Source organism: Moschus berezovskii, chromosome 13 (assembly GCF_049115385.1).
Source record: "Moschus berezovskii isolate FMDL1 chromosome 13, NW_MosBer_1.0, whole genome shotgun sequence".
NCBI classification, from domain to species: Eukaryota; Metazoa; Chordata; class Mammalia; order Artiodactyla; family Moschidae; genus Moschus; species Moschus berezovskii.
Window position 1 is genome coordinate 2,275,316 of NC_142472.1, and position 144,179 is coordinate 2,419,494.

A 144,179-nucleotide genomic window follows, 5' to 3' on the forward strand; every position below is an offset into this window, starting at 1 on the left:
AACAGACTCACCGAAACTGTCTCGAAACACAAGTCTTCTGTCAGTTTTCTGTCCATCAAGAAGACTTGCGTCTTCTTGAGACTTTCTTTCTGAAAGAACCCCTGGTAGCATCTTTGTATTTTCCTGTGGGTGGTGGGCACCTTATTAATATTAATCATCTCTCCCCGCATTGCTCTGCTTTTCAATTGTCCAATTGTCCCATCAAAGCATCTCTTGGGTGATTGGCCCAGCTATTGTGAAAACTGTAAGTGGCTGAGCTCGGCTCTGGACCAGGCAGGTGGACCGCAGTGATCCCGGGTGCCCAGCAGCAGGGCCGTGTCAAAGGCGTGTTTTCCACACACGCAGCCTCCCCAGTGGCAACAAAAGGCGTTTTCCTGGATTCCTGGAGGCGAAATCTGCTCTGTGGAAAGGCAGGGAGCAGGTTGGCTTCCCAGATTCTTGGAGATGGTCCCTGAGCAACTTCTGTCCATCACAGGCTCTCCTTGGGGCCCTGGAGTGGGTGTCACCCCCCGGAAGGCCCCCATGCCGCGGCCACCTCTCTGAGCAAGCATATGCCGCCCGGGCAGGCGGGGGTGCACGTGGGTTTCCATCCTTTTAAGCCTGACTCAGGCCTGGGGAGCACGCACAGGGGTTTGAACTGTAGACACCACAGAAAAAAAACTGACAGAGGACTTGTGTTTCGAGACGGTTTCAGTGAGTCTGTTTCTCGGAATTCACAAAGCAAAGCGCTGTCTTGGGCAGACAGTCAGGACGGTTCATGATGGCCCGGGTAAGGCTTCAGCCTGACGACACCAGCAATGAGCCTCGTCACTGATACAAGTTCTGCCCACAGCAGAGAGCCCCCAGCTTCCACTGTGGATGCCGGGAGAGCACCTTCCTTCTTTCTCTGCTTCGGCGTCCCTCCTGGCTGCCCTGCTCCTGTGTGCTGCCTTGTGAGACTGTCTGCCTGGGGAGGGATGGGGTGCAGACGGGATAGTGGGGTCCCCTGGCTCAGCTGGGCATGCCTGCGGCCCGCCAGCAACTTTTTGTCAAGTCGGATCTGGTGAAGCTGAAGAGGCGCCGTCAGCCTTAAACAGCAGCCCCTGGGGACTTCCCTGGTGACCTTGCGGTTAAGGCTTTGCCTGGTGGTTAGTGGTTGACAGCTTGCCTGGTGGTCCAGCGGTTAAGACTTGGCATTCCGGGGCAGCGTGGGTTTGCTTTATGGTTGGGGAGCTCATATCCCACATCCCTGGTGGGCAAAACACCAAAACAGGAAACAGGAGCAAAATTGTAACAAATTCAGTGACTTAAAAAATGGTCCACATCAAAAAAAAAAAAAAAATAGTGGATTACATTAAAAAAAAAAAAAGCTGCCTTTTGTCAGAGATTCTAACTAGCAACCAATGTCAGCTATTTCTGAGAAAGACCTTCCCACTTCCCACCAGAACCAGCCGGAGTCCTGGGGCCTCCACCAGCCAAAGGCTCCCAAGAAGGTGTCCAGTGCCAGGCTCCTTGTTACGTGCATTAACAGACTCTTTCCCAGAAAAGCTCTTGCAGTTTCTACTGAAGCCTTTTTTCACCTCACAGATGCAACCATGTGACCGTGGGCTGTGCCAGGGTGGGCGTCCACGGCCAGCCTCTCTGCAGCGTCCTGTGACCAGCCCAGGTCACCCCTGGCTCTCCCGGGAGTCTCGGTGGCCTGGGGGCACGCGTGTCTCCTTCCCACCCCAGTGGGTACCCGGGGCTCTCTCCCCCACGACCGACTGTTCCCTAAGTCTCTGCTTGGTTCTGGTCACTGGATTCAAAACTGTTTCCAGTTTCTTTTCAACTTTTGTGGGGAACATTTGAATCCTTGCCTGTGAAGGGCATGAGGAAAGGCTTCCGGTCCAAGGCTTCACCCCAGTTACATGTTCTTGAAACTTAGATTAATAAAGCAGTAACTTAACGACTCCGTTGCACAGACTCTTGTCTAAACCAGCTGCACGTAACTTGCAGCCCTCCGATGATGTTCTATGGCTTGAGTAGTGTTCCCCCAAAAGGTGTGTTGACGTCCTGATTACCTGTGGCTGCGACCTGATTTGGAATAGGGTCGTCGCAGGTATAGATGAGATGCGGTCCTGCTGGAGTTGCTTGGCTCTCGTCTAATATGAGCAGGATCCTCAGGGAAAAAGGCGAAACGCCACGGGAGGACAGCCAGGCGGGGAGAGCGCCGCGGGGCCATGAGGAGGAGGGTGGGGAGACGGGTCTGTAAGTGGGGACATCACGACCACCAGAGGCTGGAAGAGATCAGGTGGCTCCCACCCAGCGCTGCCCCGCTGACACCCTGATTTCAGACTTCTGGACCCCAGACGGGGATAGAATCAAGTTCCTGCTTTGCAGCCCCCGTCGGTGTTGTTTGGTGCTGGCAGCCCTGGCACTTTCCCACGTGGGTTACTGAATACGCTACCCCTGCCTGGCAGACTGTGGTCCCCAAATGCTTGGGGACACAGAGCAGTTTCCACGGAGTCCAGTCTGGCGGCTGCATACCGGGAAGAGATGGCCATTCTGGGAGGCAACTCTGCTGCTTTTCACAAAGATGACCTGGGACGTCACCTAAGGCGTGCCAGAGGGGCTAACCGAGTCTAGACCTCTCTCCCCCAACTGCTCCCTGATGCCGCCCTCTCTGGGGATTGCCCATCCTCAGGGCACAGGAATCCCGTGGTGAAGGAGCCCCAGGCACCTCGGCAGCCTGCAGACCAGACCTTGGAGAGACGCGGAGTTGGGTCTGAACGCTAGCTCTGTGTTTACTCAGTGTGAGCTTGGGGTCACCTTTCCCAGGCCTCAGTATGCTCCCCTGTGAAATGGGCATCTAATTGAATGTGCTCTAGCCTCAGAGGAAGTGACGTCACACAGACTGCCCAGCCCCTGGCCTCGGACACCACTTGTGCTCCATGGACGTGGCTCTTACGCACGTGATCACCGGGGAAGGAGCAAGTGTGAACCCCTGTTAGCTACAGAGCACCCCATCTTTACGGAGGTCACACAGTTCAGGGGGGTCCACGCCACACCTGGACCTCACCAGCTGAAGTCCAGACAAATGTGTTAAACCTGTATCTTAAAAGAAAATCATTTAATACATTTCTGAGTAACATATTCGCCTGGTTTAAAAATGTATAAAAGAGACGCTCTGAGAAAACTCTCCCCTATTCCGTTTCCCCCCTGCTCCTAGCGCCCCTCCCACCACCCAGGAAAACTCACACGCTTCCAGTGTTTCTGAAAACAGAGAAAAAATAAAAACTATACTTTTATTTTCCCCTTTTTTAAGATGAGCGTTTTCACAATGTGCACACTTCTGGACGTGGCTTCTTTTGTGAACTAGTCTATTACAGGTTGAGTCCAGCATGGTGGTCTGCAAGCATTCCTCCGCAGACAACCTCTCCTGTGTTCCTTAAGCTGCACACAATGGCTACGTGGATGCCTCACACTCATTTTAAAGTGAAAGAGCCAGTCGCTCAGTTGTGTCTGACTGTTTGTGACCCCGTGGGCTGTAGCTGCCAGGCTCCTCTGTCCATGCGATTCTCCGGGCAAGAGTCCTGGAGTGGGTTGCCCTTCTCCAGGGGATCTTTCTGACCCTGGCTTCCTGCATTGTAGGCAGATTCTTTACCGTATGAGTCACGAAGGAAGCCTGTGCTCAGTTTAACTCGTCCCCTGTTTATGGCCTTTTGGGGTGTTTTCCTGACGTTTACTGTTACCAGCAAGTCTGCTGTAAATGACCCTGGAGGCGCGTCTGCAGAGTAACTGCCTAGAAATTGGTTTCTGATCACAGAGCGTCAGCACTTGAAATTCTGACCGATGGTGTGAATTTTCCCTTCACGTCCAGACTGACGTGCGCACCAGTGAAGCTCACGATGCTGCTCGGCCTCCGTAACAGAAGGGACACGGAAGCTTTCTAGAAACGTCCAGAGGGAAAAGATGTCTGGTTTTGTTTGTCCCGCTCTGAGGTTACGAGCGAGGCTGAGCACTTTCCAATACGTAAGGATCCTTTGATTTTTTCCCTTTGTCTCGAAATGATGAGTCGTGTCATTTGTGTAAAGACAGCGAAACAGCCCTATGGAGAGACCCACCTGGTGTGACTGAGTCTCCAGCCAACAGCTGTGCGGATGAAGGGTCCTCCAGTGTGCTTCAGCCGCGAGCCGAGAGCAGCCCGGTTAATCGCACCTTCTATGTTCTGTGTTTTCTGATGTTTCAACATCTGGGAACTGGCTGATGCTGGAGACCCTGCCCTTCCCAGGGCCGGTTGACTCCTAGAGATGGCAAATGTCTAGGTCTGTTTCAGCTGCTTTGGCACAATGTCACAGACAGGGCAGCTTATGGACGACAGAGATCGATTCTTCACAGGTGCAACATCAAGGAGCCAGCAGACAAGAGATGCCTGCTTGGACCTTCCACTGTCTGGTTCTTATGGCAGGTCGGACCCACACGACATCCCAGACCCTGCACCCTCAGACTGGAACTTTGAACAGGACGCAGAGAGAGTTTGAGTTATTCTATTTGCTCCTTTCCAAAGCAATCTGTTTCATCACTGCCGTCCTAAGAAGACCTTACATTGACAAGGGTCTGTTTCTCTCTGTATTTTCCATCTGTTTGAAGAGTCCAGACACCTGTAACCTTTCCCTTCCCTTTGTGTGTCTGTGTTTTTTAAAATGTTTATTTGCTGCATCGGGGCTTAGTCGTGGCAGGCCGGGTCTTCCTTGCATGTGCCGCCCCGTGGACTGTGGCCCTCCAGGCTCTTCTGTCATGGGACTCTCCAGGCAAGATCACTGGAGTGGGTGCCATTCCCTTCTCCAATGCATGAAAGTGAAAAGTGAAAGTGAAGTCGCTCAGTCGTGTCCGACTCTTAGCGACCCCATGGACTGCAGCCCACCAGGCTCCTCCATCCGTGGGATTTTCCAGGCAAGAGTACTGGAGTGGGGTGCCATTGCCTTCGATATATGTGCAGGGTACTGCTAAATATATATATATTTGTGGAGTGTGAGGACATATATATTAAAGTGAACTATGATGATCTTTTATTTATTTCTACCCTGAGAAATATGGAATCTGAGTTCCCTGACCAGAAATCAGACCCGTGCCACTGTGTTGGAAGCACGCGGAGTCTTAACCCCTGGACTGACAGGGAAGTACCAAGTCTTGCTATGTGTTCAGGTCACGGCATCTGGAGGTATAACCCTGAATACCATTAATGATGTCCTAAAACCTGTCCTTTAGCAAACAAGAAAAAAAAAAATACTGAACAAACTGTTTTAAACAGAGAGTAATTGTAATAAGCCATCAAATGATGTTATAAGCACTCTCTGAAGATGTGGGAAAAGTATGCTTTCAGAATTCATTATATTTAAAGATAATGCAGCGCAACTTTCTTGGAATTGAAGCAAAGTAGAAAGTGAACTAGTGACTCTGGAGGTTGGGGAACTTGTCTCCCAGACAAGCAGAGCCGGGACCCGAGGGCACCCAGACCTGGGGAAGGCACTGGGTGTGTCTCCTTATCCCCATAAAAGGCTCCAGTAATTTCCGTGTGTATCTGTGGGGTGTGAGGAAGTCACACGGCAGCTTCAGACCAAACAACACAACAAAGTTTCAGACATTCAGGGAAGTTGCTCTATTCTTGATGACAAGCACCATCTCTGCAGGGGCCTGATCTCCAGGGAGGGTCAGCGGGGACGCCCACAGGGAAGGGGGCCGGAACGTGGGCTTGCCCTCTGATGCCGGAACCAGCAGGGCCCCCCTGACCCCCCGGATCCACCAGGGACCCGCTCACAGAGGGGACTTCAGAGGGTGGGCCAAGCTGCCAGCTCCCACCGACCGCTGCCTGCCCCAGTGTGTTCTTCCTTGTCTGAGTCCAGAGGCCAAACACCCAGGACCAGAGCCAGCCGACCCTCCACAGGGTCTGACCAAGATGCTCCAGGAGGCCGTTATTCTCCGGGATGGGCACGAGGGGGCAGCACAGCCCGCGTCAAGCAGCCCCCACTCCCTGCAAACACGCCCTGTCCCAGGAGGACGGCTCTGCAGAGGCCCGGCCAGACCCTGCCCGCCTGGACGCTCAGGCATCCTGCCCTGCCCCCGGCTGTCCAGCGCATGCTCAGACATGCACGCGCGCGCACACACACACACCCCCTCACAAACACATACACAGTGTGCGCACACACACACACACACACTGGCTGCTGGGATCCACGTGCCTGCGACCTCCACAGGTTCCCATGTGGAACTCCTCTCCCCCACCATACAGTATTTGGAGGGGGTTCCAGCTCAGCTCCAATCTCTCAGAGACCCTCGGAGGCCTGGCATTCCTCCAGGAGGGGTGAAGGACCCTGAAGGCTGTGAGGGGCGGCCGCTGGGCTTCCCCAGGGGCCAGCTGCCCATCTCCAGAAGCTGACCCAAGACCCAGGTCCCATGGCAGCCCTTACCTCAGGGCACCCAGCATTTTATCCTTCCAAAGTGTGATCAGCAATCCAGCCCAGCCTCTCTGAGCCCCGTAATTTAGAGATGGTCCTGAGTCAGGGCGGCCTCTTGGAGATGCCCTGAGGTCCCCGGGATGGAGCCTCATCACTGGGTGAAGTGGACCCCGTGTGATCCCGGGACTCACAAACAAGACTTGCATTGACCCTCTGCCCCTCAGCTCCCTTGCTGGAGTTAAACACGCGACATCTAAGAGATGAAAGCAGGCTGCATGCTGTGAAGTCTGATTTCATCGTAACCGCAAGCTAGGCCAGCCCTGAGAGAGGGCACCATGTGACGTTTTCCAGCCACATTGTGGGGCAAGATTGTCCTAAGAGAAACCGAGTGTCAAGACTTCTGGGGACAGTGGTTGGTGTTTTCCATCTTGGATATTGTGAAAAAGATGGGAGGGAACTTGCCGAGAAGATGTGCTTAGCGCCCGGGGAGCCGTGTGGCGTTGGGGGCACCTCTGAGCAGGGACAGGTGTGGCAGGGCGCCTTGAGATGCAAGAGCTCCCGGTGGGCTGTGGTGGGCGGTGGGCCGGCCGCTCTTCCTGAGGGGCCTGTCTGCCCACTCACCTTGGCAGGCACAGGGCAGGGAAGTCTGAGATGCAAAGTTATGGTTCCGGCACATTCAGAAAAGAGAGGACACCAGCTCTGGTCTCAGAAGCAAACAGCTGGCTTAAGTCAGTGGTTCGCAGAGTTCAGGCCCCAGCCCAGCAGCATGAGCAGCCCTGGGGAGCTTGTTACAGACTCGGACCCCAGGGCCCAGCCCAGACCTCCCAGCCCAGCAACTCCGAGGAGCCGAGAGCGGACATCCAGGGGTGATGAGCACGTCACCTGGTGGGGATGCGCAGTCAAGTATGAGCACCCTGGTTTACTGACATAGCAACCTGAAGATGTGATACTTAGTCAAAACTAAAGGGGTTGAAAGTAAAATTGTCTTCTATCCAGTGAATCCCTTCCTAGGCATGGACTTTCTTTTACTGATTTGTTTTTAATGAGAGTTTAGTTACTTTACCATATTGTGATGGCTTTTGTCACGCATCAGCATGAGTTGCCCATCGGGATACACGCGTCCTGTGCCTCTCGAACCTCCCTCCTGCCTCTCTCCCACCCCAGCCCTCTAGGGTGCCTCAGAGTGTGGACACACTCATCCAAGTGTGCCATGATGCAGGCACAAGTTCTGGTCAAGGTGGAGACACTGGAGGGTGGTCTGGTGGTGCTCTGGTGAGCTCAGGGAGGACGCACACGCGGTGAACACCTAAGATTTCTCGTGAGGCAATGGCTCTGCAGATGCCGGTCCGTGAAGACACCAGAGTCCTGGTGGTAAAGGGAAAGCCTCCTGTCCAACCGTCTATAGGACACAGCCCTACTGTGTGCGCCATTGACGGTAACATGCACACACAAACACGTCAATTAGTTTGTGCCTGGAAAATACACAACATGAGCTCGTATGAATTTAATAATTTTAGAACTAGCCGGTGGAAAGAAATAAAAACCAAAAAATGAGGTGGGGGAGCCCAGAAGTTTCCCTGGGCCCTGCTCTTCCGACCCCTGTTCTGAACGGTTACCCTGCTCCTCAGCACACCGGTGCGCGAGCTCATTTCCTCTGTCTGTCTGTCTGCCACGGAAACCGAGATATGAGGTTGAATCATGCTTGAAGATATGCAGCAGCCTCATAACCTTTATTTCCAGAATAAATAGTCTAATCTCATTGCCTAATTTCTGCTCAGTTCAGTTCAGTCGTGTTGACTCTTTGCGACCCCATGAATCACAGCACGCCAGGCCTCCCTGTCCATAACCAACTCCCGGAGTTCACTCAAACTCATGTCCACAGAGTCGGTGATGCCATCCAGCCATCTCATTCTCTGTCGTCCCCGTCTCCTCCCACCCCCAATCCCTCCCAGCATCAGAGTCTTTTCCAGTGAGTCAGCTCGTCGCATGAGGTGGCCAAAGTATTGGAGTTTCAGCTTCAGCATCAGTCCTTCCAATGAACACCCAGGATTGATCTCCTCTAGAATGGACTGGTTGGATCTCCTTGCAGTCCAAGGGACTCTCAAGAGTCTTCTGCAGCACTACAGTTCAATTTCTGCTCAGAAACCCTTAATACTCTTAGGGGTTCTTCTGAGGAACTGCCTAGAAGTGGGCTGATCTGGAGATGCCAGGATGAGGCAAAATTAATTTCACCAGATAAGATAATTTTGTTAGGGTCATTACGAGTCTGTGGCTAATCATGATTGCAACACTGGGGACCCTCACTGGCTGAGAGTGGTATTTGGCTGATAGATACAAGAGAAGTAGATTTTAAAACGTGGTATGAATGAAAGGATGTGAAAAATTAGACGAATAGATAGAATTGATGCTTTCGAATTGTCATGCTGAAGACTCTTGAGCGTCCCTTGGTCTGTAAGGAGATCCAACCAGTCTATCCTAAAGGAGATCAGTCTTGGGTGTTCATTGGAAGGACTGATGCTGAAGCTGAAACTCCAATACTTTGGCCACCTCATGCGAAGAACTGACTCACTGGAAAAGACCCTGATGCTGGGAACGATTGAGGGCAGGAGGAGAAGGGGGCGACAGAGGATGAGATGGTTGGATGGCATCACCGACTCAATGGACATGAGTTTGGGTGAACTCCAGGAGGTGGTGAAGGACAGGGAAGCCTGCGTGCTGCAGTCCATGGGGTCACAAAGAGTTGGACACGACTGAGCAGCTGAAAAACAATACAGATGGATAAACAGATGGGATAGATAGATAAGTAGATGATAGGCATAGGTAAACAGACAGCTGGAAGATAGAAATCGAGGGAAGGATGGACAGACAGGCATTTATAGATAGATGACAGACAGATGACAGAGATGTGAGGGTCTTCAGTGATCAAACCTCGACCACGAAATGTGCGCAGCTCCTCTTGACACAAAGGAGCTGTGTGCAGGGGGACGCCCCAGTCTCCTTACACGGGGCCTGGAGACCAAAGCTCCCTGGGACGGGGCGCCCACACCAACGAGACAGCGGGACCACCTGTTAGCCGTCGGCGTGTCAGGTCTGCAGAGCACCCGTGAGGGCAGCTGCCTGCACGAGGGAGCCCCGGTTCTCCCGCTTTCTGGACCTCCCACCAAAAACTTGGAAGAAAAGCTTCTCTAGAAGGAGGAATCTATCAAAACCACACCCCAAAGCACTCTGCTCTGGTCGTAAAATGACAAGCCACAGGGTTAAGGCACATGCCTACAAGGACCTCTAGGGCCTGTGAGCCGGTGTGCAGGCAGGAAGGGTGAAGCTTCTGTTCTGTGTCTGTCACCCATGACTGAGGGCGTTAGGGCAGCGAGATTCCACTGCTCCTAGGGCCAATGGCAATGATGGTTTTAGTCCGTTTAAACTCTCCCGTCAGAAAACATACATTTAGTCCTTTTGTGCCTACGCGTAGTCGTGTCTGATGCTTTTGTGACCCCAGGGACTGTAGCCCGCCAGGCTCCTATGTCCATGGAGTTTCCCAGGCCAGAATAGTGGAGTGGGTTGCCATTTCCTTCTCCAGGGCATCTTCCCGACCCAGGCATCAAACCCGCGTCTCTTCTGTCTCCTGCACTGGAAGGGAATTCTTCCGAGATCAGGTGAGGTCAGGTGTGTTCAGGGTGGTATGGCCACAGATGGCAGGCAAATTAGTTACCACTGCGCCTCCATTTTAATTGGGAAAAGAAAAGAAGCATGGAGGTGAGTGAGTTGCCCTGGAAACACCCAGAGTTCCCACTGGGGTCCTGACTGCAGCAGGGAGCCGGGCTTCAGCTTCAGCTTCGTGGCGCCTGAACGGCGTTCTTAACCTTGGCGAACGCGAGAGTTCCTGGCCTGTGGAGCCCGAGCACCAGTGAGGTGGATGCGCAGTGGTGGCCTGGCCCTCTCCAGGCACTTGGAGAGCGTGTGATCCAGGTGTGAGCCCCCTGCCTGGGGACTGACGACATCGTCTAGTCCCTGGGGGCTGTGGCGAGGCCCTGTTCTTGGAGCTGGCTTCTTCTCTGCGCTCAGCATCACTCTTACCAGCTTCTGGATTCGTTATCGGTCACTTTTAGATAAAGTGTAAATGATGTATCAAAGGTTATAAATTGCAAGTAATTGTTATATCCTAATATAAACCTCACTAAACATAAACCGATTGTCCAGCTGACATTGCCTAAAGCAACAGTTCCGGGCAGAGGAGGCTGGAGGGCTACAGACCCTGGAGGCAAAGAGTCAGACACGGCTGAGTGACTGAAGAACAGCAGCGAGAGCGACAACAGCCAGCAGCTGAATGTGTGTTTAAAGAATGATGACAGAAAGCGCCTGAGAAATGAAAGATAAGTGTGTACTTCTAGAAGCATATGCATGCTTTATTTTTATAATTAAAGACAATTTTTTAATGTTCTATAGTGGTAAAGTGTAATTCAAAATACGAGGTATCCCTTCACTGTATTTTTTTAAAAGCTCTAATTAAAAAAAAAATGTATCAGAAACCACTTTAGGTTTGCAATATTTTGTAGAAAAGAGTTGCTGATAAATCTCAACACAAGAAAGAGAAAAATGAAATACATAGTTGGAGATGTTCTACTCACTGAAAAAGTATCATCGGGATAATCCGGACTAATTTACCTCAGTTCAGTTCAGTTCAGTTCAGTTGCTCAGTTGTGTCTGACTCTCCGCGACCCCATGAATCACAGCACACCAGGCCTCCCTGTCCATCACCAAATCCCGGAGTTCACTCAAACTCATGTCCACAGAGTCGGTGATGCCATCCAGCCATCTCACTCTCAGTCGTCCCCTTCTCCTCCCGCCCCCAACCTTTCCCAGCATCAGAGTCTTTTCCAGTGAGTCAACTCGTTGCATGAGGTGGCCAAAGTATTGCAGCTTCAGCTTTAGCAACAGTCCTTCCAATGAACACCCAGGATTGATCTCCCTTAGAATGGACTGGTTGGATCTCCTGGCGGTACAAGGGACTCTCAAGAGTCTTCTCCAACACCACAGTTCAAAAGCATCAATTCTTCGGCGATCAGCTTTCTTCACAGTCCAACTCTCACATCCATACATGACCACGGGAAAAACCATAGCCTTGACTAGACGGACCTTTGTTGGCAAAGTAATGTCTCTGCTTTTCAATATATTATCAAGGTTGGTCATAACTTTCCTTCCAAGGAGTAAGCGTCTTTTAATTTCATGGCTGCAATCAGCATCTGCAGTGATTTTGGAGCCCCAAAAAATAAAGTCTGACACTGTTTCCACTGTTTTTTCATCTCTTTCCCATGAAGTGATGGGACCAGATGCCGTGATCTTTGTAGCAAATAATCACAACTTCTGGAACTCTTGGGAATTAACGTGGACATTTTTTCAAAGTAGTACCTCCAAATTAGCTCACAACGGAATAAATGTGATTCTGAGGACAAATTATTACAAGACCTCAGAACAGAATTAGCATTTTATCAGATTATTCAACACATGGACATGAATACAATAAGATCAATTGTTTGACGAAAGAGCTCTTGTCAATTCGTGTGAGGTGTGTACAGAAAATGTCAAATCGGTCTTAATTAATGAAATATTCTTGTTTTTTAAGCAAGTTATAAAAGCATGCTCTCCCATTGGTGTATCTTGGACATTTTCGTTCTGTGGAACTTCAGAATCATGTTAAGTAACTGCCTTTAAGTGATTGTAAGGAGTCCTTCCCTGACCTCTGGACCAGTCATGTACTTGGCCATTCCCTGGGAAGCAAGGAGGGCTTTCTTCTCTATGTGTCCATTTTCCATGTCCTGAGTCTTTTCAAGGAAAGAAGAGGTTGCATTTGAAAGACACCTCTCATATAGAAGGGGCAGATCTCAGAGACTTCTTAGAAGTGTCTGTTTCTGGAGACAGAGGTGTCTGGGTTGACGGGTTTTCTGTGTTTGGTGTCCTGATGTATGATGGTGACATTACAGCCAAGACTGCGAGCACAAACGCTAGAGTAAATGCTTTCGTGAGGAGGAGAGACAAAGTCCCGTTTCTTTACCTCCAGGGTCTTTAACACCAGCCCCTAAGGGATATCAGGGTCCACATATGGCAAAAGGACACGGGCAGGGCGGCGTGGAGATCCAGGGAGAAAGGGCTGAAGGTCCAGTGCCATCACTGCCTCAGGGGTAGTGAAACATGATGGACGGAATTCACCGAGGGAAATAAACACGCCAGACTGAGTCGGACCAAGTGTCTTCCTGAAACCACCAGGCTCAGGCCCCGGCGAGAGTATGAGGAGAGGAGAGGCACGGGGTGGAGGAGCCGGGCGGGGCCCTGCTGCTTCCAGAGAAGGGGTCTTACTGGGGGTGCTGAGCGGTCGATGGCCAGGGGAGGTCCTGCAGCAGCAATGCACTAGTGCAGGCTCTCGGGTGAGGGCCGCTGGCTCCCTGCTTGGCTCCTGTCAGCTTCTGTTCCTCTGAACAGACTCTGCTCCTGACCTTCCAGCTAGAAACAGAGCTATAGCAGGATTGGATGTATGTTCCTCCCAGAGTATAGAGCGTAGACAACCCGACGCTTTCCTGTGCGTGCTGTTCCTCTAGTCGCGTCCGACCCTTTGCAACCACATGGATGTGGTCCCCCCGACTCCTCTGTCCGTGGGGATTCTCTCCCGGCAAGAACACTGGGGTGGGCTGCCAGGCCCCCCTCCAGGGGATCCTCCTGACCCAGGGATCGAACACCCCTCTCTTATAGTCTCCTGCATTGACAAGCGGGTTCCTTACCAGCAGCGCCACCAGGAAAGCCCAGTAAAGAATACCTATGCTTATTCTAGACTGGTGAAGGGGGGACATCAGTAGACATTTCATGGTGGCTGCAAGAGGTAGAATAACACCCCCCTGGCCAAGATGTCCACACCCTAATCCTTGGAACCTGTGAGCATGTTACCCTGCATGGCAAAGGTACCCTGCAGGCTCGATTCGATTAGGATCTAAGCTGAGGAGGTCAGTCTGGATTACCTGGGTGGACATGACGTGGTCCCAGGATTCCTTAAGATCTGAGGACCTTCCTACCCGCAGAGGACCAGAGGGCCGGTGGGTGAGACGGGGTTTGGCTGCTGCGGATAAAGAGGATTAGAACTGAGGAATGAGGTGGCTTCCAGAAAGCAGAAAAGACCAGGAGGCAGGTTTCCCCCTAGAATCTAGAAGGAACACGGTCCCGGCTTGATTTTAGCCCAGGAAGACGCACCTTGAAATTTGGAGCTCCAGAGCTGTAACATAATAAACTCATATTGTCTGACAAGTTACCGCATTTATCACAACAGCACCAGAAAACTCCCCGGGGGCTTTTTAAACACGTAGTGTGCTGACATTTGTAGTCTGGAAATGTTTGAGTACATATGTGAAGAAACTGTGTGTCCTCGAGCTTGGAAGGCCCTGTTGAATCACACATGGCTCTCTATGTACGACACAAAATATGGTCTTGGGATGGAAAAAGAGGAATCGCTGCTCAGTCGGAGGAGTTCTCGTTTTCTCAAGCAAGCCCAGCACTCTGCTCCCAAGCGGAGAAAAGCGAAACCTGCCCTGGTTTTGGGCCACCTGTGTCGCCGTCTGGTCACGCGACATTGAACGCGTTCCTACCCCCAAGCTGAAAATAGGCAGATGACATGGCCTTCTGTTAGCGAGCACACGGTCTTGTTGGAAGGCTCGACTTTGATCTAGGCTTCAGCGGCTTCACGTCTTTATAATTCACTTTCCATGAGAGCTCTAGACTGACTTCCCTCTTCATTATTTTTTTTCACCGAATGATCAGGACACACCGCTTCCGAAGCAACTCTGACTGTTGTATCTTGGAAAGAAACGTTTTTCCCCCTTTAAAGTCTTGAGTCATTCTTGTCCCTGTCTTCTTTAATATGTGAATGTTTCCCACCACTGCCCACAAGGAACCAGAGCAGACTGCTTTCCTCCCGGGGGATCAGAGTGACTCTCCCTTCTCAGACAGCGCCCTCTCACAGCGGGGTGATGGCCCCTAGTTCATGTTCAGGCCTGTTGTTGGGAATTTGGAGCTGATTTCTCCAGACAAACAAGGTAATAGAAAATGATCCAGCTGCTTTTTTCAAGTGTCTTTGAATGGCCCCCAGGTAATGGGCCCAATGCTGTCAGAGGGTCTCAGGAGGCAGGAGAAGGGTGAGGAGAACCCCTTCCCTATTTCTGGGTAAATACGGTAGCCGATATGTTGAAAAGGGCAGTTCATTTTCTTCCTCCACCAAGCCTCCCTGCTTTGCCATGGCTTTGCCCCCACAGGAAATCCAGACTCTCAAGCTCTTTCCTGTGACCTAAGACCCAGGCTTTCCAACACCCCCTCTTCAGGGGTCCCTGATGGACGTTCTTCAAATCAGTGATTCCTTCAGGAAGAGTCCCTCAGGACTGAGGTCCACTCTGAGACCCTCATTTCTCAGCAGCCATGATCTGAATGTCTGAGTGCCCCCCGCCCCGACCCCCGCCAGAGTCATCGTTGAAAACCTGATGCTCAAGGTGATGACATTAGGTTTTGGAAGGTGACTGGGCCGTGAGGGTGCAGCCCCCATGAAGGGATTGAAAGTGTTAGTGGCTCAGTCGTATCTGACTCATTGTGACCCCATGGACCACAGCCCACCCGGCTCCTCTGTCCATGGGAGTCTCCAGGCAAGAACACTGGAGTGGGTTGCCATTCCCTTCTCTAGAGGATCTTCCTGACCCAGGAATCAAACCCAGGTCTCCCACGTGACAGGCAGGCTCTTTACCGTCTGAGCCACCAGGGACGTGCTAAGGGGATTAGACGAGGGTCCTTATGAAAGGAGACTCCAGGGAGCTCCCCACCCCTTCCACCAGTGGGGGCCCTGGCAGAAGGCGGAGATCTGTAACCCAGAGAGACCGTCACCAGACTGCAACCGTGCTGAGAACCTGCCCAGATTTCCAACCCAGAACTGTGAGGAATAAATCTCCGCTGTTCACAAGCCACCCAGCCTTGGGGCTCTGCGGACTGACACACCTACACTTAGGGGCTTGTGTGGGATGAAGCCTAAGGGGTCCCCAGCCTGACCTCCTTGTTAGCAAGCCCAACAGTTTTAAAGGGGACACTCAGCCCATGCCAGAGGCTGCCAGACACACGGACACCAGCTCAGGGTCCCCGAGCCCTGGTTTCCTCCCAGGGACCGCACTGCTCCCTGCGGAGGCCACCTCTACCTCCTGGGACACTTGGAAGACTCCCTGGCCCTGGGACCTCCTGAAGGACCCTCATGGCCTCATGAACCTCAGATTTGTCTCCCCTCTCTGGGACATCTTGCCATCTACATTTGGCTGAAGACAGGGAGAACCATCTCTACAGGCTTGTAGCCTAAGCAGAAGGGAAGGGAGGAAAAATGTGGTCCCACATGATCTGCACGGTCATCTCTTCCAAGAGCTGGCTGCCTGAAGCTAGCCTTTGGCTCTCCTCTGGGAAGAGGAGCCACAGAGACAGATATATTGAACCTAAAGCAGAATATATATCTATGAGTTCCCAGATGGCGCTAGTGGTAAAGAACCGGCCTGAAAACGCAAGAGACGCAGGAAACTTGGCTTCAATCCTTGGGTCGAAAGATCCCCTGGAGGAGAAAATAGCAACCCACTCCACTATTCTCGCCTGGGAAATCCCGTGGACAGAGGAGCTGGGCGGGCTACAGTCCACGGGGTCACAAGAGTCAGACATGACCAGACACACATAAGTGCACGCACTCACACACACACACACACACTCAAATCACTGAGTTGCACACTAGAAACTAATATAACGTTGCAAATTATACTTCAAAAGAACAGTAAGTAAACGTGGAAGATGTAATATGGAGTGTTTCCTATACTATTTTAATATTTGGTCTCCAAGGACTTTTTATTGGGGAGCATCTCAAAGCTTCTGGGGTCAGGGCTCTGAAGCACAGTGTTGTGTGGGGAGTGAGGGGCCGCCACATGGTTGAAGGTAACTGTTCATGGCCCTGAACCTTCTCCCCTCCGGGCGACTCCAGGCCTGGCTCTGGTGAAACCTGGCTTCTGAAGGCTTCTGCAGACTCTTTTGGGGGTTTTGAATGACAAAGGGAAGAGGCGCCAGAAGAGGATGGAAAAACAAAGCAATGAGGCCTGGCCAAGCCCATGGGGGAGGCAGAGCCCCAGGGGTTGCAGGGACAGGGAAGTTAGGAGAGACCTTGCACCACTGTTTTAGAAGAATTTAGTCACCATGGACTCCGATCAAAACTTCGCAGGACTGAAGGGGTGTACGAGATTGACTTGTGAGGTGGTTGAGATGAAATAAGTGCCCATGTGAATACAGGAGCTTGCTCTGCAGTCAGAGTCGTCAAGCGATAACAAAAGTGCTCTTTTTTAACATTCAATCGATCAGTTGTGTGTCCCACTCTTTGCAAACCCACGGACAGTAGACCGCCAGGGTCCTCTGTCCATGGGACTTCCCAGCAAGAACACTGAGGTGGGTTGCCATTTCCTACTCCAGGGGATCTTTCCAACCCAGGGCTCGAACCTGTGTCTTTTGCGTCTCCTGCATTAGCAGGTGGATTCTTCACCACCGTGCCACCCAGGTGTTTGTAACTACTTAATTCATTATTGCCAAAACTTGTCCTTCAGTAGGTGAGTGGATAAATTGTAGTACTTCTTTAACGGTGGGAAAAATGTGCCCGTTTAATGCAGGTGGAAGTGTCTTTCCTTATCGTAAAAATTAAGCAGTATTTTTCCATGCTTTGGGGAACTGAGGAAGCTCAGTCCCATCTTCTCTCAGGGGCTTCAGGCAAGCAGGCACTCAAGCCGCCAGCCCAGAGCTACTCACGGGGATGTTCAGGCTTCCGTTAACCCATTTCTTGGACGTGGGTTGCAATCTCTGATCTTTCCGTTCTCAGCTGTATCTTCCCAGGCAAATCCCGCTTCAAATATGAAAGCAGTTATACTTTAGTTCACACTCTGAGTTCTTCTAGAATACCTCTGCCAAATAGAAAAAACATATTTTTATTTTTTCAAATCACTAGAGAAAAAAATAAGTTGAAAAAGCCCCTTTTAAACCCATAATTAAAAGTACTTTGTGAGGCACCTGCAACTTTAAAAAGAAATGTCACTTTAAAAAAAAATTGAATTTGTCATAATATTGCTTCTGTTTTATGTGTTGGTTTTTTGGCCCTGAGGTGTGTGGGATCAGGGATCAAACCTGTAACCCCTGCAGGAAGGCGGTGTCTTAACCCCTGCAGGAAGGCGGTGTCTTAACCCCTGCAGGAAGGCGGTGTCGTAACCCCGGGGCCACCAGGGATGTCCTCAAATGTTACTGTTATATTCCACTGCTTGTGACTGTCGTTCTCAGCCCAGGGGCAGGATTAGGGGAGGTCAGTGAACCCTTTCAGAGTCCCCCTTTCCAGAGATGTTTCTCCCTTGAGATAGTGGCATTTTAGTGAGCTCCACACTGAACATTCTCTGGGCTCTATGTCCATCTTCAGCAAAACTTTGCAAGTCAATCACAGCTGATAGATATCTCGAAAATGATGTTTTAAATGGCCTAAATAATTTATCATTGGATTCTTTTAAGAGGTGAATTGAGTCTTCAGTGGAGACGTTTTTCCTATTTTCCATTTCCTCTGCTTCAAAATCTATTTTGGAATTGGAGCAGAAGAAATGAAAAAGCGACTAATGGAGGAAAGATAAAGTAACGAATTACTCCAAGTTTGGAAAGAATGGGGTGGATGGCAGTGAAGTCTGGCTGCAGGCAGGAAATGCAAAAGAAGGTGACTGTCTGAAAGAGGTACAGCTGGTCTATTCCTATGAAGAGCCACACCCACAATTTCTCAAGAAGCGCAGTGTCACGGGCTAACTGGCTTAGGAGCAGACCTGAATGTCGAAGAGCAATGAACTAGCTTTCCATCACAGAAATCGATGGGACCGCTGCTCGAGTTGTCTGGGTATACTTTGCACAGAAGAAAATTTGGCTTTAACTTCTAACCTGGTTTTGGATAAAAGATGTGCATTTGGAAAAATGAAAGAAATGTGAAGAGTATGTAGTTTTTGAAAACAGGGAATGGTAACGTCAAATTTAAGGTGAGCTGGCAAAATAAATTCCTGGTTGTTTATTGTCAGTAAGCAACTCTGACAGATACCTTCCTGCAGGGGTCAAGCACTCTAATGTGAGTTGAGAAATAAAACTTTGCTGATGTGTTGGAGAATACTGTAGCTTTATAGCGAAAAGTAGTTAAATCCCATTTAACAAGGGATTCTCCTAAAATTATCATGTCAGATGGGCTTTTTCACCCACTGTCTTTCCCAAGCCAAGTCGCTGCTCTAAACTCAGTGTGTTAAAATACGATAGTATACAAGGACTATATTACTGCTCGAGTTTAGTTTTTCTAATTTTTGCTTTAGTTTCTTATTTTGTGGGCAAAATTCCGAATGTTCCTGAATGGCACAGAATAAAAAGTGAAATTCCCCTCCTTCTGTAGCCCCTGGGGGCATAGCCGGGCCCACAGAAACCCTTACTCAGAGGTCGCTGGGCCGCGAGCCCTCCTCTCAGAGGTCGCTGGGCCATGAGCTCTCCTCTGCAATACGCCCTCTTTCTTCATTTAACATCACTGAGACTTTCCTTCATGTCTCGTTTTTCCAAAGGACTGAAAGATACTCTTCAGGAGGATATTCTGTAATAAATCTAACAGGCGTATCTTCATGAGCACTTCGCCTGTTCAGATGGTTTCCCTAGTTTCAAAGAATGCTGCAGGAATATTGCAGAGCGTGAATGCACAGGCTCACGTAGCTGTTCGTGCAGCGGGTGTAGTTTTGGAGGTAGACTTGCTAGGGCAAATGGGACGTGCATTTTCGATAGTTGATCACCCACCACTGTAAATTGCCCTCCAAAGAGAGTGCAGCCAGTTTTTCCAAAGCATGAGAGTGTTTGCTTATTTCTAGCTTTACTGAAGATTTGGTTTATCAAACTATTTATTTTTTCACTCTGGTAGATAAAAATCTACCTCTCATTGCAGTTTATATTTCCTTCATGATATTGAATATTTGTTTGGATTTTATTGTCAGTCTGTATTTTTAACTTAAGTTTTCTCTTTGCTGTTTTGTGAGAAGTGCTTCTGGAGAAGGGAATTAAACCTTGGTATGTTTTCTATGTTGAAATATTTTTTCCAAAATGGTATTTTGAATTTGTTTATGGGATTTTTAAACATGCGTTAGTTTAAATGTGTGTTTCCTTTAGTGTTTGTATAATCATGTAATATACTAATCCTTTCTTGCCTGACTTGTGGGAGATACTGCGTTTTTAAAGCTAGTTTAATTCTGTTCTCCCACCTTTTTTTCCTCCTGCTATATTGGTCATATTTTGTTACTTGCATAAAAGACTTCCTACAACCGTATTGCTCATTTTTTCTTTTATTCTTTCTTCCCCCAAGGACAGTTTAAGGAGTATAATAACTCCGTTGCGGGCAGTGGGGTGCAGTTCGCAAGGGCTTTCCATTTGCTAAGGATGTCATTATCCTGGTGGGGTTCTCAAATTAATATGAGCACAGACCAGGGAGGCTGGGTAGCATATTTAGAAGCTGGAGGAGGGATGCAGCTCAGGGACCCTGAGATCACTCACTTTCAGGCTGGCTTCTTGTTTGCAGCTCACATTTAATTTCACATTCTCATGTATTCTTTCTGGGTGAATAGTGATACTGTGTCAATCTCAAAAGTAACTGCTGCTATTGTTGTTCGGTTGCTAAGTTGTGTCCAACTGTTTGCAACCTCATGGACAGTAGCGCGCCAGGCTCCTCTCTGCATGGAATTCTCCAGGCAAGAGTACTGGAGTGGGTTGCCATTCCCTTCTCCAGGGGATCTTCCCGACCCAGGGATCAAACTCGGGTTTCCTGCATTGTAGGCAAATTCTTTACCTTCTGAGCCACTGCTGCTACTACTGTTGCTAAGTCTCTTCAGTCGTGTCTGACTCTGTGTGACCCCATAGACGGCAGCCCACCAGGCTCCCCCATCCCTGGGATTCTCCAGGCAAGAACACTGGAGTGGGTTGCCATTTCCTTCTCCAATGCATGGAAGTGAAAAGTGAGAGTGAAGTGGCTCAGTCGTGTCCCAAGATGGCTGAAATTCTCCCTTCTTCCCTTGCTTTTTAAAATGAATTTAGATACAGGGACAAGCTTGTTTGACACCAGATCAAGATAAGTGTAAGAAGCTTTGGATAAAATGTTATTATGGAAAAGTGATGGACGGCCCCGAACGTGACTTTCCAGGCAGTAACTGAGCCTATGAACACCAGACAGCCCTGCATTTTGCCAATTTCAAAAGTGGAAGCTTTGTTTTAATTAGTTTCTTTGATGATTGGCAAGGTGAAGCATTGCTTTATATGTTAATGGCCTTTTGTATTTCTTGCTTGGAGACTTAAAGCCAGTCCCTTTAAAACTTGTTTTTGCAAATGGTTGCTTAGGCAATGCTTTTACCCTCTGCTGCGTGGGTGGGGTGCATCTGCGGGCGCAAGAGAAAGAGCTGGATGCTGGCTCCGAAGGCATGGTCCTTACCGCACGATGACATGTGTGTGACGTTGGGAATGTCTTCATGGACACACGGTGACCGTCATGACACACGCCAACGTTCGTTCTCACAGGTGTGGTTGAGGAACAAAAGCGATGGCAGCTGGGAAGTGTTGTTGAACTTGTGAATCACGTACAGACGTTGCACCATAGAAAACCTGATCCATTCCCTCCTGTTGAGAATAATGATCACGTCAAACAGGCAGTAAGCCTTGGGAACTCTTCTGTTCCCGTAGATGCAGGCTCCAAGCCTCTGCTTCTGCACCAGCCCCGATGTTGGTCTCGACTTCACTTTATCTCAAGGAAGGGTCTTAGGACTTTAGTCTGAATCCTAACATTTTCTCGTGAGGAAGCTTGAGCTCTCCCCATGCCCAGGAGGAATTTTCCTGAATGGATTTTCTCTGAATTCCCAGTTTTAGCAAATGCCGTGGATTTTGTGAAAATTGAATTTTGCTTCCAGGTGTTCCCAGAACTTGTTTGGTTAGGGGCCACCCCGCTTTGCTACTTCTGTAGGCTGTAGGATTGCCGCAATGATCGCAATGATCCGTGCTAGGCCTCTGTGGGCCCGGGAGCAGCACCTGGTTTTCTGATCAAACACCCTCCTTGCTGTGAAGGAGTTTTGCAGATATGCATCTGTAGTCAAGTGACTTTGAGCAAAGGAGATCACCTCTGTAAGGCAGACCGGCCCCATCCCGACGTTTAAAGACCTTCCACACAAAACCAAGGCTTCCCCAGAAGAAGAGGCTCTGCTCCTTTACGATCGCATTAAATTTGCTGTGAATTTCAGCTTTGCCGGCCTCCCACGGTCACGTGAGCAAATCCCTTAAGCTCCATCTGCCTGCCTACTTAATCCGTCAATCATTCACTGTCTATCATCTACCTGCCTGCCTGCCACCTAGGTATCTGCCTCCATCTTCTCTCTTTGTATCTGCCTACTGTCTATTTATCTGGACTTCCATGCTGCCTCAGACAGTTGAAGGATCCATCTGCAAAGCACATGGAACCTGGGTTAGATCCCTGGGTCAGGAAGATCCCCTGGGAAAGGGAATGGCAAAACCCACTCAAGTATTCTTGCCTGGAGAATCCCATGGACAGAGGAGCCCAGTGGGCCTCAGTTATCTGCCTAGCTGACCACCTATCATCCTATCTATCGACCAGATCCTATTGGCCCTGTTTCCCTGGAGAAGTGGACTGACATAATCACGGGCAAGGATTTGCGGGTCTGGGCATCTGAAGTCCGACATAGGCATGAGGATTTTGGTGTTAACTCTAGAACGTACCTTAAACACTTTCTGGGTGGCACTAGTTTTAAAGAACTCGTTCGCTAATGCAGGAGATATAAGAGATGAGGGTTTGATCCCTAGGTAGGGAAGATCCCCTGGAGGAGGGCATGGCAACCTGCTCCAGTATTCTTGCCTGGGAAACCCCATGGACTGAGGAGCCTGGTGGGCTACAGTCCATGGGGTCGCAGAGTCGGACGTGACTGAAATGACTTAGCACGCACACATGTACATGGTATTTTTTGCTCATATCCTCACAATTGACTAGTACACTTTGGCGAAAGCCAACATGCTAAACCCAATGGACACCGGGAAAACAGCACAACAAGCTGGGGGTGGAGTTGCCCTGTCTTCAGAGCCTTGTAAATTGTGCTTTGAGTGGAATTTAATGTCCAGATAGTTAACTGACTAACATGACTACTCCCTGAATAGAATCAGAGCTTCAGAATGAGCCAGGTAAATAAAGCTGTTTATCTGAAGGCACTCTGTACTCAAGCTCCTTTGAACTTCATAAAATGTGGTAAATACTTGCACTTGACTTTGTAAAGCTTGATGAGGGAAGAGTTTGAAGTGAAATTCTGTCACCGTCTATGCAATATTTGATTTAAATCCAATTCCTAGAAACCTCAAATGAATGTGGTTCATGTATCAAAGTACTGAGTTTAATTTATTGTGGCTTTAAATACCCAGCTAGCTTACATGTGAATGAACACATATACCGAGAAAAATCTGTACACTTAAAAGCAGTCAAGGGACACCATTTATCAAATTTCTTGGTATGTGGAATATTAATAGCTCCAAAGTGCCAGTGTGAAATTATTTGACTTGAACTCACAAAACTAGAGTATCTTGCTATTTTTAAACAAGGTTCTAACATCTTTTCATCTTGAATACCAGCAGTTCTCAGACTCTAGCTGTTTATTTTTCCTTTCCTGTTTCTTTTTTTTTCTTTCTAAACAAGCTGTTTTTCTTGATAATACACGGCGCTTAGAAAACTATTTCTCTTTATCTGTGTATAAAGAATAAAGTAAGTGGATAATTATCAAGAGAACATTTTGGGGTTTAAACTGCCCTTGGGGAAACAATAAATCGCTAGGTATTTGTGTTTTATTTTGTTTAACATCAAAATGCATTTGCAACAATGAATCATAGGTGAACACGTTTGGATCAGGGAAACATGGGAGGGGTGTTCTCCAGAAGTTGGGTTTGCTTGGAGCTGTTATGTTTGTTGGTGGGAGGCTCCCTGCCATGTGCCACGTGAAGCTTGGTTCTTGGCAGGGACCCTGGCCGCGCGGGAGCTGGCCTTGCGGGCGTCCCACTTTGCTCCCTGCTGCTTCGGTCTGTTGAAAGATGTGTTAAGTGTCCTTAGAGGGAGGCTGACGTTCATTCTAACACGGATCGTTTTCTCTTAGCGTGGAGAATTACATTTTAATGTTGGCAAGTTTCCACTTTGGAATTTTGATATTCGGTGCTGGGTTTTGAAATTTTCTCCCTCCATTTACTTATTATCTGTCCTTTTTTGGGGAAAAGGATGTGAAGTGAGTAGGTTTCCATGACAAAGAAGGGCTTGTCCCTTTCTCAAAGTCATCACCTAAAGGACAACCCCTGGCTTTAAAACACAAGCTGTCCACTGTCCATGAAGTTATTAAGATTCTCCTTTATTCTCACTTCACTTTGCAGAGGACTGTCATCAGTGATTTAGAAATCTTGTTTTAGGAGTTTTGCCTTTCAGATCCCGAATCTGCATGATCTTATCCCGGCAAGTTTTAGTTTCGAGGTAGATTTACTGCAGAGACATACTTTTGCAGGGGGACTTCACGATTGGCAATGAAGGAGCAATGGGAAAAACAGCAGGCTCATGGCTTTTCTCTTTCTTTTCTCTAATTTTTAGTGAAGGGAAGGAGTTAATGCCCTCCATCAAGCCTGCCCCTCGCCCTTCTCCCCTCCCCCACCCCTCCTCCCCTTGGGACCTGAGTGTGTGATGGGTTTGATTTCTGCACAAAGGAAGATTTATTGCTTTCATGTCTTTGTGATTTGCTCGCCTGTAATCTTATTCGGGATGCCAGGCAAGGCATCCTGTCCTGAAAAGCACTGTGTCTGTGTCGGGGGAACAAAGTGGCCGCCATCACCCTCTTACATCTTCCGTCCCTGAGTTAAAAGTTTGGCATCTGTGATAAAAGAAGATCAAACGCTCAGGGCAGGAGACACTGAACGCCGAGAACGTAGGGAACACAGATGAAACGCCTCTCATCTTTCATATCTTCCCCAGGAACCCTATGGTGATTATGACTGGAGATGCTTACCAAGTAGACACACACCTCCGTACATGGAGAAACCCAATTTTTCATTGCTTTCCAACTTCCTTAGATGTTGGACTGAACAGTCTCGTTGTCACCTTGAACTGCATTTTTCGATTCAAGATTAAAAGATATATAAGGTGGGTGGAGGTTATTCAGCCGCTTTTCTGAAGATGGGTCTCCTGGCGTGTCACACGTCACACACCTCGCCTGTGTCTTGGACGTCTGCTGAATAAGCTCGAGGTTGGCCAGAGCCCCAGTTTATATTAGAAGTTTCGCAAAGTCTTCGGTTTTCTGGCAACGCTGATGGTAATGTTAAACAAATGGGCAAGTTGGTTTCATCTTTATGCTTGAGGTGATGGTGGGCTCTGTGTGTGGATGGGATGTGGAGATAGTCACGGGCACAGAACTAAGTTTACACTCACTGGAAAAGACCCTGATGCTGGCAGGGACTGGGGGCGGGAGGAGAAGGGGACGACAGAGAATGAGATGGCTGGATGGCATCACTGACTCAATGGATATGGGTTTGAGTGAAATCCGGGAGTTGATGATGGACAGGGAGGCCTGGCGTGCTGTGATTCATGGAGTCGCAAAGAGTCGGACACGACTGAGCGACTGAACTGTACTGAACTGAAGTATACACTCAGGTAAAGTTGGGGGAATCTGTGAGACATCAGTGGATTGAGTCGGGGTCAGTGTCCCTGCTGTGACTTCACCACTGGATGAAGGGTACACAGCCCTGTCCCCATGACTTCTAACCACTGTAAGGGAATTCACTGTTATTTCAATAAAAATTTTGAATAAAAAAACAAGTTAGCCTCATCTCTTAAATACACTTTCCAAATCTCTAAATGTTAGCACAGCAATGGGATCAGAAGCAAAAGTGAGAATGGTGCCCTTGGTTATTTTAACTGTGGATAATGTTTTCCACACTGTTCCACCGACAGGCATAAAATTGATTAACACACTCGGTTAGGCTGAAGGATGGCATCCCTTGGCCATCCTGGGACAGAAAATGAAGAGATGTGAGCGTTTCGAGCTGTGCCACGGAGGCCATTTCACTTTTCTCTATTTATAGAGAGTTGGGGAAATAAAATAAGGCACAAAGAAGAAAAACATCAGTAACACCCAGGCTCAGATTTAACCATGGTTGACGTTTTAGTATAGCTCTACCAGACTTCTGAACTATTCAAATATATGTTTACATATAACAAGTATTCTTCCATTTTCTAGGACACTCTTACAAACGACATTTCCAAAGCTATCAAAAGTACATTTGAAATATGCTCGTACAAATCTGATACTCTGCCCCAGACGCCAATATGGCATCAAGTCAGGGTCCATGCTGGTCAGCCAGCATCTTTTTATGGCCATGCCCTGCTTGATAAGACCAGTTATGGAATATTCTGAAAACCACTTACAGATTGTAGTATTTAATTAAGCATGTATTTGATGTTGGGTAGGGAAGTTGTTTTGAATTTTTCATTATGATAAACCATGCTGTGATGGAAATTTTTTTGCATAATTTCTCTTCTGAATTTGGGGTTCTTTAGGATAGATTCTCAGAAGTAGAATTAATATGTGAAAATATATCACTTTTTCAGGCTGTTAATATGTAAATTGCATTCCAAGAGGGCATCAATCTTCAGCTATTCACAACTGTATAGGTTCCCTACAGTAGGCAACCCCTCTCAACTTTTCTGACGTTACAGATAAAAGTCGGGATGTCGCTTTTAACGTTCAGGGAAGGCAAACGTTTTCCTTATAGTTTGTCAGCCACGTGCGTTTCCTCTTTAGTGATTTGCTCGCTTATGCACATTGTTTATTGGGACGGGACCAAACTGTGCAGCCCTAACACGACTTGTCATTAATACAGAGCTCCTCGTGGTTTTCTCTGTTGAGCATTTTAGGACTCTCTAGTAAATGGCAAGCCACTCCAGTGCTCTTGCCTAGAAAATCCCATGGACGGAGGAGCCTGGTGGGCTGCAGTCCGTGGGGTCGCTAAGGGTCAGACACGACTGAGCGACTTCCCTTTCACTTTCCACTTTCACACATTGGAGAAGGAAATGGCAACCCACTCCAGTGTTCTTGCCTGGAGAATCCCAGGGACGGGGGAGCCTGGTGGGCTTCCGTCTATGGGGTCACACAGAGTTGGACATGACTGAAGTGACTCAGCAGCAGCAGCAGCAGCAGCAGTAGTTAAACCAGAGAAGGCAATGGCACCCGACTCCAGTACTCTTGCCTGGAAAATCCCATGGACGGAGGAGCCTGGTGGGCTGCAGTCCACAGGGTCGCTAAGAGTCGGATATGACTGAGCGACTTCACTTTCACTTTTCACTTTCATGCATTGGAGAAGGAAATGGCAACCCACTCCAGTGTTCTTGCCTGGAGAATCCCAGGGACGGGGGAGCCTGGTGGGCTGCCGTCTATGGGGTCGCACAGAGATGGACACAACTGAAGCGAATCAGCAGCAGCAGCAGTAGTTAAGCACTTGAGATGTTCTGGGACAATCATTACTTTTTTCATAATGCTTAATTTTTATCTTTTACTATTTCCATTTTGAGATGAGAATCTGGTGCAAAGGAGGGTGAAGGATGGTCTGAAACCCAAAGCACTGGAGGGTATCACAGGGATGGGTCTCATGTCATACGGACTGGAGGAGAAATACTGAAGAGAATAGAAGCTACCTTCTGCCCCCCGAGGCTCATTTTCCTATATCACGCTTAGTTCTAATCCCCTGGGGTCCCCAGGCTCCACCTTTTCTAACTTTTTGTTTGCAAATATGTTCTTCCACACTGTTATCTCTAAGACATGGGATTTTAAAGCTTTACTCTTTTTTAAAAATAAATTTTGTGTGTTGATATTGTTCAGATAAATTGCAATTCAATAAATTTCAATTCACATAAATCCTTCAGATAAACTGTAGAAACACTGTTAACTCTCAGGCAGCAGCCAGGAAGCAAAGCAGATCTTGAGGCTGTCCTCTGTTCCCGGGTCACGTAAAGTCCTGTCACTTTTCAAAACGATTCTAAATATAAAGACTGGAGTTAAGTGAGGAGCAGCGCCCTGAGGATGGAAGGGCAACTCTACACACTGAAGCTTCAACTCTGGACACATTAATGCCCTGTGGGTCATCAGACACCAGGGAAAAGAATCTTTTAAACCAGGTTTATCTATGCCAGAATCACGCCTCTATTTCTGGACCACAAATAAATTAAACAAATGCTTATTTTTTATTTCCATGTAAATGGGGGCACTTGGAAAACTGTGGTTTTTAACTCTGGGTTCGTAAAAGTTTGTGGTTTCCTCGTGATTGCATCACTCATCAGCTTCGAAAGTTGTCCCAATGTTTTCCGTGGCGCCTCCAGAAAGTACAATGGATGAACTTTCACCAGTTGGATGGAATTTTGGAAAATGCATCATGTACGATTTCTAAGGAGATGATCATCCTTCTACTTGGACTTTCCCCATGGAGTGAGCTGATGGAAAGAACGATGTCTTTTGCCTGCTGGCTTCTTCCTAAACATCCTTCCAGCCTGCTGGGAGGTGTTGCTTCCCCTGCAGGGCCTTTCCCAGCCTCTGGGACGCCGGGGTTGGCTCCGCTGTGCCCCGGTCTCAGGGCTCGCTGGCTGTCTGCATGACAGCCTACAGTGCAGTGAAGTTTAGGGGCTGTCTGTTGCTTCACCTGCTGTCTCCCCACTGTCTCGGGGCTGTGTCATCTTCCCTGCTCATCCCTGGATCTCTGAGCGATGCTGGCATTCATGGGGCGCAGGAGAAATATTTCACCAGTGGGTCAGTGAGTGAACGGAGACTCCTGCTAACCCTCCAGTGCTGGTATGTGGCCGCCGAGACACCGCCCCCCCGACCCCCTGCCCCGCCTCCAGTCACAACCTTACCCAGCCTGACAGGAGAGCAGCTCCTAAGACCAGACCTTCCCAGGTGGTGGACACAGCTCACCCAGCGCTACTGCCCTCCTTGCCTGCTTTCTCACCCAGAACAGGTCCCACTGCCTCTGGGGAGACCCACTTATTGACCTTAGATGCCAGGCTCCACCCATGGAGGACTTCCCTGGTGGCTCAGATGGTAAAGCATCTGCCTACAATGCGGGAGATCCAGGTTTGATCCCTGGGTTGGGAAGCTCCCCTGGAGAAGGAAATGGCAACCCACTCCAGTACTCTTGCTTAGAAAACCCCATGGACATAGGATCCTGATGGGCTATAGTCCATGGGGTCCCAAAGAGTTGGATGTGACTGAGAGACTTCACTTTTCACTTTCAGCTTCCATCCATGGATATTTTCATTTAAAAAAACTATATTTGGGGTAGGGAAATACTTGCCATCTTTTATCTGGAAGGACAGATCCTGGAGTGTGTTGCCAGGAGGGCTGGGTGGGAAGAACTCGGTCCCTCTGTCTCTCTGGACACCGCATTTCTATCTGACAGGATGTGTCAGGTGTGGCGTTCTCACTAACATCACCATCCTCCTTGTTCTAGAAGGCCAGCCCCTAGTGTAAAGAGATCCATGCTTGTTGCAGCCACAACACACTCGTTCTTCCCTGTGAAATCTGTTTGTGCAGATGCTTGAAGTGTCTTTGTGGTGATCAAGCAAGATTTCCAATGGTGAATTTTCAAGTAGATGATATAAATGTATAATTAGTTAATTTTCTTTATTGTTCAAGCTATATTCTTTCCGAGTCCTTGGTAGATAGCAAGGTTTTCTTGTCATTCCCGAGGGATATGGAGCAGCTATCTTTGGCATGGTTTTATCCAGGGGTCATGTATGGATGTGAGAGTTGGACCATAAAGATGGCTGAGCACCAAGAATTGATGCTTTCAAGTTGCGGTATTGGGGAAGACTCTTAAGAATCCCTTGGACGGCAAGGAGATCAAACCAGTCCATCCTAAAGGAAATCAACACTGAATATTCATTGGAAGGACTAATGTTGAAGCTGAAGCTCCAATACTTTGACCACCTGATGTGAAGAACTGACTCACTGGAAAAGACCCTGATGCTGGGAAAGATTGAAGACGGAAGGAGAAGGGGACGACAAAGGATGGGATGGTTGGATGGCATCACCGACTCGATGGACATGAGTTTGAGCAAGCTCTGGGAGATGGTGATGGACAGGGAGGCCTGGCGTGCTGCATGCAGTCCTTGGGGTCACAAAGAGTTGGACATTACTTAGCAATCAAATAACAACAACTATATTCTGCATGAAGAGGCATACAGGTGATTTCTTTCTGATGGTGTGAAGGACTGGTGGAATCAACATCCACAGAAACCCACTTAGCTTATGAAGCGGAGGTGAAGTTTTCTTTTCTCATTTGGAAACCAGGGAGACAGCAAAAATGAAGCTGATAGTTCTGTCTGGACAATATCAAATGGTATGAGATCCACTGGCTTTGCATTGAGGTAGGGTGGGGCTAGAGAGTCTTGCAACACAAGACACTTTTTATTTGACTGTTAATAATTTATCATCAGCATCCCAGTTGTCTTTGCCTTTTGAATAAACCTATTCCAGGCAGACAAGGAGTTGTTGGAATATGCAGATGGATGTCGGCCTCCCGAGATGAAAAGCTGCAGAGACGTTTCTGGGCTCTTTCTGCCTTCCTGTGGATTTTGGTTTCCATCTGGTCTAACTTGGCTTCAGCCTGAGTTACTTCTTTCTCGAACAAATATGATGGTGATGAATTCTCCCAGCTTTTGTTTGCTTGAAAACGTCTTACTTTTGAAAAGCATTTTATTTTTGAAAGATATTTTCATTGTTGTAGAATTCCGGCTTGACTCTTTCTTCCACCCTTTATATTGTCATTCTACTGATTTCTGGGCTCCGTTCAGTTTTTCCTGATGAGAAACGTGTCATCAATACATCACTGTGTCCCTGGAGGCGACGTGCCTCTCCTCCCTGGGTGACTTTCAGATTGTCATTTGGGATGTCCTTGGTGGTCCAGCGATTAGCTTCCAAACCTCCAATGCGAAGGGCATGGGTTTGATCCCTGATCAGGAAACTTAGATCCCACAGGCTTCACGTGCTGCCAAGGAAATACTTTTTAAAATAAAAAAATAAAATAAGATTTGTTTTTAATCTTCAACCCTTTGGTGGTTATGTACCCAGGTGTGATTTTTTTTTTTTAATGTTTTCTGCCCCAGTCTCTCTCTCTTCTCCTTCTTGATTCTAACTTCCTGTATGTTACAAAATGTGATATTGTCTCAGGGGCCACTAAGACTCTGTTAAGTCTTATTTCTCCTCGTTTCAGAACAGGTTTTTAAAAAATTTTTTCAAGTTTGCTTATTTTTCTTCTGCCATATCTGATCTGCTGTTTAGCCCATCAGTGGATTTCCATTTTCAGCTCGAGAATTTGCACCTTCACGGGTTCATTTCTCTGGTGAGATCCTCCTGTGCTCACTCATAACCATATTCTTCTTTAAGGTTTTGAATGTCCTCACCTCTTGTGTTCTAGAGGCCTTCCTTCGCACCATCTCAGGGGGCTGTTACACTCACTTCGTTTTCTCTTTATCCGTCAGATGTGCCACTTCTTTTCAGGCCTAGAAGCTCTGGACTGGGCGGCAGAAGCTGTGGCCAGCCCCTTGCAGGGAGTCTGGATGGTGTTTTTCATTTACACTATTTTTATTTAATTCTCGTGCTCACCCTCTCCTGAGGTGTCCCCTCACGAGCGAGCAGTTTGAAGTAAAAGAAAGTGAAAGCGTTAGTGGCTCAGTTGTGTCTGACTCTCTGCGACCCCATGGACTGTAGCCCACCAGACTAGAATTCTCCAGGCAAGAATACTGGAGCAGGTTGCCATTCCCTTCCCCAAGGGGGTCTTCCCGACCCAGGGATCGAACCCCAGTCTCCTGCATTGCAGGTGAATTCTTTACCATCTGAGCCACTAGGGAAGCCTCAGCTTACGGATGAGCAAACTGAACCTTGAATTTGACGGGAAGCTGCCCGGTAGCTAGCACTCACCCCGGTGGTGGAGGGGCCACTCCGAGGGAGGACTCGTGCTGTTACGGGGTCAGCTACACTGGAAAAGACCCTGATGCTGGGAAAGACGGAGGGCAGGAGGGGAAGAGGGCGACAGGACGAGAGGGCTGGATGGCGTCACCGACTCAAGGGACTTGAGTTTGCGCAAACTCCGGGAGTTGGAGATGGACAGGAGGCCTGGCGTGCTGCAGTCCACGGGGTGCAAAGAGTTGGGCGCGACTGAGCGGCTGAAGGACAACAGCAACAGCATGTCTGCCCGTTAAAGCCGCCTCGTCCCGCCCTCCTTGGTTATGCCCGGCCGGCCGAGCGCCTGCTTTCCCGAGAGGCCGGGCCCCCGAGGCCCGCTGCTGTCCAGGGGCCGCAGGCGGGCCGCGGACCCCACCCCGCAGTCTCGGAAAACCGTGCGCTGCTCCCCGCCTGCCGTGTAAGGCCGCCAGCTCCCGGGGCGCTCGGTAATCCCCAGGGTCTCGCTGCGGGGCCGGCGGAGGTGTTTACTTGTCTGCAAATGTACCCGGCTGGAAATAGCAGCTGTCCCCAGTCTGCTGCGATCCTGGGCTGGTTCTTTGATTTCCTCCCCGCGTTGGTCAGCTTTAACAGAGAGGAACAAACGAGAGGAAAGGGGGAAGCGAAGCCCGCTCCCCACGCGGTTTCCGATGGACAGGAGGCGCGTCCCGCAGCTTCTCGGGGGCCCCCGCCGCAGGGCCCTGCGCCACGGGAGGGGAAGCTGGCTGCAGGGGAGACGCTGCGGAGCGGGGCCAGCAGGGCGGCGGCGGCCGGGGCGCCCCCACGCACATCCTGCCTCTGCACCCCGCACGCCCAGGCGGCTCCCGGGTCTGCTGCGTCCTCAGCGTCCCCCAGGCTTGGTGGAGGAGCCCGTCTTCGTGTAGCCCGGGATCCGGCAGCTGCAAAATCTGGGGTTTTCTGTCTCTTTTCTGCTCCGCTTTCCCTGCGTGGGACACACAGGCTATTCTCTGAATGGACTCAGCTTTCGTTTCCAAAGGGGAGCGATGCACCGGGGACACTCCCCCCGCCACGCCCACGCCCCCTGCAGTGCCTGGGCCCTCGGGTGTGGAGCAGAGTGCTCAGGCCTGGTATCACCGGCCTACACTTCCTGCAGCCCAGGCCCAGGGCCTGGGATAAGAGCTTGCCACCGGATATGTCCCTTTCCCTGACAAGTCCATGAAAAAGGACCCAGTACTTCATCCATTTTATATTTGAAGAAATTGAAGCAAAAGGGATTAAGTAACTCATCTAGGCACACGCACTAGTTGCTGTTTCAGTCACTAAATCACGTCGGACTCTTTGTGACCCTATAAACTGTAGGCCAGCAGGCTCCTCTGTCTGTGGGATTTTCCCAGCAAGAATACTGGAGCGGGCAACCCAGTATTTCCTTCTCCACGGGATCTTCCTGACCCAGGGATTGAACCCACCTCTCCTGCTGGGCAGGTGGCTTTTGTTTTCACCACTGAGCCACCTGGGAAGCCCCAGGCTCACACACTAGGAAATGTCCTAGCCAGGTTTCCAGCTGACCTGCGTCATGTTCCACCTCCCGTGCTTGGGGCTGACGCTGGGAAAACCCGGGACTAAGAAGCCTTCAGTGAGTCCTGCGGTCCTCAGCAGTTTCCCAAACGTGGAACGAAGCGAAAGCATCACTGCTGGAGAGGAACCAAGGGCTGGGAATCCAGAGAGAGCGCGAAAGTGGTGGTTTCGAAGGGGTCTGGGGAAGCGCCGGGAAGCCCTTGTGTTCATGGTCTCTCTCCCTCCGCCCAGCCGTTGGCGGGCAGCTGACGAGTGAGGAGAGCAGGAAGAAATGAAAGAACAAAGGTCTGTGTCTGGCTCCCGAGCTCCCCCGTACGGCGTGGGCTCAAGGGCCGGCCTCCCTCGCTCCCTGGGACCCCGAGGCCCTGAGTCTTCAGCTCCTTCAGTCCTGCCACGTCTTTACACCCCCATCTACACACCAGAGGGTCTGCCCCGTCTCAGGCTGCTGGGTGGGAGCAAAAGGTAGATCCCCAGCGTTCTGGAACCTTCTTTCTTTGTCCCCCCCCCCCCCCGGGTCTGCCCCCAAGTGCCTGGACCAACAGTGCTCTGGTCCCGGCTTCCTTCCAGCAGCTCCTGCTTCCGAAACCCAGGCCTGAGTGAAGAGGAGCTCCCCAACCAACCTGGAGGCACAGAGTTATCACCGACACCCCTGAGACCCGGGGGAGGACCATACCCAGGACGCAGAGGGAAGGGGAGACCCCAGAGACTTCCGCCCGTGACGGAAGGAGCAGCGCCAGGTAGCTTCCTGTGCAGGCTCCTCCCGCCGCGGCTCCGCGCCCGCGAGTTCCCCCCCAGCCCAGAGGAGCGTGTTGGCGGAGGTGCCGCCCCAGGGCGCCGCTGGAGCAGCTCCGCGTTCTGTCTCCGCGGCCTCTCGCTTGCTCTTGCTCCGAGCATGCAGCGGTCTTCCAGGCCCACGTCCTCCTTCCCCGAGACGTCCTACCACCTGTGACCAGGGAATGTTTAAATAATGCAAATATCGCTTCCTCTCTTCCACTTAAAATACCGCAGCCTACCATCCTCATCTCCAGGGTGGAGTCCAGACTCCCAGCTGACTCTCTGGATTCTGGCTCCCCTGCCGACTCCATGTGCGTCAGTCATGTCTGACTTTTGCGACCACGTGAACTGCGGCCCACCAGGCTCCTCTGCACATGGAATTTTTTCCAGGCAAGAATACTGGAGTGTGTTGCCATTTCCTTCTCCAGGGATCTTCCCCACCCAGGGATTGAACCTGTGTCTCCTGCGTTGCAGGCGGATTCTTTACCGACTGAGCCACTTGGGACTCTGGCCAGCTGAAGGCCCTGCTGTCCTAATGGGCATCGGATGTTCTTCCTGGCATTTTGTGTCTTGACAGGAGCTCTTTCTTTGTGTGTTTGCCTTTTACCTTCAGGGTGCGAATGTCTGCTCATCCTTGAAAAGCCCCCTGAGGACCAGCTCCTCCAAGAAGGGGTTCCTTCCTTCCTCAGAGAGTGGACCACTTTGTCTTTTGTGGCTGGAGTCTGTCCTGGTCCTTCTCAGGGTGTTTATTACACAACACTGCAGTGATGCGTGCACGTCTCTGCTTCTGTTTACTGTTAACTCCTGAGGATCAGAAGTCATCAGTTCATTCACATTGATGGCCCTGGTGCCTGGCACGAGCGTGGAAACCTCTAAGTTGGTCAGAAGTCATCCGTTCGTCCATATTCGTTTCCCTGGTGCCTGGAACAAGTGCGGAAACCTCTCAATTCTCAGTGGATTGTGTGCTGTGTCACTTGTGGCTTCCAGAAATGCGGTGGTGGAGCTGCTGCTGGGGGCGGAAGGCAGGACCTTTCTTCCTAGAGCCGGACAAAAAGAAGGAATGAGAGGGAAGGGCCTGTCTTTCTCATCCCAAGACTTCTATACACCCAGGGCAGATTCATGTCAATGTATGGCAAAACCAATACAATGATATAAAGTAATTAGCCTACAATTTAAATAAATAAAAAAAAAAGAAATTAAAGTTAAGACCAGGTGGGAAAAAAAAGAAAAAATAAAAGAAAAAATTTTTGACAGCAAAGTCATCAAGAAAGAATTATGTTTAAAAATCTCTGGGTTCTAGTGAGACTGGAGTGGCCACCAGGAAGAAAAACTGTCCTGGGAAAGCAGAAAATAGCAAGAGCTGTCAGACACTGGACACCAGGTGTGTGTCCACTCTACGAGCTTACAGATGTCATCCCACCCAGAGGTTGCTCCATAAAGACAGTTACTGCTTCTCACCATCATCATCATCAATAAAGGCATTCGTCGCCTGAATTGCTTGATCACCAGCAGAGGTGCCATATTCATTAAATTCTCTAAAGGCACGGTGATGTTGGGTAGAAACCAATGCAATACTGTAGAGCAATTATCCTTCAGTCAAAAATAAATACATAAAAAAATTCTCTCTAGGCAGAAATAAAAATATGATGCAAAGAAAGTTCCCAGATGAATGCTCAGAGAGAAGGCCTTTTGTCTGCCGCACGCAGTGTTTTGGACAAGTGCAGAAGAGAAGAAGGACATGGTGTGTCATTTGAGGGGAAACTGAGAGATGAGTGCGTTCGTTTGACTGGAACGAACGATTGGGATTCATATGGCAAGCGGATACAGTAGTGTGGGACCTAAAATGCCAAGCTCAGGCTTAAATTCTGCCCTGTTTCTGTAACTAGATTCGTCTCTGGTAATCTAGTGCTTGGGATTCGGCATTCTCAATAACTGTTGGAGATGGTGAAATCAAAGTCATATTTTAAAAGAATTGGTATCAGCCGGTGGGGCACCGTGGGGATGAGGACTCTCTGGGGACAGGCGTAGCGATGGTGGCAGCCTGGTGTCAGTTGGAGCAAGGGGAGGGGGCAGTGAGAGGCACCCCGATGTGGATCCCAGGCCGTCTCCTCCTCTCTTACAGTCAGACTGGCTGACACTCTTCAGCTCCCCCAGGCTTTGGTTTCTAGCCTGTAACATGCTGGGCAAGCCTGAGGGCAGGAGGAGAAGGGGCGACAAAGGAGGAGATGGTTGGATGGCATCAGCGACTCAGTGGATATGAATTTGAGCAAACTCTGGGAGACAGCGAAGGTCAGGGAAGCCTGGCGCGCTGCAGTCCATGGGGTGGCAGGAAGTCGGGCACAGCCGAGTGGCTGAACAACACTGGTGTGCGGGGAAGCAGCCTCAGGAACGCCTTTGAACCTCTCTGATTAGCCGTCTGCAGTTTTGTGGGTCAAGAGAGAAGTGCTGGGACAAGGACGAAGCAAGACTCGGCGGGGACTTGGAGGGCCGAGCCCCCGGGGACGAGGAGACGGAGGTGGTGTCTGCTGGGGACCCACATGGAGAGGTGCTTAAGTGACGGCGTCGTAAGAAATCAAGCAAGCAGCTCTGAATGGAAGACGCTGGGCCAGCTTCCCTTCCAAAGGCTTCTTGGAGGTAGATCCTTAAGTGAACTTGGAAGGCAGGGAGGAGGAGGATTGGTTTGTGAAATGAGGAAGAAACAAAACAAACCAGACGGGCTTACATCTGTGCACGGGGAGCTCGCCCACTCCTGGGTGTGCCTGCTTGTCTGCCTCCAGGGGGCTGCCTCCAGTGAGGCGGGTGCCGTCCTAGCGATGGGAAACGAAAGAGAATGAGGAGGAGGGGGCTGCTGCCGTGATTCCTGCGTGAGAAAGCAAGAGAAGCAGGAGGCAGGATCAGATCCGAGAACCACAGGTTGTCACATCCGGGTTCAGGAGATGCCCGTGGGTGCTGTGGTCACTCGGGGTGTGGTCCATCCCTCTGCTGGGTGCTGAGCAGGGACGCAGTCCAAGCTGGAGATGTTGAGACGTCAGCGAGCTCCCAGCCCCTCTGCCGGACGTGAGAGTAGCTGCTGATGCTGAGAAAGCGCCTGGAGGCTGGGGTGATGACCGCCACGTGGATGGTGATGTGACATCAGCCCAGGAACCACCGTGAACACTCAACGAAACCTCACCCCCTGATGTTTCTGCATCCCAGCGGGCCCCGTCCTTCACGGATGGAATACCTGAGCGGTTGGGCATTTTGTTGTTTTGTTGGGGCGTGTGTGTGTGCTAAGTTGCTTCAATCGTGTCCGACTCTGTGCAACACTATGGACTGTAGCCTGCCGGCTCTTTTGTCCATGGCATTCTCCAGGCAAGAATACTGGAGTCGGTTGCCATGCCCTCCTCTAGAAAATCTTCCCAACCCAGGGATCAAACCTGTGTCGCTTAGGCTCTCCTTCATTGGCAGGCGGGTTCTTTACCACTAGTGCCACCTGGGAAGCCCTGTTTCATTGGCGATGTTTGCCCAAATCGCCTTACTTATGCACTGTTAGCAAAAGTAAGAGAAGCAATGTAACTTGGCTGAGTTGAGCTGTCATCTAGTCGCTCCCTCCATAACAGAACTGATCCTCTCTGCACCCTCCCCAAAGTTTGCCTCAAGACCCCTTGGACGTCGTGGACTCGTTGGGAACCACAGCTACACCCCATCAAAAGGTCATCCCAGAAGCACATCATGTGGGCGACACTCTGTCATGTAGAAGGAGAAATAATTAGCCAAGGACGTTTAAGTCGGAATTTATACTAGCAAGGAAGGAGGAAAAGTAGATATTGGGCAGGCTGATAATAGCATCTTTGAAAAGAATTGCTGAAGATTGCATATAGATTTTTATATACACATTATATAACATACATGGGCTTCCCTGGTGACTCAGATGGTAAAGAGTCTGCCTGCAATGTGGGAGATCCGGGTTTGACACCTGGATCGGGAAGATCCCCTGGAGAAGGAAATGGCAACCCATTTTCTCCAGTGTTCTTGTCTGGGAAATCCCATGGACAGAGGAGCCTGCTTGGCTACGGTCCAAGAGGTGGCAAAGGGTCAGACACGACTTAGTGCCCAAACAGTTCAGTTCAGTTCAGTCGCTCAGTTGTGTCCGACTCTCCGCGACCCCATGAATCACAGCACGCCAGGCCTCCCTGTCCATCAGTAGCAACATGCAATGATAGATATAAGAGATATCATGCAGACGGATAGATGGGTGCAATAGGAAGCAACCGAAAGACTCCAAAGTTAAGAGTCTGGCTAGAGAAACAGTAATAATCCATACAATATGGTGTGCTTTAATCATTACACACAGGCAGGAGACGCGTATTTCAGACTTGGCGAAGCTTCATAAGGTGTTGAAAAATGAAAAGTGAGCTTGACTCCATATGTGTGGAGAGAGATCACGCTGGGAGGGGAAACTAACACGTGCGTGTGACCCCCCAAGAATGCACAGGAAGACGCGGGTGCTGATGGCGATTGTAATGGCAGGGAATGGGGTTATCAGCGTCGAAAGACTAGGAGAGTGTCCTTTGTGTTTTTATGGGTTTTCCAAGGTCTCCGCATCAAACAGACACTACTTCTGTGATCTAAAAATAAAAAGTGATGAAAAACAAAGCAGTGAGCTCACCTTTTCCTGACAGGATCCCAGGGAAATGAGGCGCTTCATGGACTGGGGCCAAAGCAACAGAAACCTGCTTTCTCGGTTCGGAGAGTTTATGTTCAAGGAGTTCAGGGCTTATTTGTGGTAAACAAGCTCATGGCTTCCTGCCAGATGCTCTCAACCATCCACATTTGCTTTCCGGGCAGGTAAACAGATGAAGATTGGTGTGCTCTGGTCTGTTTTTCATTTATCTTTACTCTCATAATTGTATTAATTTTTAAAGCACTTGTTTAAAATTCATGCTACGAATATATTGATCTTAAATTTCACTGTTCCCCGTGAAACGGTAGGGTTTTTGGGGATAACTTTCCATTTGAAAACTTTTCCTTGGCAATTGTAATTAACACTGAGAAAAAGTTGCATTTCTTAGGGGAAAATCCGCCTTCCTAAAATGAGTGCGCTCTTGATTCCCTGCAGAGCACGCAGCACAGAGTGTGCTGGGAGGGGATCTATCTTTGTATTCCGTGGGCATCCATGTTTGGATGACGCACGTCCTAATAAGGGCATCCCAGAGCTTCGTGACTGGCAGGAGCCCTCCTGTTCCCGGCGTTTCAAGTGCTGCTGACGGAACATCGAGGGGGACCCCCTCCCACGGGGGTCTAATAGGGGCCGCTGAGCCCGTGCTCGCGCGCTGTCAGCTACAAACAAATAGCCTTGTGAGCAAAGCAAGAGGTTCTCTTCTCTCCCGGAATGCCTGGGCCGGCTTCCCCGGAGACAGAGCAGCAGGTTGAAACCTCACCCTGGGGAACCCCACGGCTCGGCCTCATTTGTTCAGTGTGGAGTATTTCTACATCCCGGGTCAGGAATCCTTTCTAGAAAAATGCCCTTGAAGTATGCTGGGCTATTGTCATATTTATTTTATTTTTCAATGGCAGTGTCTGTCTTTCCATTGTCTTCCTGGGACAAAAAAGAGAAAACGACCAGATGACATACAGGAAGACAGGGGTTGGTTGAGACCCCAAATGAGACAGCCCTTTATATCCAAGCAGCCTTTAAAATTTTTTTTTTAGTTAATTGATTTTTAGTGGAAGGATTATGGCTTTACAATATTGTGTTGGATTCTGCCATACATCAACATGAATCAGCCACAGGCATACATATGTCCCCTCTCTCTTGAATCTCCCTCCCATCTCCCACCCCAGGCAGTCTTTCATTAGTTGAGACAGGCATGAAATAGAGGCAGAAAGATCTTATTTTGAGGGAGGCTGATATAGAACACTGGTTTTGGAGTTGAAGATGGATTCACTCATTGAATGACTCTTCAGCAGTTGCAGTGGGACAAGCATGGTCCTGGGATTTGGGGACACAAACAAGGTAAAACCACCCCCACCAAAAAAAAGCAAAAACGTGTGGAGGTCAAATGTAGCAGAAGAAGCAGACACAAAATAAGATGATTTCAGATTAACAAGGGTGAGGACGAAGGTCAGGCCCCGGTGCAGGGGAGAGACGCTGGACCAGGTGGTGGGCATGGTGGCTGCAGGCGGGACAGGCAGGGACGGCTCTGTGAGAAAGTGACCTTTTGGCTGAGATGCTTACCACCGGGCACGGCCAGCATGGAAAGATCTGGAGGAGGGATACTCCAGGCAGAGAGAAGAGCAAGGCGAAGGCACCAGGGGGAAAGAGCCCTACCTGCTGGGAGGACCGAAAGAGAACGGGGCAGTGTTTAGGCAACAAGATGAATTCGGCTGAGCACTGAAGAACTGATGCTTCTGAACTGTGGTGCTGGAGAAGACTCTCGAGAGTCCCTTGGACTGCAAGGAGATGCAACCAGTCCTTCCTAAAGGAGATCAGTCCTGGATGTTCAGTGGAAGGACTGATGCTGAAGCTCCGATACTTTGGCCACCTGATGTGAAGAACTGACTCATTGGAAAAGACCCTGCAGCTGGGAAAGATTGGAGGCAGGAGAAGGGGACAACAGAGGATGAGATGGTTGGATGGCATCACCACCTCGATGAACATGAGTTTGAGTAAGATCCGGGAGTTGGTGATGGACAGGGAAGCCTGGCGTGCTGCAGTCCATGGGGTCGCAAAGAGTCGGACACGACTGAGTGACTGAACTGAGCTGTCCTGGCAATAAGATGAGAATCAGAGAAAATAATAAAAAATCATCCTAAAGTGTTGGCCTGGAGGAAAGCAGGTTGGAAGGGAGGCTGATGGGTGGATGTTATTATCACAATACAGGAAGATCCTAGTCCAGTGTGTCCCTGGTAGCATCTAAAATAACAGTCTCCTGCAATATTCTACATGATAGCTATTTGAACAGAAGTATAAATTAATGTGCAAGTTAGTTATTAAGTAGTTGACATAGTACTTCTGCACATTATCTTACTAAATAAATCCAAACCCTCAGTCATTCATCTTGTACTAATCAAAAGAAAAAATACCATTTTGTTTTGTTGGATCAGATTTGCCAAGTTCATGGAGCAGGTTCCCGTCCTGCTCAGGGGCCTGCCTACTGAGTGGAGCTGCCACCCAAGGCTGTGCTCGCACAGATGTGTGCTCAGACCAAACGCTTAGCTCTTTCATCACTTGTTATGATTACTTGGAGCTTTCACAGCCTGTCTGTTGGTGGTGGTGATGGCTGGGTGTAAGAACCACCTTTTACCTGTTCTCAAGCCTTCTAGACTTCTCTCCTAAGATCGCTGTGAAGCTCTGTGAGATCCTTGGTGGGGCACCGATGCTCACGCTTATCCCCTTTAATCCTCCATGAGAGCATGGCAGAGAGTGGGTGAGAACAGGGTACTCTTCTCCGAGAAGCTGCAGATTCTGCCCTGGAGGGCAGACGTCAAAGGAAAGGGCAGGACGTACGGTGGTGCCCCGTGGGGGCCGCACGCAAGGCTGGCTGCTGCTCCATCGGGAATCACACACCGCTGAGTCCCTGAGCTCGCGGCTCATCTTCCTTTCAGCCCTTCTGAACATCCGAGTAGACAAGAAACAATGCTATTACTTGAAAACGGCGATGACCATGAGGATTAGGTTATATCTCAGTCCTTTTTAAAGGAGGGAGCAAGTGCTCTTACTCAGCCCTACAGAAAGTTATTTACGGGAAGCAAGAACCGCAAGAAGACGCTTGGGAAAGGGGAAACACGTTCTGACCAGGGAGGGGACGTTGTAATGAGATAAAGTTTCTTCCTTTTTAAAATTCTCTGTTTGACACAGAAGGAATGCTTTATGTTGGAAATAAAACCACATTTAACCCCTCAAAGATGTGTCCCTAAGCCATTGTTGTGGGGTCATATTTGTCACGGATTCTACTGAAATGTGGTCATTTTGCACCAGAAACACAAAATAGAGGGAGTGAATGTCACGGTCTGCAAACGTGAGAGCGGATTACTGCGTGGGGAAGTCGTGGAGGGGGCGGTGGGGGCGCTGGTGCTGAGCCAGCGTCCTCGGGCTGTGACCAGGAACCCGGGGGGAGGGCCCGTGGCAGCTCGCCCTCGTCTCACCCCATCTGTTCCACCCTGGGAGGGGTTTAAAACATTTCCCTTCCACGGTCCTCGGGCTTCCCAAGGGGTGCGTGTGTGCTCAGGTGCTCAGTTGTGTCCGACCCTTTGCGACCCCATGGCCTGTAGCACACCTGGCTCCTCTGTCCATGGCATGCTCCAGGCAAGAACACTGGAGTGGGAAGCCATGCCCTCCTCCAGGGGATCTTCCCGACCTGGGGACTGAACCTTGACCTCTTGCATGGCAGGCAGATCTTTACCATCTGAGCCCCCAGAGGAGCCTCTTGGTTCATTTACTAGGTTGGGTTACTTTCAGGAGTCCAGCAAAGTGGTTCAGCCACACACACACGTGTACTCATTCTTTGTCGGGGCTTTTTCCATGTGGGTTATTATGCAGTATTGGGTAGAGCTCCCTGTGCTGTGCGGTAGGCCTTTGCTGATTATCTCGTTTATATGGATAGTGTGTATATGTCAGTGTCAACTTCCTAACTTATCCCTCCCTGCCCAACCTTTCCCCTTTAATAGCAAGCTTTGTTTTCAAAGTCTGTGAGTGTGTTTCTGTTTTGTAAAAAGTTCATCCGTGTCACTTTTTAACGTTTTCAGGCATAAGTGGTATCCTGTGGCATTTGCCTTTCTCTGATTTACTTCACTTGCTGTGATAATCTCTAGGTCCATCTACATTGCTAAAAGTGGCGTTGTTTCATTTTTTGTACAGCTGAGTAATATCCCATTGCATATGTATAATATCTCACTGTATATCTAAGTATAAAAGTGCTTTAATCTAGTGACTTTGAGTCTTAGAAGAGTGATCTTCACAATCCAAAGAAAACTGGTGCATATGTTAAAACTCGATGCTCCTGTGACCTTGTGAGGTATTTTGATTCTTCTTCGTGGCTTTCTTGGTATTAACTATCTTTTTATTATCAGCGTTAGGGCAACATCATGGCCTCTACATGTTTGTGGGTCTCCAGTCTTCACTGATCAAAAAAGAATGACCAAAACCACCTTTATCATGCTCTCCCTCCAAATCACTTCCGCCCATATGAGTTTTTAAGCTGGCAGTTAATACATACAATCGGCTCCAGATTCTCGTTGCGGTGGCTTCTCTTGCTGTGGAGCACAGTCTCCAGGGTGCAAGGGCGTCAGTAGTTGGCTTCCAGGCTCGAGAGCACAGGCCTGACAATGGTGGCGTATGGACTTGGTTACACCAAGCCGTGTGGTGTCTTATCGGATCAGGGGTTGAACCTGTGTCTCCTTCACTGGCAGGCGGATTCTTTGCCACCGAACCACTAGGGAAGCCAGAGAACAAGCCATTTTGGATCAATTGAATTTCCACTGATTTAAGCATGGGTGCTGGCGATGAGGAAGAAAATCATTTCAACCTTGAAAGCCCTTGCCAAACAGGTCAACATCAAGTGTTTCAAATTGTGTCCTTTGTGAGCGGAAAGCGAGGAGCCCTACTTCTTCGTACTTAAAGAACTGGCCCAGGCTCTCCTTCTGACAGCCTTTTGTGGGGTCCCCGCGAGCTGGGGTCACAGTGTCTTCTTACCACCTGCTCGCTGTCTTGTTAAGTGATGTGGTGGCTGCTGTCGTGGGGAATGTCCTTGAGTGATTTTAAAGGCACACCTTTCCATTTGTGGTAGAAGTTTCACGCACTTTCTTTTCACTTAGAGACCAGCTCAGAGGCTCCTAAAGATGCTTCTGTGAGGACGGGCGTCCGGGTGCCTTACGGAGGGTGTAGAGAGGTATGCTCCATAGTGGTGGCATGAGTACCGGTCCCTTCCTCACAACCGGACCTCTGTGGCCTCAGGTCAGGGGCTGAATGAACGTCTCATCACTCTTCTTTTGATGGATGAATTCAATACATCAGGGTACTGAGCATTCTTAAGGGATAAGAGTAAAAGTGTTAGGAAAATTGGAAATAAATGAGTACTTTTCAAAGGCAAAAGATGAATCGGTTCAGTTTAGTAGCTCAGTAGTGTCTGACTCTGCAACCACATGGACTGCAGGACACCAGGCCTCACTGTCCATCACCAACGCCCAGAGTCCACCCAAACCCATGTCCATTGAGTCAGTGATGCCATCCAACCATCTCATCCTCTGTTGTCCCCTCCTTCAATCTTTCTCAGCATCAGGGTCTTTTCAAATGAGTCAGCTCTTTGCATCAGGTGACCAGAGTATTGGAGTTTCAGCTTCAGCATCTGTCTTTCCAAGGAATATTCAGGACTGATTTCCTTTAGGATGGACTGGTTGGGTCTCTTTGCAATCCAAGGGACTCTCAAGAGTCTTCTCTAATGCCACAGTTCAAAAGCATCAATTTTGAACTCAGCTTTCTTTATAGTCCAACTCTCACATTCATACGTGACTACTGGAAAAACAAAGTAATGTCTGCTTTTTACTGGACATACCGGAAGTCGTGTCAGGAAAGCCTGTCCGGTCCTTTAGTGAACCTGGCCCTCCTCTGATAGAATGTCCTCTGCCAGGTCAGCGCTGGTCCTTTGCTGAGCGGCTCACACTGAGTCTGCTCTTAGTTTTCATGATTGAGGTGGGGCAAAGCCCTTTCCAGAGCACAGAAACGAACAGACTGGCATTGCTGCAAGCATGAGGGATTCACCTTTCCACTGTCGTCCCGATGTCATCTAAGTGGTGAGGACTGGTGACCCATCACCAGACAGGGTCCATCAACAAGGACAGAAAATAGTGGTTTCAGATTCTATTAATATGATGCAGATCGTTGAGGGTCATAACCCTCTTTCCAATATTCCCGCTTCCTAAAAAAGTCTCTTAGCTACATGATGGCCATAGCCCTGCCCCAGGTATGTCCTCATGAGACTGCCAAATTTATCTTTAAAATGTCCCAAGTTTGTATGATGATGTAAAGTCAAGATTGCAAAATAAAAAAAAGAAAGCATGTTTTCTCATTAGTGATTCGGAACATGGAGCTCAGACTTCATACTGACTGATAAAGCGCTACCACCTCTCAGACCCCTCGATTTTATGCCCAGTTCCAAATACATTCATTCTTTTCTTTCTGCATTAAGGTGATGTGTCTATGGGCAATGACTTGTTCAGACAAGGTTGCCGGAACGTGAAAAGAGTAAAGACCTGGAGCTGGAGCCAGAGGTGTATTCCCTTGGCCTTCAGGACAAATACTAGCCGAGCAGTAGAATGTGAGCTGGTGCCAGTGACAGAAAGGAGTGATGATCCAGGGCACCCATGGTAGGAAGCAGCTTTACCTCCTTAGTCTCCAGCCCCAGCACTGTGAGTCACATTCTAATTCCAGTTGTCCTTGGAGGCCACTCTGGTGCTGGGTTGACATCTAAATAATCAAGTGGAGATAAAAGCACAATCGCTTAACAGTGGAGATAACTGGCAAGTAGCTTTTTGATCTACGGCACTGAAAGAGAGCCATCTCATGAGGCCTTGGAAAAATTCCCAATTAGACGATTTTGATGGATGGGCTATATCAGGTGGTGCATATACCTTCTTGGGATTTCTAGAGCTTTATTTCCTTATTTGAGGGCTGGGATTAGTTACTTCTTCTATAATCAGAGATTATAAGTGACTCTAAAAGTTGACTCATTGGAAAAGACCCTGATGCTGGGAAAGATTGAGGGCAGGAGGAGAAGGGGACGACAGAGGTTGAGGCGTTTGAATGGCATCACTGACTCGATGGACATGAATCTGAGCAAGCTCCAGGAGATGGTGAAGGACAGGGGAGCCTGGTGTGCTGCAGTCCACGGGGTCACAAAGAGTCGGACACGACTTAGTGACTGAACAGTGACAACAAGTGACTAAGGCCAGTACCTGTTTTCTTACTAAAACAGATTTCTATCTGTTGTTTTTAATGTTGAATACAGACAAGCCTGATTGATAATGGGGTTTTATGATGGATCATTAACTGAGTGTGCAAAAGATTCTGAAGCCATGCCACCCCTCCGAGCATAGGCATGAAATGCATTTAAAAAATTCAAAATATTACCTGTATTTCAGGCATAAAGAGAAGCAACAAATCAGTCTTAAATTCCATGAGTAATGAACCCTGGAATAAGAATATGCTTTTAAAACAGACTGCTTAGAAGAACAAAATGTTTCAGGATAATGTAACCCTGGTAATTTTTTTCAGTGGAACTTTCCACCCACAACTTCTGAAAGGAAAAAATAATCTTGAGTCTGTGCAATCCAATGTACATTCACTTTTCCCTTAACAGTAGCTGGCATGTTCACTGTTGAGCAGGGTGTCCTGGGACTTCTCTCTGCGTCTTCATTAGTCCTCTTTTGTTCTATGAAGTGGCATTCCGTGTTAGGTACGAAGCAGAAAACGCAGGTATTAAAGCTCACTATACTTGCTCATAAGAAGTAAGACTAAAAAGAAATTAAACTATTTTTTCCTAGGTCTGAAAAGACAAGCAAAGATTTGCAAGAATATTTCAACTCTCCAGTCCTCTTCCATATCTAATTGGAATAATTTCATAATCAATTATTAATATAGCGGAATAACTTAAATGAATGTCATAAAAGTTGATGTCATCTGTTTTGAACTGGCAGAGTTTTTATTAGAAATTTAGAATAAAAAATTCATTAAGAGTTAGCGGCTGAGCTATATTATTTGTTCTACTTTTTGGAAGGGCCCACATGCCTGTACCACTGAAACCTAATAATGCTTGCTGGAAAAGGAAAGAAGGCATTGAGAACCACACTGATGTGGCCCCACTGAACTTCAAGTGCTTAAACTGGTGAAATCACCAAGAAGAGACCAGAAAAGACATCACAGGCTTTCTTAGGACACTCTCTGTGGTGTTCCAAAATAACCATTCCTTCAAGCTTGTATCTTACAAAGTTGAATAGCTCATCCTGTGGTTGACAGGAGGCCCCTTCTTTCTACTCTTCATGCTTATCTCACTAATAGAAGAAAAGGAAGCAACAGAGAAGCAGCTGGTATGATATTAAATGTTTGCCCACTTCATTTTTTATAGGAAGTCAAAACTCATGACAAAATCAGATATTTGAATCATTCAGGTATTTTGATGAATGTCACTCATCACTCTTTTTCTCACAGGACTCCACTCTAGTCTTCTTGGCCGCACCAATCCAGATAATAATCCAGTGAAAGATGGTCCAGAAAATCAGCAGGCTCTCCCTGCCTCACTCATGCTTCCAGGTACTTTTCCAGTAAAACATGGTGGAATCATCTTCAAATCGAGGTCTTTCCTCTTACTGTCCACGCTGAGCAGAGTGCCTCACTTCCCTGAACCTTAGTTAATTCATCTGTATGACTGACATAACTCTTCCTAGTAGGGTAGCAAGAAGCACCTGGAGTCCCTCTAAGTTAGTAGATACTCAACAAATTGGACTTGATATTATACGGGTCCAAATAGATGGAACAAATAGTTTTCTTCCCCAGATTTCATTGCCATCTCTTACCCAGATTTATCTGCTAATTACTGAATTCTCTGATATAACACATACTCCTTTTCACTATTAAACTCAGTAGCAAATTTTGGAAAAATTGTGAGTAATATTAACGGTTTCTATGAAGGTCATGACAACCATTAATCTAATCATGAGGTCACATTCCCTTCAAGCTCCTTCCTATCTCTTCTTCTAAACTCTTGTCTAAACCCCCGGGAGATATCCAACAGGCATTCCAACCATCCCTAATTTTCAAGTCACTCTCGTTGTGTGAATCTCACACTCAAAGCAATCTTGTGTAAACCATTTGCTCTATGACTTAATTCCACTGTGCTTGATGCAGTTCATGTGTGATCAGAGGTTTTGTGTAGTTAATAATGGTTATTTGGTCCATGCATGTTATTTTACAATTCAAGAGGCATGAATCATTATTCATGACTTGAAAGCAACATCATTGCCTGAATAAGAAGACTTTCAGGAGGACTTGCAGCCACAGGCACGGACCCTGTCTTGTGGAGGAGACACAGTCTAGACATTTGACTTAGATTTGAGGTCCCCCCAACCTCATGTCCGTGGACCCACTGAGACGTAGAACTGGGAGTCCTCAGTGTGTCGAGAAGAGTGGGAGGAGGGATTTCAGTGGAATACCCACTCTGTCTTACCAAGATGAAGCTAGAAAGTGGATGGAAGCAGGCAGGAAGCAGATCACATGGTAGGCGGCGTGCATCCTCACCGCGGAAAGGGCTCGAGTCTGCTCGTCTGGACGGTGTGTGCACCAGTCAGAGGCATGAAAACATGGATTTGCTCACGAACGAGGAAAGACGTGCCCTCCCCTCGGCTAGATCAGACATAATCCCCGACACGGAGTCTTCCCGGCAGAGAGAAATTCTCCCTCGGGTGCTGCCAGCGTGGAGCCGTTGAGTCACCCCGTGTTATGGAGCGTGTCCAGGGTGATTACAATAGAAACCATTATGGCTGGGGCTGGCAATGAGATTCTCATGTTTAGGATCTATTAGTTGTTCCATGATACAACCCGATTTACCTCAGTCATTTCAACTGCCTTTTAACTAAAGCTTGGTAAAAATTTTCCTGGTAGTAAAAACTTCCTCATGTTTTATGGTGACTCCCGGTGCTATGGAGGCTGGATGGGAGAAAAGTCAGGAGGTGGTGCAGGGCGCGAGGCTCCTTTTGACATTGAAGTGATGGTGGCTGACAGTGGGTCTTAAGAGAGTTTTGTGTGAGTGTGCAGGGTGTAAGATTTATTTGCATCATCAAGTTACTCAATGGGCCAGCATGTAATACTCAAACCCAAATCTCCAAAGATGTTCCCATATTCTCTTGAAGATATGGCACCTAATCATATCAATAGATCAACTCGTAGGTCAAGTCAGCGTTTTAAGCTGTAACATGGAAGGCAGCATGGTTGGCTGATTTATCAGGGCAGGGCAGTGTTAGTCGCTCAGTCGTGTCCGACTCCTTGTGACCCCATGGACTCCTCTGTCCATGGAATTCTCCAGCCAAGAATGCAGGAGTGAGTAGCCATTTCCTTCTCCAAGGGATCTTCCCAACCCAGGGATTGAACCTGGGTCTTCCACATGGCAGGTGGATTCTTAACCATCTGAGCCTCCAGAGAAACCACTTAAATGATGTAGCCAAAAATTCTCCTTTGGAGTGTGGCTGGATTGCTCTGACCATATGTGTCCGTTAAAACCACAGAGAAGGATTAGAATCCTTGGACCAGACAGGGTGGTTTCCCTGGTTGTTGTCTCCTCAGACTGGCCCTCCTTATAAGACATCTGCCCCTCTTTATCACATCAGGCACAGCCCCCCTGAAGCCCAGCTCTGTCTGGGACACAAGGCCAGGACAAGGGGAAGGTCCGGGGAGAGGGGACGTCCTGGGAGAGCTGTGTAGGATCAGTGTAGACTTTAGCACATGCTCACTTTCCAGGGCTGAGCCTGGACCTGCCTGACCTGGGTGCCTCCCTTGTTCACCCCAGTCTGGCCCTAATCCAAGGGGCCAGCTGGACCCCAGGGCTGGTTCTGAGACCTGCCACGTGAGGCTTGCTCCACGACTGGCAGTGACTTCATGCCACACCGACGACCCCCAGGACTGTATTCTGTTGCTGGCAGTGTCCCAAGCTCTCCCTTTTCTCAGAACAATCCTGTGTGTGTGCTAAGATGCTTCAGTCATTTCCGACTCTTTCTGACCCCAGGGACTCTAGCTCACCAGGCTCCTCGGCCCCTGGGATTCTCCAGGCAAGAATACCGGAGAGGGTTGCTGTGCCCTCCTCCGGGGGATCTTCCTGAGCTAGGGATCTAGGGCTCGATCCCACTCTCACGTCTCCTGCGTTGGCAGGGGGCTTCTTGACCACTGCACCACCTGGGAGCCCTTTGTCCACACGTCATCCTGCAGAAGCTGTGAAGTGGCTCTCATTGTCCTTGACACACAGACGAAGCTCGGAGAGGCTGAGAAAGTGGCCCAGGTCTCAGAGCAGAGAGCAGGGGACCCGGGGCTTGACTCTGGGATGAGGCCAGCCTGCTTGTGCCTTGGTTCTGATGCTGGTGCCCTGGCTCAGAGCCGCCTCCTGTCACCCTACGCCCACACCCCTTCCTAGGCCTGCGCTCTCACATGTCTCTGTCATAGATACCGCCTGAGGGTTCCCTGGAGACGCACCCCACTCTCCACCAAGAGACTGTGTTTTCAGCCAGCTGCTAGAGCCTCCAAGATCATTTCCTCTTGGTCTGGTGGTTGGTGGGGGGGGCGGTCTCTGGACTTCTGGTTTCACCATCTAGTGGCATGTGACCTGGGGAGGCTCCTTGACTCCTCGGCACCTCAGTTTTCTCTTGTAAAGTGGGGACCCCCTAAACCTGTGCCTCAGAGGCCGTCAGGACGACTCAGTGGGGTGCGACCCGGAAGTCCCTTAGAACAGCGCCTGACCACGCACAGCGTTCAGCCAGCCTCGGCAAGTATTGTGATGCTTTCTGATGTCAGATGTTTACCTTCCTCTTGGGAGACTTCCAAGGTGCCAGCCTGTTGTCTGCAGGACCACCCTGGGGACCACACTTCCCTGGCACAAAGCGGTGGGCTGGTCTCCAGGCCCCTCCTAGACGCCTGCAGTGAGCAGCTCCCTGCCTTGACTCCGTAGATAGGCTGCCTTCACGAGGAGTTGGCTGATGCACGGTACAAGAGATGCCACATTGGGAGAGGCATGCCCGTGAGCAGAATGACCTGGGTACCATCTCACTGGCTGTGAGCCAGAGCTGCCCTCACCTCACAGCCCCTCCCAGGGAGACCCTTCAGCATTTTGTCCATCCTCAAGGCTGAGAGGGCTTCCCTGGTGGCTCAGCTGGTAAAGAACCTACCTGCAATGCAGGAGATCCTGGTTTGATTCCTGGGTTGGAAAGACCCACTGGAGAAGGGAAAGGCTACCCACTCCAGTATTCTGGCCTGGAGAATTCCATGGACTATACAGTCTATGGGGTTGCAAAGAGTCAGACACGACTGAGCGACTTTCACAAGGCTGAGAAGCACAGCTGTCTTTCGTGAAAGACATTAGTGGCTTTGTAAATAGTGAGGAGCATGGGTTTCTGTCTTAGACTGAGAGAGAGAGAGAAAGAGACGACTGTGGGGCTGGCAAACCCCGAATACGCAGGGCGGGCTTCAGGGAAGGGCCAGTCCTGCAGTTCAGGTCACAGGGCATCTGCTGGCAGAAGTCCCTCGTCTTCAGGGACGTCAGTTTCTCTCTAAGGCCTTCCTTCAGCTGATTGAGTGTGGCCCGCCTACGCTGTGGAGAGCAATCAGCTTTACTCAAAGTCTGCTGACTTACATCTTTAGTTCAGTTCAGTTCAGTCGCTCAGTCGTCTCCGACTCTGCGACCCCATGAATCACAACACACCAGGCCTCCCTGTCCATCACCAACTCCCGGAGTTCACTCAAACTCATGTCCACAGAGTCGGTGATGCCATCCAGCCATCTCATTCTCTGTCTTCCCCTTCTCCTCCCGCCCCCGATCCCTCCCAGCATCAGAGTCTTTTCCAGTGAGTCAACTCGTCGCATGAGGTGGCCAAAGTATTGGAGTTTCAGTTTCAACATCAGTCCTTCCAATGAACACTCAGGATTGATCTCCTTTAGAATGGACTGGTTGGATCTCCTTGCAGTCCAAGGGACTCTCAGGAGTCTTCTCCAGCACCACAGTTCAAAAGCATCAATTCTTCGATGATCATATTAATCTCATGTAAAAAACATGTTCACAGTAATATCCAGATGCCTTTGGTCAAATATCTGGGGACCAAGGCCTAGCCAAGCTGACGTGTAAGATTGTCCATCACACCGGGCCTTTGAAATGGACTGGATGCGGCACACGCTTTCATCCTTCACGTGGGACCTGATGGGCGTTACCTCAGGCCAGAAACACTTTGTCTGGTCTATGAAGTCATGGCAATTAAGAAACTATCGACTTCGGGTGATCGTGAGGGCTTTTCAAATGGATACCTGGCATGCTCATGGAAATGGCAGATGAATCTTTGCAGAGCATTCTCCAAGCATGGGGTGAGCTCTTCTGTGACTCTTAGCAGATTCTCACACACACACACACCCATTCACACACACTGCCTCTGGGGTTCAAACACTGGATGTTCTGATTAGGAAACTTTGTCCTGGAGGGAAAAGGAGTGGAATTTTCATCACAGGCCTGGAGCCCCACTTCTCGATGGCAGATGTAGAAAGAAATGAGACAGGGCGTTATTACCGATTCTCTGACTGAGGGTACTAAGAAGGCGGCCTTGTGGGGGGCTGACTTTCTACATTTCTGGGCACATTTACAAACGAGCCCCAGCCTGTTAATGACGTCATGAGTTATTACGATGGCCGAGAACACTGTGGTGCTTCTGAGAGTTTACGGATGCCGGAAGGGACAGAAGTATGGCGCTTTAATTCTCCAATCTGTACGTGCGGTACACTGTGTCATTGTTTGGGAAACTGCTCCCTCGTCCTCTCACAGGAACGACATACATGGACAGACATTATTTTTTATGTCAAGTGGGTAGAAAAACGGTGCAGAGGCTGAGCCATCTGAGTGGGCAGGGACTGAATCGCCTGGACCTCCTCGTTAGATTTCTGAGCACTGCTTTTTCCCTCACGGGACTTGCAGCTATTTTGAAAGAATGTGGATGTGGGAGTCAGAGCTTACGAATGCAAACCTCAGCCCTGAAATCAAAGCTTTCTGTCCTGCCTGAGAGAAAGGAGAACTTAGAGGGGTTTAAACTGCCACATGAGACCTGTGACTCTGGGAGGGCAGTTGTTTTTCTGTGAAGTCCAGGCACTGCTTTTTTTTTTTAAGGTTCCCATCCTGGGAGCGGGGTCTGGGCCTTCCAGCACAGAATCCCATCTGCACGGGGTCACAGCCGCTGGTCCACACTGGCCAAGGCTCTCTCTGAAGCGCCCCCCACCCCCACCCCGCTGGCTCCCCGGCTCCATCCTTGGCTCCACGTCTGGCTTCATGCTGCTTACGGGAGTGTCCCTCCGTCCAGGGATTCTCCCAGAATTCCTTGCCCCTCAAGTCTGCGTTTCAGATGTTTCCTTGCTCTTTGCCTGTAAGACCCTCACTCTTTTACCATTTTGGACCATCTTCTCCACTTTTGGGCCAGAGTTTGTGCTGCTTCTCTTCCCCAGTAGCTGTCTCTTCTACTAAACATAGAGGAGGTTGATGTCCTACGAAGGCTGACGTCTTGCTCTGAGAGCAGGCTGATCTAAGCCCTCATGTCTCTCCCACCATCTCTCCGAGAGGACTGTAGGGCTCTCTTCTCCCGCATCCCAGAACAGCGCCGAACAGGAGCCAGCGCGTGGACCCCTTGAGGGCTTGTCTGACTTAGTTACCATGGAATGTTCTGTGAAAAGGGCCCCAATGTTTGTTTCTCTTGTAGTAGTAGTTCATGGCACATGCGTAAGCTGACTCATATTTGGGGAATTTGGAAATAGAATATTTTATAACAACACTGAAACCAGAGTTTTTCAGATTATCCCCATGCAATGATCCTTTCTTTAGTTATTTGGATAATTCCAGTAGACATGGGAGGTTAGTCAGCATCCTCTCTTTAGGGGAAACATATTTTTAAGATCCAGGGAGTTAAAACTACGCTCGGGGTGGGGAGGAAGGAGCTGAAATGTAGACTGGAGGAACACACGGACCTCCTTTTGTCAGCGTGTATGGACGAAGGGGGGAGCCAGGGTCTGTGTGAACCCCAGCACAGCCCCAGCCTATTGAAGCGGAAGGCAGACGGGACTTAGGAGTCACCCTCCCAGCGTCACTTTGGATCTCATTAGTTAGGAAGTGATGCTGGAGGGTCCAGCCGGTCGAACCTGCATCTCTTTGCTTCAGGGCTTTTCCTGGCAGCTCAAGCTTGCTCTGTCCACAGTAGGTCACCCACAAACTCTTCCCTAAACCAATGACTGTCGGGAGCCAGTATAAACACCTCCACTCTCCCACCCCTAGGATGTGACAGCCCACCCACAGTGGTTCCCAGCTTCAGAAGGCATTCAGTTCAGTTTATCTCCTGCCTGTGACCTTCATCCCATCCCTGACAGCGAACTTGGCGAGACAGTCAGTACCTTCACCCAGGTTCTTCATCTACCAGGTAATTATACGCCAGCCAAGCTATCTCACAACAGGAAAATCATGTGTCTCTGCTGATCGTCAGTCTAGAGGGGCCATCAGGGACCATCTAGAGGGATCTGCCATCACCCCTTCCATGTGCTGCCATGTGGGGGTGGGGTTCAGTTCAGTTCAGTTCGTTTCAGTCGCTCAGTCGTGTCTGACTCTTGGAGACCCCACAAAGACTGCAGCACGCCAGGCCTCCCTGTCCATCACCAACTCCCGGAGTTTACTCAAACTCATGCCCATCCAACCATCTCATCCTTGTTGTCCCCTTCTCCTCCTGCACTCAATCTTTCCCGTGTGTGTGTGTGGGTAAGTGTTCCAAAGTAAGTGCCTGCCATTGCTGTATGGCAGGGGTTCAGAGGGAAGCCGCAAAACCTTTGTTTTAAACAAAGTAAAATTCCATGTGACTTTTTGATGGAAATAAGTCCATTTTCTATTAACGGGTCCTACTGCCACCTGCCTGGGTTGCCCCCCACCCCCCCACCCCCGTGTCTGAACTGCTTGCTGGTATCTGACTCCTTAAGAGCCCTGGGGCTGTCCTCTCTGCCACAGGGCAGGCACTGCACACACGGCTGATGGAGATGAAGCTAAGTGGCTGCATGTTACCCGTGGAGTGGATGACCTGATGGGGCCCTGAGCTTCATCTTGGATTAGCAGCTGACTGGGTACCAGGCAGGAGAGAGCTCTGGGCTCTCTCGAATGGAGTGCCCAGGGCAGACGCAAGGCGTCTGCTGGGTTCTTAGAACTCCTGGGCGTCTCTCCTGCAAATCCTCCTCTAAAATAGCCTTTTCTGAGCAGGCATTTCCACTCAGCTCCTCCAGCGACTTTCCTTCAGGGACGAGCTTTAGAATATGTGCCAGTGAGTACGTGTGTCCCAGCTTCACACCATTCGCAGACGCCGAATGGCCTGGATACTCATGGCTCAGTCCAACAGCCTCCTGTCAAATGACTCAACTCGACTTTTTCCAAACTCACTGGGATGTGCCGGGCCAGTGTGCCCTGTGTGCCTCTCACCTCCCGCAGCACAGCAGCCAGAACGCCTGGGCTGATGTTCCTCCCCTGGCCTGGAGGGATCTTGGAGAAACCACAGGTCCCCACCCAGGTTGGTTCCTGACCATCGGAGCCGCACGGAGACCAGTCACTCTGATGGCAGGGCATCAGATCAGGTGCCCTCTGTGCTGGAGGCTGAAGCACCCTTTGATAAACATGATCACTTGCTCATTTATGGCCTCTGGAGCTGGTGGACGGGGCTCTCACTCGCAACAATGGCAAGAGTGACCTAAAAAGCTATGGAAGCTGACAGCGCCCGGCCAGCCCACGCTCTTTGCATCCTCTTGCAAAGCGGTGTTGAGTCACCTTATACACAGTCACCAGGAATTAGTATGATTGGACTCTTGTATTTGCAAACTTTGCGTCTGATTTTCCTTGAAGGTGTTGGTTGTTGATGTTGTTCAGACGTTAAGTCTTGTCCAGCTCTTTGCGTCCCCATGGACGGCAGCACGCCAGGCTTTGCCGTCCTCTGCCATCTCCCGGAGTTTGCTCAGAACTCATGTCTACTGAGTCAGTGACGCCATCCAACCATCTCACCCTCTGTCGTCCCCTTCGTCCCCTTCTCCCCCCACCTTCAATCTTTCCCAGCATCAGGGTCTTTTCAAGTGAGTCAGTTTTTCGCATCAGGTGGCCGAAGTATTGTAGCTTCAGCTTCAGCATCAGTCCTTCCAATGAATATTCAGGACTGATTTCCTTTAGGATGGACTGGTTGGATCTCCTTGCAGTCCAAGGGACTCTCAAGAGTCTTCTCCAACACGCAATTCAAAAACAGTAGTTCTTGGAGACGCTCACTGCTTCCCAAACAGCTAGATGGAGCTCTTTCCTCTTTAATTAGCTGGAAGCCATTTTAGGAAATAGTCAGGCTGGGGGAGGAAGACCAGGGATTCCTCAGGGAGCGCATCGTCCCGGAGACAGGGCGGCTGATGGGAGAAGACGGGGCGGAAGGAAGCTGGGCTGCGGTTAGCTGATAGGTGGTTTGCTGGGAAGGAGCTCTCTGCAGGCTTGTGCGCAAGCATGATGCAGGTGGGAAAAGCACCCATGTGTGTGACACGGCCGACTGCATCACTCGAGGTGATGCCTTGACCTGGGTATCTTGGAGCAAGTCAAGCAGAGTGCAATGATATTTGCTTGATAAACCCTGAGGCCAGTTATTCCGCCAAGTGGATTTTTCTGTAAGTGGTTAAGTAAACCTTGCATGTTTTTTTCCCCAAGGGTATTTCGGCACTCAGGGAAAAAAGGACTGTTGGAAACTTTAGACTCTGGTAGGAGAAGGCAAATACAAACGTTGTTATTTGTTTTCAAGGAGAGAAGCACATATTTCAATCTTGTCTCCACTCAGCCATAAGATTCTTGAAGACTAATGTATTCCTGCGTTCTCTAAGCTGACTTGAGGTTGGATCTTAGGCAGTAAATACGCTTTGTTTTGGGGTATGAGGGGCAGAGGCTTTTGTTAAGAAGAAGCTCATATCAAAGTTCAAACATAGTGTGATGAGGTGGGATAACGTTTTCCAACATTTTATTAGAAACATTTCAAACACGCAGCAAAGTTGAAACGGTTTTGGTTAACGCTTGTTTCGACACGGCCTGGATTCTATCACTGACATTAGACTCTGCTTCTTTGTTGTTTATCTGCTGTCTGCCTATTATCTGTTTCTCTGTCATTTATCGTCTGTTAGTATCGATCATCTATCTGTTATTTATCTGTCATCTGTTTGCTTCATCTCCATTCACTAATTCAACTTACATGTTAGTACACTTGCCTTACGTGCAAAGACATGTGTGTCATTGCGTAGAGTTCAGGATTTATCAACTGACTTTTCTCTTTCTATAAAACTTAGTCTTTGAAATGCACACATTTCAAGGGTATACATTCTGAGTTTCGGTATGTGATGACACCTATGTTGTCTAACCTTCATCAAACCATAGAACATTATCACTGTTACCCCAGGAAGTTCTCTCATGCTTCTTCCAAGTTAACTTCTGCTTTCTTCATGCCCAGAGGGAACTATCATTCTGATTTTTTTCTCAAGTGAGAGTCTGGTAAACACGTATTTCTCTTTTGCTAAATGTACCCTAGAATATCATTCACAGATTATATCTACTGCCTATGTTTTAGAAAAAAATAGATATGCCTTGGCAAAGAATGGCAAGGCCCTCTGACCCACAGTGACCCCTAGGGGTGTGACACTCACCCCCCGTGAGTTCCACTAGGGCAGGTGACACAAGTTGGTGCCCTGGAACAGCAGAGGGTGATTTCCAAGATTGCTGTGATCTTTAGTTAAAAGTTTCCAAATACCTATACGTTATAAAGTCTCTGTTTTCCCATCCAAATCATTCAGACAGGTCTATGCCTTTTGTAAACCCATTCTGTGTTTATACCCAAAGTGACTTTCTTGCAAAGTACAAAGTATGAAGGACGGTGCTTTAAAAATTCCCCGGCCTCTATGTGCAAGTCATTGTACAGTTTTGGAGTTTTCCAAATTAGCTGAAAGTGGTATGTTTGACCAGCTCAGAAGTCAGTTCATAAATTTCCTTTTTACGTGAATCAAAACAGCCTGAACTCAATGGCAAAGCTCCCAGGATGTGAACAAGAAGAGTGGGGACAAGCTTCAGTGACAGGTCTGGGAAAATACGCAAAATCAGTCCCAGCTCACTGGCTAGGTTCAAGAAAAAAACACTTGTGTTATGAATGTGGTACTATGCATGCCATTCCTGGACTAATTATGCTGCTGTTAAGTCGCTTCAGTCGTGTCCGACTCTGTGCGACCCCATAGACAGCAGCCCACTAGGGTCCTCTGTCCCTGGGATTCTTCAGGCAAGAATACTGGAGTGGGTTGCCATTTCCTTCTCCAGGACTAATTATACCCTAACATTTGACTCTGGAGAAGAAAAGAGAATATGAAGTCATTTTGTGTCCTAAGGCCTCCAGCAAGTTTCGCATAAAAATGAGAGACCCCCCCAAAATCTCTGTTTCCTTCTTTAGGTGTCCACAACCCTCCAGGAATAGGCTCCAAGGCTGTGGGACGTGGATGGTGACAAGGCCATGTCCTCCGTCCAGCCGAGCACCCTCAGAGTGGTGGATTAAAGGTGCTGACGAGTGCTCCTTGGATTAAAGGTTCTGCAGGAAAAGGAGCCTTGTTGTAGTTGTTCAGTTGCCTTGCTGTGTCCGACTCTTTGCGACCCCATGGACTGCAGCACGCAGGCCTCCCTGCCCCTCACCATCCCCCAGAGTTTGCCCAAGTTCATGTCCATAGGTCACCAGTTTCTGGGTAAAGACCTCGTTTTTTAAAAGCAGTTGATCCATTTTGCACTCTGTTTTATAGACAAATAAATAGATAAGTGATTTATTATAAAGGAGTTCCAGTTGGATCTTTCCAGATGTGGAAAGAGCTTTTCTCTGTTTCAGTCAATTGATCCTTGTATTTGTGGATTTCTCAATGTCAGCACAATTCTGGGAGCTTCCCAGGTGGCACTAGTGGTGAAGAACCCACCTGCCATGCCCGGAGATGCAGGTTCGACCCCTGGGTCGGGAAGATCCCCTGGAGGAGGGCATGGCAACCCACTCCAGTATTCTTGCCCGGAGAGTCCCAGAGACAGAGGAGCCTGGTGGGCTACAGTCCATGGGGTAACAAGTCGGACGCGACTGAAGAGACTTAGCACGCACAGCGTTGAGGCCCCGAGTCCCAGGAAAGACTTCGTCGTGTGATCGTTTCATGGCTGCCAGAGCTGAGGCTGGGGACCCGTCTGTCCCTGGGCGTCCTTCTTTGAGTCGGCCAAGCTGCCTGCTCCTCTGTTTGGAGGGGTGTTCTCCCAGCGGATTCCGTTTGCTCCCGGGGCTATCCTCTCCAGCATCTACCTGAGTTTGCTTTCATTCTTAGATAATCTCCCCTCCCCTGGACCAGAGGACCAACTTTCTATGTAAAGTGCCTCAAGTTTGAGTGAGATTAGACAGTGTTCTTTCTAAGACTTTTCCTGGGAACTCGCTCACAGGGCAAGGAGCTCTCTCTCCCTCGAGCTCTCTCTCTCCAGACACAAATGATGTATCTCATCCTAAAATATGGAAAAGCTCCTTTACATCGTGATATTCATTACGATTTTCTCCTTGCGTCTGATTTTGGCCTCTAAGGGAAGGAACATTTTTAATTACCCTGATGTATATAGTGAAGAGAATTGTCAATAATACTTATAACCACTGAGAAAAGTTGCTCTTCTGTTTGTCTCATCTGAACGCAGGTGGGTGGGTTGTATATTTACAGATGATGACCTTGCTAGAGCAGAGGAGCTGAGAAGCTGGACCAACTCCTATTGAATTAATGAACTCGGCAAATAGTTAATTGAATGTCCTTCATACCCCAAGACTCTCATGGGTGCTGAAAAAGTAAAGAAATAAGACATCTTCTCTATCTTCTCAAATTAATGGGAGAGAAAGAAGTCAAGAATTTTCCTTAAAAGTTGGTCAAAGTGAGGGGGCTTCTCTGGTGGTTCGGGGAAATGAATCCACCTGCCAATGCTGGAGACGTGGGTCCGATCCCTGCTCCAGGAAGATCACAAATGCCATGAAGCCACCAAGCCCACGCACCACAGCTGTTCTCCAAATCCCGGGAGCTACAACTGCTGAAGCCCGTGTGTCTAGAGCCTATGCTCCACAGCAAGAGAAGCTGCCGCAACAAGAAGCCCGTGCGCTGCAACTAGAGAAAAGCTTGTGCACAGCAAGGAAGGTCCAGCTCAAAGTGATCGGCCAAAGCGATCGATGAAGTAAATTTAAAAGTCAAGGGTATGTTCTTGGATTTTGAAAGGAGGAAGCCGCTCATCTTGACTGGGGTGATCTGAATGATGACACAAGACACGGAGTTCAGGCGGATCTGGACCCTGGAGAGCAAGCAGAGGTCTGCAGAGAGCAAGCAGAGGTCTGCGGAGAGTAAGAAAGTTCAAAGGGGTTCCTGGAGAAGGAAACAGTAGATGCCGAAAGCTGAAGTGGAAGTAGACAGCATGATTTTAGAACCATTATGGAGGCAGGCAAATGGATTGGTTTGGAATCAGAGGGTCCTACATTCTGTCTGTGGGCTGCTGCTTGTGACGGGGTTGTCACCTAATGGCTCTGAGGTTTGGTTCCTCAAGTGGGAGCGGAGGAGGCATAATACTCCACAGGGCTGGGGGCGTGGCATGCACAAGGCACGTGGTGAATAGGGCCCCTTGGGGGGCGGGCTCTGGGCGCTCCCTCTGTCACGGCAGGGCAGAGCCCAGTGGGGAGGGATCTCGAATCAGCCTAAGGAGACTGGGGACTCTGGGGCAAGCCCTGGGGAGGCTTCGGTATTTTCTTAATCAACTAGGGGAAACTGACTAATGCTCTCTGTGTTTTAAGTAGTTAACACCATTTGCCTCATGGAAGTTGGTCCAGTAATAGAGGAGAATGAAAATAGAACGTTTCGGCTCTTGCAATTACCTATAGAAGAAAAGTCAAAAGCCCTAAACCTAAAAAGTTTTCCACACAAACATGATGCATGCATCATGGAAATTTGAAAATCACACAAGAGAAAAAGGGAAAAATATCAGCCATGGTCCTGCCACCCACAGGCAAACAGAATTGTAAGTGCCTCGGTGCACCCTGCTCAGGGTTATTTTTGTGTAAGTTTTGTATTGTATCACAGAATTCTGCTCACACCAAATCCTGCCTAGAAAACCCCCAACCTTTATCATGTGCATGATTCTACATTCCGAATCACTGCTCTTAATCCTCATTCTAAAAGCGTAGCTATTATGAATCTGTAATGAACACTTTTGTGCCTTAAATGTTTTCCGTATTTAACAGCTTTTTCATAGGATGGATTCCAGGAAGTGGGATTAACTGCTAAAACTATACTTACACTTGAGAAGTTTTGGGTAAATTTGCATACTCTCATGGATGTAAGAGGATGCCATATATTAATTGATAATTAGTAAATAATTATTAAGGCTTCCCTGGTAGTTCAGCTGGCAAAGAATCCGCCTGCAATGTGAGAGACCTGTGTTCAATCCCTGGGTCAGAAAGATCCCCTGGAGAAGGGATAGGCTACCCACTCCAGTGTTCTTGCCTGGAGAATTCCATGGACAGAGGAGCCTGGCGGGCTACAGTCATGGAGTCGTAAAGAGTCGGACATGACTGAGCGACTAAGGACAGCACAGCAAACAATTATTGTTGCTATTTAAAAATGTTTCTTAGTGCTAAGAAAATGAACAGTGCACTTTTGTTTTAATTTAAGTTTCTTTGGAAAGACTTTTCTCATATCCTTTCTTGAATACTTCTATGATTTGAGTGATAAATAGTGATGATTTGTCCAGCAGTTTTGTATTAAGACCTGAAGTACTCGGATCTTCCGGTTCCGATGTCAAGCCTCTAATGCATCCGCTCGCTCATCCATCCTCTCATCCAGTCGTTTTCAGAACCTGCTTTATGAGATTTTCTAGGACCTTGAATCTTACAGTAGCGCACCCTGGTCTCTGCTAAGCTAAGAGCGCTACTTTCAGGGAAGCTGGAGTGCAAAAACGATCATGTGCGTGTCAGAAGAGATGGTCTAGTCCAAACTACTTTTGGAATCTTCACGTCCTTAGCTTTTTTTTAAAGCCCCTTTCTTCTAAACTACCTTTTGGAAGAATGTAGATAGATTCATTTGAAAATGATGACTGAGAAAGCGCTCGTCTCTAAATACTGGAGGAAAGAAAGTTATATCAATACCTTTAAGCACTGACAAGATTTAGGACAACATCGGGCACTCACATGATGTAAAACTATAGCTTTAAGCACTGACAAAATTTATCACGACATCACCCTACTGTCAGTATCTTTTGGAGATGTCACCTCCGTGTCTGTTCACTGTTGTGAATAAACGCAGGGCTCCCTCTCTCGCCTCCTCCCACATAAGACAGCAGGGCAGGGGCGGTCCGCAGGCCTGCCTGCAGGTTGGATGTCAGACGTCAGTGCGGGAAGCACGGGGTGCAGGGAGGACGCCCAGTCCCAAGCTCTCGGGGAAGCTGAGCTCTCGCCCTGGTGGAGCCCTGTCCGCACCATCTCCCCATTCTTCAGCACAACAGCTACCAGGGTTGACCGGTGTTCACAGCAGCAAACCATTACCCGAATTAGCTAACTTATTCTCTGTGTGCGGACAGCCTTGCTCCCAGCTCACGGTCCGTTTGATGAGAGCCTTCAGCCGTCATCAGGGCCGCCTCATAGTGAAGCTCACCCGTTTAGGGCGCCGCTGGAGGCTCTGCTCGGGCCGGTGCTTCGTCGTCTTCGTTCACTCTGCCTCTGGAAACGCGGGCGGCGCTGCTCGCTGAAGAGGCGCACATCCACACCCAGGCCCGTGGCTGCTCCGGGACTGGGTGGGACCCGCGTGGCAGGAACTGCGAATCGCCCGCACAGAGCCGTTTCTGGCAGAAGGGACCTGTGTGCTCCCATCAGAGGAAGCCCAAGCCTCTTTGCGCCGGGCTCAGCTCGTCTCAGCTAAGCCGAGGCGCTGAGAAGGGGTCGTGGGGGCCCTCTTTCTCAGCTGAGTTTGGGTTAATCCGTTGTTTGACTGGCTCTGTAGTACTTCCTTCTGAGCCTTTCTCTGCCTTTCTGGAGCCTATTTAGGGTGTTTGGAGGTTTCTGACGAACGTTTCTTCTTATTTGTCCAGCTCGGTTGTCTGTGTTCAAGCAGCGCTGGTTTCTGATGATTATCAACACTTGAGCAGAAATACGTGGATGCAATGCTCAGAGTCTATCTAGGCTCTCTCCCACCTCCCCCAAACGGGCTGCTGCCCTCTCACAAACTGAGTGGTACAAACTGTAAAACTCTGGGTAAGAATGAATATTTCTTAAACAACATATTATGGGAGGGCTCACACATGAATGTTATCTACGAGAATTTGCTCTGAGAAAAATGTGGTGTTCTCTGCGGGAAGCTGCCTTAGACCGCTGAACGCATAAAATGAACCTGAAATCGTCTGTCATAGATGCAGCCTTTATTTAGGGAAATTGTCAGAATGCAGTTTAAAAATTGTGTGGTTAGATGATCTTTCTGATTTTTTTAAAAAGCCATGTTGAAGTTTTGACAAGCTCTTGGCCTATTCCCACGATTCTCCATCTGGGCACGCGTAAGGATTTCTCCCTTCGCTTTGCATTTGCTCTCAGACACCATTCCTTTAAGCAGAGCCCTCTGAGCTGAGACCAATAGAAAAGCACTTTTTTTTTTAATATCAAAAGAATTGCGTGAACAAGTGTCCAGTCTTCCTAGGCATGTAATCAGAGAGGTCAGTAACCTTAAAACACATTCCTCTGTGTTCTTTACATACCTGTGTCTGTACAGACTGAGACAGTTCTTTCTCTGTGTCCTGTTCGGGATGGTCAATAGAACCAATGTTTTCTTTTTTTTTTTTGGCCACATTGTGCGGCATGTGGATCTGAGATCCCTGACCAGGGATTGAATCCTGAACTCTATGCCTGCTTGCATTAGAAGGGCAGTCTTAACCACTGAGCCACCAGGGAAGTCCCGACTGGTTAATAAAACATCTGGGCTTATTGAACACCTTTTATTGAATACCAGATGGGTGTCAGCTCCTGTGGAAAGGGCTATAAGACAGGATTTTATTTAACCTTTATAACAACCCTCTGAGGCAGTCTTTGAAGAATTCCCATCAGAAGGGGAAACAGACCCAGAAACGGTACAGTGACCAGCTGTGAGATTTTGGCTCATTTGGGTCCACTTCTGGAGTTGGGATGAGCCGGCTCCTGGGACAGTTGCTGTGGCGTGTAAGCGGGGCTGCGAATGGAGGCAGGAGCAGTGCGACCAGCGGGTGTCACGGGCTGAGTAAACCTTCATCCTTTATCTGTTGTAGAGCAACCCCCCAGTTGTTTCAAAGAGCAACGTGTGTTCCTCTCAGATTCCACTGGGCACATCTGACTTCGTGAGGGCCGCCCGTGAAAAAAGGTCACGTTTGCACCAGCTCAGCCCTGATTTTTAGTTTATCAAATATTGTTTACAACAGCAGCAGAATTGTATTTGACTAGCTTTCTGAAGTGTAATTACAGTGCAATTTTGGCACTGGATTTCTGTGTTGTGTTTTAGCTATTGAAGAGTGTGTGTGGGTATGCACACACAGTGATTTACAGCTTCGGGTTGGAGCTAAGGGTTGCATAAATCGGGAGTGTACAGTCCCAAGTGGTTTCTGAAACACACATCTGGTGAAGAGTCATTGCTTGACCAAATGGATCTAAATTAGAGTTCCCAAAGAAAGACACAAATCAGTCTTACCTATTGGACTCCTGGACTTTTCACACCCTGGTTGCAGGAGCTCGTGGGCCCAGCGTAGAAAGTGGTGATCCTAGCAACCCCGGAAGTATTTGAAAGCACAACGGCATTTCGTCTGGTGGGAAACCGTTTCAGGGCAGCTGTACGGCAAAAGGCAGAGCAGAACCGAAGGAGGTTCATGTGTACATCTGATGCCTGACTCAGGTCCGGCCTGCTCATCTTCTGACCCAGGGCGACTGCTCATGTGGTTAATCAGGGTTTTACACTTGGTATCCTGTGATCATCTCCTATGGGACACAGCACAGCTTCCTTCCTTCCTACCTTTTTGTTACCCCTTTCAAAAATTAGCAATTTGCCAGGCGCTTCCTCTTCGCACTGGTACGTAAGTGCTAAGTGTGGTTTAGATTCACTGAGAACTTTCACTGCCTTTTAGCGGGGCAGGAAGTGCTTTAACAATGTTAATATTTAAGCTCTCGATTCTGTAGACTGTGCTAACAGAGAAAAATAGTAACATAGCCTGAATGTCTTGCCAAAGCTCAGTGTTTCTTCACTTCAGCTCCATGCCAAAGTTTGTGAGCCTGAAATACAGCTAGGTAGGCCAAAACAATATGAATCTGTGAATACTGAATATAAAAATAGCCTTCACTAGGAAGTCTGAAGCCATACCTAACTGCAAGGTTGCGGACCCACAGATAAATGGTTACGCTGTGCTGTGCTCAGCTGTATCCATCTGACTCTTTGTGGCCCCAGGGACTGTAGCATGGACTCTGTCCATAGGGTTCTCCAGGCAATAATACTGGAGTGCGTGGCCATTTCCTTTTCCAGGGGATCTTCCCGACTCAGGGACCAAACCAATATCTTCCGCATCTCCTGCATTGGCAGGCAGATTCTTTACCACTAGCGCCGCCTGGGAAATCCCTTATGACATCTGTGGTGTAACATAAACCACTCTTTTTTGCACAAAAGTTAAAAAAAAAATCCTGTTTACTGTCATCTTTGTTTGCGTGAACAAGGAACATGCCCCATGTAGAAGTGAAGGATGTGAGTGAACCTAAGTTCCTTGTCACAGAGAAATTACCATTGATTCAACCAGGCCTTCCCTAAAATGAAATAGCTTAGCAAATGTTTATCTTGAAATTCTGTACAAAATAATTTTATGAGCCCGCATTGTACGTCCATACTGTGTTATCGGAGCAGGATGGTGATTTTACACGATGTCGTATCATCAGATGCGCTGGAATTAGCCTCTGGTCTCAATTAACCGCCTTCTCAGTCCAATCCTCACTGCTTTATCCTGTGGCTGAAGTGTTAGGTCTGCAGTTTCAAGGTTCTGAAGAGTAGCTTCTGACATTTTGCACTTTCTGGGTTTAGCAAAACTTGTTTAGAAAATGCAACTGAAAAGTCAAAAAATCTTTAATGCATTTTGAGTTTATTTTTGTGTACTGCATTCGGAGGCCTTCCTAACTTCATTCTTCCTAGCCCTAGACGTCCCAGAGGAGATGCTGCAGAGGAGCAGATAAAAAAGACGAGCATCCGCACGGTGGGGTGTGAGCCCGCCGTAAAACGGAATGAAACCGGGCCACTGGTGGTGGTGTGGATGGACCTAGGGTGAAGCGAGTCGGAAAGAGAACACATGTCGTGTATCAGCACACACACGTGGAATCTGGAAAAGCGCTGATGGAGACGCAAACGCAGAGAATGGGCTTGTGGGCACAGGGGGGGAAGGCGCGGGTGGGACAGGGTGAGAGCCGCACTGACGCACGGAGCCCGGTGTGTAGAGCCGAGCGGAGCCGCCGTGTAGCGCAGGAGCTCAGCTCGGGGCTCCGTGAGACCCAGAGGGTGGATGGCGGGAGGCGAGGCTCCAGAGGGAGGGGATATCTGTGTGCTTACAGCTGATGCACGCTGTTGGACAGCGGAAACGAACAAGGGCAGCAGAAATTAACCAACACAGAATCGTAGGGCAACTATCCTCCAATTAAAAACAAATTCAAGAAGAATCTTGAAGAGCCAGTTGGGCCCATTCTAGAATGTCAGAGAAGCATGTCATCAGAACAGAGGCATGAGTGGCTGCAGAGTGCCTGCCTGAGGCCCCGCGTCTGAGGACGGTCCCGGCCGAGCCCCTGAAGCCACAGAGGAGGGACCTGGGCGCCTGGCCCTTGGTGGCTTTGTGGCTAAATGAGTAAGGCGGGCCTTTCCCCTGGTTCGCTATTGAGGCCTGTCCTGATATCTGATCCTTTTAAAGTATTTTCTGCTTATTCTCCACACATCATTGTCAGAACTGTTCCTACAGGATGGTCACTAACCTCTCTAAGAGATTTTCATATACTCAAAAGCCGTTGGGTCCCTTTTTCCATTTTAATGACAAGGGGACCAAAACTAGCTTTCTTAGTGCAGAAGCCAGGTTAAATTATGCTAATTTACTTTATAGGAGCCCTTGCTGTTAGAGACTTGATCGTGTCACCCCAAATTCATACAAGGACGCCCCAACCCCTAATACGTGTCAAGGTCGCTTCAGTCACGTCTGGCTCTTTGCCACCCCGTGGACTGTGGCCCCCCAGGCTCCTCTGTCCCAGGCAAGAACACTGGAGAGGGGGGCCATTTCCTCCTCCAGGGGTCTCCCTGACCTGGGGATCAAAGCTGCATCTCTTCTGTCTCCTGCGTCGTAGGCAGGTTCTTTACCACTAGGGCCCCTGGGAAGCCTTCAAGGCGTGACCTTGTTTGAAAGTGGGGTTGCGGCTGATGTAGTTAGGTTGCAATGGGGCCTGCTGGAGCAGGGCGGCCCCAAACCCAATGTGACAGGTCCTCATAAAGGGGGAGATTCGACCCAGGCACACACAGCTGTCAAGATGGGGACAGAGATGTGGTGATGCTCCTGGAAGCCAAGGAACCACCAGACGCTGTGGGAGAGGCTGGGCAGACCCTCCCTCAAGGCCTCAGGAGGAGCCCACCTGTGGACACTGCGATCTCGGCCTTCTGGGCTCCAGACTCCAAGACTACACATTTTTGTTGTTTAAACAGCCCAACCTGTGGTATTTGTTTTGGCCAACCAGGCAAACCAATATGCCCGCACACTTTCGTGGGGTTGAATTTGTCTGTTATAGAATTTATGAAGGGGCTAGAGGAGCCCAGCATCTTGTGGATTTGGAAATATCTGTGGCACTAAGGCAGTCATCCCACTGACTTAACCCTTCAGCGCCTTTTACAGTTTTACCTAGTTTCTTCTCAGCCCCCAGTCAATGGATGTTTGCTAATTTGCACACTGAACTAAGTTAGAATGGGAACGCTGCCTGTCTGCCCCCACCCTGGAAGGTGGGGGCCAGCTGGGGCCGGCATACACACCGAACAGTCACACACTGCAGTCCTGACTGTTGACGAATAAAACATCACTCAGAGTCACACAGCCTGTCTTTTTATTGCCAGAGTACAGGAGACCCAGCTTCCACACTACAAGGAGCCTCTTCATTCATTTCCCAATGGTTAGGATTTCAGGATAGCCTACTAGATTTAGGGCACTCTGCCCCTCTGTAGGGCTTCCCAGGTGTCACGGTGGTAAAGAATCCTCCTGCCAATGTAGGAAACGCAGGAGATGCGAGTTCAATCCCTGAGATGGGAAGATCCCCTGGAGGGCATGGCAACCCGCTCCAATATTCTTGTGGAGAATCCCATGGACAGAGGAGCCTGGTGGGCTACAGTCCATGGGGTTGTGCCTTGCAAACTCCTGGAGGAAGGGCATTTTTGTCATAATCCTAAAGTTATCCTCTTAATTCATTTCTCAATATTTTTATCTGCAGAATTTTTAATTAGACTCAATCCATCCCCTCACCCCCCCATTTCTCTAAATCCTGGGGAAAGAAAAACATAGCACATTTCTCTTTCACTAAAAATATTATCCAAAAGGAGATACTGTGAAAACACTTGCAAATCGAGAGAGGTCTTCAGGTTCTGTGCTAACTGCTTTCTCAGCTCTGACGTCACCGCGAGGGATTTGGTCTGTTAACTTGCCTGATGGTTTTCATAACCTCAATGCTTCTGGGAACATCCAGGGTTGGAGCATCCTGGAGGTTCGTTCTACTTGTTTGGACCACATTTCTTTGCCCTGAGACCCAGCCCTCTCTGCAGCCTGCGCTCGTGGCAGCGTCGGTCCTGGCAGGACTTGGCGGGGCCGCTGACGACAATTACGCGGTCAGCCCCAACCTGGCTCTGCATGTGTGTTGCAGGGAGAGTCTGAGCTCTTTTTATTGCTTCCTCTGAAATTACTCTCAGAGGTCTTTACTGCTGATAGAAAGAAAGGACCAAAGCGATAGGAAGTTTCGAGTGCAGTGAAGTTGAAGACAGGGATGGCCCTACTGTCTGCGGTTCACACCTGCGGGCTGCCTCGTGTTGCCCTGAAAGAAGGTATAGCATGAGGATTCTGGAAACAAAAGAAAGGGACGGTATAGCAGTAGAAGGAGCCGGAGTTCACCAAAGAGAGGGTCCAGCCTATGGCCCAACCACCCCGAACGTGCCCCATCTCAGCTGACCTCAGAAGCGAAGGAGGGTCGGGCCTGGTGAGTACCCAGATGGGACAGGGTGAAGTCTCCAGCAGGTGACTGTCTGCCTCACTGGGAGCCATGCTCAGGGCTGGGCTTCTTGAATGAAGCTGGTAACCCCCACAAGTGTTACGGCGGGGGGCACTCTGCAGGGACCCCTGATATCCAGTCTCGGGGGTGTTGTTCTCAGCACCAGGCAGGGGGCCAGGGTGGGGCGTGCATGCCGGCGGGGTGGAAGCCCCCCGCCCCCGTTTAAGCGAAAACACTGGATCTCAGGGAGGAGGCGGTGCATGTGGTATTTATATCTGGAAACGAAAACATGTACATACTGTTTTCATAGTGCAAAAATAGAAAGCAAAGCGCAATAAAGTCTTTGTTTTACGTATGGTGCCATTTATCATAGTTTGAGTACACAGAGTTTTCTCTTTTAAAGTAAAGCATGGTTTATTAAAAATAATGCTGATTTCTTTTCCTTCAGTGACAAGAAGGATGAGGGGCAAAGAAGTGTGTGCAGTATTTTTAAAAGGGGAGCATGGATTTAAAAGTTGCAAAAACACTGACGGAGAAGTTTTCCATTTTCTCTTCCAGCTTTCTCCTGCTGGTCCCATCTATTAACCAATGACTTGCATGGAAACGTTCAGCAATGTTGACAAATACGCAAAGCATTTCAAGGTATATGTCCTCCACATAAAGCAGGCTTCTTTACTTTGTGAAAAGCACAACACTTGTGAGGGGCGCTGGCTTTGAACCAGGATCCTCAAGGTCTTGATATATTGAAATGTGGGGTGATGTAGTTGCATAGAATTCAACTGTGATAAGTGTGTCCATGCGTGCTAAGTTGCTTCAGTAGTGTCTGACTCTTAGCGACCCATTGGACTGTAGCCCGCCGGGCTCCTTTGCCCATGGGGATTCTCCAGGCAAGAAAACTGGAATAGGTTGCCATTTCTTTCTCCTAGGGATCTTCCTGACCCAGGGATAGAACCCACGTCTCTTATGTCTCCTGTTTTGGCAAGCGGGTTCTTTACCACTAGCGCCACTTAGGAAGGCCTGTGATAAGTGCATCTGCTCTTAAAAATCCCAGACGTATCTCAGGGGTGGGAGAATCAGAGCTGAACTAAAGCTTCTGTGAAATAGAACTCAAAGGGTTTAGAAGACAGAATGCCAACCATGTAAGTGATGCGATGTTGCTGAGAGAAACTCAGCTGCATTAATCAAGGTTTAACTTTAGAACAAGGGAGGCCCTCATCTGAATATTGATCAGAGAGGTTGTGCCTGGAGATAAGAGGGACTTAAGAGTGTGGGTTCCAGAGCCTGTTGGTGCTCAAAGAGTCATGCCCAAGTCTTTGTGGTCCCACGGACTGTAGCCCACCAGGCTCCTCTGTCCACGGGATTTCCCAGCCAAGACACTGGAGAGGGGTGCCATGTCTCCAGAGGTTGTTTGCCTGGGCTCAAATCCCTATTCTACTCCTTCCTGGCCGAGTGAAGATGTTAAGTAAGTTATTCAGCCTCTCTGTGCACCAGTTCCCCTTGTTAAATGGGGGTGACAGCTGGTGTCTACCTTTCGAGATGCTTTGAGCATGAATGGCACTACTTCAGTCTGCTCAGGCTGCCGTAACCAATACCACAGTCTGGGTGCCTGGAGCCACAGGAGGCTGGCAGTCCCTGATCAAAGTGTAGTTGGCTGGTTCCTGGAGAGACCAACCTTCCTGGTGTGTAGATAGACAGCTGTCTTCTCACCATGTCCTACCCTGGCAGAGGGAGCTGCTGTCCCTTCTTGTAAGGACACTAATCCTGTGGGGTCAGGGTCCTATCTGTATGACCTCATTTAACCCTTACCTCCTAATACAGTCACCTTGGGGCATGGGGTTCCCACATAGGAGGGAGCATCACTCACATAGGAGGGGTCAAAAGCTCAAATCAAATCTGAAACCCTTTACAAGGGCATCTCACAAGGTCAATGCACATTGAATGATGGTTATTATTATCTTGATTTTGCAATTTGAATCTGGGCACTACTTCCTTTGGACTGCAGGGACATCAAACCAGTCAATCCTAAAGGAAATCAACCCTGAATATTCACTGGAAGGACTGAGGCTGTGGCTGAAACTCCAACACTCTGGCCACCTGAAGTGAAGAGATGACTCACTGGGAAAAACACTGATGCTGGGAAAGGTTGAAGGCAGGAGGAGAAGGGGACGACAGAGGATGAGATGGTTGGATGGCATCACCGACTTGATGGACATGAGTTTGAGTAAAATCCAGGAGCTGATGATGGACAGGGAAGCCTGACGTGCTGCCATCCATGGGGTCTCAAAGAGTTGGACACGACTGGGCGACTGGACAACTACAGCTGCCGCTTTAATGTGGGCATAAACAAACTGGACTAAGGCCCGTTCACATGACGGTGATCGTTCAATGGATGTGAACTATTTAAGACTTCGGGAAGGTTGCTAACCATCTTCAAATATTCACAGGCTGTTACACTGATGAGCTGCAAGCTTTGTCCTGGCTGTCTGTGAGTGTTAGAGCGGGACATTACAGAGTGACTCAAAGACTCAGTGCAGGGAACGCCTTTGCAGGAACTGTCTGTAGTTCAGTGTTGAGTGATGCTTTTTTTTTTTTTGAGAGGACAATTCAGTGATTGCAGTCAAAAGTCTTAAGAATGTGTGTTTTTTTAATGCTGCAATTTTATTTGGAGAACTTTTTCAAACGGAGAGAATTCAGTGTACAAATGTGTACACAGAATTTATTCCACTGTCACTTAAGATAGCAAAATCTTAGAAGTAGCCCAACGTTCCCCAAATAAGGGATTGTACAAATAAACCAGTGACCATCTAGCAAAGAGACTATCGTGTAAGAATTTAAGTAATTTTATGCTCCTGGATGGGCTTCCCTGGTGGCTAAGTGGTAAGGAATACGCCGACAATGCAGGAGACCACATGCTCTGCAGGAGACATGGGTTCAGTCCTCGGATCAGGAAGATCCCCTGGAGGAAGAAGCGGCAGCCCTCTCCAGGACTTTTGCCTGGGAAATCCCATGGACAGAGGAGCCTGATGGGTCCATGGCGTCACAAGACTCAGACATGGCTTAGTAACTAAACCACCACCTCCATGTTCCTGGACATATTTTGAAAATTGAGGAAAGTATTTATAATAATTCTGTGTTTCTCAAGATGTTCATGAACAGTTGATTAGAAGAAGGGCAGGATCCAGAAGGAGATGTTGCGAGTAATCTAATTTTTAGAAAGTTAAAAAGAGAGAAGATGGCCACATGGTATGCAAACAGGCACAAGGACCATGGGCAGATAGCCAGGAGACAAGGTAATGGGATTGGGTTGCTATGTCTCCTTTTCTTTTTTGTATTGTGTAGTTTTTCTTCAGATGGTTTTCATGGACGACTCGTGTGAAAGTAAATATACACTTCAAAATGAAGATGGCACTTGGGGATCCAAAGACCTGAGACATTTAAAAAAGCTAAATGATGACCTGATTTCAGGGGAATGATGGTGCAGTCTTGTAGTGGGAAAGGGCAGGAGCAGCAGCAGCTGTGTTGTGCAGTGGAGGCAGTCTCGCCCACCCCAGGTTTCTCCTTGTGTTGGCGACAACCAGGGTTGCCATGGCTCCCTATGCTGGGTATCCTTGTCTTTAAAGTTATTACTTGTGGTTAAGATATCTTGATCAGTGCAGAACCGCAGACTGTTTCCATCATGGCAGAGGCTCTGTTGGAAGATGCTGCCTTCCACCAACACAGGAAGTGGGCATGCACTGTTGAAAGAGCAGAGCTTTGTTGGCAGACCAGCATGGATTTGAGACCCAGCTCTGCCACTTCCTAGGGGACTGGACATGATTAATGGAGTGGGTTGCTGTGCCCTCCTCCAGGGGATCTTCCTGACCTAGGGATCAAACCCACATCTCTAATGTCTCCTGCATCAGCAGGTGGGTTCTTTACCACTAGTGCCAGCTGGAAAACACTTCACTAGGGTAAGTTCACTGTAGTGCTTGAGTAGAGAGACCACTCTATTGATATTTGTTTAAAATAGACGGAGAATGCATGCAGAGGTCTGGCACCTCGTAGTACTTCCTCAAGGGGGCCATAATTTGGTGGATGTGTTTGAAGGAGGTTGGAGCCCCAGCATCCTTCTTTCCTCTCCCCAGTATCAGTTCAATTCAGTCGCTCATTCGTGTCCGACTCTTTGTGACCCCATGGACTGCAGCACACCAGGCCTCCCTGTCCATCACCAACTCCCGGAGTTCACTCAAACTCATGTCCATTGAGTCGGTGATGCCATCCAGCCATTTCGTCCTCTGTCGTCCCCGTCTCCTCCCAACTTCAATCTTTCCCAGCATCAGGGTCTTTTCCAGAGTCAGTTCTTCGCATCAGGTGGCTAAAGTATTGGAGCTTCAGCTTCAGCATCAGTCCTTCCCGGTATAGATTAGGTAATTGATTATGAAGCTTTTTGAAGGCATGCTCTAATAAATATTAGGAGGATAAGGTTTCTCACAAGACACAGACATTCATGATATTGCTAAATGCGTGTTGCCACGAGCAATTTGTCAAGAACCCATCTATCCGTGAGCATGAGAAGTATTCTAACAGGGAAGTCAAATTGTCTGATCCCTGTCTGTATTACGTGAATGATCGGTTCTGTCTGCTTAGTAGGGCAGGCTGGGTACGCGTGTCTATGAAATGAGCAGTCATTGTCAGTGGTTTGTCACGTCTTCAGGATCCCGACTCTGTGACAGACAGGCGTGGTGGCAGAGAGAGGAGCACGTGATGAGCTGAGCTGAGATGCCTGGAGGTCCCAGGATGTGCCTGGGAGCCGCGCGTGTTTGCCGGCAGTGCCGCGCGGACAGAGTCAGTCACTCCGTCTCTGCGCGGCTCCTCTCCGCATCTGGCACGTCTCTTGCGTTAGGCTTGAATCTCTCATTTGAATTCTGCTGGGGCTCCCGGTTTCGTCCGGATCCATCCCCGCTTCATCTGTATATCTGTCACCCCTTCCCACGTCCATTTTTATGATTCCATTTCTGCCACTTTTTTTTGTTTGTTTTTGGCACTAGGGCTCTTTGTAACGGGGCCCGGAGAATATTCTATTTTTCCCGATTAAATCTGTCAGATTTTTTTCAGGGCCTTGTTGCTTTCTTCTCATTTCCTCCTGTTTATGACTGTTCTTCTCAATGACATCACTGTGCCTCGAGTGCCCCTCCCGTGTGTGGAGTGCGCGGGCGCCCGTGTGCGCGTGCCTTTAATTTCTTGCAGACGAGCGCGTCTGAGGATGAAAGAGACGGCGGGGAGAAGCGCGGCTGACGTGCCAGCGCCTGACTTCAGCCTGAGGCCTCACTTCTGTCCGTGTTGAAACATCGTGGATCCACTCGGGTCGCGCTTTCAGAGCAGCTTTGGAAAACAGCCATTGGGTGGGGGTGGGGGAGCGCGTCAAAGCTGCCTGATTAAGAAGCTGGCGGAAGCCACCGTTTCTTCTTGGCTTCTGGCCCCGGCACCGTTCTCGGGGCTGCTCCGCAGGCCACCCGAGACGCATCATGCCGGCCCCTCCCGGCCGCACGGAGCTGAATCCTTCTTCGTCCCCAGGGCCGCGCGCTCTGCCTCCGTCACTCGCCCCGTCTAAGCATCATGACTGTGTTTTCTCCAAGGGGACAGATGTCTCGTGTAGCTAACTTGTTCTCTTTGCTAGACTGTAGGTAGCGGGTTGCTGACACTGGGTCGCCTGGGCCGGGGCTTATCGGGAGGTCATGTGCAGGCAGAGCCTCCAGTCTTGCTCGGTGGGAAACCGTTGGTGCCGCCCACCTGTCAAAGGTAGGCTCGCTCCAAGGTCATGAAAGGTGAAAGGGAGCATCCCGCAGAGAGCAGCGGGCACACACCTGGTGCCGCGGTGCACACACCGGGGCCCCCGCCCGTCACAGGACGTCCGGTGCTCACGGGAGTCGCGTGTCTGAAGGGTGCACGCCCTCCCGAGGCAGGCAGGGCTCCCGGCTCCACGATCTGACCGAGGTCCCAGAGAGTCCCGGCTGCGCCACAGGGCTTTCCGTCCCTCTGCCTTCCTTGGTCCATTTTTCCAGCTGATCCCAACGGCTGCCCAGCACATTTGCAAGAAAACCCAAGTTCTTTCCTTGGCCGACCAGACCAGGCCCCTGGCCACCTCTATCAGTCACCCTCATCTCACGCCTGCCTTCATGAAGCGCACCTTCTCCCAGCCGCACCCCACTCCTCCTGCTCAGAATTTTGTATGAGCTCTTCTACCCTTGCCCGCCTCCCCTGCGGGATCTTAATACCCACAGTTCTCATCTTAACTCTCACTTCTGGAAGTGCTATTCCTCTATCATATGCCTCATATGATGTGGATCAATGGATCATACGACCCATGCCTGTATCATAAAACGTACTCCCGTCCCATCCTCTATTATGGTCATCTTTTGTTCCCCCATAGTACGTACTAGAGCTTCACTTTTCAAAAACTCACTTACCCGTTTATTGACCACCTTGCTCGCTGAACTATAGGTTTTACGAGGACACGGCCCCTACCTGACTTGCCCCTGCCTGTCTCAAGAGTCAAGCACTCTGTGTCTCAGAAAACGTACCCTCAGAGTTGTAAACATCACGAGCCGTGTCAGGATTTACTTTAAGTCACTCATGAGCCATGTCAGGATTTAGTCAGTGTATACTTTAGGTCACGCTCACTGGTTAATTTCTATCATGGGGTCATCGTTTTGCATTTTTGTTTCTTCATCCCTCACCTCCCATCATTTCTAGAGTGTTAATGAACGAAGACAGACACGAAAGACTCTATGTACGTGCTGGCTTTATAGTTCCTCGTGGGCAACGTGTATTATTTTCAGCTTCAGACAATCGTCTGATCCGGAAACGAGCTCCTATAGTTGTTTTTGCTGTCGTGAGATTAATCACACACATGCAGTGTTTATTGACATTCATTTATAATGTTAATGCTTATGCATCCTGAGGTCCTCTGGAAGCTGGTGATGGGTCAGAACTGCCAGCTGCTCTGGCTTCCTTGTGGCCGCTCCTGTCTGGGGCTGGACGCTGCCTGGGTGTCAAGATTTTAAAGAGCGGGAGCTGCAGATGCCTCGGGCCTTCAAGGGCCTAAGTCTTCCATTTCAGAGACTGATCTATTTTTCACTTTGAATAAAGACAAAAGAGACAGACCATTTCTAACTGACCCTTGCTCCCTGGCTGAAGTCGTAGGAACGCATGGTTCGGGGGAGTTCTGGGGAGATGAGATTCAGCCCTCTTAATGCACCCCGCTTTCATCTACAGTGTGATGACTAACATGTTCAAGCTCTCTGGAGTCCGAGGTGAAGACAGAGCAAAGAGGTGGCCTAGGTCAACACTGCTGGTCAAAATAACAGACAGACCAACAAAACAGCATCATCCGGAGCTGTCTGGTCAAGGACATGCTGTAGAGATGACCTCTAGGAGAAGAACGGCTTCGGTGAGACTCGGGGGTGGAGAGAACCGAGAGCTGAGGGCTCCTCGGCTCCAGGCCAGGTCCTCCATTTCCCATACCTACCACCCCTGCCCCCTCCTTTAAGGCTGCTGTTCCTCATCTGAAAAGTGCGGATAAAAATTACTGCCCCCACAAAGGGCCACAGGTCGGATTAAAGGACCCTGTTCAGATAAGGCGTTAAAACTCAGTTATTATTGGTAGTATTATTAGCGCAAATTCTCCCAAGACTCAGTCACATACCACTACTCTCTCTTCGACTGGTCATACCTACCCTTGCCTTCCAAAGCTTCCGCTGAAGTAAGATCTGTATACTAAAGCTGTTTACTTAGGAATTCTTGCTTTACCTGCACCAGTTTCTAGATGTCCCTATCTCCAGGTCCATGGTTCTCAGCTGGGGGTGACTGCACCCTGCCCTCCCCAGGGACACCAGGCAATGCCTGGAGACGTTCTGGCTTCACGGTGGAGGTGAGGGGAGCCCCGGCACCTTGCAGGGGCATCCAGGGAGGCTGCTAAACACCCCACAGCACACAGGCAGCCCTGATGACCATCATCTGAGCCACTGAGTCAGCGTTCCAGGTTGAGAAAGTCCATTGTGGGGTGTTGTGCATCCAAAGACCGTCTTCTTCATTCTTTTCCCCTTAACACTACTAAAAGCACATACGGGTTATCTTGCAAACTAGTCATTTTGCACTCTGAAAACAAAATTGCATCTTGAATATCTAAATCACACAAGCAGATTTGATATTCCAAACTCTTCATTTAGGACTTTAAAAATATATTGATGTTAAATTTATGCACCAGGGAAAGACATTCCTTTTAATTACCTTTTGAGAAACACAAACAAGAGCTATAAGCCTGGAACAGTGTGTAAATTAGTGGTGTAGTAATAGATTCAGTTCCTTCAGATCATCAGTGATTTGTTTTCTGAGTATCCAAAATAGTTTCTAATCAATGGGTTCTAAATAAATGGGAGTGGGATGCAATGAAGAAACAATAACGAAATACATGTATTTTAGAGCCAGGAAAGTAAAAACTGTCATTTTCTGGTTTTCTTCCGTGCAGATATATTTAAAGATCTTCAGCACTGTCCTTAGCTTTTTGGAGGTTATATTCCCAACATGTAAATACAGGTCTTGACCCAGATGGCTCTGAGATCCCTTCAGCACTGAAATTCTCGGATTATGTAATATTTCACCGCCTTGGAAATGGCACACGTTTGTACAGGCATCACCAGTCTCATTTGACTCTTGATTTTCCTCCTAAAACAAAGTGCTTTCCCCTCTTGACTGGTTACGTCTTTCCCCTTGATCTCCGTTAGACTCTGCTGTCTTTAATACATCCCAGGAATCAGATGTTTTAATGCATTTTCCTTTCAAAATGGGCTGCTTTCATCTCTGATCAAATACAGGACGACGAGGACGAGGCACGTGCCTTTCTCAGCTGGTTGGCACCGCTGTGGAAGGCTTTTAGGGTCTCACAGCCCTGTGATATGAGATGTCAGACGTGTCAGCGGAGCCGCTGGGAGCCCTGACTCATGTTCTGATGGCACCTCGGTGCTCGGGGGGCTGCTGACGGGTTGTGGAGGAGCAGGGGCCTGGGCTCCGGGGGCAGAAGAGGCGCCTTAGCTCTTTGTCGGGGGCTGCACGCGCTCTCGAAACTGGGGACTTCCTAGAGGACTCCTCTGTGTGTGGGATTCCCCAGGCAAGAACGCTGGAGTGGGGTGCCGTTCCCTTCTCCACGGGATCTTCCCGACCCAGCGATCGAACCCAAATCTCCTGCATCTCTTGCAGTGGCAGGCGGATTCTTTACCACTGAACCACCTGGAAAGCCCATCTAGAGGGCATGCGCCGTAAAGTATAAAAGGCACACGCCTGTCTGAAATTTCTCCAGCAGCACACGGGGCCCCAAGACTCAGCCACTGCCCAGCTCTTCCCGCTGCTTCCTGACTCAGTGCTGGGACGTGGTCCTAAACCCTGTGGGAACTGATGTGACCTCACCAAGGCAGTGGATCTCTGGGTTCGCGAGCATGTTTTGTGTTTTCATACATCTCACTCACATGTTCAGAATAACTAGTCATTTTAGCTAAGGGTTTCCCATGCGGCTCAGTGATAAAGGATCTGCCTGTCATGCCGGAGATGCAGGAGACCCCGGTTTGATCCCTGGGTTAGGGAGATTCCCTGGAGGAGGAAATGGAAACCCACTCCAGTGTTCTTGCCTGGAGAATCCCATGGACAGAGGAGCCTGGCGGGCTACAGTCCACGGGGTGGCAAAAGAGTTGGTGAGCACGATTGAGAGACTGCGCGCCCTGGTCATCTTAGCCTGGTCGTGTTTCCTTTAAGAAGAGAAGCCTGAGTGTCCTCATTTGAAACTCATACCAAACACACTTCATGTTCAACTTCTTGTCACTTCCCTCTCACCATGACATGCTGGGCAGGAGAACTGGGCTGTGTTCCCATGGAAGGGGTGTCCCTGCCTTCCACCTTCCCCGCCCCCACCCGGCACCCTCCCCATCACCCACCTCCACGGTGCATCCTCTGTGGTCCCCACCCCTGCACCATCTTGGGTTCAGGATGAAGCAGAACTTCTGCACAGGGAGGTGGGCATCCCCGAGCCTCCACCCCACCAACACAGTGACCCCCAAGTTTCATCCCATGTCCTTAGAACTCAGCGTGGACCAAGGGCACATCCGGCTAACTGAATCCATGTGACAAATCAGCTGGCTGTGATAGCTCTGGGTCTCGGCTTCCTTCTGACTGAAGAGGCCCAGGGACTGCGTCATAAAATCCACCTGCAGCCAGATATCGCTTCATATTTTTCTCTGAATCTGTATACCGTATCTCCATTCCAAGCATTGTAAGCTGCAGTTGGTGATAGCATTTGCAATGTCCTTTCCTGGGAGATATTAATGATATCGAGAGTTGTTAGGTGTTACAGGGAAACATCACCGATGAAAACAAATAAACACACCCTGGGAAGTGCTTCCCCGTCTCACGTGGAGGAGGCACCTCCAGGATCCAGACAGGCTGATCAGGGAAGAGAACCTAATGGCAGAGAAAAGTTTACCGCTAACCCATTGGCATGACTTTCTGCAGGGACCACACTGGAAAAGACGGAGCTAAAAACCTACACACCGAGAAAGCCAGAGGACGGTCACTTCAGAATCAGACTTAGGGGGTGGCAGGTGCCCATGCATCTCTGCGCTTAAGGAGGAGACAGCAGAGATGGTACAGCTGAAGCTCTGCTGTTTCAATTATCGAACTCTCCTTCCCATCAGCTTCGAAGGAGACAATGTCTGCCTTCATTCCCTGACAGTCGTCTGTTTGTGTCAATTTGTTCTATTTTAATCCGGGATGAAAAACGGACTGTTGGAGCCCAGTCTCGCCAGATCTTTACTGGCAAAGGGGAGAAGGAAATTGTGTCTATTTCCTGGCTATTTCAGACAACACCTTCCTCTTGCTCCTAAATGATGTGGGCAGTTCGCAGCAGAGAAGGTTTTCATTTTCTCTCCTGAATTTTCCAGATCAGGGCCCCAGCTCCCTGCCGTCCTGGCCACGGGGGCCTGGCCTTCCAATAGGTGACACAGAACACGGCTGACTGCAAAGAACCACTGGATCTTCGGAAAGCTCTTTCCAGAGGCGGGAACGCGGATATTTCTTTCCAGCCGAGAGGAGAAAGCCCGTTTCATTTCTGTCTGTATTTACGGTCCGATCTCTGCAGCTGTTGTCCCTCGTCCGTCTAGTCCTGCAATGAGGGTTACCCCGTGGGGCTGGCAGATGCGGGGTGTGTAGCATCCCCAGAGCTGGACACACAAGCCTCCATGCAGCACCTGGCTGGGAGGTGGTGGAGCGTTCCATTTTCCCTTCATATTATCCTCGTCTCTTTTTTTCACTCCCAATCTATCCCTCTCCCTCCCTACTTGCCCAGTAACCATAAGTTTGTTCTCTGTCTGTGAGTCTGTTTCTGTTTTGTAAATGAGTTCATTTGTATCATTTTCGTTTAGATTCCGAATATAAGCAATAACATGATATTTATCTTTCTCTGTCTGACTTGCGGCACTTAGTACGTTAATCACCAGTTCCGTTCATGTTGCTCAGATAGCATTAGTGAAAGTGAAGTGAACGTCGCTCAGGCATGTCTGACTCTTTGGGACCCCAATGGACTATGGAGTCCATGGGATTCTCCAGGCCAGAACACTGGAGTGGGTAGCCTTTCCCTTCTCCAGGGGATCTTCCCAACCCAGGGATTGAACCCAGATCTCCCGCATGGCAGGCAGGTTCTTTACTGTCTGAGACCCCACGGAAGCATTAGTTCACTCTTTTTAATGTCCCAGTGGCTTTCCATTATGTACACCCCGCATCTTCTGTACCCGCTCCTCTCTTGGTGGACATTGAGGCTGCTTCCATGCCTTGACTATTGTAGACAGTGCTGCCGTGACCACTGGGGTCTACGTCCCCTTTCGAACCGTGGTGTTCTTAGAGTATACGCCCAGGAGTGGGATTGCTGGATCATATGATCTTCCTACTTTTCGTTTTTCAAGGAAGCTTCATACTGTTTTCCACAGTCTGCACCAATCTGCCTTCCCACCAAGAGTGAGGGAGGCTTCCCTTTCCTCCATACCCTCTCCAGTATTCATTGTTTGTAGATTTTTTTGATGCTGGTCATTCTGGTTTGTGTGACGTGATACCTCATTGCAGTTTTGATCTGCATTTCACGGATAATCAGAGATGTTGAGTACCTTTTCATGTGCCTCTTGGCTGTTTTTGAGGAAAGATCGAGGTTAAAGGATTTAAGACACTCAGTTCTCTTAAAGCCAGTGTGGAAAGAGAGCAAAGGCAAGTGACAGACCATCGGGGAAATACCGTCTAACTATCTCTGCGCTGGAGTTGAGGGAGGTGGGGGCTGCTGGAACCACACTCGATGGCGGTATCCCCCAAGCTCGTTTTCACCTTTGGAAGTATTTTCTTGTCTCCTTAGGCACCCTGACTTCTTACAGCATCATGGGACCCACTAGTGGTCACACGTACAGACGTTCTTTACTTCCCACCCTACATATTTTTAAAGATAACTTTGCTACTTGGGCTTGGGTGTAAGAAATGCTGATGTTAAAGAAAAGAAGAAAAAGACAAGGGATTTCCCTGGTGGTCCAGTGGCTAGGATTCCAAGCTCCTAATGCAGGGGCCCCAGCTTCAATTCCTTTATAGGAGAGCTAGATCCCACACGCTACAGCTAAAAAGACTCAGCACAGCCAAATAAACTTAGAAAGGAAAGAAATGTATATATTTCCCCAAGTTCTATTGTAGTAAGCTGAAAATAAAGCTACCGTATCTCCTTTCTATGTTGTTAAATAGGGCGCCTGCTTTTTTTTTTAAGCCATTCAATGAAACTGGGCTTTCATCCCTCGATGCTGCTCCATCTACTGGAAATGGAAACACCACTATTTGCTGTTCTCGTCTAGAAATTTATCAATTGCCACTTTGGAGCCTAGTGAACCACAAAGCTTGTATTGAAATCAAAACCAAGGTGTCAAAGTTCAGTTCGGTTTAGTTCAGTTGCTCAGTCATCTCTGACTCTTTGCAACCCCATGGACAATAGCACGCCAGGCCTCCCTGTCCATCACCAACTCCCGGAGTTCACTCAAACCCATGTCCATTGAGTTGGTGATGCCATCCAACCATCTCATCCTCTGTAGTCCCCTTCTCCTCCCGCCTTCAATCCCTCCTAGCATCAGGGTCTTTTGAAATGAGTCAGCTCTTCACATCAGGTGACCAAAGTGTTGGAGTTTCAGTTTCAACATCAGTCATTCCAATGAACACTCAGGACTGATCTCCTTTAGGATTGACTGGTTGGTTCTCCTTGCAGTCTAAGGGACTCTCAAGAGTCTTCTCCAATACCACAGTTCAAAAACATCAATTCTTTGGCGCTCAGCTTTCTTTACAGTCCAACTCTCACATCCATACATGACTACTGGAAAAACCATATCATTAACCAGACAGACCTTTGTTGGCAAAGTAATGTCTCTGTTTTTTAATACGCTGTCTATGCTGGTCATAACTTTCCTTCCAAAGAGTAAGTGTCTTTTAATTTAATGGTTGCAGTCACCATCTGCAGTGATTTTGGAGCCCCCAAAATTAAAGTCAGCCGATGTTTCCACTGTTTCTCCATCTATTTGCCATGAAGTGATGGGCCCAGATGCCATGATCTTTGTTTTCTGAATGTTGAGTTTTAGGCCAACTTTTTCACTCTCGTCTTTCACTTTCATTAAGAAGCTCTTTAGTTCCTCTTCACTTTCTGCCATAAGGGTGGTGTCATCTGCATATCTGAGGTTATTGGCATTTCTTCTGGCAATCTTGATTCCAGCTTGTGCTTCTTCCAGCCCAGCGTTCCTCATGATGTACTCTGCATATAAGTTAAATAAGCAGGGTGACAATATACAGCCTTGACGTACTCCTTTTCCAATTTGGAACCAGTCTGTTGTTCCATGTCCAGTTATAACTGTTGCTTCATGACCTGCATACAGGTTTCTCAAGAGGCAGGTCAGGTGGTCTGGTATTCCCATCTCTTTCAGAATTTTCCACAGTTTATTGTGATCCACACAGTCAAAGGCTTTGGATAGTCAGTAAAGCAGAAATAGATGTTTTTCTGGAACTCTCTTGCTTTTTTGATGATCCAGGTGTCAAAAATTGAAGTAAAGGAGACCAAGGACATTTTTGTTTCATGAAGAATTTTCTCAAGGCTGACTTCCAAGGTTGGGATTTTTATGCTCATGGATGCAGAATTCTATTATATTCAAGAAGGTTAAGTGTGGTCCGTGGAATTTCAGCTCAAAATTAAAACAAATATTTTTACCAACACACACTGCTCTACAAGTCACAAATTTCCCTGAGAGATGGTTTTCCAGTTGTCATGTACATCCATACAGAAAGAAGGCTGAGCACCAAAGAATTGACGCTCCTGAATTGTGGTGTTGGAGAAGACTCTTGAGTGTATTTTGGACTGCAAGGAGATCACACCAGTTAATCCTAAAGGAAACCAACCCTGAATACTCATTGGAAGGACTGATGCTGAAACTGAAGCCCCAATACTTTGGCCACCTGATACGAAGAGCTGACTCACTGGAAAAGACCCTGATGCTGGGAAAGACTGAAGGCGAGAGGAGAAGGGATGACAGAGGATGAGATGGTTGGATGGCATCACCGACTCGATGGACGTGAGTTTGAGCAAGCTCGGGGAGACGGTGAAGGACAGGGAAGCCTGGTGTGCTGCAGTCCATGGTGTTGCAAAGAGTTGGACACAAATTAGCAACTGACCAACAAAAGCACGGAATCGTGCCCAAAATAAGCCTCTATTTTTACACTTCACTGTTTTGTGGTTGGTTCTTACTGGACACTGCTGACTGATAGCTGATAACTGATACAGGGGTAAGTGTCTCGACACGGCAGGGACCCTTGAAGAGCACAGCTGTGTGTCCAACACAGGGAGCAAATGTTGAAAAATTGATGAACACATCCAGGTGAGGTCTAGGATCCCAGGGAACGCACGCCTGCTCTGTAGCTCTCTTTAGCCTAATCAGAGCCATGTCGCACAGTCTGAAATCTTGATTTATAAATTAGTTAATGAAGTTAGTCCTCGTCGACCACCAGAGTAGTAAAAGTAGAATTTAATAAAGCAGCTGTGGATGCTGAATTGCCTGGAATTGAAGGTGGAAATTGTCTGGCTAATGGTGAGTCAATGCCCCCTTTTGTTATAGGAATTCCAAGGGTTTGAAGATAAATCTCAATTTGATTAAAGGCTTATTTTCCCATGAAACCAAGAGAATAAGGTATAGAAAGAGGACAGATATTTCAGAACACAGTACGCATGCTTCATGTTACAAGCACACATGTATCTCTGTTCAGCACTGCAGAAGCGTTTTTGTGTTTGCCAAAATCACTACGTGCCTCTCTGTTTGAAACGGCCAGAGAAAGGTGGTTTTAATAAAGGTCTCCTAATGTAATAGAGCAAGCAGTAATAACATCCTGTTTGAAATCCCTGGGAAGAGAAGAAGTTTCTTTTTGAAATGTTTTTTCAAGAATTGTTTTCAACTAACCCGAAGAGGAGAGATCAGTGTCAGGGTCCTGAAATGGGCCCTCTGTAGAATTTCAGAGCTATGCCTTTCATCTCCCTGATGGATGATATTATTTGGGCTCGGAATTACTCTATAATCAGACGAAATATCCAGAAAACTGAAAGCAAAGGGAAGCCTTTGAATGCGGTCACAAAGGGAAGTCAGTTTTCCATTTCTGTCATCAATTAAAGTAGCGAAAGTGTGCACGTGAAATCTATATGCGTGCGTTGTGGAGCTGGTGAAAAAGCTCTGGCACCATGAGAAGAAGCGGGGTTGCTGGTTCTTGGAGGAGGACAAGTGATCCTTTAAGGGAAAGCAGTTACATAACAGCAGAGAAACGTGACTCTGACCTGCGATCTCTGTGGGATGAGGCCCTGGCGTGACCTCAGCCCCACATCGTGAGGCTCTGGGCGTCGTGGGCTGTGCGTCAGCCCAGGAATTCATCCGTACCTGTTATTTTGATACTAGTCAAGGGGGCTGAAGCAGCGGAGTTTTATTTTCTTGTTTGCTTTTCGGATTCTCTTGGTTTTCCTTCTTACTGACCTGGATGGGCTGTGACAGGATCTAGTCTGTAGGCCTACTTTCCTAGGAGAACACTGAGCTGCAGTCAACCAGTGGTCCCTCGAAAGGACTTCAAGTTTAAACAGGACTGTCTCCTGCCAGGCGAGTGTGGGAGTAACAAGGAGGCTGTGTGTGAGTCCCGGGAGAGGAGGACTGGCCGGCAGAGCGGCCTCCTCGGCTTTAACTGATTCCATGGAGAGAAGCCTTCCTCCACAGGCAGAGGCCAACTGCCTCACATGGCAATCGGCAGCCTGCCCCGTAGACTGTGGAGTTGTGACAAAGTGGGACAGGCCAGAGATGCAGGAGACGCGGCCTCAGTCCCTGGGTCGGGAAGATCCCCTAGAGGAGGGCATAGCCATCCACTCCAGTATTCCTGCCTGGAGCATCCCATGGACAGAGGAGTCTGGTGGGCTGCAGTCCACGGGGTTGCACAGAGTTGGACACGACTGAAGCCCCTGAGCATGGGCCACTCCCCGGGGGCACATCTCAGCAGGAGTCTGCCTTCCAAGCGGAGGTTGGCGTGGCCACCACCTTGGGTTCTGACAGAAATCGTTTTCCTCCAGAGTCCTCCCACAGCAGCCCCCTAATTCCTTTTCTTCCTCCAAGACCTCACCACCCCCAGAGCAGTGGACGAGCTGAGGCAATAACAAAATCCACCACCCTCAGGGCACCTCCTTACTTCTGTCAACACTTGTTCTAAGGAAGGTCTTTCATTCCCATCTGAAGGATGGGATAACTGAGGCTTCTGGAGGCGGCCTCTTGCCTGGTTGCACAGTGAGGTTGACCAGCTTCCTGGTTGTCTTGGGTCTGAATTCATGGGATGTCCAGAGGGGTAATCGTCAGCATCAACTTGGCTTGGCCATGGTGCCCAGTTGTCTGGTCAAATACTCATCTAAATACTACCCTGGGATGCTTTGTGGATGTTGACCTCTCTGATGAGCTAACTTGAGTAAAACAGGTCACTCTCTGCTCTGTGGGTGGGCCACGTCTAATCAGCTGAAGGCCGTAAGAGCAAACACAGGTTTCCTGAAGAAAAAGGAGCTGGTATATAACGTGGCTATTGGCATAGACAGGTACAGATATTTGCATGCGTGTGTACAGACTGCATAGATTAGTCCTGGCTCTTCGGAGACTCTCATACAGACGTCCATCCGTCCTCCATCTCATGTCCCCCCTACCCCAGGCTTTTCTGCACTGCGACTATAGTGTGAGAAAGTGGCTGAGGACAAGCTATATGAAACCAGGAGGAAGGAAGCTGTGGGGTTCGTGACTTAGCACCGTATCTCGTGAGTCCCCTTAGCGCCAGGAGAGTTAAGCAGTAACTCTAGGCTTGGTCACCTGCTTGTCTCTCCCGTGCAAGGCCCTGCACTCACCTTGGTGCCCCACGACTGTCATCAGTCTAATAAACCAGCCTCTTAACAGAGCAGGACCCGGGCCAAGCCTCTCCACCTGGACTCCTGCATGGCTGGACACACAGCTGGGTGATGCTCCCTCAGACGTTGAGTCAGTCAGATTCTCCAGAGAAACAGGATGAACGGGAGAGATGCAGACATGGATGCAGCTATCCAGAGAGAGATGATGTACAGATGTAGCAAAGCTGGGTCAATACAGACAGACACACAGCCAAAGATCCATACAGACACACACAAAGATCATACAGACACACAGACAAAGATCCATACAGACACACAGTCAAAGATCCATACAGACACACAGCCAAAGATCCATACAGACACACAGCCAAAGATCCATACAGACACACAGCCAAAGATCCATACAGACACACAGCCAAAGATCCATACAGACAGCCATAGATGGTTTCCCCGGCGGCTCAGCAGTGAAGAACCCACCTACCAGTGCAGGAGACACAGGAGGCTTGGGTTTGATCCCTGGGTTGGGAAGATCGCCTAGAGGAGGGCATGGCCACCCATTCCAGTACTGCTGCTGGAGAATCCCATGGACAGAGGAGCCTGGTGGGCTATAGTCCATGCAGTCACAAAGAGTCAGACACGACTGAAGCGACTGAGCACTTGTGCACACAGCTGTTGATACGGATTTATTTTAAAGAATTGGCTTGCCCGATTGTGAGGGCTGGTGAGTCTGAAGTCCATGGGACAGACAACAGGCTGCACACTTGGGCAGGAAGTGATGCTGTATCTTGAAGCAGCAGCTGCATCCTCCTTTTTCTCGGGGCAACCTGTTTGGTCTCAGGACCGTCACCTGATTGGGTGAGGCCCACTAGCACAGTCTGCTGGTAACGTATATGCTAACAAAGTCAGCTGATTGTTGGCCTCTGCAGCAACACCTGGTTGGGTGATGAGGTAACTGAGAACCAGAGCCTGGCCCAGGTGACCCAGGAGACCGACATCACAGCAACATCTCAGGATCCTGGCTACCCTGCAGTCTTGGGGGTCCTTTCTGGGGAAAACATTGAGGAGTCTGCCCCTTGTGCAGGGACCCTTAGGCTTGTACTAAGTGGCCGGGATCTGGCCAACTGTCTCTAGGGGACCGCGTAACTTACTGTCCAAGCTGGATTGTTCTTGAGTATTGGAATGATGCTCTGGACAGTTCCACCGGGACCAATGAAGGACTCGTGGCCCTGCCTCCACATCTTTCTCTGCACAACCCATGTGAGCCCTTGGGAACTCCTTTTCCCGCACATCCTCAAGGTCTGAAGACATTTTAGCTGCACCCTGTAAACCCTGCCCAGGCACACCCCATCCACTCTGCCACGAACACTATTTCCCAGCCCACCCCACCCCACTAAGGAGAGTCTTCCCAGTGCACTGATGTCCTGATCTGGTAACCACTGCAGACAGCGGTCTCAGAATCTTGGTCTAGGGCAGGGCTCACCCCAAGTCCCCTGGCCTGGTCCCTGCCTCTCTGACCCTAAGCTGGCCGCCTCTCTCCTGCTTTCCCTTCTGAGGAAGAGACACCCACGTTCCCCTGCCCCCCGCAGTGCCACCCCACACATGAGACCTCCCAGCCCAAGTCTGGACTGCCCTGGGGTCCCCCTGGAAGTGGCCCATAGCCCAAGGAACCTAAATTCAGGGTCTTTCTTCTTTTCTGAATAAAGAGCATCTCAGAAGCAACGTAACTGTAGACAGTTTGAAAAATGCAGATCCGGCCCTGATCCTTGCCCCCTTATCTCCCCTGCTGCTGTTGGAATTTGAAGTGTGCTTCTCTGGGGCGTGCTCACGCCAGCGCTGGGCTTAAGCGTGTGAGAAGCCGCGAAGGCAGCAGAGCCCCGGGTCAGCCTCTGGGCCGGTGCCTGGTCCCTCTTCTCCGCTGACCCCGTGAGGAGCGGCCCAGGCCGGCCGCAGGCCCGGGAAGGGGTGGGGGAGACGGGGAGCAAGATGGGGAGCAGCCTGAGGAAGTGGGTGCAGCCCCGGGGGCCGCCGCGCCCCAGACCCCGGCAGCCCCGCCGAGGTCCGAGGAAACGGCCCCCAGCACGACAGGGTGGACGGCAATCTAAACGGAAGCTTAGCAGCAAGCCACCGCTTTCTGGGGAGACTTGTTACGCAGCATTATTGCGGCGCTAGGTGGCCAGCTCAACAGATGAGGCTACACGTCCACACTTTACGTGAGCACGCGGACAAGCCTGGAGTAAGTGGTTTGCTGGTTAAGAACCTGTTACGTCTAAGCAGTGATACAGTGTAAGCGTCTGAGCCTTCAATTCCACATTCAGAAAGGATTTTTCCTTCTTTCTTTTCCTTTAAACTAAGAGTGGATACTGTAATTTTTTTCACATGCCTTTTGGGGGCATTTTTTTTAGATGATCACATGTTTTGTTTTTTTTCATTTGTTACTGAGTTATTAAAATATCCTTGTGCTTCTTGAATAATTTTACTTGATCATGAACTATTATCATTTTAATACACACTTACTTGGTCTGAAATTGCTCCTATTTGCTTTAGAATTTTAATAAGCCTATTCATAACCTGTCATTTTCTTTTTTGTGCCATTTTTGTCAGCTTTGGGGATCAGAGTTGTGCACGCTTTGTGAACTGAACTGGAAGTTTCCTGTAATTTCTTCTGCTTTGGAGCAGTTGACATAGGACGGTAATTATCAGTTCCTTAAAAGTTGGAAAGGGCTTGGCCCAAAAAGTCTGGGCTTGGCATCCATTTTGGGAGTAATGCTTTGATAATCCTTCAATTTTTTTCTGTGATCATTATACATTTAGATGATATATTTCATCTTCAGAAGGTTTTGGAAAATTACCATTCCCTAAAAAAAAATCATCCATTTCTGGAAGATTTCCAAATGTGTTATCATGGAATTGACCATCTTAATTATAGCAGGGCTTACCGTACTGTTAATCTGACTTTCTATCTGGCTAGTTCCACATTCTTTACTCTGTGTGTTATCTCATTTTTCTAGAAGAGGTTGCAGATGTTTGGCATTTTAATTAGCTTTTTTTCCCTCAAAGTATAAGCTCTTTGTATGTGTATCTGGTTTTATTCTATTTTTGCCACAATTTTCTATTTTAAAAATTACTTCCTTCCTCCTGCTTTGTTTTTCTTATATTAACTTCCTGGACTGAATGCTTTCTTTTATTTTCATTTCTCCTTGTTTAATAATAAAAGCTTTTATGGATATAAATCTGTCTTTGAACACAGCTTAATTTTATTTCCCTGTGGTCTGAGTATTTGGCATGCACAATTTCTGCCTTTTGAAATTCAGCAAGGTTTTGTATGTGGTCTCATGCATACTCAATTTTTGTAACTTTTCTGTACAATCCCTAAAAAGAATGTATGTTTTTCTATAGGGAGCAAAATTAGAAATGTATTATTTCACTTACCTTTATAATGTCTTCATTCAGGTCCTCTAAAGATTTATTTTATTTTCTCATTCTTCATCCGCCCAAGACTGAGGAAATTTTCTGATAGTAAAAATACATTTTAACAAATGTGCGTGTGGGCAGAGCTTTGAAAAGGTCCTCTCATCTTTTCTCTCTGCATTCCCTCCATCCCTTCACCAAAAACAAAATAGCTACCACAGGCAGGCACCATTATTACGTTCTTATATTCTTTCAGAGTTTATCTATGAAAATCAAGAAAATGCAAATATATATTCTCATTTTCTCACCTTTATTGTTTCACATTTATGCTGAGATCTTTTTGTGTTAATCATAGACATCCTGGCACAACACTGTAAACTACGTTAAAATCCATCCCCCAAATGAGGAGATCCTTCTGTATAGTCAGTATAGCATTCAGTTCAGTTCAGTTCAGTCGCTCAGTCGTGTCCGACTCTTACACAGCTAAACATTATGAACAGTTCATAACATCTTCTAGTACTGAGCACACAAGCAAATTCTCATACTTTGTTCACACTGGCATGTCTGCCTCACTTTCAGTTATTTCGTCCTGGAAGTCTTTTGTTCCTCCAACCTTTTATAGCATGCTTTCAAGTGTTCAGAAAAGTGAAAAGACACACAATCAGTTACTGCAGACACGAACCAGGATGGCCAGGCAGATGCAGACATGTTCACACAACTAAATCTAATCGTGGTCAGTACAGCCTCTCTCCCCCCTCCACAATGACTTCACTGATATTTATTAAATCAGGGTTTTCCAAACGGTTTCAGCCCCACGATTGTGGCTGCTCTCACTGTTTCAGGTTTAGCCAGCCATCACCTTCACCTGCTCCGGCATCTTCAGCACCCCCGCCTTTATCCGTGAGCACCTTCTCGATCTCTGGTGAGGCCAGGTCAGATGATGGTTGTGTGTGCGCCCCAGTCCTGGGAGCGGCCCTTCGGGCTTTTGGAATTTGTCTTAGAAACCAGGGTCTCTGGGCACAGCTGTTCACTGTCTGTAGAAGCCAGTGTTTCTAAGGTCTCTGTAAACAGTTTGCAAGGTGTTGGAATGGCCTGCATGTGGCAGTGCAGTTGGTATCCCCCTGCCAGCCATCCGGACCTGACTTTTTAAGGACAGAATTGGTCTTCGTGTCTTTCTTCTACGGCACTTGCTCTGTTTGGAAGTCTCAGCAAATTATCCAATTAAAATTTTTTTTCAAAAATATTTTTGCATACGGTGACAAATAGTTTCTCTTGATGAAAAAAAAAAAAGTCCTCTCTTGAAGGACTTTCTTCTCCGTCATTTTTAGTTTTGTCTTTACGCTGTCTTCACCGTTTCTTTCTTCTCCTCCTGTGGCTGGGCTAGCCACAGGTTCATCACCACCACTGGAATTCCAGGGGGTTGCTCTTGCTTTTGTTTTTACCCGTTGGTCCTGCTCTTACTCTATTGTACCCTTTTAATCTGGGCTCTTTCAGTACATGTTAATATTGGATTTGACTCCGTGACTTGGTTGCTTAATTTATCTTACCGTTTTATTTCTGTTGGTATAATTTTTTTTTAATAGGAGGATGATGGCTTTACAATGCCCTGGGGTTTCTGCCGTACACCGTGGTGAATCAGCCGTGAGTAGACGCAGTCCCCTCGCTCTGGAACCCCCAGCCGCGCCCTCTGCCCACCCAGCAGACTGGACTGTCACAGAGCAGAGTCGAGCTCCCCGTGTTGCGCAGAGGCTCCCAGCGGCTCTGTTTCAGACACGGTACCATGTACGTGTCGCTGCTGCTCTCCGAATCCGTCCCCTGTTGTCCATTTCTTCTAGAGCGGTTCCTGTCGTCATTGCAGGAGCTGCTCTATGTCAGGTCCCTTGTCACACCTATGACAGAGCTCTTCATAGCGTTCGTTCCCTTGCTATCCACCCGAAGTCTGCAAGGTCTGTAGTAAAATAACGTCTTTCTTTCTGATGCTGCTAATGTGTCTTCTCTCTTTTATTGTGATCGGTTTGTCTAGAGGTTTATCAATTTAATTGATCATTTTTTTAAAAAAAAAACTTTTCTTTTAATGATTTTTCTCTATTTTTATAGTTTTTATTTCAATGATTTCTGATCCTTGTTTTATTATTTTTATCCTTCTGATCATTTTGAGTTGAATTTTCTCTTTTTTTTTCTTATTTCTTAAGGTAGAAGCATAGATAGTTTTCTTTGAATCTTTTCTGATGTAAATATTTCATGCTGTTAATTTTTTCTAAGTTATAATTTAGCTGAATACTCAGATTTTCATATATTGCATTTTTCTTTGTATTTTTTTTCCAAAATGTTTTCTAATTTCCTTGAGACTTCCTCCAGAGGTCTTAAAGTGCAATGCTAAATTTCCTAATGTTTGGACATTTTCAAAGTATGTTTCTGTTACTGATTTATAGTTACATATGGCCAAAAAATTACTTTGTATAATCTAAATTCTTTTAATTTTTTTGGTTAAGATTTGTTTTATGGCCCAGATATGACCTATTTTGATGAATGTCCTCTGTGAACTTGGAAAGAATTTGCACTTTGCTTCTGAAATGGAGAGTCTACGATGTCAGTGAGGTGAAGTTGTCCAGTGGTGCTGTTAGGGTTTTTAATTTTCTTGTTAATTTTGTATTACTTTTTAATCAATCACTGCAAGAGGAGAACTGACATTTCACAGGACAGGGGTGGATTCATACACTTTTTTTTCAGGTTTTGAGTCACATCATCCAGAGCTTTGTTGTTAAATGCACAACCTTTTACGATTATTATTTCTCTTTGATTAATTGACCTTTTCAAATTTTGAAATGTCTATCTTTATTCTCGGGGCTTCCCTGGTGGCTCAGAGGTTAAAGCGTCTGCCTCCAATGCGGGAGACCCGGGTTCGATCCCTGGGTCGGGAAGATCCCCTGGAGAAAGAAATGGTAACCCACTCCAGTCTTCTTACCTGGAGAATCCCATGGACGGAGAAGCCTGGTAGGCTACAGTCCACGGGGTCGCAAAGAGTCGGACACGACTGAGCGACTGAACGGAACGGAACGGAACAGATCTTTATTCTCAGTAATTTTCCTTGTTCTGAAGTCCTTTTTCTAATATTTTCAGTTCAGTTCAGTTTCTCAGTTGTGTCCAACTCTTTGAGACCCCATGGACTGTAGCACGCCAGGCCTCCCTGTCCATCACCAACTCCCACAGTTTACTCAAACTCATGTCCATCGAGTCGGTGATGCCATTCAACCATCTCATCCTCTGTCATGCCCTTCTCGTCCTGCCCTAAATCTTTCCCAGCATCAGGGTCTTTTCAAATGAGTCACTTCTTCACATCACGTGGGCAAAGTATTGGAGTTTCAGCTTCAGCATCAGTCCTTCCAGAGAATATTCAGGACTGATCTCCTTTAGGATGGACTGGTTGGATCTCCTTGCAGTCCAAGGGACTCTCAAGAGTCTTCTCCAACACCACAGTTCAAAAGCATCAATTCTTCGGCGCTCAACTTTCTTTATAGTCCAACTCTCACATTCATACATGACTATTGGAAAAACCATAGTTTTGACTAGACAGACCTTTGTTGGCAAAGTAATATTTAGCTTTTCTAATATCTAACTTTTTCTAATATTACTGTGGTCAATCTAGACTTTTTGATTAATGTTTACTTGGTATATTGTCACTTCTAATTTGTCTGTATCATTATATTTGAGAAGGGAAATACAATGAACAGTGGAGGCGTGGTGGGCTACAATCCATGGGGTTATAGACAAAGAGTCAGACATGATTCAGTGACGAAAGTAGAACAACTTATAAATAACATATTGTTCAGTTCAGTCGCTCAGTCATGTCCGACTCTTTGCAACCCCATGAATCACAGCACGCCAGGCCTCCCTGTCCATCACCAACTCCCGGAGTTCACTCAAACTCATGTCCATCGAGTTGGTGATGCCATCCAGCCATCTCATTCTCTGTCGTCCCCGTCTCCTCCCATCCCCAATCCCTCCCAGCATCAGAGTCTTTTCCAGTGAGTCAGCTCGTCGCATGAGGTGGCCAAGGTATTGGAGTTTCAGCTTTAGCATCAGTCCTTCCAATGAACACCCAGGATCGATCTCCTTTAGAATGGACTGGTTCGATCTCCTTGCATGCAGTACAAGGGACTCTCAAGAGTCTTCTCCAGCACCACAGTTCAAAAACATCAATCCTTCGGCGCTCAGCTTTCTTCACAGTCCAACTCTCACATCCATACATGACCATGGGAAAAATCATAGCCTTGACTAGACGGACCTTTGTTGGCAAAGTAATGTCTCTGCTTTTTAATATGCTGTCTAGGTTGGTATTGTTAGTGTGTGGTTTTTTTTTTTTAATCAGTCTGTCAATTTCTTTTAATTGGTGCTATTGTAGGCCATTTATATTTAATGTAATTGCTAAAGATGACTAGACTTGGGCCTCCAATTCTATTGCCCAAGATGTTGGAGATTTGACATTTGGAAATTTTCAGATGGGCTCCTGTGTTCCTGACACATCATTTAGGGGACATGTCCTTAGTTTCTGCCACAGCCACAAGATGTTCCAGGCAGCTGTCCTTGCCTAGCCTTGTAGTAGCTATTTATCTCAAGAGCTCTAATTATCACCAGGAAATGATATTTAGGAACCAAGATACAAGTGCTGACTGTGTTCATTGCTACTTTAGTTCATTCATCATTTTTAAGCTTTCTTCATGGATAGCTCAAAAAATATTTACATGTATGTAAATGTACATAAATACATCTATACACGCTTTCATTGTCTAGCTGTCTGTGTCTCTGTGTGTTTTATACTTGAGTTCAGGCCTCCGACTTCAGCTCAGCGTGCTGAGGTTCATTTTAGCACCCCCCCCTTCCTCATCTGAGCCTCATTACTGTGTCAGGGAGAGTCCTGGTTGTCACTAATCGGACGCTCAGCTGTGTCCGACTCTTTACGACCCTGTGGGCTGTAACCTGTCAGGCTCCTCAGTCCACGAGATTGCCGCGACAGGTGTCCTGGAGTGCCATTTCCTGCTCCAGGGGATCCGCCCGACCCAGGGGTCAAACCCGCGCTTCTCACACCTCCTGCGTTGGCAGGTGGATTTTTTATCACTAGCGCCACCTAGGAAGCCACTACCTGAATATATTGACTTATTTTTCTTGTCTTGGAACACCCAAAAACTAGTTTCAGAATTTCTATCCTACGCTCCTATGAAAACAAATTTGCCAACGAGAGTACAATGTTTATATATGGTTCTGTTTGCCTCAAAGTCCCTCACATTTTGATTATTTCTATATAATTAATTTGACATATTTAATTAATTATATATATTATTATATTAGCACTGATTACAGCCAATTCTCTGGTGGTTATCAGTCATCCATTTCCTACAGATCTACTCCACTGAGGTGTGCTTTCCTCTTACTGCAGCCCAGTCTTCTTATTAAATATAATAATTGGGAGGAGGATTTATTTTTGGCTACTATGAAATAGGCCTTTGCTAGAAATAATGAACCAACACGGTTCACGTTCCAGAAGGCGTTGCTCCAGTGGCCCTTCCAACCTCAGCACCTTACCCTGCCAGCCTCACAGTCAAATGGAGAGTGCCATCCAAAGACCACTCTGCCTAACTGGAAGCAATTGAAGAAATACAGATGCAGCAGGAGTGGAGGGGTTGGAATGGTCCTCGAAGCCTTAGAAAGGGGCTCTTTGTGATGGGGAAAGCTCTTTCCTACTGGAGATGCAAGAGAGGGAGGGGTGGAGTGGGAATTGCCGCATTTCCTTGTGCGCAATCAAGTTATCGTGAGTCTGTCCTCATTTAACTTTAGATCCTTAAAAAGGACACCTCTCGTCTGGCAGAACTTGATGTTTCTCGGTCCCATTTCTTTTGAAATCTTTTGTCTGTTTCTTTGTATTTAAGAAAATTTGAAGACATTTGAGTAACGTTTCTCTCCCAGACTAACTTTGGTCTTAATATTCATGGAGTCATTTTGCTTAAGAGCCACCATCTCACTCATGCTAGAAAGTTCCTGTTTGCTTTCTAATTTGCCAACTTCTGAACAGTCTACAATATACACAACCTAACAGTGTCAATCTCTTTCTGGAGGAGGAAGACTATTTTGCTCCTGTATTTTAAGGACTTTTAGGGTTAGACCATTTAACACGAAAGTGGGGACTGCCCTGTGTTACTGAAGTTATTACCAGTTATTACTAGTCTTGTTAAATTTAAGTAACGAATTGAACATCCAAGAATGAGGGCTTTTAATCCTCCCATAAGTTTTTAATGCTGAAAACTCCGTGTCATTTGTTTTACGGGTACAGTCCATGAAATTACAATGTTCTTCTTTGCAGCAGGCAGCAGGGGAGAGTTTCTCAACCTCAGCGTTCCCGTATCGTCCAGAGACGTGTTCAAGAGACATTAGCCTGCCTTTCAATTTAACCTTCTGTCTGAAGACAAAAACAACTGCGTGCAAATGATGTTATTAAGTTTGTTTAAGAGATGGTGACTATACAGAGTAGGATTGAAATAAACATCAATGCAAATTTGATAGACTTAAGTAATCGCTTTTAATGACTTTTATTTATGACTTGTTCTAACCTGAAATTTGTTTCTCAACTCGAGAAGAGTGCTTTTCTCCAATGTGTTATTTTAGCATGTCCTCAGAACAGTTGATTGTGCATGTTTTCAAACATCAGGAAATTTGAAAGGCTTTCCCAGTGAATACCTGTGTGCCCAATACCTAGGTGCAGCCACTGACATTTTACTGCAGTGTGCCTCACAACTATTTATCAGCATATTTTTAAAGGGATTCTTAACTTGGAGTCAGACTCAATATTGAAAGATGCTTGGCTTTCAGGTAAACTTGAGATCAATATCCCTTGAATGATATTTGCTCTCAGCTTCCAACCTGAGCCACATGAACCTCCCAGCTCTGCTCATCCCACGTCACCTGCATGGCCCTGGACCTTGGGCCTGGGGTGTAGATGGGGTGGGCCTGGGGTGGGCAGCGGCCCTCGTTGGTGTTATTTGGGCAACATCCCAGTAGGGGCCTGGATCTCTGATGGCTGCCACCCCACCACAGCTCACCCTCTCCGCCGTGAACTCGAAGACTGAGAGGGCTGTGCCGTCTGTGTCACTGCTCCACAGCAGAGCCAGGCTGGGGAGCCTGGGGGGCTTGGAGCAGCTGGAAGGGGAAATGGGGCTTGGCCCCAGAATGGCCCCTGAGCAGACCCATAGCAGAGTGTGGAAGCAGCTCGGACCCATCCCTGTGTCTCACAGCAGCCAAGGCCCCACGTGGGCCTCGACAGCTCCAGCTCCAGAGGAGGGGTCCTGGGTGTGGGGCGAGGGAAAACACCCACTTAAGGGGAACAGAACCCACTCAGACCTGACCCTTGGGACCAGAATCCCCTCCCCAATGGGGCACTGGCCGCGTCTGAGCAGAGGGGAACCCGGGACCAGAATCCCCTCCCCAGTGGGGCACTGGCCGCGTCTGAGCAGAGGGGAAGCCCGGCCACACCTGGTTCTGGCCCTGGACCCTCCGGCCCCAGCCTGGCCTCCTGCACAGTGACCGCTGTCAGCCCGCCCAGAGGAAGGGCGCTGCCTGTGCTCAGCTCGCTTCCGCGCTCCCTTCAGAGGCCTGTGGGGTCTGTGTGGGCACACCGCCACCCACAGGCACCCCTTCAAGACCGCAATGGTAACTCTCACCTGCAGTCATAGAGACAGAGGAGTTAAGCAAATGGAAAGGCAGAGAAACTGTTCTCCATGGAAAGAGCAAGAGAAAACCCTTATGAAGCAAACAACAAAGCAGAAAGGAACAATTACTAGATAAAGAATTTGAGGCAGTGGTACTGAAAATGTTAAGTGAATTAAAGCAACGAATAGATGTGCACTGAGAACATTTTAACAAGGAACTGGACCACATGAGAAAGGCCTAATCAAAAGGAAGGATTCAAGAGCGGAGCCCAAGGACTGAGCACCCTGCTCAGAGAGGCGCTGTGGGTGGCGGAGTCACGGGTCTGTTCCTCCAGGTTGTCCTGTCAGTGGCGGCACCAGGAAGATGACCAGGAGTTCTTCTTGGGGGACCCAGAAAGCTGAAAAGTGAAAGAAACTCACAGGGTGTGTGTGATCCTGGCACACTGAAAAGGCACATTCTTCTGACATTTCCTGGAGAGAATTCACATTGACCTCACCACGGTCCAGCTTTCTCTCCGAGAAGCTGGGCGTCCTGATGCTCTCAAGTTACACTGCTGCAAACGACAGGCTTCAGGGCCTGTAACGCGTCCCCCAGCCACTTTCCTGGTACCTGAGTGAGCCGGATCAGCTTTTAACTCCTGGGATTTCCCTTCAGTTTCCTTTAAAAATAGAATATCATGGGCCACACGTTGCCTACTTTCCCATTGTCCTTTTGAGAGGCTTCGACACCTAGATCTGAGAGTGCTGTTTGGGGTGTTAAAGAGTCAGGAGAAACTGACCCCTAGTGTGAGTGGCCTGAGTGCAGAGTCAGGGAGCCTGTTTCCCGGGTGCAAACACGCCGCGGAGAGGAGGTTGGAGTCCAGGTTTGCAGCGACCTTCGCCTCCGACCACACGATGACGGTCACTCTCCCGGTTCCCCTCGAGGCACCAGAGAGCCACTTGGCGCCCTTGATTAGCTCGTGATTAGTACCTGGAGTGTGTCACCTTGTGCCCTTTTCTAATCCTTCTGGATACTTTCCCGGCTGCTGAACAATCTGGAATGAAAACGAGAGCATTATCCATTGATATCTTGGTCTAGCAATGCCCCAAGCTTTCTCCACGAATGGGACTGATCAAGTTTCAAATTTGGAACAGTGGGCACCCAACTGTGGAGTGTGATTCAAGACTGTTAAGACCGTCCCTGTGTCATCCTAATGTCCTTAAACCACGGCAACAGTCTGCTTCTAAATTAGACAATTAAAAACAATAGCTGGAAATCAGAGTCAGGGCTATGGGAAATCCAAGAGGGCTGCTTGGCTTTTCCCAGCTCCCTGACAAACCTCATTTTTTATTTGATGGGTTAAAGCCTCCCTGACTACAGGGCCTCCATAATGAAAAAGCATGGAATATTAAGTTTTGTAAATTGTTAAATTAAGTTTCTAGTTTTGTTAATGACTAGTGTTTACTTAGACTCACTGCTGAGACAGTTCCTTGTTACGTGATACTGCTAAAAGATTTAATTAAGTTATTAAAAAGGACACTCTAGGTTAGTTTCTAAGGCTTATCTCAGTAACCAATCTTCAGATAAAGGTCGGATGCTCCATAATGTACAACCAGGAGATTAACACCAGACTATAATCATTTAACAAATGAAGTCAGGTGACTTGGGGTATACCAGGCTTTATCTAATGAAAGTTCTTGCCTTCTAATTCTTATTTTACTAATAACTGCTAGCTATGGCTATATTATTTTCTATGTCACTTGTTTCACTGAGCCTGTGATATAATGCTGAACTGACAGTTCCATATGAGATCAATAATTGTAATAATGTGACTCTGGGTATGGGAAAAAGCAACAAGAGGAAATATTTTCCTGGACCAGGAGGCTAGTAAGACAGTGGTCCAGAGACTTTTGCTACTTGCAAGTCCTGGTCCAATTTTAGCACACTGAGTGGCCCATCACTTCCCGAGACCTGGGAATAAGCCTTCCCAGCACCGCGGGACACAATGGCCATTTCATGGGACCCTGCTGACTGGAAGTTGGTACTTGCCAGTTGCCTCTACAAAGATTACATCATGACCATTGCAAGCTGCTGACCTTCAACACCCCCTGAAAGAAGTTCAGGGTGAAAATCAGGAATGAGGCACTCTGTGCTCTGGAAAAAAAAAAGAAAAACAACTGGCAGAACAGGCCTTCAGATAGGTAGATCTTTTCAGACAAAGGTTTTATGAATTCCAATTCTTGCATCTTCTCATACCTAGAAAAACACTGACGTCATTAATGGTGAAATCTGCTTTGGCTGTTAAAAAAATTTTTTTTTTTTTTTTACAATTAAAAGTCAAAATAGAGTAGCTAGGGTTCAGACATCCTGGGAAATAACTATTTTCCAGATATCTTGAAAAATGATATTATGGGTGTGATTTCAGATTAGACGCTGTGACCTAATGTAGAACTTAATGCTCCTGTAATGCATTTTTGCTTCTGTACTTTGCTTGCTGCTCGTAAAACCAAAGTTACTCCATTTTAAGATAAGGTTGTTTTTAAGTAAAGATTCCTAAAACTGTTTTTGAAAAAAAAAAAAAAAAGACCATCCCTGTGTCAAGAAGAATCTGCCTCCTCAGTCCACCCAGGATCTTTCCCCAGGGGTGCGTTTCTTTCCGTTACAAAGGATTTTATTCCCTATCTTATAATAACCTAGAACGGAAAAGAATATGAAAAAGATTGTGTATAACTGAACCACTTAAATCAACTGCAATTTGATTTTTAATGCAAATTTAATAAGAAGGCTAGCTCTTTCTCCTGTAGTGGGTAACAGCTTTTCAGGGGTCAGTTGGAAGTCCTCTGGAAGTGAGATCACCATGCTGGGGGTAGCCCTGGGGGTGGGAGAACCCCTGCCAGGGTCAGGCAGACACACTTGGATGGATGTCAGGAGGAAGAGGGGTTTGACATTGTCAGGGAAAGATCGAGGGCAGAAGGAGAAGAGGGTGACAGAGGATGAGATGGTTGGGTGGCATCAGCGACTCAATGGACATGAGTCTGGGAGGTGGTGATGGACAGGGAGCCTGGCGTGCTGTAGTCCACAGGGTTGCAAAGAGTTGGATGCGACTTAGTGACCGAACAACAACCAGTGGCATCAAGGGCCTGTTGCCTGAAACGTCACACGCTGCAGGCGTACAAACCCAGTGTCTGAGACTTACTGGAAAAGCACTTTTGTCCTTACTGAAGCTTTCAGCAAGCTGCCTTGTAGGACAAACACGGGCAAGAAGCATCTGGAAGCATCTCAGAGTCATCTCTCCAAGTTCCCTTCATCACAGCCCCCCTGTGATCAGCCTGGCGCTCGAGGGGAGGGGAGAGCAGCTGCCTTCAGCTTCGTCATTCCCCACGCCGACTGCCATGCTAGTCAGCTGGCCACCCTCATTAAACACGCCATGCACCGGCCCCTATGTCTGATCCAAGGGAAAGGGTTTCTGTTTTCCCCTTCTTTACAAGAGACAAACGCAAATCAGTTCATTTCATTCAGGTTTATCACATTGCATCACAGGAAAATTCTGACAAAATGTGAAAATAAGTGGTCTCTCAGAAAAAGACAAATACCATATGATATTGCTTATGGGTAGAGCTAAAAATGGTGCCAATGAAACTATTTACAAGACAGAAATAGAGTCGCAGATATAGAAAACAAACTTATGGTTACCGGGGGTAAGAAGGGAAGGGGTGCATTAGGAGATGGGGATTGACATATACATGCTGAAAGTGGAAAGTGAAGGATCCCAGGCGTGTCCGACTCTGTGCGACCCCATGGACGGTATAGCTACCAGGCTCCTCCGTCCATGGAGGTTTCTGGGCAAGAGTGCTAGAGTGGGTTGTCATTTCCTCCTCTACATATGCTACTATATATAAAATAGATTAATAAGAACCCACTGTACAGCACAGGAAAGCCTACTCGACACTCTATAATGGGGCTTCCCTGGTGGTCCGGGATAAAGAATCCGCCTTGCAATGCAAGGGACACTGGTTCGATCCCTGATCTGGGAAGATCCCACAGGCCGCAGGGCAGCTGACCCTGTGCCACAACTAATGAGCCTGTTCTCTGGAGTCCAAGAGCCCACGGGCCTCAACTACTGAAGCCCAAGCACCCTAGAGCCCGCCTTCAGCACCGAGAGAAGCCACAGCAACTAGAGAGGAGCCACACAAAGCAACGAAGACCCAGGGCAGCCAAAAATAAGCATCTTAAAAAACACTGCATAATGACCTACATGGGAAAAGAATCTAGAAAAGAGCACACGTATATTTGTCTACGTGTAGCTGGTTCACTCCGCCGTGCAGAAGAAACTAACGCGACACTGCAAAGCAACTACACTCCAATAAAACGTTTATGAAAAATGACTTTGTGAACTTGGTTCTTCTACATGTGATGGGCTTGGATAAAGTAGCTCAGAGTAACTTATGCTTTAAAAGTAGGGTGGTGTGTCTGCCCATTAAATGCATGTTCCTTCCTTTGATAACACATGAAGCATGAATTATAGCCCTTGAAAGAAAGTAAGTGAGAGATCGTTCCATTCCTGCTGACTCAGGGCTGCTTTTGGAAAGGAGGTCAGGACAGTAGCCTCAGAAAGTGTGGGCTCCTTTGATGCGACTCTGAGGAGGCGGGGGTGTCATCAGTCCACACAGACAGGACAGCAGCTGCTTCTCATCCCATCACGTGGGGGCCGGGTCCCCTCCCAGGCAAAGCTTATGTCCCAGAGGAAATGTGGCAGGTCTCTTGAGAAGGTTCGTGGAGAAAGCTGGTTGGTTCAAGAGTTTAGCCTGAGTGATGTCTGCTGGGAGCATCTTTCTCAATCTGCCGGTCACCATCTCTGTAAACTAGGCATCTCTGAGTGCATAGCAGTCTCTCAGCATCTCAGTCCAGGGCTCATGCAGAGAAATTTTCTCTCCTTGGCACTGACGGCTGGGACAATAGAGCCAGACCACATATAACTGCCCGCCGTGTGTCATGGTCCTTACATGGGAGACAAAACACTGAACGTGTTGACAAATAACTTCTTACACAATTGCCTTATATTTTAAAAACAGGTGAAGAACTCATATTTTAAAGGAAAACCATGGGGGAGCCCTTAGAATTCATATTTGCTTTTCTCTGGTTTTATGTGGTTTGTGGTAAGAAGTTTAATATGTTTAATTTCTTTTTTTTTTCTTTTTTGCCCCAGCATTCATGTATGGATGTGAGAGTTGGACCCTAAAGAAGGCTGAGAGCTGGAGAATTGACGGTTTTGAACTGTGGTGTTGGAGAAGACTCCTGAGAGTCCCTTGGACTGCAGGGAGATCAAACCAGTCCATCCTAAAGGAAATCAACTCTGCATATTCATTGGAAGGACTGATACTGAAGCTGAAGCTCCAATACTTTGGCCACCTGTTGTGAAGAATCAACTCATTAGAAAAGACCCTGATGCCAGGAAAGATTGAAGTCAAGAGAAGATGAGGACGACAGAGGATGAGATGGTTGGGTGGCATCACCGACTCAATGGACTTGAATTTGAGCAGACTCTGGGAGGCAGTGAAGGACAGGGAAGCCTGGTGTGCTGCAGTCCACGAGGTCACAAAGAGTCGGACACCACTTAATGACTAAATAACAGCAACGTATTTAATTCAGGGCTTCCCAGGTGGCACTGGAGGTAAAGAATACGCCTGAAATGCAGAAGACACAACAAATGGAGGTTAGATCCCTGGGTCGGGGAGATCCTCTGGAGGAGGGCGTGGCAACCCACCCCAGTATTCTTGTCTGAAGAATCCCACAGACAGAGGAGTCTGGCGGACTACAGTCCATGCGGTCACAAAGAATCAGATGCAACTGAGCACACACACGTATTTAATTCAGTGACTTTGGGGTAAACACACAGCTCTTTCCTCTTACATATTATTCAAATATATTATTAATGACAAGACCAAGCTTGGGGTGTTTGTGAGAACAAGACAGGAAAGGAATTAACATCATTCGCAAATTTGCCCCTGGAACCTGGCCAGGAACAAGCCCAGCACCCCAGCTTTGTGATTCCCCAGTTCCCTAACACAGTGATACAAATACTGCCCGAGTGAGGTCTAGGTTTTTCATGAATTAGATGATGATCAATTTCGAGGGCATCTCGGGGGGTAGAGAATTCATGATTAACTTCCTTGGAGCGACCTGTGGGCGGCAGAGTTGGTGGGGACCACATCTGGTTTGTGACAGAGGCGCTGGCAGACTGGTCCCGAGAAGGTGGACGTGACCGCATTGATATTCCCAAGCCGTATCAGGAATGCAAATCCTATTCCTTCTGGGGTGTTTAAAGATCACACTTCCAAATCATAGAGCCATCTGACCCAGTGCCTGTGGAATAATTGGGCTGGTTTAGAATCCATTTATGAGCGGCTGAGGCTACGACGCGGCCATCACGGCCAATGTTATGATATGATATTCACAGAGAGTCGTCCCTTGGCTGGGACTCAGCCCAGCTTCCCAGGCGTCACGGGCTCTAAGATCCATGGAGATGTGGGCTTCTGATTGCTTCAGCTCATAAATATGCTAATTGTGAACATCAAGTGACCACAGAACACAGATCTTAAAGAGATTTATGGGCATATAAAAATAAAATGGATGGCATCGTCTACACCAGCAGAACATGTTAAAATTGAGGTTAGCACTTGGTGTCCGAGTCGGCAGAGGAGACAGGGACTCTGAAGGGCCTGACTCGTGGTTCTGAGCCCGAGTGGCAAGGGTGCACTTTGGGGAAATGCGGACTCAGACACTGGCACCGCCGGCAGGGGTCCCTGCCAGCTGGGGTGCCAGGTCAGCTGCCGGGTGGTGAAAGCGTGGATTTGGGGATTCTGTGTGGAGTAACTCCTGGGGGAGAGGAGGTTAGCTTGGCTCCTCGGGGCCGAGGCCGAGGATGTCTTCTTGGCAGGCAGAGCTGAGGCTGGACCGTGGATGTCCCAGCAGGCAGAGCTGGCCCTGAAGCGGCTGGGCCCTCGGAGGAGGCAGTGCCTGGCTGCCGGCTATGCCCAATTTCTGCTCTGCACGCAGCGCTTTTTGGAGTGGAGATACTTCTTCCCTGTGGCTTTTTATTATATCTGCATCTTCCATTACAAAATGAAATATCTTGTAAAGAAGGGCCTCCAAACAGAGGAATTCCCACTGAACAGAGATGCCGAAAACTGCGTGCCAAGTCACTTCAATCATGTCCGACTTTCTGTTACCCATGGACTGTAGACCGCCAGGCTCCTCTGTCCATGGGATTCTCCAGGCAAGAACAGTGGAGTGGGTTGCCATTTCCTCCTCCAGGGGATCTTTCTGACCCAGGGATCAGACCTGCGTCTCTGGTATCTCCGGCATCGGCAGGCAGGCTCTTTACTGCTAGCGCCACCTGGGAAGCCAAAAACTGTGAATCTTCTCATTGTTATCAGCGGACAAAACATGGCTTAGGAAATAGATGTACCTGGTGACAGTCATTTGTTTGTGCGTTGTTTTTATGTAGAACGACTTCCCTGAAAGTTGGTCTAGGAAATAGAAAGCAGAGAAACTAACCCCCAGATATCAAAAGCCCTTAAGAGGAAATCAAGTGTAGTGAAAACCAGCCCGGCTGCATTCACAAGGCCTCCGTGTAGCCGGGGACACTCCAGCTGCGTTCACAAGGCCCCCGTTGCCACCAGCAGGCTGGTTACGTGTCAGACACAGGGAGGAGCATCTCTGAGCCACCTTGAGGGAGAAGGGATGTGGGATGCTCACGGAGATGACTGGAGACGGTGCTTTCCAGGTCATGCATTGCACTGACCTTGGCAGAACGCAGGCCTCAAGGCCATCAGGAACGCTGCATTGCTAGCAAGGTGCCTCCAACACCCCCGCTCCCCCGCCTCGGAAACCACCTGTGTCCCGGGCTCCCACCTTGCTTCTCAGCCTTTCTGACTCTGCCACGCCTGTGCCGCCCTCTGGCCCCTCCATGAATGCCTTCTCAGCCTCCCCTGCGCCTGCCGCCCGTGGCTGCCTCTCCACCTCGCTCTTTAGCCCCACTCCTGACCCGCTGTGACACGCTGGGGTTTCAGATCCTGCCACTGGCGGCTTTATTCTCTTGCTACTTTCACATCCGAACTCTCAAGACAGGGATTGTGATGGCCCCAGCCCATCTTTGCAGGCCAGTTGCCTTCATGGTGGCTGATCAACCATGGTGAGCCATGGCCTTTTTCCTTGGTCCCACGGGGTGATGGCCACAGTGGTGTCCACGCAGAGGGCAGGCACACTGGCCAGCGGGTCCAGCACGACAGGGCCGCAGGGAGGGTTCTGTGAGCGGAGGGGACGGGGAAGGCTGCAGTGTCTACTGGAAGCTGTCCCCAGGAGGCGAGATTTGAAGACAGGCGAGATCACGAATCCATACCAACTGTACCAATCTATACCAACCATTCAGATATTTTAGTAGTGCCCGTGTTTGTTGAAATACTGAGCTCCTCTACTTCCACAGTTCACAGAATGTTTTAGAATGACCTCAAGTTTCACAGAAGGGAAGCCCCTATAGACTTCTCACGAGGGTGTGAATACTTTAAGGGTGGTTGCTCTTACTTCCTCTGAGATCCGCAGAACTTATTGTAAGTTCTTCCTGGCACACGGGAATTACTTAAAAAAAGAAAGACACCCAAGTAACCGAGAAAACAAAATGTAAGAACAGAAAGATCAGGAGTTCACAGGAAGCACTCCTAAGTCAGATGAGAAGGGGCGGCTTTTGTGAGAGCAGTTTGAGATCAGTCTGACCGGAAGACATGGCCTTTGGAAAGCCTGCCTCCCCTGGTCAGGTTCAAGGTTTCACTGCCTGAGCTCAGTTTCAAACACGACACACCCAGGCCCAGTTTGCGGGCTGTGTCTGAACCAGACTGCCAGGCCGAGGGGCAGGGGGCCCAGGGCTGTGGACCCAGAGGGGGGTCTCCTAGCTGCCCACAGCTCCATAAACAAAAGGGACCGCATCCAATGGCCCCATCCTCTCAAGGAAATCAAACTTCGCGTGTGACTCCTAAATTCTTCAGAATTTCTCCCTACCCCCCCACACACCAAGCAACGAAAATCCACTTGAATGCAAGCTCGGTTTTGTGTTTGTTTATCCCCTCCGAACAAGGAACCAAAAACCACAAGTTGACAAAAGCATGGAGAAATCAAATATTTTAATAGCACCCATGTTTGTTGAATTACTGAGCTCCTCTACTTCCACAGCCCACAAAATGTCTTAGAATGACCTCAAGTTTCACAGAAGGAAAGCCCTTAAAGATTTCTTATGAGGGTGTGAACACTTTAAGGGTGGTTGCTGTGTCCTACTCCCTCTGAGATCCCCAGAATGTATTCTAAGTTCTTCCTGGCACTCAAGAGAAACATGATGGATGCCGAAGGGTTTGTCTAGTCTGGTTTCTTGGTATAAACTGCGAGCAAAGGGCAGAGGCTGGGCTCTGAACTCTGTATCTTTGGCACGGCAGCTGGAACCTCTAAAGCACTCAGAAAACATGTTTCAGTGAAAGAATCAATAAAAAGTAGGTTCTTGATGGCAGTTATTATCTAATGAATGAGCTCTTAGTAAGTTTATACTAAAGTGCAAATGACTAATATGACACGCTTTCTGAAAGCAGGTATTTGTTTGGGTGAGGATCTGGTGTTCAGGAGAGAGCAAGGCCTGTGGACTTTTGACATATTGGGAAGGGAAGCAATGGTTAGCTGCAAAGACTGGGATAGAAAGGGGACCCCAGACAAGAAATAACTGATTTTCGATTTTTTTCCTGGGGTCAGCCCTGCATACTTTCAGAAATTTAATATCTTATTACAAAAAATAAAATAAATAGAATAAAATTTAACCTTGTATTGTGGATGGAAAATGATTTGCTGAACAGTTGGACGTTCTTGGTCGAGGCACGATTACGAGAACCGCTTCCTCCCACCCAATTCGTTCATTCATTCCTGGTCTCTAAACTCTAGGCTGTTAACGGCCCAGCAATCTTTTGAGCAATACCCACTGCCCCATGACTTTTCTCAGCTGGCTATCATAATTTCATTTTTTGCTATATCATAGTCACACAGGCCTGCTACCTCTGTGAATGGGTGAAGCTGCGTACAAAAGCGGAGGACTTCTTAAGGGAGACTTTTTTACATGAAAGTTAAGAGACGTCAGAGCAAGCACACACATGCTAATGACATACAAATGACATGCAAACCATATGCAAATATGTCTCACTCCCCACCCCTCCTCTGCTTTGATGTGGCCCATGGGAAGCCTTCTCCTGGAGATCATTAATCCAAAGAGTTGACTTAACAGCTTTCCCATTCTTTAAGCTTTTTTTAATCTAATTGCCTTCATTAGCTTGGATAGTGCATAAACGCGTCCTAGAATTTCATAAATAAGAGCCCATAATTTCCACAAAGGGATTTTTATTTGGTGAGTACTCATATATATATGTGTGTGTGTGTCTACACATGCACACAGAGAAGCTCTATTTTGAAAGATGTTATAGAAATTAGAATGCAAATAGAAGATATATTCATAACAGTTACCACTTTCAAATTAAGTACATGGATGTACATGCCAGCTTTAAGCCATCCCTTAACAGTTGTCCTTTGAAATTTACTGTTGCTGTTCAGTCACTGTCCCACCTGATTTTCTGGGACCCCAGAGCCCGCAACAGGCCAGTCCTCACTGTCTCTCACTGTCTCCCGGAGCTCGCTCAAACTCATGTCCATTGAGTTGGTGATGCCCTCCAACCAGCTCATCCTCTGCTGCCCCCTTCTCCTCTTGCCTTCAATCTTTCCCAGCTCAGGATCTTTTCCAGTGAGTCAGTTCTTTGCATCAGGTGGCCAAAGTATCGGAGCCTCAGCTTCAGTCCTTCCAGTGAATACTGAAGGTTGATTTCCTTTAGGACGGACCAGCTTGACCATGCTAACTCTCTTATGTGAGCTGTTGGATGTCAGACAAGTTGTTCATCAGTTCAGTTCAGTTCAGTTCAGTTGCTCAGTCGTGTCTGACTCTTTGCGACCCCATGAACCACAGCACGCCAGGCCTCCCTGTCCATCACCAACTCCCGGAGTTCACTCAAACTCATGTCCATTGAGTCGGTGATGCCATCCAGCCGTCTCATTCTCTGTCGTCCCCTTCTCCTCCAGGCCCCAATCCCTCCCAGCATCAGAGTCTTTTCCAGTGAGTCAACTCTTCGCATGAGGTGGCCAAAGTATTGGAGTTTCAGCTTTAGCATCAGTCCCTCCAATGAACACCCAGGACTGATCTCCTTTAGAATGGACTGGTTGGATACGTTTCCCTTAATTATCTCTCTTTCTCTATGGTGGTAAAGAGCAGGAATATGAAAATATGGAAAAGCACTCAATGACAGACTTTGTTCCTTGGCCATGACTTGCCCCCCACCGTGGAGCGGACAGAGAAGGAAAGGAGAGCAGCGAAGTCTGTTTAGAAACGCGCTGCCCTCAGGGGTCTTGTTAACATTGAACCTCATTTAAAGGAGATGAAGGGGGAAGCTTTATGACGAATCAACACTCAGATTTGTTTGCATATCGGCAAATATTGTCCTTTCCTCTGCACATTATTTACCAACGTATTTTCTCACTCCCAGATTTACCTAAGAGCTCAACATCTTATCTCATGAAAACATAAGAGAATAGCCTCAAAACTGTCATGTCCCTGTTTGTGGGAATGTAACCTGATATAGCCACTCACTATGGAAGACAGAATGGAGATTCCTCAAAAGGCTTGAAGTAGAATCACCATATGAACCAGAATTGAGAAAGGTCACAAGTGCCTCCGTGTTCCTTGCAACACTATTTACAATAGCTAGGACATGGAAATAACCTAGATGCCCATCATCAGACAAAGGGATAAAGACACCACGGTACATATATACAGTGGAATATTACTCAGCCATAAAAAGGAGCATATTTGAGTCACTTCTAATGAGGTGGGTGAACCTAGAGCCTGTTGTACAGAGTGAAGTAGGTCAGGAAGAGAAAAACAAATATCATATATTGTTATATCATATGCACATATGTGGAGTCTAGAGAGATGGTCCTGATGAACCCATTTCCGGGAGAACCGTGCAGGCATGGACGCGGAGAACAGGCTCCTGGACGCGGCGGGGCGGGAGGAGGAAGGGGAGCGTGGGCAGATGGGGAGAGTAGCCCGGGGCACAGACACCACCCTGTGTGACACGGACACCAGAGGGCACATGCCGCGCGGCTCGGGGAACTCGGGCCAGGCTCTGCAGCAGCCTAGAGGGGTGGGAAGGGTGGGATGGGGAGGGGACCCCTGTGTCCCTGTGGCTGGCCTGTGGAGGAGTGGCATGGGCCAACACAATACTGTGAAGAAGAGTTCCTTCAGTTAAAAATAAGTAAGTTTGGAAACGTAAAACAGTCGTGACATTTCAAAGAGGAGCTGCCACCCCAGGTGTGACTCTGATCCATAGCAGACAGATCAGGCATAAACCAACAAAACACCCTGACGTGATGTGTCTTGCTTAGGTTCATACAGAGCAGATTCAAGCCCAAGACAATTTAGCTTCAGAGCCTACACTTGTAATCACTGGGTTAGGCTGCCTTGTTTCTCAGTAGCATCACATGATCCCCTAAAACCTCTGCGTTGTGCTGGTCAAATGCAAGAGTGAGTCCAAGGATTAGGTACTGGAGGTGGTCCAAGGCAAATCAGTTCCTTCCGAACTGGGCGGAAAACGTACATCCAGAAACACATCAAGAAACAGAAGGGCATTTTTCTTATAATCTCGGTGCAGGAAGTGATGGTCCAACCTGGTTATCATCTGAGCTCCAGAGGGCAGCCGGCCCTGTGCTGCCTGAGATAGGAGTCTGCATTGCAGATGAAGGGCAGGCCAATTATTCCCAGGGATCAGACCGAAGACTTCGGCTGAAGCCGGAACAGAAAATGCCTCAGGTTTTGAAAACTGTAGCCAGTGAAGAAGATAAGGTGGAAGGCAGCCAGACAAAAAAATAAAAAAGATCCATGGCTGCCTCCCCCAGGGCAGCCTGTGACCTGCGATGCTGCAGAAAGCGCGGGATGCAGAAGGGGAACGAGACGGTTGTCAGCAGGCAGGTCTGCGGCTAAGTTTTCAAAGCAGGTACGCGTTCCTCCTTGGAGAAGAGCATTTGGGGCCGCCGCGAAAACCCTTCTTGTCTAGCCCACCTTGGTTACTGGCAGCACCCCAGGGGGGCAGGCGGTGGGGATGGGGCTCCATCCAAGTCAGAGGGCAGGCTGGAAGCTCCCTGATCTGTCATTCAGCACCTTCTCCAGCCTGCCTTCCTCTTTGTCCTCGTAAGTAAGTGTTCGTTGCTCAGTCCTGTCCAACTCTTTGCAACCCCATGGGCTGTAGCCCCACCAGGCTCATCCGTCCATGGGATTCTCCAGGCAAGAATATTGGAGTGGGTTCCATAGCATTCTCCAGGGGATCTTCCCGACCCAGGGATTGAACCTGGGCCTCCTGCATTTCAGGGGGACTCTTTACCATCTGAGCCACCAGGGAAGCAGCTAACTACATTGGTCATCATGAAATTAGGTCACATTCTGAGGTCCTGGGGCTTAGGATGTCAATAGATGAATTACGAGAGCACAGAATTCAACCCATTGTGAAACTTAGTGGCCTGAGATTTGACTGCGCTCACATGTCGTGTAGATCTGGAGGTCACACAGAGCCCAGTGGGAACAGCTCATCCCTGCTCCATGACATCTGGGGTCTCACGTGGGAAGCCTCATAGTGCACCCTGGCTGGAAACCACCGAGAAGTTTGATGGCTCACACATCTGGTGTCTGGGCTGCGACACCTCCCAGATGAGGACTGCTGAGTTGAGTGCACCCCGAGGTCTCCCATGTGGCGGGGCTTCCTGTCCACGTGGCCGCCTCTGGGTCGTCAGACTTCAGCTGCCAGCTCCAGGCTCCCCAGGTGAGGTCTCCTGTGGGTGAGGCAGAAGGCATGCCACCTTTCATGGTCCACTCTGAAGTCACAGGGCATTTCCCCTCCTCCACACTCCTCGGGCGAAAACTGATGGAAACTCCCAGGTTCAGGGGAAGAGGAATTCAATTAAAGGTGGTGATGGGAGAACAGCAGCATCACACAGAAAGACACACAGAACAGGAGATGTTGAGGGGCCATTTGGGGAAAGTGCAACCAGCCCCGAGAATCGCCCTCCGCACAGAGTAGGGGCTGGTGGGTCGTGAGGTCTTTTATGGTCTGCCTTTGGGGATTTCTTTCTATCTGCCATCTATCTTTCCTTTTTCCTTTCCTTCTTTTTAATTTTTGTTAAATAACTCCTTTTGCATACTCTCTTCTTTCTTGATTCAATTTTTCCATAGGAAAAAAAATCTATTTGAGAATTCCTCTATGACATACAGCAATACTAATTCACAGTTTCTTCCTAGAGGACCCAGGATAAATCATATCGGACCCTGGTGAGGCTTATAAAACAGTAAGAGAGAGACAAAGCAAAGGGAACAAACGTCCTGGCCAGCATGTAACAACCCAGCATTTGCGCTCTGAATGAGCCACTCACCGCTGCAAGTAGCTTTCTGTTTCAAAGAAGATCGCACAAATCCTCATGGAAACCAGGATGCAGTGTTTCCGTCTCAGGGAGAGAAGGTGCAGGGTACACTACCTGTCAGGAGAGAAACGGCAGGCAAGCCTTCTCTGTCTTGAGATGGGGGCCAGCGTTCACCAACCATAATTCAAAGTCTTCCATACCCCAAAACGTCATGCCTCACCTGCACCGTCCTGACACCACAGGGGTTTCCAGGTGCGACGGGCATCCTCAGTGAAGCCGGGCTACGGGTTTCCCCAGCTGCCTACAGCAGACTTGCGTCTTCTGATTCCCGCTCTCGGCTTGCCCAGGGTAAGGATCGCGGTTCCCATTCTCTGCCGATTGTCGGCGGTGGTGGCTAGAAGCTGGCTTCCAGGACCGCTAGCCCTCTGGTCACTCGGGAACGCCCTCTCCCCACATGCAGGACGCTGAGATGGCCAACAGTAGGAGCGCGGTGCAGAACGGTTTTCTTCCGTGCTCTGGGAGGGGTCCTCAAGCCTGCTCCACAGTCCGATTCCTTTCCTACAGCACCAGCTCCCACTGTCAGGGGGAGCACTCTGAAACCACCCACCCTGGCCAGGCACTGCAGTAAGCATTTGCGTGAGCTGATTTACAACAGGAGGTCCTGCTGAGGAACACGGAACTAATGAGCCACCGCCAACGCAAGAGTTCAGGAAAGGTCAAAAGGGGACACCACACGTCTGACCACCTCCCAGAATCCTTCTCACTGGCGTCCATCTTGGCTGGACAAGGCTTCACCACCAGGAAGGACTCTGAGCCAGAGTGACTGGCTGAAGACAACTTGGAAACGAATCCTATCACCATGAAACCCGAGCCTGGGAGCCACGTGGCAGAGCAGTCCTCCTGGGTTCCCTGGCCCTACTGCTCTCCACCCGGGCGCCCTTTCCCAATAAAATCTCTTGCTTTGTCAGCACATGCACCTCCTTGGACAATTCATCTCCGAGTGTTAGACAAGAGCCCAGTTCCGGGCCCTGGAAGGGGTCTCCCTTCCTGCAACACCACTGCTCACTCTTCCCCGTGCCGAGTCACTTGCCTTATTGCACTTTTTGAATTATTTCAATTTTTTAAATTTTCTCATCCACACCGCCTTTGTTGCAAGTCTTACCGACTTTTCCTTTGGCTTCTTGGAGACTTCTGTTGCATCCCAATAAGGTCATTAAACAATCTAGAAAGCACTGTTCTGGGTGTTCAGTTCATTTTCAGAGGCCTTTCCTGACCCTGACAGGTTAGGGGGTGACCACGCATCCCTCGCCTGTTGGGTCATTCCCACGCTTTCTGCGTGTGCGTGTGCACTCAGCCTGAAGGCTGTTTCAGTCAGACCCAACACTGGCCAGACAGCTGGTGGACCAAGAGCCAGCACCCAGCACCCTGGTGCCCTGTGGCCTGAGAGATGCCCTTTCACTCAAACGATGGGAGTTGCTGGAGGCAGCCTGGAGCTCTCTGTCAAGGTCGGCCGAGCTTCCATGCGGGGTGGTCTGCAGGGAGCGTCTCCTCAGCCCTGCAGGTGGTCCTTGGACGCCCCGAGCTGGCCGGGTGCACGTGAGTCTCCCTAGGCTTGGCCACCACGCCTCTCTCCATCCTTCAGGAATACCATCTCATCGGAACTGTGCGTCCAGACTCCCCCATGCTCCTGACCGCCATGTTCCGTCACTGTTCTGATTTTTATGTGGACACGCTAAGCCTATGAAAAGTGGTGATGGTGGTGGGTGTTGTTTTGGTATCGAGGGAGCTGTCCAGGACAGCCAACTGCAAAACAACCCCCATTTATAGCAGAGGCTTGGCTGCCAACTTTCCCGGTCCCTGAGGGGGGAGTCGGGAGGGGAGGGGAGAAACGTCTCCTTGTGACTGTCTGTCTGGCAGTCTGCTGTTTGGGGCAGGAACAAGAACGTGTGTAAGATGCTCATTTATGTCTCTCAGATTAGCGCCCTGTGGATGAACTTTCCTTTCTAAAATGTGTATAGTTAAGTTTGCTGTCTTTTGCTTTGTGTTGGAGGGCTGTTTCAGAGGCTACTGGCTGGAATTCATGCTTGATAACAGCATCCTAGTAGGCTTTCTGGCAATCTTATTTCTCTGTCATAAACGATTTTCATTAGCTATACATGTAAACATTATTAGGTGTCAAATAGTTATCAACCAGCTTTAATTCCATTGCACAGTGGACTCATCAGGGAATCAGTAACTTGTGGTTGGCTCTCAATTATGTGGGCGGACTGGCTGAAGTTAAGGAAGAAAGGAAGAGAGAAAGGAATGGGGGGAGGGGGAGGTGAGGAGGGAGCCAGAGAGGAAGATCTGAGCTCCTAAATCCAGAATCTGCCAGGTAATTAGAAACATGCGTGAAATGAATGTTGCATTTACTGACTACCTGCAAATCAGGAAGTAAAAGCCCTTATTAAAAGAGAAAATGCAACGTTCAAATAAGTCAAGTACATTTTGTTTCTTGTGCATATATGCTAATATTTTATGGTTAAGAGCCATAGCCAGAATACGAATTCTATCTGGACAGTTTTGTTGATATTTTTGTTATAAATTGAGAAGCATAGAACATACTAGGCTTTTTATAAACGTCACAGCTTATTAAGTCACTGGAAAGCTGGCAAAAATCCACAGCTTTTCCGTATTTCAGTAATAATTCCCAGGCTGTCCTTCTGTGTATTCCCTTCTCCTGCCAAGTGCCTCCACCAAACAATTCATTTATTTCACATAACTTCAGTCGTGCTCCGAGTTACTTCATCCATAGCCTTAAAGGAATGCAGTTAGCCCTGCCAAGTATTTCTGCAAGTTTCTGCTTTCCTTATAGTTTATCTGCTGCTTTCCCTAGCCTTTGACTCCAGACATTAACCGGCACAAGTCAGGCTGTATTGGAACCTTCACCTACTTACTGCTAATAGATGTTCCCTGAATAGTGTCTCTTTGCGGAGGCGTCCTGACCATGCAGAATGTTCCTCCGATAGGTCACTGAGAAGTATTCCTGACATTGAAATGTATTTGTCATTTTCCCTTCTGGAAGATTGCTCCCCAGGGTGAATCGTGCCTTTGTAACAATGAATCAACCAGTCTGGATCATCCATCCGTGTGACTCAGTTACATCTGATTTTTATGAAAGTGGCTCAATTTTGTCACATGCCTGCCATGCCCTCAGATTGCCATCAACATGGAGAATTGCCAGAGATGATGTCTCGGTAAGAAATCCTGTGACTTTTCACCAGGAACTCATGGAAAATCACAGTATCTATGCCTGCCTAAAAAATAATGATAATTACCTTTAAACTCACAATGTATAAATTTTTGTCAGAAATTCTACTCACAAAGGAATGTGAGCTGATAGCTTTTTATGTCAACCTGAGGATCTCTGAGTGACTCATGGCCCCAAGAGGGTTCGGGAGACTCAGGTCTAAATACCACCCTAATTAACATTGTGAGACAAAGATTAATTCGCTTGCTGTGGATTCACAGGGCACCTGAAACATGATTGCTCATTATGAAGCAAAAGAAAACTACATTGCACTACACCATGTGGGTGAAATGTTAATGCTGGAGTTTATAAGACCCAATGAAGCTTAAACAAGCTAATAATATTTCACCAAAGAGAAGCTAATACCAGGTTGACGAATAAGGCCGATAGGAAAGCATTTTCAGTGCTGCGTGACACACTCTTGTCCCTCGTACTATAAATAAGAGAGCTGGGGACAGGCACTCACATTGCTGCAGGCTGGAGTTGCTTACCATCTGAGGTCACCAAAGCTTATTGTGGATCACAGGTTAATGGCCCAGCTGTTTTTTCTAGAAGGAATGAGCCGTGGGTGAGTGCTTGTGTTAACCATGTCAGCAGCTGATTCAGTTCCTCTGTTCACTAGGTCCGGGTCTATTTTGAGCAAATGATATCAATAAAGTTGACCGAAGGACCACATGGGGTCATTACCTGTGATGCCTGCGCGTGAGCGGCCACTTGGGGTTTTCTACTCCAAGCAAAGATTTCAGCTTTGGTAATGAGAGACACATAAAGACAAAAAGCAAGAGAAAGCAACCCCAATGCTAGGCACCGATAACCTAGAAAGAGGCGGAGGAAGGGCTCTTCTTGCTCAGTTACTAAGTCGTGTCCGACTCTTTGCGACCCCGTGGACTGCAGCGCGCCAGGCCTCCCTGTCCTTCACCATCTCCCAGAATTTGCTCAAACTCACGTCCACCAAGTCAGCCATCCAACCCTCTCATCCTCTGTCTCCCCCCTCTCCTTCCCTCAGTCTTCCCAGCATCAGGGTCTTTTCCAGTGAGTCGCCTCTTCCCATCAGGTGGCCAAAGGATTGGAGTTTCAGCAGGAAGGGTGCTGAGAGAAAAGCCACAGAGGAGTCTGCTGCTGCTGCTGCTAAGTCACTTCAGTCGTGTCCGACTCTGTGTGACCCCATAGAGGGCAGCCCATCAGGCTCCCCCGTCCCTGGGATTCTCCAGGCAAGAACACTGGAGTGGGTTGCCATTTCCTTCTCCAATGTGTGAAAGTGAAAAGGGAAAGTGAAGTCGCTCAATCATGTCTGACTCGTAGCGACCGCATGGACTGCAGCCTACCAGGCTCCTCCGTCCATGGGATTTTCTAGGCAAGAGTACTGGAGTGGCTTGCCATTGCCTTCTCCGACAGAGGAGTCTAAACACAGAAAAATAAAGTAATATCATGGAAGGCCACAAAGTGTAAGTCAGTTCAGTTCAGGCGCTCAGTCGTGTCTGACTCTTGGCGACCCCAAGGACTGCAGCGTGCCAGGCCTCCCTATTTGGAACCAGTCTGTTGTTCCATGTCCAGTTCTAACTGTTGCTTCCTGACCTGCATACAGATTTCTCAAGAGGCAGGTCAGGTGGTCTGGTATTCCCATCTCTTTCAGAATTTTCCACAGTTTGTTGTGATCCACACAGTCAAAGGCTTTGGCATAGTCAATGAAGCAGAAGTAGATGTTTTTCTGGAACTATTTTCTTTTTCAATGATCCAGCAGATGTTGGCAATTTAATCTCTGGTTCCTCTGCCTTTTCTAAATCCAGCTTGAACATCTGGAAGTTCATGGTTCATGTACTGTTGAAGCCCGGCTTGGAGAATTTTGAGCATTACTTTACTAGCGTGTGAGATGAGTACAATTGTGTGGTGGTTTGAACATTCTTTAGCATTACCTTTCTTTGGGATTGGAATGAAAGCTGACCTTTTCCAGTTCTGTGGCCACTGCTGAGTTTTCCAGATTTGCTGGCATGTTGAGTGCAGCACTTTCACAGCGTCATCTTTTAGGTTTGAAGGTCATAAAACATAAGTCAGCTAATTTAATTTAATTTAATGTTGTAGTTGAGCCCAACAATGGATAGTCCCTCTACTTGGAGTCAGAAAAATGTGACAAAGGAGAATTGTCAGTGATGGGATTCCCCGATTAAACCTCTCCCACTCTTATGAATTATTCAGGAACATGAAAATGTTGAGGATGGTGTAATGGCTGGTGATGTAGCTTTCTTGTAAATTTCCCTTCCTTCCAAAGTATTTGCAAGGCAAGCTGTGGTTCCTCAGATGGGAGAATCTCTTGAAATTGGGGCCACCTTGAAACTGAGGTCCACCTTGAACATCAACTTAATGTTCTGAAGTCCCATAAGCTTTACTGGCATTGTGTCACTGCTTAAACCTTCCAGCAACAAACAAATCCCATTATTTTTCCTGTGAAAAGTGCTACCCCTTGAAAAAAGCACCTGGTCCAGTTTCACTGGAGAGTCCCTTCCAGACTCCAAGGATAGTGTCTGTGCTGTGTAGACCATTGCAAAGCTTTAGAAAGACTTCTTTTTCATAAGTCAACAAAACTAGAGTTATCAAAATGTGATGAAAATACTGCCTGGTACACACACACACACACACAATACAGCCCAAACTCAGACTAATCTAAGAATGCACATTTATATGGATACATAAAAACGCTTACTTAAAACAACAGCAAATAGAATTAAGGCGCACCAAGCATTTGATTCTCCGTGAACAAATATGATAAGCCAGGGATGCAAAGGAAGTTTCCAATGAAAATATATGTAATATGTATGTGTGGAGGGGTGAAGAAGTGTTTATCAATAGAGGAACACTCTCCAAGCCTTTAGCATTTAATTACTTGGCAAAGACCTTGAATATTGAAGTAATGTTATAAATTTAGCTCTTGAAATCTTTCTTTTCAGTGTATTTTATATGCTAAATAAAAAAAACCACTCACAAAAAAGTAGTTTGTATCCATTCATTTTGTTTGAATGTATAATGCTATGTTTCCACCTCAATATTAAGAAGATGAAAAAACCAATTAAAAGTAGCAGGAGATTGCAGAGACATCTTACAAAAGAAGATGAGCAGACACATAAGATGCTCCACCCTGCTAGTCGCCAGGGAAATGCAAATTAAAACTGCCGTGAGATGCCAACATAAACACACACACGCAGTAGACTGTCTGAAATCCCAGTTTCCTCATCTCTCTGTAAAATCTATTCCCCCTTTTCCCCAGATAACCGGCAACCTTGTTTCTGCCATTAGAGATGAGCTCACCGTTAGCGGAATTCGGTACAAGTGCATGATTTACCCTTTTGGGTCTGGTTTCTTTACTCAGCAAAACAATTTTGAGGTTCATCTGCACTGCTGTGTGCATCGTAGTCTAATCCTTTTTATTGGATTTTATTTTATTTTTAATCCATATCTCACTGTATGGATATATCAGAATCTGTTCGTCTTGCTGATGGGCATTTGGGATGTTTCCTGTTCTGGTCTAATAAATAAAATTGCTGTGAACATTTGTGTACGAATATTTGTGGGGTATATGTTTTTATTTCTGTTGAGTAAACATCTAGGAATGGAATAGCTGGGTTATATGATATATACCTTTTTTTCTTTACATTTAAAGAAACTGTTTGTTTCACGAAGTGTTGAATTGAAGTCAACTGAAATGCTTTCTGCCCAACAACACTCAACTTCTCTTGAACTCACTCAGTATGATTTTTCAGCCAAGCAACCTGTTTACAACCTCTTGCAGTCAGATGGTGGCCTTTTCAGTATCAATCAGGTCATGTCACTTCCCTCCTCAGCCACCTGCCGTGGCGGGATGAAGGTGGACCCACACAGAATCTCAACCTTAGCTGAGTAACCCTAGCCCGTGAGACCTGGGACAGCCGGGCCCTGGACGTCTCATCTCATCTGCGCCGAGATCCGCTTTGCTCCATGCTTGGCTCCTGGAATAAGCCAAGCTTGTCTGGCTTCTGGGAATTTGTCCCTGGTCCTCTCCTTTCCCGGAACACTCTTTATTCAAGCATCTCGTGAAGCAACTTCTTTGTTCTCTCTGCCATCTGATCTCTTCAACAGAAACTTCCCTAAACGTCTCATCTCCATGAGGACCAGTCTCACTCAGCCTCCCCTCCCTTCTCTGTCCTTCAGGGCTCTCTGGCCGTGTGAAAAGGACCCGTGTGTAGCTGAGTGATCCACCTCTCACTGGAGCATACACCCGCAGAGCCGGGGACCTCCTCTGTCAGATGGCCCAGGTGTTGCTGCCTCTTCAAATCCCCGGAGAGTCCGTGCTGGATGCCACAGACCTCTGTTTGGGGCTCATGAGGAGCTCTCGGTAAGCTTGGGTGGTTTCAGAGCCCCAGGCCGTGGGCTTGGAGGCCGTGCTCAGGCTGGGCGAGCCCTACCAACTTCTGGTACACCATCAGGGCGCACGGGCAGCTCAGCGCGGGAGCCTGAGTGGAGGGTTACACACGGGGTCTTCACTCCTTCCCCAGAACGGACTCCAGCCCTCTGCTCATCCTTTACTTACAGGACATGCCGCGCGGCCCCTGCCCGCTCCAAGGGCGCACGGGCCTGGGGCGGAGGAGGAGTGATTGCAGGAGGAGAAAGATGCAGGAGGAGAAAGGATTGAAATGGTGTGCCCCCCACTGCCCTTCTATTCACTGGACCCAGAGCGTCTAGAACTTAGTCACCAGGGCGTGCCTTACCCTTGATTCACAGTAGATGCTTATTCAGCGAGACTAACCGTGTTGGGATCTCAGTTTTTCTTGCCAGGGAGGCAAGACCCTAAGAAAATCCCTGAGACCTCAGTGCTGAGGGTCCCACCTCCCTCCTTCTGGCACATGTTCTTAGACGGCGTTTGTACTTCACTGTCTCTCCCACTGGAGATGACGTGTTTGGTTTGCACTAACACGGTGCATGCATGTGTGTTCAGTCGCTTCAGTCACGTCTGACTCTGTGTGACCCCACGGACTGCAGCCCACCAGGCTCCTCCCTCTGTGGTTATCCAGGCAAGAATACTGGAGGGGGTTGCCGTGCCCTCTTCCAGGGGGATCTTCCCAACCCAAAGATCAAACCCACATCTCCTGCCTTGATAGGCAAATTCTTTACCACTAAGCCACCTGGGAAACCCTAGCATTAACACAGTAGTGAGAAATAATTGACAGTATCAGCCTGCCGCAGAGTATGGATATTATGCAGGGTTGTTCCAGTCTGGGAAGGATATTTTTCTTGAAGGATATCTTTCTGGTGCTTTGCAACTAGAAGGCAGGAGCGACCACCTACTTCTAAAAGGATCATTTTCTCTGATGTTCTCTATCTTGTTAGTTTTCATCACTAATATTACTGTTTAATATTAATAAAATAGACACTATATTAGTGTTATAGGGAGCAATTTATCCTCTGCCCAGAATGATGGACTGAAGTTAGGAAAACAGCAAGCCTGTCTTTGAGTGTTCCTTCATTTTTGTTGGTACCAAGGTCTTGTCTGTGCACAGAATGATATACTCAGCATGTTGGAGGTCTGGGGGATCTTCCATTCTGACTCACGGAGGAGCAAAGCAGAAGCCTGCGAGGCTGAAGCAGTCCCCTGGTTACACCACTATTTAGGAGAGGATTAGGCATGAGAACTTGAAGTCCCCACTTCTAGCCAGGAGCCAAACTGTCAAAGAGAAAAAGAAGTAATCTTATTTTGGGTAGTAGTTGCTTCTTTAAAAGGCTGAAGTAAGACTTCCCTGTTGGTTCAGTGGATAAGAGTCTACCCGCCAATGGAGGGGACATGGGTTCAGTCTGTGGTCCAGGAAGATCCCACATGCCGCGGAGCAACTCACCCCGTGTGCACAGCTCCTGAGCCCGTGCGCAGTGACTGCCGAAGCCTGTGTGCCCACGGCCTGTGCCCACAACGAGAAGCCCCCGCAATGAGAAGCCCATCCCCGCAATGAAGAGTAGCCCCTCACAACACGGGAAAGCCCACTCTCAGCAACGAAGACCCAGCAGAGCAAAAATAAAGAAATAAAATAAAAGGTTGGAATAATTAAAACACGGTTCAAAAGGACACACGCATCCCAGCGTCCACTGCAGCACTGTTTACAATAGCCAAGACGGACGCAATGGGTAGATGGACCAACAGACGAATGGGTGAAAGAGATGTGGCACGCAGAGACAGTGTGATATTACTCAGCTCTTAGGGGGAGTGGAACCACGCCACCCGCAGCAGCATGGATGGACCTGGAGTTCATCATACCAAGGGAAGTAAGTCAGACAGAGAAAACAAACGTCAGATGACATCACTTATATGTGATTCCCAAAGAGAAAAATAGTACAGACGAACGAACTTATTTACAAAGTAGAAACAGACTCACAGTCTTAGCAAATTTAAGGTTCCTGGGGGAAGGGTGGGGGGAGGGACAGACTGGGAGTTTGGGACTCTCACATACCCACTGCTATATTTAAAATAGAAAGCTAGCAAGGACATACTGCCTGGCACAGGGAACTCTGCTCAACAAGGAGAAATAGCCTGGATGGGGAAAGAACTTGAAAAAGAACGTAATAGATTCATGTACGCATGTAACTGAGTCACTTCACCGCACACCTGAACATAACACAGCATTGCTCTTCACCGCTACACCATACAAAATAAAAAAAATTAAATCTGTCTTAACTCAAAGATGTCAGGAGGAGCACACTATCTTCTCAACAGACAGAACGTATCACTTAACTTCCACTGAAGCTGAGTCAGGGCTTACAAATCACCGGCAAAGCAAGCCCTTGTTTCCATGAAATTTCATCCTGGAGTTCCTGGAAATGACACAGAGAGCCTTCGTCACAGAAAGGAACTAAGTGAGATGTAAATTAAACTTTCTCCAGCAATTGTGTGTAATTTATAGATGCCAAGCCCTTAGAATTGATGTCATTTTTACTCTGCAGGAGAATTAAATTCTTGCTGTATCTTCATGAGCAGAAATCATGGAGCTTATATATTTTGGAACAATTGAAAAAAGAACTGAAAAAAGAGAGGTGAAAAATTTTTTTCCTCTAAGGACCAATAAAATCTCGATGGTGCTATCTGCTTAAGCAACACATTCCGACAAAGGCAACGGGGTACAGAGGTTAAGGGCGTGAACTCTGGAACAAGACTGCACCGCAAACCCCGCTGCCTCTTTACTGGCTGTGAGACTTTGGCTCAGCAGGGTCTGTTCCTGAAAACCAGGGATGCTAAGCCTAGCTGTGTGTTACTCACCTCTTTTAAAAAATGTATTCTATGTATATTTTATTGAAATATAGCTGATTTACACTGTTTCATGGGAATAGCAAAATCACTCGATTCAGTTCAGTTCAGTTCAGTCACTCAGTCGTGTCTGACTTTCTGCAACCCCATGGACCGCAGCACATCAGGCCTCCCTGTCCATCACCAGCTCCCGGAGCTTGCTCAGATTCATGTCCATCGAGTCGGTGATGCCATCCAGCCATCTCATCCTCTGTCGTCCCCTTCTTCTCCCGCCTTCAATCTTTCCCAGCATCAGGGTCTTTTCCAGTGAGTCAGTTCTTTGCATCAGGTGACCAAAGTACTGGAGTTGCTGCTGCTGCTGCTGCTAAGTCACTTCAGTCGTGTCCGACTCTGTGTGACGCCATAGACGGCAGCCCAGCAGGCTCTCCCGTCCCTGGGATTCTCCAGGCAAGAACACTGGAGTGGGTTGCCATTTCCTTCTCCAATGTGTGAAAGTGAAAAGGGAAAGTGAAGTCGCTCAGTCATGTCTGACTCGTAGCGACCGCATGGACTGCAGCCTACCAGGCTCCTCCGTCCATGGGATTTTCTAGGCAAGAGTACTGGAGTGGCTTGCCATTGCCATACCTATAAATCCATCTATTCTTTTTCAAACTCTTTTCCATTATAGGGCATTACAAGAAATCGGTTGTAGTTCCCTGGGTATACAGTAGGTTCTTGCTATTTACCTATTTTAATATAGTGGTGTGTATCTGTTCATCCCAAAGTTCTAACTTATCCCTCCTGCCCAGATGCCACCAGCAGTGATGCTGCTGTTCTATCTGTGGTCTCTGATGGAACAGAAGGACCATCCATCCAGTGAACACTGCCGGATACCCACAGCCACCGTTCCTTGGAGGGATCTCAGATTTGAATATAGTGCACATAATTCCCTGACTGCTGCTGCTGCAGCTAAGTCGCTTCAGTCGTGTCCGACTCTGTGTGACCCCATAGACGGCAGCCCACCAGGCTCCCCCATCCCTGGGATTCTCCAGGCAAGAACACTGGAGTGACTAATATTAACTAATTACAGAGGTCGTGGGGGTCACCCCAAGCCTGCAAGTGTTAATCACTGCAGTCGCGTCTGACTCCATGGACTGTAGCCCGCTTGGCTCCATTCTTGTCCACGGAATTCCCCAGACAAGAATACTAGCGTTGGTAGCCCTTCCCTTCTCCAGGGGCTCTTCCTGACTCAGGGATCGAAAATAGGTCTCGAGTATTGCAGGCTTATGCTTTACCATCTGAGCCTCCAGGGAAGCCCTAAATGATCAAACTTCAGGAGGTTCTGACCTGCATGTGTTTAGGAGGTGCTGGCTTGATAGCTAGCTATTGTTGATGTAATGTCATCATCTCGATGACTTTCATTATAATATATATTTTAATATGTATGCAGGAATTGATCCAGGGTCTCCTGCATTGCAGGCATATTCTTTATCAGTTGAGCTACCAAGGAAGCCCCAATATATATTTTAATGTATCATCAAAGGCATTCAATATACATGTAATAATTTAACTGTGTCCAGAGAGCTAGGAAGAGTTTAATGCAGATTTTTCTTGGGAAGATAAGTTTATTAAGCAATTACATTATTTTTATGAGTCCAGATTAATTATCAGATTATTTCTACTCTCCCGGAAGGAGGAGGATCCTGGCTGAGTAAACCATGCTGAGGGGAGGAAAGGGGCAGAGAGCTGAGAGCTCAGGGAGGATCCAGAGGGTAGCACTGGACTCCTCTCACAGGACTCTGGGGGCTTTGGGGTCTGGGAAGAGGGAGACAGCCTGGACTGGCCCCAGGAGGTCACTTCAACCCTGCTCACCCTTCAGTCCTGCAAAAGGAGATGGTACCAGCATTGATGTAAAATCTCCATCAGGCGGGAGCTGAAACTGTCTGCTCAAGTGGCGAGAATGTGTAGTTCGTACCCAGCAGCTAGCAAGGTAGGAAGCAGCCCGTCCCAACTGAGCAGAGCCCAGCCTCAGCTTCCTGCCCGGGATTGCCAGGACTTCCCTCTCTTTCCTGTCACCCCTTAGTATGCATCATGTGTCTGGTTAGAATCAAAAACTTTCCCACACTGTTTTGGTCATCAAGCTAGGTTTTTGAGTTGAGTTACCTTCACTAGAAAGAAGCTCACACTAAGTATTTCTTTTTCTTTACAAAGGTAGAATATGAATATCATGCTTGTAAGAAGGGACACTTGTTTTGTATACATGATTGTATTTTCCAGACAGGAAATATTGTCATATACAGAATCAACTGGATTACTTAGCTACAGTTTCCCTTTGTCTATAGGTGATGTGTTTGTTACCCGTTTGTCAACCAGCATCCTGCAAATAGGAAAGGAAGCTGTCACTACTTTGAAATTCTAATCATAATAATTGTAAAATTACAGAGAAACTGATGAGCATGCAACAACCAGTTGATAGAACGTTGATGGTGAAAAACAGATTTGTAAGAAAGAGAGATGTTAGCCGCTCAGTTGTGTCCGACTCCTCATGACCCCATGGATTGTAACCTGCCAGGCTCTTCTGTCCCTAGGATTCTCCAGGCAAGAACGGGAAACCATTTCCATCTCCAGGGGGTCTTCATGACCCAGGCATCGAACCTGGGTCTCCCTCATTGCAGGCAGATTCTTTAACATCTGAGCCACCAGGGAAGCCAAGGAGATGTCACAGGTCACCCATTTTGTCTGATGAGATGCAGAGGTAGGGGAGGGCGGGTCTGGATGTGGCGGCCTGAGGGAGTGACCTCGAGTCCTCCTGGGTGTGTGGAGAGGTCCCCGCCTCCCGCTTCCCAAACCCTGATAAATAGGAGGATGTGTAGGCAGGGACCCTTCTTTTAAAAAAATTGAATGTCTTTTTGGAACAATATGAACTAGAAACACTGATGGGTGAGCACCCGCATGGATAGACCTCTCTCTGGCTGCCCCTGCATCCTACCTGTGACATTTGAGAGCCTCTGCAGGTCAGAGCGCTGCCTTGGCCACCTTGGACCAGTTCTCATCCCCACACTTCTGAAGGGGGCATCCAGGGCAGCCAGTGGTGTTCCCATCAGTACCAGCTCCGTGGAGTAAGGCCCTTCCCTCTACAAACTGGCTCCCCGGGAACTCCTTACGTGGTGCAAACACAAAGCTCAGCCCAGGCTCTCCCAGGCTTCCACGGTAACCTCAGTGGGCCTTCGTCACAGGACTCACAGGACTAGAATTGCCCCTGTATCTGCACCCTTTGAGGGCTGCTGGATCTGACCCTGGTAGCCGGGACATAAGGAGTGGGCAGCGTGTGTCTCTTCTCACGCCTTGCCTCTCTGAGGCACCAGCAAGGCTGGGAAAGGCAGAGGTAGGACCGCCAGCCCCCTGGGCCTGCAGCGCCAGCGTTCATGCAGCCAGAGGCCCCAGGATGCGGGGCCCCGCCCAGGGTGGGATGCGTGCTCCTAAAGCCCTGCAGAGGAGACTGCCTCTGTTCAGGACAGTGTTCACTTTCTAGACAAATGTCGGATCGTGGGAGGGCTGGAGAACACTCGTGTCTCTCTCATCGCTACATTTGAGGCCGCCCAACTGTGAACCCAGACGTCAGGTCTCCTGATGTTCAGGTGACTGTTTCTGGAGTATCGCTGAATTTTTCCATTAAAATTAAAAGAGAAGAACCTGATGGTCTGAAGACCACCAGCATGTTAGTCCCATTTTCAGCTGAACCCTGCACCCCGAGAATGAAAGACGGAAACCGACTGCCATGAAATACAGCTTATTTCTCCCTCTAGAGATCAAGGGGAAAAAGCACTCTGCATCACCTTCCACATGATTTTACCTGAAATTTAACCCATTTGCTGAGTTGTTTGCGTGTATCCTATATCATCCCACATTGGATGAGTCATACATACGCTTGGGCTTCCCTGGTGGCGCTAGTGGTAAAGAACCTGCCTGCCAATGCAGCAGACATGAGAATTGCGAGTTCAATCCCTGGGTCAGGAAGATCCCCTGCAGGAGGGCAAGGCAACCCACTCCAGTATTCTTGCCTGGAGAATTCCATGCACAGAGGATCCTGGAGGGCTACAGTCCATGGGGTCATGAAGAGTCAGACACGACTGAGCAACTGAAAACAGCAAATACCACCCCCCCCCACACACACATTAAAATAAAGACTGAGGACACGGCACTGCTGTGAGTTGAACTTGATCAGGGTTGATCTCCCTCCACCCGGCATCACTTTGGGATTATTCCATAATTCTGCTGCATCTGTTTGTTAAAATTTGTACTGGGTTTAAAGCCAGCCTCCCAGGGACCTGAGCTGTGTGTCTGTGACCTGTTTCCCTGGAGGGGCTCCCATCCCGGGACGGAAAGCTCTTGCTGGCCTCCTGGTCTGGAATGTTCCGCACCCTTGCTGTGTCTAAATGTGTGTGGCTGTGCAACTGGCTTCTTGCATCAAAACCTCCCACTGCGCTGACTTCGCCCGTGTGACACGGAGCTTGTTCGGCGACCACATGGATAACCACCTCTACCCAACACTTAGATTTAAAAACATTAGAATGCATGCTCTTGTGGCTCTTAAAATCCTGCTTTGACCTATTTCAGTACATCCATGTTTATCCTGGAAAGAAACCAGCACAGTAGCTGTGGCTTCTGTTCTGAGCAGCGTCAGAGGCAGAGGGTGAGCATGGCCCTCGCTGTCCCAGGCTGACCGACCCCACTCAGGGAAGCAGAGATGCACTTCCCTGAGGTCAGGCGACAGGGCTCCCAGCACCCAAATGAGGCTATTTCTAGGCCATCAGTCAGCTGGCTGACCTGTGTCTGGGCCCCTGAATCTCACAGGCGTTCCCTTTACACATGGAGAGTGAAAAGGGATGCATTAAAGAGAAGACACTTTACTAAAGAGTAAAAGAACTGCTCATGCTCTGCCAGTCCTTAAACGCTTGGGATGGAGAGGGGACCGGAAACCCACAGAGAGCCCCCTTGCCCCCAGACCCGGTGCCCACGTGGGAGGTCCGATCTGCACCCCCATTTCCCATGGCAAGAGAGCCCCCAGCTCCCAGTAACAGTGGGGCAGGCACGATGCTGGAGCGGTGAGAGTCTGTGAGCTCAAAAATGGCACAACAGCCCTGAAAAAGTGACACTGTGATTGGAAACCCAATTGTTCATTTTCTGAGGGCAAATCCTGGTGTGAGGCCCCAAGTGGAAACCACAGCGAACAAAGTTGTCACCCTCATTTATGCGGTCCTCCCCCATTCTTCCCCATCCTCCCTATCCTCCTCTCCATCCTCCCCACCCTCCCCATCTTCCCCATCCTCCCCTCCATCCTCCCCCATCCTCCCCATCCTCCCCATCCTTCCCCATCCTCCCCATCCTCCCCTCCATTCCCCTCATCCTCCCATCCTCCCCCATCCTCCCCATCCTCCCCATCCTCCCCCATCCTCCCCATCCTCCCCATCCTCCCCATCCTCCCCTCCATTCCCCTCATCCTCCCCCATCCTCCCCTCCATCCTCCCCCATCTTCCCTATCCTCCCCCATCCTCCCTCATCCTCCCCATCCTCCCCATCTTCCCCATCCTCCCCTCCATCCTCCCCCATCCTCCCCATCCTCCCCATCCTCCCCATCCTCCCCAGCCTCCCTCATCCTCCCCATCCTCCCCAGCCTCCCTCATCCTCCCCATCCTCCCCAACCTCCCCCATCCTCCCCATCCTCCCCCATCCTCCCCAGCCTCCCTCATCCTCCCCATCCTCCCCCATCCTCCCCATCCTCCCCAGCCTCCCTCATCCTCCCCATCCTCCCCCATCCTCCCCATCCTCCCCAGCCTCCCTCATCCTCCCCATCCTCCCCAGCCTCCCTCATCCTCCCCATCCTCCCCAGCCTCCCTCATCCTCCCCATTCTCCCATCCATTCCCCTCATCCTCCCCATACGCCCCCATCCTGCCAATCCTCCCCAATCTTCCCCATCCTCCGCTCCATCCTCCGCATCCTCCCCCATTCTCCCCATGTTGCCCCATCCTCCCCATCCTCCCCTCCATTCCTCTCATCCTCACCCACCCTCCCCATCCTCTCCCTTCCTCCCCATCCTCCCCATCCTCCCATCCATCCTCCCCATCCTCCCCATCCTCCCCATCCTGCCCATCCTCCCCATCCTCCCCTCCATCCTCCCCATCCTCCCCATCCTCGCCATACTCCCCATCTTCTATCTCCCTGTTTCTTTCTCCTTTGCTTCCTTTTCTCTCCTTTTTCCTTCTCTTTTTAGACAAAGTACTCAGTGTGTCCATCAAGTCCATCTGAAGCCTGTCATTTTGAAGGGCCCTATGTATTAACTGGGCTCTGGGCTCTAACTGGGACAGACAGTGTTGTGTCCGTCATGCGTGTGGACACAAACTCGTCTCTCTGTTTGGACACCTGTCAAAGCCTTGCCAGAAACCAGGGCCGACCAGGCGAGTTGCGGTTTTCTTTTATCCATGAATCAGTATCAGAAAGTACTGGTATGGCTGGCTCTTAAGTTTCTTGGATTTTTGAGATGTTTTTCATACCAGTTCCAAAGATTATTTTATCAGTGACCTTTTAGACTAGCTCTGCAGTAAACAGGAAAACATCCAGCCCCTGTGACTTATGTAACACTCTGAACCCGTCTGGACGGTGTGAGGAGGGCCGTGAAGGGAGCGGACTCTTGGCCATGGGACGCGAGGCAGCAGCAGGCCTCTACTACAGGGACGTCCGTGCTCTCCTGTTGCCGTCTGTCCGTCCGTCCTTCTGCACTTCCGCTTCTCCACCCTTTGGTTCCTGGACACAGAAGGGCGTGTTCATAGCTGGGTGTGTCTACCCTTTCTTCTGATTTAGCAACGGGGTCTGATGTCAGCGACGGGCTCACCATCATATGTCTTCAGTCTCCCCGCTGCCTGGAAAAGTTAATAGGTGAAGAGTCGAGGGTTTTACAGGCCAGGAGAACGCGCACCCGTGGAAGGTAGGCTGTGGGGCTTTAGCTACGAAGGCAGGAGACTTGAAAGGCAGGACAAACAGATCCACCTCCTTGATCACGCTGTTGTTTACACACAAAACCCATCTTCAAGCGCTTTTCTCCTCCCAGTACACAAAATGCTGTGTTTATAAATCTGTCTTTATTTAGAGCATATTTACATGGAAGGTGTGAAATAAGATATGCAAAAGACGCGATAATCCGGTCATCATTTACTGAGAAATCGGGTGACTGTCTGATGAATGAATGCATGCAAAACTACCGCCAGAAGAACTTCTTCCCGAATGAAAACAAAATAAATCAGAGCTCTGTGTCAAGGTCCGTTAGGAGCTGCAAGAAAAGACAAGTAGGGTCCGGCCAGGGCAAAGCTTACACATTCATTTGGGAGCAAGGCCACGGGCAGATGAAGACGGTAATGTATCACGTGGTCCCCTCGAAGGACCAGAGGGATGGGCTGATGGAAAAGATCAAGTTCCCATGGTGCCCAGGACTCAGACATGGGTCGGCGGTGGTGAAAATGGCTCTGAAAGCAGGGGAAAGGGAAAGTGTTAGTCGCTAAGCTGTGTCTCTGACTCTTTGTGACCCCACGGACTATAGCCCACCAGGTTCCTCCGTCCATGGGATTCTCCAGGCCACAGTACTGGAGTGGGTTGCCATTCCCTTCTCCAGGGGATCTTCCCGACCCAGGGATCAAACCTGGGTCTCCCGCATTGCGGGCGGATTCTTTACCATCTGAGCCACCAGGGAAGGGAGGCAAGCCCCAGACAAATGAAGAGGAAGAAGGACACACCCGTGAAGGTGGGAGAGGGTGCCCAGCGGTATCGGCAGGCAGAGGGAGCAGCGGCAGGCTAGGCTGGGTCTGGAGCCAGCAGGGCCCCGCAGTGGGGTCTGGACCACAGGGGGAGTCCTGAGAGCCCCTCAGGACACCTGCCAGGTCTCGTGTACCAGCTCGCTGGGGCTGGAGCCGGGACCCCTCCTGTTCCCGCCATATGCCACAGAGGCCTGTGGGACAGCATCTTCACTGGGTCTGCCCCCCGCCCCCAGCAGACCAGGGACCAGGGGCTCATGTGCGAGCAGTTCACGTGGAAACACGGCAGCAGGGGAGGTCAGACAACAAGGGAGGGGCCATCCAGGGACACGGAGGCACTTCCGCACGTGCCTACCGCGGGGCACCATCAGAGGGTCGGGGACCCCTGGCAGCCGGGTGGGGTGACCACAGACCGTCCCTGGGTCCTGGCCCCTCTGCAGTCAGGCTCTCCTGGGTCCTGAACGCCCCTGGCAGGTGGTCGTGGGGAGCAGAGGCTCAGCTGGCAGGCGGGCAGCTGGGAGTGTGGGAACAGGCAGGGCTCACCCATCTTCACAGCAGCCACGGGGCCCTGCTGGACGTCTGGGTGAGAAGGGTGAATAGGACGCCAGCGGCACTTCCCCAGTGAAAACAAAGCAAAGCCAGTCGCCGTTTCCACAGGGCTTCTTCATGGACTTGCTTCAGTGACCGTGCCCGGGGTCCCTCATCTGAGGCCACCTTCGGGCGTCAGGGATTATCCGAGTCTGGGGTCAGGGGTTGGAGGTGGGCCCCTCCCTAGGTGCCAGCACCCCTCCGCCTGGGGGTGTTGGGGTTAGGGGAGGGGTGCAGGGGGAGGAGCAGGGGCGCCTGTTAGGACTTTTCAACGCTCCCCGAAAAGATAACAAGAGCAGACTAGTTTGGAAAGACACCAGGAGGAGGATGTTAGGGATTTGGGGGCCTTATTGGAAAACTGAGTCTTCAAATATCTTTTTGTTTTTTGGAAGCATAGCAACCTGTCACTTCCAAGGAAGATTCCCTTTGACCTCACCTGCTGTCTCCTCTGGGAAGCAGCTCAGTGCTTTCTGGCAACGTACAAGGATGGATGCTGACGAACACGAGAAATGGGGAGCGAGCCTGAGCAGAGACCCCTGCCCCACTCCTGTGTCCCTCGAGAAGGATGCCGGGGGTCCGATTAGTGGATTCAATTAAGCCTGACTGAGAACCCCAGGCACCACGGGGTCAGGCATCCTGCTCTGTCCAGCAGCCTCACCTGGCACTGCAAGGACAGAAACCTCCCCAGGGCCAGAAATGAGAAACGAGGGCCCCCAAGAGGGTCTGAGGGAGCAGGGCTCCCCAGCTTTCTCCACAAGCCTTTAAAAAGAGCCTCCCTCCCAGCTGCGCCCTCCCGCTTCCTCAGGACCCCTTCCCCACTGTGAAGCTCCTGCTTCTGTGGGCTCACAGAGGGGTGGAGCAGAGCATGTCATGGCTGGAGAAGAAGTCAGCTGGTCAGAAATCAAGTCACTGGATGTCCCTTAGCCCCTGCAGAGGTCATGTGAGCTGCCAGAGCCAGAGAAGGTTTTGCGTGGAAAAACCTTCCAGATTTGATCCCTGGGTCTGGAAGATCCCTGGAGAAGGAAATGGCAACCCACTCCAGTACTCTTGCCTGGAGAATCCCATGGACAGAGGAGCCTGGTGGGCTACAGTCCACGGGGTCGCAAAGAGTCAGACACAACTGAGTGACTAACACTTTCACTTTTTTTTTTACATCTGAAACTAACATAATAGTGGAAGTCAACGAGACTTCGATAAATAAAAATGCGTGTCATGTATAGGATTGTTACCTTCATGTTTTCCAGTACTAACCATCAAAAACACCTGGCAGGTTGTTCTCACTTCTCCCCGCTTTGATGGCAGGCCTGGGAACAACAAGAGTGTGGCTCCATCTCTCCTTCCCAAGGCCTGAGGCCAAGGGCGCTGGTGTCATCATGGACAGGACAGTCTCTGCTTTGTGCACGAAGGACCTTTGAACTTGAGCTAAAAGTCTGAAAAAAGCACTGCCTCCTGCCACCCTCTAAGCCACTCCCAGGCGTCTATCCAGTGCTCACAGGTGCCGAGAAGACAGGCCAGGTGAACACAGATGCTCTCCAGAGGCCTGGGGTTTCCCGGAGGAGACCAGCCGCTTCCCAACAACCCCTCCTCCACCCCTGGCTGACTATGAAGTGAGGTGAAAGTCTCTCATCTGTGTCCGACTCTTGGACTACATAGTCCATGGGATTCTCCAGGCCAGAATACTAGAATGGGTAGCCTTTCCCTTCTCCAGGGGACCTTCCCAACCCAGGGATTGAACCCAGATCTCCCACATTGCAGGTGGATTTTTTACCAGCTGAGCCACAAGGGAAGCCCAAGAATGGAGTGGGTAGCCTATTCCTTCTCCAGGGGATCTTCCTGACCCAGGAATGGAACCAGGATCTCCTGCATTGCAGGCAGATTCTCTACCAGCTGAGCCATCCGGGACTGGCCGGGCCCCAGGAGTTCGATTCTCCTGGGAAGCCGCTCCCTCCTGGCCCCGCGGAGTCGGGGGTGTGCCGTCTTCTCACGGTCCCAAGGACCCACACGCCTCACACTGTGCTCCCGAGCTTGCCCTTGACAGGTCTGAATCCCTCGCCTTTGTTGTTGCTGTTCGGTCACTGAGTCGTGTCCAGCTCTCTGTGACCCCGTGGCCTGCAGCCCGCCAGACCTCCCCTTCCCTTTCCGATTCCGGGAGTTTGCCCACGATTGTGTCCATTGACTCCACTCCCCACTACTGTCTCCTCAAGTGGGAGCTGTTCTGGCCCAGGCCTGGCCACAGAGCAGAAAGCCCAGACGTGTTTCACGACAGAACGGGAGGGGGAATCAGAGCACACGGTCCCCGGGGACCAGCTGTGATGGCGTGGGAGATGCCAGAGGCTTCCAGGGGCAGCGGGTCCCAGAGAGTCCGGAGACTGAGTGACAGCTGGTCCAGCCAAGAGTGGAGAACAACCTCGCGGGTGGAGACTCGGTGCCGGCAGGGGCAGCGGCTGTGACAGCGTCACGGCAGGACAGCGGGACGCGGGGGCCCAAGAACAAGTCCCCACGATGCGCAGGAAGGCCCCTGGGAGGGGAAGGGCAGCCCAGAGGGTGGCCGGAGAGTGGCCAGGGCATCACAGAGGGCACTGGGCACAGCGGGAGGTGGTTGTCCCCGACGGGCGGACAGACGGAGCGACATAGCCCAGTGGTTCTGACGCCAGCATCCCCAAGCAGCCCCACCCAGACCCTCCTGCAGAAGCTCTCTAGAGGGACTCTCCTAGGTCTGGACCTGAAAGGTCTGCCCTGGAGGGTTGGGTGGGCGTCCCGTGTCTTCTATAAAGGCCAGCATTGCTGTTGTGAAGGAGAGAGAGGCTGGGAGGTTGGGGTTCAGTTCAGTTCAGTTCAGTTCAGTCGCTCAGTCGTGTCCGACAAACTCTTATAGACATGGTGGATAAAAACAAGCTCCTGCTGGATTGTGCAGGGAACTATATTCAATATTCTGTAATAAACCAGTGGGGAAGAGAATATGAAAAAGAATGTGCTCAATCGCTCAGTCGTGTCTCTTTGTAACCCCGTGGACTGCAGCCTGCCAGGCTTCTCTGTCCAGGGGATTTCCCAGGCAAGAATACTGGAGTGGGTTGCCACTTCCTCCTCCAGAGGAATTTCCTGACCCAGGGATCGAACCCATGTCTCCTGCATTGGCAGGCAGATTCTTTACCACTGAGCCATCTTTGAAATCATGAGAAAGAATATATATAAAATAATTTCCTTGTGGCTCAGACGCAGGAGACCTGAATTTGATCCCTGGATTGGGAAGATCCCCTGGAGAAGGAAATGGCAACCCACTCCAGTATTCTTGCCTGGAGAATCCCATGGACAGAGGAGCCTGGCGGGCTACAGTTCATGGGGTCGCAGAGTCGGACACAACTGAGCAACTTCAGTTTCATATATATACATAGGAATAAGTGAATCGCTGTGAAAAATTAATCATTTTGTTAATTTTTGCACTTACAGCAGAAATTAACACAGCACAGTAGATCCACTATGCTCCAACTAAAGACATTTAAAACAAATCATGCTGATGCTGACTCGTGCAGCCATCCTAGCAACCCCATGTAGGGGTCCTGTGTGGGCCGGTGTAGGACTGACGGGATGCGGCCCGGAGGTGAAGGGATGGTCCGGCATCCACCCTCAGGTATCGCGAGGTCAGGCTGACCAGCAGCTGGGTTTGGGGAGAACGGGTCCCCTGTCCCTTCCTCCAGCACATAAGCATCTCCAGGGCGGCCGAACCCCAGGGGGAGGGACGCGATGAGAAGATCAGCATGTCCCCGGGAGACGCGGCGCTGTTTCCACGGAGGCTGCCGTTGCACCATTTTCACTGGTAACCGTGGTGACACAGCTGACGGTTGCCGCTCCGTCCCTCGCGCGGAGGCTTCCTCTGTGAGCAGGGCCCTCGCCGGCCTCCTAGGCCTCCCCACTGCCTTTGACACTCTGGCTGATCCCTTGCAGATTCCGGGTCTGTTTCTGCAGGTCTCAGCACTCAGTCTATTCTCCAGGAGCACAGGAAGGGCCTTCTGGGGCTGCGGGGGGCGGGCGACCCCTTTGTGAGCACGCTTCTTCTTTGTATGCCAGCCGCGCCCGAGGATGCCGGCTGCCTTTTGTCTGGGCGGCGGGCTGCCCCGTTGCCTGGCAACGAGCGGGCACCTCCAACTTGAGAAAGCACTTTCTCTTCCCGTCATCTGTGTGCTCGGCCAGAAAGACGGCAGAGCGACGGGGGAGTCCGCGTCCCCTTCCCGCCTGGCCCTCGCCTCCTGGACTGGGCACCGCAGATGGTCCCCTCGCAGCTGATGCCTGATCATGTTTCAAGGGGCTGCTCTGTGTCGTTCCCAGGAACGCGGCCTTTCTCCTTCTGTCTGGAAGGAGGCGGCCCTGTCTGCCTCGGGGAAGGAGGAGGGAGTGCTTTGGAAGGAGCGGTGTTTTCCTCCAGCCTCTGGGGAGCCAGGCGGCCAGGCCAGGTGTCTGCCCCGCGTCCTGCCGTGACCCTGCCAGGCAGACAGGCGCACCGGGAGCCTGGTCCCTTTCTGCGTTTCTTGTGCAGCCGGCCGCTCCAGGCTAGGGTTTTCTTAGAAATGATGGTGACGACTAGGTTTGCTTCTCATCCATCTTAGACAAGTAAGTCATGTAACAGCCAGTCCGCCGGCTGACACGGATCGGCGTAAAGTCATTACCCCGTTGTTGCTCCTACCTTTCTGTTCTTAACATTTCCAGACGATCAAGGCCCGCTGAAGCCGGGTGACCGAAAGTCAAGTTCCCTCGGAGTTTTATGAGCCCGGTGATCTTGGGGAGGAAGTGACAGTAAAATCCTTCTAGTAAGTCTGCCAGGTGGGTTGAGCTCATCCTCCCTGCCCAGTATTGTGCTGAGCTCCAGAAGGACCGTCCCATCCTCATCCCCGGGCATCCTGGGCAGGTGAGTCACTCACCTCATCTACTCACTGTGGCTCAGTGGAGGATGACTAAGTTGCCTTCCTGAACCCAGAGACAGCCCTGGGCATCAAAGCCAGTGGCCTCCCCGGGAGGACCCTGCTTCCTGCAGAGCGGGGCACAGACGTGCCATGATGCTAAAGCCAGTGGCCTCCCAGGGAGGACCCTGCTTCCCGCAGAGCGGGGCACAGATGAGCTGTGATGCTGTGCCTGACCCTGTCTGAACACAGTCCTGACTCACTGTTCCTAGTGCAGGCTCGCAGCGATGCTTTGCTCAGGGCAGGATAAAGTCAGTCCTGCTCAGCTCAGCTCAGCTCAGCTCCCTAGCTGAGGGTACCAGCCATCCCGTGACCTTGAGTAGGATGGCCAGAAATGGGCAGGAGCTTAGATCTTGTCACCCGAGACCCTGCGTCGGTGACCAGCGAACCTGAATCAGAGACTCCGTTGCCCACGACTCTTGTAGCATTTGTTTTAAAGTGCATTGCATACTCAGTTGTGTCTGACCCTTTGGGACCCCATGGACTCCTGTGTCCATGTCCATAGGGTTTCTCAGGCAAGAATACTGGAGTGGGTCACCGTTTCCTCCTCCAGGGGATCTTCTTGATCCAGGTATCAAACCAGAGTCTCTTGCATCTCCTGCATTGGCCGGCAGACTCTTTCCCACTGTGGCACCTAGGTTCTAACAGTGCTTGCTTAAGTTTTAAGAAAACACTCATATGTCTGTGTATAAGTAAGTCTGAAACAGCAGTTGACTCTAGTTGTAATTACTCCTGGGGACACCGTTTTCTCCACTGTGTAATTTTTTGGTTAAGGACCAACAATTCTACATAAAAAGGATACTAGATCACTTTCCAAGTTTTAGTCCTACATCTGGAGCTGAATTATCACATTTTTTTTTATTGTCCCAGGCTATGTGTTAAGTACAATCTATATATGTACCTTGAACTGAACTATAAAGTTTTGCCACTAGGTATTGGACTAAAATTGCATTTTCCAAGAACAGGTTTTGATCAAAAGGCAGGATTTTATGAAAGGATTTTTTCATAGCCCTTCTTACGTGTTTGCCTGAGTGTGTGTGTGCGTATGTGTAAATAGACATAAATAGTATTATTGGTTGAATTATGTCCCCCCCATTCATATTTTGAAATCCTAACGCTGGGCTGGAAGAAGCACAAGCTGGAATCAAGATTGCCAGGAGAAATATCAATAATCTCAGATATGCAGATGACACCATCCTTATGGTAGAAAGTGAAGAGGAACTAAAAAGCCTCTTGATGAAAGTGAAAGAGGCGAGTGAAAAGGTTGGCTTGAAGCTCAACATTCAGAAAACAAAGATCATGGCATCTGGTCCCATCACTTCATGGCAAATAGATGGGGAAACAGTGAGAGAATTTATTTTCTTGGGCTCCAAAATCACTGCAGATGCTGATTGCAGCCAGGAAACTAAAAGACGCTTACTCCTTGGAAGTAAAGTTATGACCAACCTAGATAGTATATTAAAGAGCAGAGACATTACTTTGCCAGCAAAGGTCTGTCTAGTCAAGGCTATGGTTTTTCCCGTGGTCATGTACGGATGTGAGAGATGGACTGTGAAGAAAGCTGATCGCCGAAGAATTGATGCTTTTGAACTGTGATGCTGGAGAAGACTCTTGAGAGTCCCTTGGACTGCAAGGAGATCCAACCAGTCCATTCTAAAGGAGACCAATCCTGGGTGTTCATTGGAAGTACTGATGCTAACGCTGAAACTCCAATACTTTGGCCACCTCATGCGACGAGTTGACTCACTGGAAAAGACTCTGATGCTGGGAAGGATTGGGGGCGGGAGGAGAAGGGGACGACAGAGGATGAGATGTCTGGATGGCATCACCGACTCGATGGACATGAGTTTGAGTGAACTCCGGGAGTTGGTGATGGACGGGGAAGCCTGGTGTGCTGTGATTCATGGGGTCGCAAAGAGTCGGACACGACTGAGCGACTGAACTGAATCCCCAGTACCTCAGAAAGTGAAGTCACTTGGAAAGAGGGTCTTTGCAGAGGTAGTTCAATGAAGATGAAGTCGTCAGGGTGGACTTTAGTTTGATCGGACTGTGTCTTTATAAGACGGGGAAACTGGGACACAGAAGCGCATACACTGATGCTGTCATGTGGTGATGAAGGCAGGGACCAAGGTGGCGTGTCTACAAGCCAAGGACCACCAAAGGCCACCAGAAGCTGGGGGCGAGAAACAAGGTTTCCTTCCCGGCCTCAGAGGGGACCAGACCTGCCCACACCTTCCTCTCAGACTTCTGGCCTCCAGAGCTGTGGGACAATGCGTGTCTATTGCTTGAGCCACTCAGTTTGTAGTTTGTTACAGCAGCTCCAGCAAACCCATATAAATTTATGGTAGATGATTGGCAGAGAGATGATAATTAGATGATTAGATTTAGCAACCTGCTTTGTATCCACAGTCATTTTCTCTACACAGAGAGTCAGACACGGCAGAGCGACCAACACATACATGTGTATATATCGTCTCTTTATACATATATATACACTTAAATATATATATATAAATATATATAAATATAAATATATATATATATATATATATGACTATCTATCTGGATGCCTGCCTGCCTACTCAGTCACTTTAGTCGTGTCCAACTCTTTGCAACCCCATGGGCTGCAGCCTGGCAGCCTCCTCTGTCCATGGAATTCTGCAGGCAAGAATGCTGGAGTGGGTTGCTATTTCCTTCTCTGTATATCTGTGTGTATCTGTATAAATTTTTGTTGAAGAGAAACGTGCGCTCAGACAGGCGCACATGCTGTAGGCGGACAGGCTGGCCACTGTCTCAAAGTGGACGCACCCGTTAACAACCATCCGGAAGAAGCCGCCCTCCCGTCACAACCCACCACCTTCCCACAGGTGTGGCTGTCCTTATTTCCATTGACACAGGTTCGTTTGCCGATCTTGAAATTTATAGACACAGATGCGTATAACATGTCCTATTGTGTGCCTGACACTTTCTCCTGTTCGGTTACGTAGCTTGTCCACGGTGTTGGGTGTAGCGGCATCTCATTTGTTTTCACTGCTAGACAATATTCCACGGTATGAACACATCACACTTTATGTGTCATTTTACTGCTGAAGGTCACAATGTTGGCAGCTTGGGACTCCCACGAATAATGCTGCTGGAAATATTTTCGTTTAAGTCTTTGGTGCGCATTTGTATGCATTTTGGTGAACATATGCTTAGGAGCAGAACTGCAGAATTGTAGAGCATGCGTGTGTCGGGTTGTAGAAAATACTATCACCTTAGTTTCAGCTCCACGGGCTCGCCACCACTCACTCCAGATCTTTTCTTTCCTTCCTTCCTGCTTGCTTTCTTCTGCTCTCTCTGCCTCTGTCTCGCTTTCTTTCCTTTTCTATTTTTTATAACTGTAGCTATTCTGATGAATATGTACTGTTGCTTGGTTTTATTTTCATTTCCCTGCTGAGTTTGAGTATCTTCTCGTGTTCTCATATGCTTATGGGCTAGTTGGATAGACTCTTCTGTGAAGTACCATTTCAAGCCCAGACTTTTTAAAAAATACATTAGTTTTCTTGTTTTCCCTTATAGATAAGCAGTGAGTCTTCATTTATTCTGACAAGTCTCTCGTTAGCTATATGTATTGCATCATCTTTGGCAGCTTTGGAGTTTTCATTTCCAAGTTTTTGTGTGTGTGTGTGTGTGTGGTGTGTCTCATGAGGGCTTTCCTCCGGTTGCAGTGAGCAAGGACAGCTCTTTGTGTGATGGGCGGGTCTCTCACTGTGGTGGCCTCTCTTACTGCAGAGCGCAGCTCTAGGGCACACACACTTCGTTAGTTTTGGCTCACGGGCTTGGTTTCTCCACAGCATGTGGGATCTTTCTAGACCAGGGATCAAACCCGTGTCTTCTGCTTTGGCAGGACGATCCTCATCCACTGTACGTCCAGGGAAGACCCTCCAACTTAATAGTATCTTTTCATGAGCAGAAGTTCTTCATTTTAATGAAAGTTTATCTCTGTCCCCCTTTCTGGATAGCACATTTTGCATTCTATTTTTCTATAACTTTGCCTACTTCAAGATCATAAAGATACTTTATATTTCATGCTTATATTTACAACCCACCTGGAATTTATTTTATGTATATTATGAGGTGGGAGTAACAATATATTTGTAAAACATGGACAGTCCATTAATTCTGCAGCATTTATTGAAAAGGTCATCCTTTTCCCACTGTATTACTGTGTCATCTTAAACTTATATTAAATTAAGTGCCTATGAATGGGCCTTTTTCCAACTTTTCCTTTAGTTTTTGGCCCTTGTCACAGTAACACACCATTTTAACAAGTGTAATAAAAGCCTTGATACCTTCTAGGACAAATTTCCCACTTTTGTTATACATTTTCAATATTATCTTGGCCATTCACAGTTTTGAAACAACTGATAGTGTTTTGATTGAAGTTGTGTTGCGTCTACAGAGCAAATCACAGGTGACTTCCAGCCTCTCACTCCATGAACATAGTACGTGCTTTTAATTATTTAGATATCATTTGATTTATTTCTATAAAAATTTCAACTTGTTACTATTGTTAGATCAATTCCTAGTTGCTGTCTTTTTGATGTTATTATATTTTGTATTATATCCTATTCGTTTATTGCTGGCATATAGAAATAAAATTGGTTTTTGCTTGTGAACTCACCAGTGAAATTGCTAATTTGGTAAACTGATTTTAGTAGTTTGTCTCTGGACATATTTGGGTTTTCCATAGGTATTATCATCTTGTCTGTGAATAAATACATTTGTTTCTTTTTTTCAAATCCTCATACATTTTCCTTCCTTAAAATATTGGCTAGAAACTCAAGAAGAGCTATTCAGTAGCAGTGGGGCAGCAGGCATTGCTGTTGCTTGCTCTCTAAGTTGCGCCCGATTCTTTTGGGACCCCGTGGACTGTATAGCCCAGGGAGAGCCCAATCTTCTCTGTCCATAGCATTTTCCAGGCAAGAATACTGGAGCAGATCGCCATTTCCTCTTCCAGGGGATCGTCTCAACCCAGGGATGGACCCTGCGTCTCCTGTATCTCCTGAATGGTGGGTTCTTCGCTGCTGAACCTCCAGGGAAGTCCTCGTCTTGCGGAGAAAACTTTAGACACCTTTAAAAAAGGTGCTTTGCATACGAGTCAGTCCTGGATGTTCATTGGAAGGACTGATGCTGAGGCTGAAACTCCAATACTTTGGCCAGCTCATGTGAAGGGTTGACTCATTGGAAAAGACCCTGATGCTGGGAGGGATTGGGAGCAGGAGGAGACGGGGATGACAGAGAATGAGATGGCTGGATGGCATCACCGACTAGATGGACATGAGTTTGAGTGAACTCCGGGAGTTGGTGATGGACAGGGAGGCCTGGCGTGCTGTGATTTATGGGGTCATGGAGAGTCGGACACGACTGAGCGACTGAACTGAACTGAACTGAAGTGCACCTTTATCAGACTAAAAAAATTCTTTTTATTCATAGTAGTTTTAAAATCATACATGTATGCTGAATTTTATCAAACAAGTTATTTGTATCTATTAGAATCATCTGACTTTTCACAATATAGTAAATTACAGTGATCAATTCTTGAATCTTAAATCAACTTTGTATTCCAAGAACAAGTCTTGGCTTGGTTTGATGGATTACACATCTCATATATTGACTGACTCAGTTTTCTATATAGTATTTTGTTCAGGGCTTTTGCATCTATATGAAAGTGGTGGCTTATAATCTTCCTTTCTGTGTCCTCATCAAATTTGCTATTATGATTATGCTGTGTTCATAAAAAGTTGAGAAATACTCATAGTCTGTATTAAGGTCAATGTCTTTTTCTTCCTTAGGAGTTTGGAAATTTTTACCAGTGAAGCCATGTGGCCTGGGTGTTTGTATGGGGATGGGGAATAGAGGCTTTTAATTAATAAATTTATTTGTAAGATATAAGGCTCCTCAAATTTTCTATTATTTTTGTCTTCATTTTGGTAAATTGCGTTCTTTCAGGAATTTACCCTTTTTATATAAATTTTCAAATTTATTGGTGTGAGGGTTACATATAACGCGCCTCACAGTCTTCAGAGTCCCTTGTACCACAAGGAGATCCAACCAGTCCATTCTAAGGGAGATCGATCCTGGGTGTTCATTGGAAGGACTGATGCTAAAGCTGAAACTCCAATACTTTGGCCACCTCATGCGACGAGTTGACTCACTGGAAAAGACTCTGACGCTGGGAAAGGTTGGGAGCGGGAGGAGAAGGGGACGACCGAGAATGAGATGGCTGGATGGCATCGCCGACTCTATGGACATGAGTTTGAGTGAACTGAAGGAGTTGGTGATGGACAGGGAGGCCTGGCGTGCTGTGATTCATGGGGTTGCGAAGAGTCGGACACGACTGAGCGCCTGAACTGAACTGAACTGAACAGTCTTCAGAGTCTGTAGCGTGTGTCGCGATCTTCCTTCGGTGATGTTCTTCATCTGGATGGTGTCTGTCTCCTGAGGCTCATCCTCTCAGTCTTGTCAGGAGCTTAGAACTTTCACTGCTCCCACAAGAAAACCAGCTTTTCAGCTTGTCTATTATCTTAATCGTATACTTAGGTTTAGTCTCACTTCTTATCATTTTTATTCCCTTTGTGATTAATATGCTTGGGTTTTCAGACCCCTTGATTATTTACTGGGAGCATTTAACAGCCAGCCTTTCTTCGTTTGTAACATATAAACTCAAGGCTGTGAGCTCCCTTCTGAGTCTGGTTTCCCCTCACCCCACAAGTTTTATCCTGCTGCAGTCTCACTGCGATTTAGCAAGAAATATTTTCTAGCTTCCTTTGAGACTGCTTCCTTAACTCATAGGTTTTCTTTAAGTGTATTACTTAATTCCCAATATTTGGCAGTTCCTGGCTATATTTTTTAATTAATTTCTATCTTGTTTCCAGTGTGGCTGCAAAACACAATTTTTAGTTTCAGTGCTTTGAGACTTTTTTTTTTTTTTTGAGATGTGTTTTACGGCCAGCATATTTTCAGTTTCATTAAGCGTTTACGGCTCTGACTAAAATAATCATATTCCTCTTCTGTTGGTTGGTGACTGCTAATTTAATTTTGGGCGCAATTAAAGAACACTTGTATTCCTTGATTCACTCCATTAGCTTCCTGGAGAAGAGGAGAACTTTAAATTTCTGAATGCTTACGTAGCCATCAGCAGCAAGAAAGACAAGCTCTGTTCACGGGACGTGCTATTGGTTAGGCCAAGTGGCAGCCTGTCTGGGGACAGATGTGCCCTTCATCCGAGGCCCCTCACATCCCTGGTGGGGCATCTAGACGTGGAGGTGGACTTGCCCTTCATCTGAGGCCCCTCACATCCCTGGTGGGGCATCTGGATGTGGAGGTGGACTTGCCCTTCATCCGAGGCCCCTCACATCCCTGGGTGGGGCATCTGGACGTGGAGGTGGACTTGCCCTTCATCTGAGGCCCCTCACATCCCTGGTGGGGCATCTGGACATGGAGGTGGACTTGCCCTTCTCTGCAGAGGCCCCTCACATGCCTGGTGGGGCAGCTGGACGTGGAGGTGAACCTGCCCTTCTCTGCAGAGGCGGCAGGAGTGCTCCAGGGTATTTCCGGGAGTGCTCTTCTTCCTGTGGTCCTGGGTCCTCCTGTTCATCCTTCCTCTCTCTCCCAGTTCCCCCTCTCTCTTTGGCCGGGCTCGGTCCTTCTCAGAAGCGACTGCCAAGCTTCACGCCAACAGCCTCTTAACTGGTCTTGTTGCCTCTCATCTCACCTCTGCAAATAAGATTGTTTGTAAAATCCACACCACCCAGGTCACTCCGTCCAGTGGCTTCCCAGGACCCACAAATGACGTCAATCATGTCCCCATGACATCCGAGGCCCCCTGGCCAAGCCCTGCCCCGCACCCTGTGTCGTCACCCCGTGTACCGCGTGTGGCCCCTCACGCTCGGGTTCAGGCTGTGCTATCGGTGTGGGACGCTTGCCCCACCCTCACAGGGCCCATTTGATCTTTGTGTCCCGCCTCCCTCTTAGCGTCCTCTCGGGTAACTCTCCTAGCCCCTCACGGCCCCACGGCTTGTCCTTTCCCTGCGATCCTGTCCCGTTCTGCTCCCACTGCTCCATCTCTTCAGCACGCAGTGTTCCGTGTCCTTCTCTGTCACTCCACGATGTTGGCTCCTGAAATGCACAGCCCTTGTTGAAAGCATGTTTTGGTCCCCTCCTTCCATGTGACTCCTTCAGAGTCACTTGATAAATGAAAGTGGAATGGAATACCCTGGAGTCTGCTACTGCCCATACTGACTTGCAAAGTATGTGCA

General features: G+C 48.7%; 2 long non-coding RNA genes across 4 annotated transcripts; one reads left to right on the top strand and one right to left on the bottom strand.

Moving 5' to 3' along the window:
* Positions 1 to 18,274: 18,274 nt before the first annotated feature.
* LOC129556643 (uncharacterized) lies at positions 18,275 to 96,336 on the top strand. 2 transcript variants are annotated; one of them, XR_016038851.1, is made up of 5 exons: positions 18,275 to 18,496; positions 76,160 to 76,334; positions 88,989 to 89,076; positions 91,379 to 91,577; positions 96,151 to 96,336. It is a non-coding gene; the product is annotated as an uncharacterized LOC129556643 (long non-coding RNA). The 2 variants fall into 2 exon arrangements; XR_016038850.1 differs by lacking the exon at positions 76,160 to 76,334.
* LOC148775799 (uncharacterized) lies at positions 38,158 to 41,534 on the bottom strand. Of its 2 annotated transcripts, none has more exons than XR_016038929.1 (3): positions 41,128 to 41,534; positions 40,152 to 40,404; positions 38,158 to 38,448 (listed from the first exon to the last, which is right to left on the bottom strand). It is a non-coding gene; the product is annotated as an uncharacterized LOC148775799 (long non-coding RNA). The 2 variants fall into 2 exon arrangements; XR_016038928.1 differs by having other exon boundaries at positions 40,152 to 40,589.
* Positions 96,337 to 144,179: the final 47,843 nt, after the last annotated feature.